This window comes from Onychomys torridus, chromosome 15 (assembly GCF_903995425.1).
Source record: "Onychomys torridus chromosome 15, mOncTor1.1, whole genome shotgun sequence".
NCBI classification, from domain to species: Eukaryota; Metazoa; Chordata; class Mammalia; order Rodentia; family Cricetidae; genus Onychomys; species Onychomys torridus.
In genome coordinates, this window is record NC_050457.1 from 24,020,989 (window position 1) to 24,133,035 (window position 112,047).

General features: G+C 41.7%; 2 protein-coding genes across 7 annotated transcripts; both read right to left on the reverse strand.

The window, feature by feature from the left end:
• Window positions 1-2,103: 2,103 nt before the first annotated feature.
• On the reverse strand, window positions 2,104-60,926 carry LOC118596302 (baculoviral IAP repeat-containing protein 1a-like). Its single transcript, XM_036207113.1, is given in 15 exon segments — window positions 2,104-2,565; window positions 7,946-8,110; window positions 11,007-11,093; window positions 11,409-11,561; window positions 14,188-14,355; window positions 18,216-20,327; window positions 20,797-20,863; window positions 22,547-22,628; window positions 25,139-25,238; window positions 36,587-36,706; window positions 40,489-40,540; window positions 41,395-41,476; window positions 53,106-53,205; window positions 53,676-54,241; window positions 60,858-60,926. Coding segments are annotated over 14 exon segments (4,215 nt in total). The 5' UTR covers window positions 54,238-54,241; window positions 60,858-60,926; the 3' UTR covers window positions 2,104-2,200.
• LOC118596301 (general transcription factor IIH subunit 2) lies at window positions 54,194-108,211 on the reverse strand. 6 transcript variants are annotated; one of them, XM_036207110.1, is made up of 17 exons: window positions 108,101-108,208; window positions 103,824-103,910; window positions 103,224-103,301; window positions 102,911-102,947; window positions 102,671-102,757; window positions 101,530-101,580; window positions 101,123-101,177; window positions 97,840-97,945; window positions 96,603-96,693; window positions 96,385-96,472; window positions 95,637-95,744; window positions 92,926-92,989; window positions 91,083-91,186; window positions 90,376-90,478; window positions 87,063-87,102; window positions 82,987-83,098; window positions 54,194-54,241 (listed from the first exon to the last, which is right to left on the reverse strand). In XM_036207110.1, the coding sequence occupies exons 2-17, from the start codon at window positions 103,877-103,879 to the stop codon at window positions 54,237-54,239; spliced, it is 1,185 nt and encodes a 394-aa protein (XP_036063003.1). In that variant the 5' UTR covers window positions 103,880-103,910; window positions 108,101-108,208; the 3' UTR covers window positions 54,194-54,236. The 6 variants fall into 6 exon arrangements, with proteins under 6 accessions (XP_036063003.1, XP_036063001.1, XP_036063000.1 ...); XM_036207108.1 differs by lacking the exon at window positions 54,194-54,241 and adding an exon at window positions 81,294-81,706 and having other exon boundaries at window positions 108,183-108,211; XM_036207107.1 differs by lacking the exon at window positions 54,194-54,241 and adding an exon at window positions 81,294-81,706.
• Window positions 108,212-112,047: the final 3,836 nt, after the last annotated feature.

The window sequence follows — 112,047 nt, forward strand, 5'->3', positions numbered from 1 at the left end:
AAACCCAGAGGGAGGCCCTAAGGTCAGATGGAGCAGGCGTTTCCTAGAGACCAGTGATGAGCGCATTGGAGTTACCAGTAATGAAGTAGGGTCACATAGAGAAGACCAGTCATTAATTACTGATTTATTGATTTCTTTGGTGTGAGCACTGCTTATACAGATTATTGTCAAGCGTAACTTCAATTGTTACCTGGCACAGAATGACCTGCCATTTCTGTTTTCTCACTGGACTCTGATATAACATCTAAACATTTCTGACTACAAATGTATTAACTGTCAAATCAGATCATAAACAAGATAGTCTATCTGTTCCTATAGAGACAGGCTGTCTGGGAGCTGGGAACCAAACACAGGTCCTGTGTGAAAGCAACAAGTATTCTTAACTACCAAGCCATCTCTCAAGTCTTGAATTTATATCTTAAGCATGAAAATAACAGAGAATTGTAAAATTAAAAACAGCACAGAAAGGGGTAGAATAAAAAGTAAGAATGCTTCCCAACTCACTTCCCAGATATAACCAAAGCTTTTAAAAAAATGTTTAGGTGTTTAGAAATCTTTTTCCTCCAGATTTATTGAGGTATAATTGACAAACTAAAAGCATACCGTATTTAAGTTGAAACAACACAGGTATAAAAATAAGAATTTTATGTAAACATATGGAATGAAAAATGCTGTCATAGTCAAGTCAACACGTCCACCAATCCTTCATGTATCTATAGACAATGTTTTAAAATTACCAACCCTCAGGAGGCAGAGGCATGCAGATCTCTGTAAGTTCCAGGTAGGCCTGGTCTACACATTCAGTTCCAGGTCATTAAAAGCTACATAGTGAAACCCTGTCTCAAAACAACAGAAAGGAACAAGAAAGAAAGACTTAAGGCCATTATAGTACACGCAAAGCTCTCAAAAGCCCCTGGAACAAAAGCAGCTTTCTCTAAGCCCACTTTCTTCCTCCCATCGGCAATGGATGGGAGATGGTGTGAGCAAGCATGGCCACACCAAGGCTGGAGACTATACAAAAGCCCTGCAAAGACTAAAGAGCATCTCTGCAAAGAGTCATCTGCATCCTGTGCTAAAGTCGACTCGTGCTTCCTCATGGATGGGACGGACTCATCCTTAAACTGGCCATTCCTTACCTCCATCAAATGCTCCTACCTTGTGGTTTTTACAAAGATCAATGCTCCCTTCCCCACCCCTTCCTGTTGCCCTTGGCAATGGAGGGTTCTTGGTATGAACTTGAATAAGGCTCTAGTCTTTAGACAAGAGGACCATACCAGGACTGCTCATAATAGCTCTAAGTTCAGTGATGGGCCTGCAGGCTTTAATAAATCATCAGCCTACACAGTTAATGAATATCCTTTAATATGATGGTTAGTTATGCCTTTGGTTTTGAGACCGGATCTTCTTACGTAACCGAGGCTGGCCTGAACCTCTTGATTCTCCCACCTCAGTCTCCTATATGATGAAAATAAAGGTGTGCACCACCATATTCAGCAAGAGCAAAATGTATTAGAAAATTAGGTGTTGTAGATTATTTTAAGATGTGTTAATTTTTTTTACATTGCATTTGTCTAACTCTGTGAAGCTGTGTTACTTCCCTGTCTAAAACACCTGATGCACTAATAATGAGCTGAACGGCCAATAGAGAGGCAGGAGAAAGGCCAGGTGGAGCTAGGAGCCAGAGAGAATAAATAGAAGGAGAAATCTATGAGGAAGGAAAAAAAAGCAAGAGACATCAAGGAGAGGAAGGCACTAGGGGCCAGCCACCCCACCACACAGCCGCCACTGAGTAAGACTGAAAGTAAGATTGCAGAAGTGAGAAGAAAGGTAAAAGTCCAGAGGCAAAAGGGAATACATTACAGCTAAGAAAAGCTGGCAGAGACTTTGTTGACAGTCCATGAGAGGCTTTACCCTCTCTGAGAAGTGGATGGGAGGAGGGGTGGGGTGAGGTAGGAGGGAGCTTGGGGAGGAGAGAGAGTGGGAACTGTGGTTGGTAAGAAAAATGAAAAAACCTTTTTAAAAAAAGTAAAAGAAAATCTGGCAGGAAACAAGCCAAGCTAAGGCTGGGTATTTATAATTAAGAATAAACCTCTGCGTGTGACTTATTTGGGAGCTGGATGGTGCCCCCCCCCCCCAAGAAGCAAAAACAACTAAGTACAGTTAGGTATTTAGAACTGCCAGTAGCCTGTAGCTGCATCCTTCACTTCTGAATGACAGGAGAGAAGGGCACTATCCATTTCCAGAAGACAGTCAAGCGTTTGGACTGAGGGTGTCTCTCCTTCACAGCATTAATCACTTTCATGTCCTCTTCATCCAGGAGCCAACTGAGCATCTGAAGAATGGTGAGGCTGGGCAGTCGGGACATACACTGACTCAGAGCCTTCACAGTGGTGGCTTGAAGCTGGATGGAATCTGGGAGATGCCTGGAAATGTTGAGCACTCGCAAGTTTGGCAGGTTGTCCAGGGCTTGAAAGAAATGTCTGTACCCTTCCTCTGTAATCTTGTGATTCATTGAAAGATCTAAGTTCTCAAGTTTCTGGAAACCTCCACTGGTTGCTCCCTTGGCTGGAAAACAAAAAAATTATGAAAAGAATATCCTGAGGGCTTCAGTAATGGCGACAAGTTATTGGTACCACTCCCACACCCACCAGGATGAAAGTGGGAAATGCTCATCATGATGTTTTAGAGACCATTCTTTGAAAGCACTAAGCTGCTGCTTGGTCGATAGGGAACCACCTGGCCAAACTGCAAGCAGTTTGGAGGATGCAGAGGTCAGGGAGCTGCGTTCACACAGCTTTGATGGTCACGGCAATGTGCACTTCTCCTCTGGTCTCACAGAAGAACACATGTGAAGGAAAGATACAGTAGAAGGAACTGAGAAACTGTGGCAACTGCGTCTCCATTTCTGCAGAGTCCAGAAGGCGACAGTCCTAACAGCTTGTCCTCTCACTGTGACTGCAGTGTCTTCCCCTATAGCCTAGAGGGACTCCCTGGTTACTGAGAGCAGGGGCTCTGAAGGAAATGGAGCCAATGTGTTGTTGTTTTCATTAAAATCAATAGCTGCCCCTTAAGCAACTGCTGTCCTGACTGACAATTGCAACTCCACAGCTACCAGTAGCCATATGAGAGCACTGGCCACAGCTAGACAGGAATTCTGTCCCCTCAGGCACTAGCTCTATCACTGCTGCTGAAGGGAACTTTATCTAGGTATCTATCCCTCTATAGAACTCAAAGGACTGGAAGGTCGAGGTGAAATTCTGCTCACTCAGAGAGGCTGAAGAGCAAGTAGTTAATCTTCTCTCCTAGATTGCAGCTCCTCAAAAGACAGCATATCATGTCCTTCAGCTCAACCCCAACTTAAGAACCCTAGCTACACATGGTTCTGCCCTATCACTCCCCATCAGTTAGCCTCCTGATCCCAGGTTAATTTTATTTCATAAACAAATGTAACATGTCTTTGTATCTTAAATATTCTACAGCATAGATGAATACATCTTGAATTATTATTCCATAACATTTTCCCTTTTTTGTCTAAACATAAAATAAAAGGTTTTAACTTAAATAGAGTCTTACTATATACAATACAAACAATTATCAAGGACTATATTCACAATGTCCAATACATTTGTGTCTGGCAAATTTAAAGAAAATACTCCATTATCTATTCTATCTTAGTGAATCCAAAGTTTTATACCCAATTTATTTTCTATCATAACTAAGGAAACTATACCTCTAATTATTTAGTCTTTAACTCCATCCAAGACTGCAGAAGGAATTAATATTACCTAATAACAGAGACATTTGGTGGCCTGGAGAGTCACCTAAAATTCATCTGCAACACTGTGGCATCTCTCTTCTAATGACAGGCCTAGAATATCTGGCAGACTTCTATGAAGCAAGAATTTTGAAGGACTATCCTGTCTTATTTTATCAAAGGTCAGTAGTCACTTTCTTGTAGGCCCTGCATGTCCAGTTTATACAGCATACTGTAGGTAGCCAAGGCAAAGGAGTTTCTTGCCCAAATGGCGAGCCTTGCCACACTGAAAGCAAACTCCATATGGAGGTTCTTTGATGCCCAACGTCCTTTTATGAAGTAAATTGGTGCTGCCAGAGCAGATATGTCTCATTGTCATGAAAAACTTATGATACCAAAATATTTTGGGGTGGTTTTCAAGATAGGATTTCTCTGTGTAACAGCCCCTCGCTGTCCTAGAACTCACTCTGTAGACCACACTGGCCTTGAACTCACAGAGATCCACTTGCCTCTACCTCCCAAGTGCTGGGGTTAAAGGCAGACACCACCACTGCCTGACTAACAACATACTTTAAATGCCATATTCTATGGGTTTTTGAAGTGTTTGAAACCATTTATCTATCTAAATATATTTACTTAACCTTGAAAACAAACCTAATGTGGCTACAAGTCTGATTATTTTGGAATAATTACTAATCTCATTTCTTAATTATCCATTGCATTTTTAAATGAACAGAGTAAGTACAAACCCCAAAGAAGAGTAGAAACACACATTCAGTATAACAAGTTAACTTTAAATTTGTATCAATATTCCAATATATCACTGTCAAGTTTCAGAAAGTCTCCCTTGATTGAGCCTGATCCATATTAACTTGGAACAAGCCCACAGCCTCTTGTTTTCTATGGAAATTAAAGCAAACCCCCTTCTCCAAAGCATTTTGACTTCCATTTAACACATATATTGTAAAGTTAAGGCATTCTTAACACATCTAGGCTGGTTTATTCCAGCAGCCCTTTCAATCCCTTGACTCTTCGCAGCTGTCCTTTGCTTATCAACAATAAAAAATTCAAGATCTACACAGTACTATATAGTTTCCAGACTCCCTGTGGATTTCCAATGTTAGGTGGCTTTTTTTCTATTACTCTCTCTTTAAAGACATTATTATTTTTTAAACTATTCGCTTTTTCTGACTTTACCCTTTTTCTTTTTCTTAAGCCTATGCACATGGTAAAACACACTGGAACCTGTTCAGAGGTTTTTTTTCCCTGTGGACCACTTTTACTGCACATCTTTTAGCCTTTTTTGACCATATGAGAAGCTTCAAGCTGCTAAGCTACAGCTGGGTCCTCTGTGAGGCTCTATTGGCTGGTTCTGCCAGCTTCTAGGTTTGTGGGAGCCAAGCCTAAAGCTCACAGCCCAGTTGGAGGTTCATATGACCAGGAACTGCATTCAACCCCCCAACTCTGGAATGGCAGTGCCCTGTACTGTGGCAGGTGATTTGTGTACTTTTTATTTTCTATTTAGCACGAAAAAAACTGTTCAAATCTCTGCTGTACAGCACAACTTCTTAAAGGAGACATTTCTTTCTTTTCTCTCTCTCTCTCTCTCTCTCTCTCCCTCCCTCCCTCCCTCCCTCCCTCTCTCTTTTGTCCTTTTCTTTTCAAGCTTTCTCAGTCCTTATGGAAATTCAAGCCCCACTTTGGGCACCAAAATGTTGATTGTGTTTTACTCTTTACTCTTTGCTCTCTGGAAGTCCACCACCCAGCTTCCAAATAAGTCACACAGATGCTTATTCTTATTTATGAATGCATGGCCTTAGCTTTACTCATTTCTAGACAGCTGGCCTGTTGCTCCTTCAGTCACTGGCTGGCATCTGTCAGACTCTGCCCTTCTTTTCCTGTCTCTCCCTTGGATTTCCCACCTGGCTCTGTCCTGCCTTGCCATAGGCCAAAGCAGCTTTATTTATCAACCAATGAGAGCAACACATATTCACAGCCTACAGAAAATATCCCACAGCATTTCCCCTTTTCTGTCTAATCAAAAAGCAAGGTTTTAACTTTAACATAGTAAAATTATACATAACAAAAGAGTTATCATGCAAGAATTACTTACAATATCCAGTCTATTTGTACTTGGCAAAATTAAAGAAAATACTCTATTATCTATCCTATTTTTGTAAGTCTAAAGTTTCATATATAATTTATCTTTTATCATAACTAAGGAAAACTATAACTATCTAGTCTTCAACTCCATCAAAGACTCAAGAAGGATATAATATTACCTGAGAAAACAGGAAGTACACTGTAAGCAACTTCCAAAACTCTAGAAATGACAGAGACATATGGCTGCCTGGACAGTCACCCAGTGTTACTCTGCAACACTGGGGCATCCATCTTCAACCTACAGGTCTAGAATCTCTGGCAGACATTTTAGTGAAGCAGGAAATTTGAAGAACTCCTGTCAAGATTCAGAACATGTCAAATAGGCAGTGATGGTGCACAGCTTTAATCCCAGCACTGGGGAGGCAGAGACAGGTGGATCTCTGTGAGTTCAAGGCCAGCCTGGGCTACAGAGTGAGATCCAGGAAAGGCACAAAGCTACACAGAGAAACCCTGTCACAAAAATTAAAAAACAAAACAAAACAAAAACGATTCAGGAAGTCTCCCTTGATCACATGTGATCAATATCATTCCTGAAGAAATCCATAGCTTCTCAACTACTGTGGGAACAAAACCTGAAAGCATTTTTGTATTTTGGGGTTTTTTTTTTTTTTTTGTTTTTGGTTTTTGTTGTTGTTGTTGCGCTGAGGACCGAACCCAGGGCCTTGTGCTTGCCAGGCAAGCACTCTACCACTGAGCTAAATCCCCAACCTGAAAGCATTTTTAATTTCTTTTTTAAAAATATTTTTTTTTTTACTTCTCTTTTAAAGTTAAGGCATTCTTAAAATATCAAGGATAGACTATTTCAGAAGTCCTTTCAATTCCATGTCTTTTAGCAGCTATTGTGCCTTTTTCTTTCAGGTGATGGTCAATCTGAAAGCTATTCCTCAACTAAAGCTTTGGGTTTTTTACCCACAGGAATCATCTGAGTGCTTAACTATAAGGGATTGACTAAACCTACCAGAGCCAGAAAATGAAGCAGACTCTGGTGACGGTGAAAACAACACTGTGGAGAGGTTGACTCCTTTGCTTATTTGTTTGTGCTCAAAGTGTCACATTACCCAGCCTAGCCTTGAACTAGGAAATGCTGGAACTCTTGAATCTCCCAAGTGTGGAAATACAGGCATATGACACATGTAACCCAAAACACACTTTTAATCAAGCTATGTGAGGTAACTCAGAAATTTCACTCTAGAAATTACTAGACATGGACACTGTATGAGAAAGAAGCACTTCACAGTAACCAGCTGCTAGAAACAACCCAAGTGCCCACTGAATGGACACACAGAGTGCAGATACGGTCAAATAATGGAATGACACACATCAGTGAACTCAATCACTCTGGTCACATGTGTTACTAGAAACGTGAAGCGCACATACATTTTCAGACAAAACAGTGTCTATGCACAGGACCCCCTTCCATGAGGAGTCTGTGGCAAACGACTCTATGGTAAAGAAAGCAGTGCAGTGGTCATCTGTGGAGGAGCAGGAGGAGGGCACAGTTGCAGAATGCACATGGGTCTGCGTACTCATCTGGTTGACTCTACACTTACTTGGATAACAAAATTTTCAGCAATGTGAACGGGAACATTGATCCACTTCTACGTTTCAGCTTTTGCACATTTGTTTACATATTGTCAACATTCAGTTGACTAACAGAGGATCTGCCAGGTGCATGGAACACCAGGTGTCAGAACACAGATTTAGTGGTCCATGGAGCAGGGATAGAACACTGGTCTCGTGTGTGTCGGGAGCACTGAGTTCAATTTCCAGTACTGGGGAAACAAACCACAGGTGGATGGCTTCTATAACCCCGCTACAAAAAAAAAAAAAAAAAAAAAAAGGAGGCTGCTGACCTTCCCAGTCAGACCGGGATGAACCTGTCTGCAGAAGAAAATGAGATGAAACAGTGTGGTGGTGGATGTGAGGAACAGTTTGGAAAACTTTCCCATTCTAGACATTTGCAGTAGACAGCTCCAATGAGGCCACTGTTTACACACAGGGGGAAACCCTTTCCTGAGGGAAACTCACCGATTTCCATCACACTGTCATCATCCAAGGTGTGATGAAAGGCAAGAACTCGGAGACACCGAAGCTGCAGACACTGCCGGACAATCAGTTTGGCCACTTGGTGAATCCCGTCCCCAGTGGGAAGGAACAGTTCCTCCAGGTTCCTGAGAGAACCCAGAGCCTGTGCTGTGGGAGACACCACAAAGCCATCCTCAGTAGTAGTCCCAGCAGGAGCGAGCAGCTGATGACCTGGACCTTCTGCAGTCTGGGAGACCCCACCTAGCCGAGACCCTCCTCCTCACTGTCCTCTCCAAGGAAAAGAGAAGGGGTCAGCACACAGCTGCTCCCTGCTGCTCTCTGCAGCTGGTTCCTCCATCCTCTCCCCGCCTGACTCTTCACACAGGTCCAGGATGTCTTTCCATTTCTGCACTCTCTTCTAAACCAGGGCCTCCACTGCAGGTCACTGCCCTAACTGCACAGAGACTTTGGCCCCCTGCCTTGCCATCCTACCTCCTGCCATCACTCTGTGGGCATCCACAGGCCTCATTAAAGCCCTGTCCACTGCTCTGACAGCCTTCCACCCCTCATCCAATCTTTCATAGCATGATCCTCTGTAGATCACAGGATGACTAAGTCTCTACTTCTGTGGCCTCACAGAAGCCAATTAGGAAGACATTTGGGAATGAGGCAATATTCCAGATTTATCTTTGACTTTCCCCTTCTCAGTCTGGAATAAAATATGTCTTGTGACAATGAGATCATGATGGGGAAATGTATAGAGATGGCCAGCCAAACTAGTGGAAACCCATGAACTGTGGACCAATAGCTGAGGAGCCCCCATGGGACTGGACTAGCCCTCTGGATAGGTGAGACACTTGTTTAGCTTGAACTGTTTGGAGGGCCCCCCAGGCAGGGGAATTGGGATCTGTCCCTGGTGCATGAGTGAGCTTTTTGGAGCCTAGTGCCTAAGGTGTGACACCTTGCACAGCCTTGGTGCAGGAGGTAGGGGCTTGGACCTGCCTCTACTGAATGTACCAGGCTCTGCTGACTCCCCATGGGAGACCTTGACTTGGAGGAGGTGGAAATGGGGGCAGGGTTGGGAGGTGGGAACAGGGAGGCAGGATCTGTGGTTGGAAGGTAACATGAATAGAAAATTTCTAAATTAAAAAAAGGAAAAAAAATATTTCTTCACAGTCCTTGGTTTCTTTAGGAAAGATGATATTTAGAAATCAAGTTCAGGGATTTGGGCAGTTGACTCAGTGATAAAGGGCTTCCCTCACATGCTGGACACCAAGACACAACACACACACACACACACACACACACACACACACACACACACACACAGCCTTGTTTGTGCCTCCTTGTTCATCTGAAAGCAAAGCAAGGTGCATTTCCAGCAGCTCCACATGGCCAGCATGAAAACGCAGCTGTGGATCTTCTTGCCACAGCTGTTCAAACAGCAAATCAGATCTGAAATTCCAATCTCATATATACCACCTGCCAGTGGTGATATCAGTATGCACAGGAAACAAGACTGTTAAACTGGGCCAACTGGTTGATGTGTTTGTCTTGGCAGTCTTGAGACAGAGTCTCAGACTATAGTCCAGAATGGCTAGAACTCATAATTCTGCCTCATCATCTCAGTGCTGGGATCCCAGGCACTTGTTACCACTCAGCTTCTAGGTGATCATTCTTGAATGGGTTACGTAGACATCTACCCACTGAAAGAAATCACACTAGATCTGTGTACAGAAAAATGTCCCAAAGCTCTAAATAGAATGAAACTCTGAGGACTTGTGTGTGCATTACTACAACCACGGTTTCCAGTCTCTCAGGTGACTGCACTGAGGAATGTGTGTCTCTAAGACTGCAGACAGAGATGACTGGAAATGTATTTAAAACCCTCTATGTTTATGGGTCAGAGCAACATTCATGCACATAAGACAAGAATAAATATTTTAAAGTTTAATTAACTTTAAAAGGAAGACACTCTCAGACTGGGCACAGGACACTTGCCTTCTGATTGGGTCTGCTACAGGCTGTGGTGTGGCCTTTCCCTAGAGTTATAATGTTTCCTTAATGTTTTTTTGTTTTTGTTTTTGTTTGTTTGTTTGTTTGTTTGTTTGTTTGTTTTTGCCAGAGCGGAGGACTGAACCCAGGGCCTTGTGTTTGCTAGGCAAGAGCTCTACCACTGAGCTAATCCCCGATCTGTCACCCCATTGATCATCAGGGTTGATTTGTCTGATCTGGTGGGCTAGGCAGGTGTCCCCTTCCTCCCTCACCGCTCCATGTGTTCCCCTCCCAAAGCTGCGGTCGAAGAGGACGACCTTCCCCCAATAGAAGAGGACTGGTCTTTGGTCAAGGGTATAGGAGTAGCTGCGTGCCCCTGCTAGAACCTCCAAACAAGCTCTCAAGGTCCTTAATTTTAAATAGAAGTTTTAATATGAATTCTGAAACCTTTGAAACAAAAAGGGCATAGCATGTTTGGAGTGGGTGCCAGACTATGAAGTTACACAGTGCTATCATGACCAAATTCTCTCCTAAGAAGTCAGTGAGTCTGAGGACGTTGCATTTAATGAGATCAAGTGTGAGGATGTGTGGGACCAACAGTGATGGCATCTGGGGGTGATATTGAGCATCAATCACTATGGTGTCCTCCTAAGGACCAGCACAGCTGGTTCAGCTGCCCCTCTATATCAGAACATTCCACCAACTACAAGTTCAATCTTTAAAATCATGTCTGTGCCAAATGTGTACAGACATTTCCCCCTCGCCATTATTCCCAGAAGAACACAGTGTAACACTTGTTTACATAGCATTTACATTGCATGAGGCATTGTAAGCAATTGAGAGGTGGTTTATAGTATAAGGAGGATATGTAGGGTCATGAGCAAACACTGCACCGTTTTATCATGGAGTGGAGGATCTTGTAGTGTTTGCATGAGCAGAGGTCCTGGACCCAGCTGCCATGATGTCAAGGACAACTGTGCACAGCTTGCTTCGTTGTAGTTTCACTGAAGAGGAGGAGGAGGAGGAGGGGGATAAAGAATACGTTAAGGAACAATGTTTATAAACTCACCAAACTTTTCTGATGTTTCCTTATCTGGAAACTGTTGGCGTTCAAGTTTCAATATCTTCAGAGACACAAAATTTGGCAAAATGGTGACTAGAAAGGGAAAATGACATATAGTTAGTTCAGATACATTTCCTGTGGCACAGAGGAATACCATTGAAGTGAGAGTATACCAAAAGTGATGAAAGGTGATATAATATTCAGAATGAATTACTATGACTAAGCAGAGGAAACAATTCTGAAAAGGAAATGATTATGTGGTAGACACAGATGCACTTCATTGTTGAGAAAGACTCACTGAAGTCAGATGCTGTCACAGTTTCTGTGACACCAGCAGACTTTTAATTCTAGAGTATTTAATGACTTTGTGCACAGGAACATCTAAAATCAATGTTGTATAGTTCTTACCAAATGACATGGCTTCAAAGCATCGTCCAGAAAACTCAATCTCTCTGAGTTTCTTGCAGGAAGCAAGCACCGTCATGAGAGACTCACAATTCGAAAAGAAATCACATTTCAGGTAGAAAACTTGGAGATTTGGAGAGCTCTGAATCAATTTAACTGGAAAAGATGAAGGATAGTCAGGAAGTAAAGAAGGTTACAAATGCCTATCCAGACTGGCCTCTCAGTCCATAATCTCCAGCCACACCATTAAACAGGCAGTGACACAGTGATCCAGTGCTCAGGCCACATTGGGCGTGTGCTCAGCTTCTGCCACTGACTAGTGAGCAGAAGACCTGGGGCAGGTTCCTGACCCTCCCTGGGTCAGTTTTCTTCTCTTCATATTTCACTTTCAGCATCAGCAACCTGCTATCTCTGTGTTTGCACATTGCCCTGATGCAACAGGAATTATGTACAGAGTCATATAAAAGAGTATGGAGGACTATGGGGGTCCAGCCTCTCTATAGTCCCCTCCCGGGGTAGGGGAAGAATCTACAACCAGCTGATAATTAATCTTTGATGAAAAGAATCCATGTATGAAACTCCTTACTCCATACACTTTATTCTTCTGTGTCAGTTCTCTCTCTACAAGCTTCCATTCTTTTTATCTCCTTCCTGCCTGATTTCTCTCTATATTCATCTACTGCTCCCTCTAAGTTCTATCTTAATTCTCTCATCTTAATCCTGCCTCATCTAGGTCCTTTCCATCTCGTTCTTGCCCAGCTAGGACTTCCCCATCTGACTCTTCCTCCTCTTCCATCTCCTCCACACGTTCTCTCTGGTCACAATCCTCCTTCTCCCTCTCTGTTCTCGGTCTCTAAGTTCTCTCTGTTGTCTACATACCTCCTAAGTCTCCCAGGAATCCAGTTATAAACCCAAGCAAGAGCAATCTCCTCTCCAGCAAGGTCACCAGGTTGAATTCTACGGGGTCATAAAGGCAGGTAAAATTTTTTCTCAGGAAATGACCACCAGGCTTTCTTTTACAATCCAAAATGGGAGAGGTAAAAGAGGAGGTCAACTGAGTGCCAATGACTGTTAGTATATCAAAAAGGGGGTCTATGTGCTCAGTCTACATTCTGAGACGTGGTTAGGTAAGAAGTTAGGGGTCTATAAAGTTAGTAAGGCTGTAAGAAGGAAGGGTCAGAGCTAAATTGTGTAAAGCTATTACTCAACATCCACCTGACCTAGGTGGTGTCTCCTTGTGGAATTTACCTTACATCAGGAGACTAGCATGTAGACTATTATTACTGTTAATCCTTGAAAGTGGCTAAGGGAGCTCTCTGATTCCAGTACTGAAAGGGGAGAACCAGTTAGGCTGGGGGCAAGGAAGTCTTTTCCGAGGCTATTCTCCAAATACCTTAAATGTATATGTCCAAAGAGTGATCAGTCCACACTGTTAGCACTTCTGGTGGAAAATCATTTGGGAAAACTAGAAAGGCACACATGATTTTCATAACAGAAGACAGCTGATATAACAAGCCAAAAATAACACCAAAAGCTCCTTGGAATTTGGCTTCCTCTGAAGGAATTCCTTAATCCCTTCAGGTAGTGACTTTGCCATAACCAGCTGATTTCTTATGATATATTCCTGCGGCCCACAGCACAAGAGGGGACAACTCTGAAGCACAACTTGAAGAATACATGACCTTATTTATTTTGTCTATGTGTATATGGTATGTGGAGGGTCATCCTTGGCCATAGGACACATGCAAAGGTCAGGGTGAAACTGGGAGAATTGTTTCCTTCCCCCATATGGATCTGTGGGTCAGAGGACATCAGGCTTCGCAGGAAATACCTTTACCTACTAATGGATCTCACCAACCTGAAAATTATGTTTATTTGTTTCTTTTGTTTCTCTTCAGACAGGGTCTCATATGGTATCTCAGGCTAGCCTGAAAATAACTAAATTTAAAGAGCCAAGCTGGCTTGATGTTGTGACAGTCCTCCTGCCTCAGCCTCCCAAATTCTGGGATTGCAGGCATGAACCACCATGCCCCACTCCAGTCCCCTTTTTAAATTTCTTTAGTCCTTAGTGTTCAGGGTTTTCCAAGTTAAGGATCTGATGGTGCCTGAGTTATTTTGCTAAATGACATGTTCTAGAAAGATGTCTGCATAGCTGTCCATCAACAGGAGGCTGGGATGGAGAGAAATGGAGGAAAGGTCCAGGTTGCCCCCAGTCAGATTTCCTCCCTCAGCAGGCAGATCTGCAAGTGCCACTAAAACAAAACAAAACAAAACAAAAAACAGCAAAAGAAAAGAACTCCACAAACTGCCTTGGAGAGGAAGTGTGTTAGGAGTTTAAACCTCAGGCCCTGGAGTCAAACCTTCTCTTTTGAAGATACATTTTCTTAGCTGGATAAACCTGAGCAATCATTGACCTCAGTTTCTCCAGTTGAAAATCATCAATAATCATTGTATCTTCTCTCACACAGTGGTATGAAGAGTGAGTTAGTATTTGTGCAGATCTCAGAATAGTTCCTGTCATGTTAGAAACTTGGGGTTATAATTAAATGTCTGCCCTCTTAATGAGGAAGAACGCTGGTCCAATACCTTCTCATGAACACAGTTCATATTGTCAGGTCTTTAATGAGGAAGAGCACTGTTCCCACACCTTCCCATGGACACAGTTCACTCTCTCAGGCCCACAGAAATTTTAACTAATGATGACTTCATGATTCTAACAATTATTAGCCAAGTAGCTTTTCCAGCTGAAATATGACCTGGGAGATCCCAGTGCCATTCTTACCCAGTTTGGAGAGGTCAGACTCTGTGGAAGTTTGGAATGATAACTTCTCCATGTTCTGGAGTTTGGGGAAATCTCCTGGGATGATGGAAAGCACATCTGGAATGCCATCTAGTCTCACAGACAGTTCTTTCAGGCTTGGGAATTTGTCCAAGTTAGCAAAGAGTAGATCTGGAAAACAGCACATAGTTTCCATCACTCAAGAGTCCCAGGCGGAAGTTCTCAAGTGTGCTTTGATTTTTAGATATTTTCATAACAAAACATCTCAGAGATCCTAACATCTGCTTAGGAAGCACATCCATGAAGATCCTGATATCTGAAGTATCTGCTGGTCTTAGAGCATAGGGGAAGAAGCCCCATGGTGCTCTCCAGACTCACAAAATAAATAAGGTAGCTCCCCAACCAGCAACAGCATGGGAACAACTGGTATTGTACATGCAAAAGGATACCGTTGAATTCCTGCCTCCAACTTATATAAACATATAACTGAGAACCTCTCTACCAAACCAGATCCTGTATATCCTTTTCCAAGGTCTAGTATCCTCCCATCCATTCACCAATCCTCAACCCACTAGTTCTAGCCTCGATTCCATATCCAATTCATGGGCCCAGTCTAGACACCCCTGTCTGTGTCACTACCAAGGTCTAGGATTTTGCCATGACCCACTCTACCTCCCTCCCTGCTCCTAACCTTTAGGCCACTCACACACTACATCTAACCTCTCCACCCAGCCAGGTCCTACACATCCTTCTCCAGCGTCTAGTTGGGTGAGTTTGCCTGATGTTACCCTCCTCATACCCACACCAACCCTCACATATACCCCCAACCCCAATATTGAACCAGAAGGAACAACTTTCACCAGCCCAACCTCGGGCTCAATCCAACCCACACATCCTCTGTTTTGCCCTACATACTCTATTTATATCAGACACAGAACTATCAAAAGAAGTCTCATTACAAAAATAGGAACACTGTGAAAGATCAAGGCAGTAATCCCCTACACACACACACACACACACACACACACACACACACACACACACACACAAACATAATAAGGCTAACTGACATGATAAGGACAATTGAAGACTTTGAGAAGGGAATTCAATCAGAAGACAGAAACACTGAGGAAGACTCAATGAAATGAAGATGGAGTTGAAAACCAAAACCTCAGCTAGAACTCTCAAAGGAAAGTCTGAGAAGTCGAGTGAAAGAGCAGAAGATAGAACAGCAAGACTCAAAGACAATGGAAAGCTATAGAGCAAATACACAAGGACGATACAAATCATCCCCACACACACACACACACACAGAAAGGAACACACAGGAAATGTGGCACACCAAGAAAAGACCCAACTTTTGACTTTTATGAATAAATGAGGGAGAAGAATTCCAGTCACTGGCATAGACCAGCTCTCCAACAAGATCATAGAAGAAAAGTTACCCAAACTAAGGAAAGATACACGAATACAAAGGATACAAGAAGCACAGAGAACACCAAATAGTTAGAAACAGAAAAGAAACTCTTCATTGCATATTATAAATAAAACATTAAGTATACATAGCCAGTCGTTGGTGGTGCACGCCTTTAATCCCAGCATTCAGGAGGCTGAGACAAGCTGATCTCTGTGAGTTTGAAGCCAGCCCGGTCTCCAAAGTGAGTTGCAGGACTTCCAGAGCTGTTACATAGAGAAACCCTGTCTCAAAAAAACAAGCAAACAAACAAGCAGAAAAATGTTCAATGGAAACTCTGAATGCCAGAGAGCCTGGAGCAATGCATCCCAAGTCCTAAAGAACCACAACATCCAACCTAGACTAATATACTGAGCAAAACTATCTGCCATAGTTGGTAGGAAAATATTTTCCATGATATAAACAGCCTAAAAAATTATATCCAACAAACAAAAAAGGAGGCAATATTTCAGGCTGAAGAGGGGGATGAACACAGCTAAGAGAATGCAGAAACTTGAAGGTATAATTACCAAAATACAAAGTACTAGTGAAAACACCAACATCAGAAATCAACAAAATGACTGCTGTCAACACTTCAATAATAACTTCAGATATTAATGCCCCAGTTCTCCAATCAAATGATGTAGGCTGGCAGAATGGATCAAGAAATAAAATCCTGCAGGGCAGTGGTGGAGCATGCCTTTAATTCCAGCACTCAGGAGTCAGAGGCAGGCACAGCTTTGTTAGTTCAAGGCCAGCCTGGTCTACAGAGCTAGTTCCAGGACAACCAGGACTGGTACACAGAGAAACCCAAAGTAATAATAATAGTAATAATAATAATAATAATTCATCTACCAATTGTCTATCAGTAACACATCTGAGCTTTAAAGATAGGCACCTATATTGAGTAAAAGGATGGATAATAGCACCCCAGTTAAATGAAAGCTCATGAGGCCTCAACCCTACACAATCCCTATAGGAAACTAAGGGATGCTGATAATGGGAGAAATAGTCTTCCCCAGGGAAGAACACACCAATTGGTTATCTAATAGCAATTAAGTCTGAGTCAACGTCTGTGGCTCAAGGGCCATGCAGATTCCCAGGGTCTGGGCTGCTACCTGGGGCCATGTTGGTGTCTGAGGACTGAGCTCTCACCAGGAACATGCAGTCTGGGTGGCCTGTGCTAACACCTATGGCCATGGTGACATCCAGACCTGGGATGCTGCTGAGGACCATGTCTGGGTCCATGGTCCTACTGCAGGCAGAATCTGTGTTGAAGTCTGTGGCCCATATTGTTACTGAGGGCCATGTGGAGGCCTAAAGTCAGGTCAGCCACCTGAGTCCATGTCAGTGGCCAAGGGACATGCTGCAGCTGGGGCAAGGCAGAATAGAATGGCCTGCACTGCTATCTGATACCATGGGGGTATCTGGGCCAGGACTGCAGCAGCTGGGAGCCATGTCTGGGTCCTTGGGCCCACTGCAGCCAAGGTCAGTGTTGATGTAGGAGGTTCCTGTTACCATCAGAGGCCACGTGGATGCCCAAGACCTGGGGACAAATGAGTGTCCAAGGCCCACACTGTCCCTGGGGCCATGCTGATCTGAGTGGCCTGCACTGCCACCTGAGGCAATGGTGACATCCAGATCAGGTTGCTGCCATGGATCATGTCTGGGTGCATGGTTCCACCACAGTCGGGATCTGTGCTACTATCAAGGTTACACAGAAACCTGGGATCCCTGCCACAACCTGTGGCCTGGAACCAAAGATCCAAAGGATCTGACATTCTCTTCTCGCCTCTAAGGGTACCCACACATACATGCTCATGAGAAAACACACACACACACACACACACACACACACACACACACACACACACACTGAAATAAACATCTTTTAAAAAGGAAATCATTAAAAAGATAATGTCTATATAAAAACAAACATTGCTTAAAGCAGTGGTTCTCAACCTTCCTAATGCTGTATCCCGGTAATACAGTTCCTCATGTTGTGGTGACCCCCGAAACATAAAATTATTTTTGTTGCTACTTCATAACTGTAATTTTGCTACTGTTCTAAACAGTATGTAAATATCTGACATTTCTGATGGTCTTATGTGACCCCTGTGAAAGTGACATTCAACACCCTCAGGGGTCGTGACCCACAGGGGGAGAACTGTTGGCTTAGGAGAAGACATAAGCAATATTTACCTCATATTAAAAAGTCTTCTTTGGAGAAGCTCACCTCCCTCCTCTTTCAGGCAGTGAGGGTGCAGATGATTCTCCATCATTGACTTACACACAGGCCATTATTTGTCAATAACAAGCAATTCAAACTCCCTTATTAATGACCTTGAGGCGTGAATACTGATGGTAACGTTTTCCTAGTTTTGTATGAGTTACTTCAAACACGTTCTATGATTCAGGGCCTGTCGCTGAATTACACACTGCTCCAAACAGTGAAAGTACTTAGACTCTTCTGTCAAGGCACATTTATGACCTTGTGCCTGAGAAGTTTCATTCATCTAAAACTAAGAATGAGAAAACACGGTGTAAATCAGAACAGTGATGTGACACTCAGGGGTACCTGGTAACTGGCTTGTCCCTGAGACCTCAAGAGACTGCAGGGCAGGCAGGCCGAGAAGCAGCTCCTGTTCAGCTGAGCTGAGCTCCAGTCTGCTCATGGAGCACTTGGTGACAGAGGTCTTGTTCAGCTCCAGAGCTGGGCGGATGCTTTCAAGAAAGCCGCTGCTGTGGCTCAAATGGAGCTCGATATTCTGTGATGCCGAGAAGACTTCCATCAGGACCCGGAGCAGTGCTTGGTCCGCTGGACCCATGTTGGCCACTGCGACATCCAGCCTCGGGATCTTGTACGGTTTGGGGGACAGTTTCCAATAGCCTGCACTGATGTTGGGTGGATACTGGGGTTGGTCATTCATAAAATTTCTCATTTTATCATCATTTTCAGCCACATTTTTCTCCCATTCCTTCATATGTTCAAAGGCAGATGCATAATCCTCGTCTATGGTTGGTGGCTGTAATGTTTCAAAACATTTTTCCATGACTGAGTAAGCTACTCTGGGTGGTACTTTATTTCCATTTATGGCGACTTTTATACTCCTCAATAATAGCAGACTTTCTGGGTGGTCCCCAAAGTACTGTAAATTCAGTACTTTCAAAGCCAGTGTTCTCCCTTGAAGGAATTGCAAAATAAATGGAGAACAGGCAGCCACCGTGTTGCTTTCATAAGCAAAGTTTAGAGCAATGCTCAATAGATGTTCTGAAATGAATAAAGAGAAAGCTTCAGGAGATACCTGCCACAATCCCTTAATTACCTGCACCATCCAGGAAGTTTCTGGATGGAGCTTCACATAATCCTCATTTTCAGACATGTTCTCCAGTGACTCTTTATCATCCACCAACTGAAGCAAATGAGATACAATTTTTGGCCCTGCCTTTGATGAAGGGTGGCTACAGACATACTTCAAAATATTGTTGTAGGCAATCATAGCCTTCAAGGGTGAGTTAATTTGTCTCAAATAACCAAGTCCCAAATCTTGGTCTTCCTGCCTTTCTGAACCCAGGAGCTCAGTCAGCCTCATGGCAGCATGAAATTCTTGGAACAAAGGACTTAAGAACCGATAGACAGGTCTCAGTCTCTGGGCAGAGAATTTGCTCATCAAGCAGGTGGTCAGATCTTCATCTTCATCAACACCTGCTTCTGTGAGGTCATCACTACTGAACTCAAAGCAAGAGGAAAAAAGGCCTCTCAGGGCCAGCTGGCCACATGAGGACACAATGGCCTTGAGAGGCTCAGGTGTAGCCTTGTGTTTTAAGGAAAGATATTTCATATAGGACTTGAAAGCTGCCACATCATGAAAGGACTGGTTGGAAGGATTTTGAAACCAGTCAGTACAGACTGATGCCATAAAGAGAGGAGTTTTGTGAATTCCCTGTAAACCAACATTCATTCCAAAGTAAACCATAAACTCTAGCAGACGTGAAATATTATGGAAGAATAATTTCCGTAATACAGAGATTGTGTTATAGAAGGGAAACTCTTTGATCTCTAGAATTGTATCTAGGTATGGGCGGATGTCCCTGGCCCTGTTTGTATGGACAGTGATCAATAAGCAGGTCCGGGTCAAGTAGTTCCTGGTAATCAGGGTTTTGATGGCTTGGGGCAGTGAGTCCATCCCATGGTAGTCATCCAACAGGAACAGCACCTGGTGCTTTAACTGCTGGATGATGCTGCTCAGGCCCACTTCACTAATGCATCCTCCTGCCTCTAGGTGTTGGCCAGAGATGATGTCGGCCAGCCCCTGGTCTGCTCTGGTGGAACCCAGGGAGATGTAGAAGACCAGCTGGAACCTGTTCAGCAGGGGACAGCATCCTGATGCCCAGAGAAAAGCTGTTTTCTTCAGGAAGGTTGTCTTCCCACTGCCAGTTTCCCCCTCCACACACAGGACGGAGTTGAGATTGCTGAGGACCTCAGGAAGAATCACAGGCTCTTGCACTGGCCTGCTGATGTGCTTTGAAACCATGGACAGGTCACAACCAAGCAAGTGGTCAGTGCCGAGGCTGGAACACACCTCTGGCAGATTCATGTGGCGGAAAGTGGCCTTGGTGTAGGCTCCTCTCAGCTGCTCACTCAGACTCTTTGCCTCTTGAAGCCACTGGGCTGCACTCTGAGCCAGGTCTGTGGAGAGGAGAGGGGAGAGGTAGGTGCACCTTCACATTTCTCAATCCTAATGTGATGACTTAGCTTGTCTGCTGAGGGTGGATCAGGACTTTCCACTTCCAAGACACCCCTCCCCCTCCCCAAATCCTTTCAGATCCATCCACAGCATCAGAATGTGTGGGGGAAAGTCTAAGGTTCCTCATTAGACGGGAACTTAGACATCCTGGCATCCTAATTTCCCATTTAAGATCCCAGGAGACGGGCTTGCTGCAGGAAGCCTTTAAGACTGGCTGGTTTGGATCTCACACAAGGACTGCTGTCACTAGTCCTGCATTCACTCTCAAGATGTCACGGGAACGCTGACACTCGCACCCACAGTTCCCGCCATGTCAGTGCTCTCCTCCCTAGGAGCTCCTTGGACGATTCTAAATACACTTTCCTTTCAAATCCCTGCGTACAAATACACACAATCCCATGTTGCTTTCACATTCTTACCAGGCCACCATAGAGGGAACGGCCACTGGATCCTCATGATTGCTTTCACCTGTGGTGTCCTTTGAAAGAGAAATCTTTATTAAATCATACTGTGTTTAAATCAAGATTGGGTACGATATTATCATTGACAATATAATCAATATTATCAATCAAATTAATAGTACAATCATTCAAAGCCCAACATCCCATAAACACAGCCTACACTCAGGGCTGATTGAAGGATGGAGTGCTCTAGATAGGAAAGAATAAATCTCACACATCTGCAAGAGTGTGTTCCTTGGTAGTGCATGCATGGGATATACATCCTCTCTGTGGGTGAGTGCTGTGTGGGTGATCTAAATTGTAGTGTCTACAACAAGAATGGTCCTGCAAAAAGCATTAAGTATTGTCTCCATCCTTGGTTCTTATTAACTACGTGTGTAATACCAGATACTGGGAGGGAGAAAGGTTATTATGCACGCATTCACACACAGTTTGATCAGTGCTGAGGAGACACAGGACTTCATGTGCCCTGGGCAAACACTTTTTCTGTTCAGCTACCTCCCCAGGGACTACAATGTCATTTAAAAATGACAAATACAAGAGATTAATCAGGTGAATTGAGTTGTTTTTCCTTTTCCTTTTCTTCCCTTCCCCTGTTTGTGTTTTGTTGTTTTTGTTTTTTTGATAAGGAGGCTCATACATAAGGGTCGCCTTAAACTTATTGCCAGCTTTGAACTCATGGCAACTTCTGCCTCAGTCCCCATTGTTGGGACTGGAGGCATGCAGCATCATGCCAAGCTTTGTTTCTTTTGGGGGATGACAAACAGTATACTACCATACTACCTCCAAGTGAGGAAGTGTGTGTGTGACTTTTCAATTGATAGTTTGTATTCCTGAGAGATGTAGGGTTCAGACTATTATCTGCTAGGCATCATTTTTGGTTTTGGGGAGGTTTTTTTGTTTTGGTTTTCGTTTTGGTTTTGGTTTGGTTTTGGTTTTGGTTTTTCGAGACAAGGTTTCTCTGTGTAGCTTTGGAGCCTGTCCTGGAACTCACTCTGTAGCCCAGGCTGGCCTTGAACTCACAGAGATCCGCCTGCCTCTGCCTCCCGAGTGCTGGGATTAAAGGCATGCGCCCCCACCGCCCAGCGGCATCATTTTTGTTAGGAAACACATCTACCGGCCACTGATGTAGGTCAGCTACAGAGCCCTTGCCTGCATTTTATCTCCAGCACTACCAGAAATGAAGCAAAACAATAATAAAAACTCAGCTGTGTATGTTGACACACAGACTTACAATCCTAACACTTGGAAAGGTAACACAGAAGGATCACAAATTCTAGGCCAGTCTGGGGTACGAAGTAAGTTCAAGGTCAACCTACACCTCATACTGAGAAGCTGTCTCAAGCAAAAAACTAAACAAACAAAAGGAAATATACCTCAAAGATCTCTCAATACCAAGTAGGAAGTCAAGCCTACTGTCTAAAGATCACAGATGGGATCCATTAAGCTCAGATGTCAGTCAGGTCTAAACTTAAAAGAGTCTGAAGAATCCTGGTAGGAGATGGGATCGCACATTCGGAGAGCTAGGTATTGCCTTCTGTTCACTGTGAAGCCCTGTCTATAGCCATCAGATGCTAGTTGTTAGTAAATAATTGTGTAATTCTTTTAATTCTGTATTGACAATGGGCAGTTGCTGTTCAAAACAGTGTTCCGCCACAGGACCATGCACTGAAAGTCAGAGAGGGGGCGGTGTCCATTACCGTGGCCTCTGGAGGTATGCAGTGGCTCTGAAGGTCAGGAATCACTTCTGCAGAGGACTTCAGGTTTTGGAGAAAGAGACAGCTAAACAGAGAAGATCAAAGTCATAAAATAGTTCCATGCAAATAAGCATTTGTATTAGGTTTTAACACACACAGAAACAATAATGAAGTAGAAAGCTAATGTGGCTCACAATTTTAATTTCAGCACTTGGGAGGCAGAGGCAGGCAGATCTCTGTGCGTTCGAGGCCAGCATGGTCTACAGAGTGAGTTCCAGGACAGATAGGATGACACAGAGAAACCCTGTCTTGAGAAAAAAAAAGAGATTCACACGTTGACTGTCAACACTCAGTGCATGTGGTTTGTAAAGTGATGGTGAGATTATGCAGAGAGCATGGTGTGTTGAATACATGTAGTTAGTGCCTGTCTGTGCAAACAGATAGAATGAACTCAGAGACTCATAAACAGGAGCCTGCACTGCCAGATGGCTTGGTCCTGGAAACCTACCTGCAGTGACCTAGGAGTAAAGAAATTAAGGACACTGGAGAAATGACGCAGAAACAGAAAAGCTGGGGTCTGGTGGGTGTGCTCACTCTGGAGGGCATCTACTCAACTCAGAAACTCAGCCCCTTTCTAATGGACAACATGGGGAAGAGGAGGAGTGGTTAGCTAGTCTCTGTGGGATGTCTCTGAAGAGAAGCAGCCTCGGGCTGTAAACATCAGGTAGGAGGAAGCATGGAGGATGCATTCTGCACACACTGCACACTGTCAACATCCACACACCAGGGGAAGGCTTTGGCACTCTCATGGACCTGAGGCAATGAGGTGCTTGATATGGCCATGTGGATGTCAATATCATCCTTTCACTCAAGGCTTCCTCCACTCCCCACACAGCACTGATGCACACTAGCCTAGCTCCAGGGCAGTGTAGACTCAAGAGATAAGGTGCAGAGTGATGGAGGGCATTCCATCTTCCTCTGACCCTCCCTCTCCTTCCTCTCCCTCCCTCTCCCTCTGTAGTCATCTTCTGCTTCATGCTTGTGCACTTACCTAACTCTAGATCCCAAGCGAGAAAAAGCATGCACTATCTGTCCAGTGTACTTGGCTTAACATGATGAATACCAACTCCATTTTCCTGTAAGTAATAAAATTCCATTCTTCCTCAGTGTGCTTCCTTGCACAGGAAGTCCAGAAGTCAGACAGGCTCGTCACACTGCTGACTCTTTCCTCTGTAAAGTCTCCCCAGTGGAACTCACTTTTCACTAACAATATTGCTATATCTGCATCCAATGTCACTTTTATTTTAACACCTTATAGACTTTTGTGGCCCTTTCAAGTGAACTTTAAAAAAATACTCTGTGTTTTAAATGTTCACTGACAATGTACAAGAATCTTTGTGGTCTGTTTAATTGTAATCTCTTCACACTTCTAGATACATATTTAAATACCGAGTTCTGTCTTCTACATTATTCCATTTTCTTGCCTGATTGCATATATTGCTGACCACAATGCTGATTAATATTAATGGATACTCTGTATTATTCTTGATTTTTGTTTTAATTCTTCTACAATTTGACCATTAGTGATAACTCTATAATTTCGGCAAATATATCAATGACATAAACTGTCCTTTGGTTGAGGTTGTAGCTCAGTTGGTGAAGTTCTTGCCTGGCATGCTTTAAGCTGAGAGTCCAGTGGAGAATGGTAAGGCAGAGGGAGAACAGGATCTGACTTCCAGGGGAGCTTCTGATAGCATGGTAAAAATACGCCACTGGTTACAAAAAGGAAGGGGGCTAACCAGGTAGAAACTTCTGGGTGTTGTTTGCTTGCTTGTTTGTTTTTGAGACAGGGTCTCACTATGTAACCTCTCCATGTAGCCCAGGCTGGCCTCTAACTCACAAAGAGACACCTGCCTCTGCCTCCCAAGAGCTGGAATTAAAGGTGTGGCACACCACTGCCCGGCTAGATCAGATGTATTTTCAAGTGGAATCACCAGGATTAGCTTAGATATGGACTATGAAAGAGAAAAGCTAAGGATAATTCCAAAGGTTTCCCTAAGCAACTGGAGGAGTCCAGAGGCAGTCAAGAGATTAAAGTGTACCATCAGAGTACTCACTGGTTTCATCCCCAGCACTGGGAAAAGAAAACCACAGAAAAGAATCTTGGATATTGGAAATAGGAAATTCTAAAAGCTTCTAGAAGAAGCAGGAGGGGAAAGAAGTTTCTAATCAAAGGAATCAGTATGGTACTGCCAGGCACACCTTGGACGTGAATCACTTTGGAAGCTGATGAAGGAATTCATGAGTTCAAATCCAATCTGGGCTACCTAGAAAGTTTGGCATGGTATGTGCTATGTAGCAAGATGCTGTCTTTAAAATTATATCTGTTGACCCAGTCAAAACCAAGTCTAACTGTGAGAGGAAAGCTAGACAGGGCGGATGTCATGGAGGAAAGAGATGAGGATAAAAGTTTGTGTCCTTCACAGTGGGAACCAGAGGAGAGGGCAGAGACTCTCCACAGAGAAAGCAGGTTGGGGAGCAGTGAGGACTAACTGCTGAAGTACATTCAGGGGTAAGGGAGTTCACCGTGCTCACTTGGGATAAAACCTGGTGTGCTCCTCTAATGGCTCGTCCCCTTCCTCCCACTTTTCCATACTTCCTCCACAGGAAAAACACCGGACAGAGTCCTTTATGCCTAGAAGGAAGGAAATGTGGTCAGTGTACTCTGACATACACCTGTCAACTCACAAGCAGATAATAACAATAATAAAACCCTATTTGCATCCCCAGTTAGATTGTGTGGCAGAGTCGTGCACAGGTCATCAGGGGCAACAGCCCACAGGGGACTCTTGGTCCTTCAGTGGGGCGGTCAGCAATAGTCACTGAATGTTCCTGTGCACTATGTATTCTGACCATCTCAGACCTGCCATTCTGAGAGATTTCAAAGAATAGGAACTCTGTGGGAGCAGAGATTGCTGTCTGATTGGACAATAACGACACAGCAGACTCTCACAGACGTAGGCCATCAATAGGCATCTGCTTAAGGAATAAACGAGAAAGAATATGTGTGAAGATTGGAGGTGGAGAAACACAAGAGCAAATTTAGGGGTCACTGTAAGTGAGATCATGAAGAATGACTCGTCTCTTCCCACATTATTGCAGTAGGAGAACATGGCCCATGAGACCTAGGGAAGGCAGCAAGAGGAGACACAATAAAGAAGAGACAGAGGGTTAAGACTGAGGTAAAAAGGCCACTCATGCTAGTGGACTACATCTGTTAGATAAGGTGTCTGCACAATCCACATTCTGACCTGCCCTAACAAACTTGCAGCATTATGTAACCACAGTGACAGATCTACAGAAAACTCCATCCCAACTCTGCATTTGGTCAGAGGAACACTAGCTAGATGGCTAGGGAGCGCACGATATATTTCCTGATTCTCTCCTTGTATTTTAGGCAGTGACCCAGCTGAGGGGAACCAGCTTTGTGGATTACTGAGTGGAGCTTCTGCTGGGCAGCAACTCAAGAAATGAGGAACTTGTGAAAGATTCCTCGTGGTTTGAAACTAAGGAAATAAGTTTGCACATATTTCTCCTGAGAGCACTGTATGGTAAAAACAGTTATCTATATCCTACTTTCTCCCATTTTCCTTAGCAATAGGAACTCCAAACTGTGTGTGTGCATGTGCATGCTAGTGTGTGTGTGTGTGTGTGTGTGTGTCTGTGTGTGTGTTTGTGTGTGTTCATATGTACATGTACTGCACACTGCACATGCATACAGCTATATAGTGATATTTTATTTGTATTGAAATGTGATTTTATTTGTATGTTAATAAAGTTGCCCTGGGGTCAAAGCAAGCCTGAGCAGAAGCTGAGCAGTAGTGGGGCACGCCTTTAATCCCAGCACTTGGGAGGCAGAGCTAGGTAGATCTCTGTGTGTTCAAGGACACAGCCAGCATGGCAGACACACGCCTTTAATCTTAATACCAACCATAGAAGACCTGGAGGTCTGTACAGACAGGCAGTGACGAGGAGGTCATGTGGCTGGGTTTACAACCAATGAGAAAGCAGAACAGAAAGTCTATAAAAAAGACAGGACACACAGAAGTAGGTCTTTTGCGGAGAGGAAAGACAGCAGAAGCAGTGAAGGGTAAGGCTCTCAGCTCTTGCTCTGACCTTGTGACTTTTAACTCTGCAATTGTTCTGTGTTTCTTATTTAACAAGATGGTTACATCTACATTTGGCGCCTAACGTGGCAAGAATTCATTAAAAAACTGCTTGGCTTGGCAGTGGGTCCGGCTTCCTGCCTGGGAGGCCCCGGCTCCCTAGCTCGGGCCAAGGTCAGGCCTAAATTGGGCCTAGCTCAGCTTAGGACTCAGGCCCAACCTATCTTAGCTACAAGCAATTACCGCCGCAGCTGGAGTTACTTGCTTAAAAAGCCGGTGCTACGGAACAACTCAGGCCTGCGGGAGCTACCGCTAATTGCAGTAGCGACACACAACTGCAGATAGGCTGCTTTTGGCTCAAATGCCAGCGCACTTGGTCAGTCGGAGCTTAAGGAAGCCAGAGCCCAGGCTCAGCTCTGCTCAAGCGGGAACATTGAAGCTGTTGGATTCAAGTTTTTAGCCAGAACATGGCTATGCTTTCTTACTTTCTTGTTCTCTCTCTCTCTCTCTGGATTCCAACATTGGAAGCTAGGTAGCTGTGTTGAAATTCCCTCGGATTTCTACTGTTCTACACAGAATTGGTAAGTCAATTATATCAGATATTTTAAAGGAAACTATTTAAAAGAGATTTTTTTCCACATTTTAAAAAATCCACAATGATACATCCTCTGTAGACTGCTGGCAATGGTCGAGAGAAAGCCTGATCTGACCTAGTCTGGTGATCAGATGACTAAACACCCTAACAGTCATCTTGGAACTCTCATCCAATAACTGATGGAAGTGGATGCAGAGATCCTCAGCCAGGCCCCAGGTGGAGCCCCAGTTGTCCAACTATTGAGAAAGAGGAGGGACTGTAAGAGTGTGAATTGTTGAATCCAAGATTGCAAAAAGCACAGGGACAAATAGCCATTCGAATGGAAGCACATGAATTATGAACCAACGGCTGTGGAGCCCCCAGTTAGATCAGGCCCTCTGGATAAGTGAGACAATTGAATAGCTTGAACTGTTTGGGAGGCACTCGGGCTGTGGGACCAGGACCTGTCCTTAGTGCATGAGCTGGCTGTTTGGAACCTTGGGCTTACGCAGGGACACTTTGCTCAGCCTGGAAGGAGGGGACAGTTCCTGCCTGTACTGAATCTACCAGGTTTAAATGAATCCCCAGGGGTGTCTTGGTCCTGGAGGACATGGGAATGGAGGGGAGGGGCTGGGGGGAAGGTGGGGAACCCATGGCTGATGTATAAAATTAAAACACATCATCATCATCATCGTCATCATAATAATAGGAAAATGGGTTTTATGTGTACATTGGAAGAAAATTGGGCTTTGTTTGAAATTTTAGGCAGTCTGACAATGGAACAACTATATGAGAAGATTAATGTTGATCGATTATGTACATTATTATTCTTCTTATCCTTATTTTACTATTTAAAAAGATAGTCAATTTAAGTGCCAGGATAAAAATTTTAGAAAAACTTGTTAAACCTGTTAAAATGAATTATAGAAAAATTCAGATTCAGACAGAAGAAATTAACAGTGAAGTTGTTTCAGGATTGGATTATAAGGTTACAGAAAGAAAGCTTGTTTATCCGGTAACCATACAACAGCAACCTGGTTAAGTGAATACACAAAATATTTGGACTCCAGTTGAAATGTTAGACTTACGAAGGTTTAAGGAAGCAATAGTACCTTATGGCATGCATTCCCCATATGTAAAGCAAATGTTAAACAACTGGTCAAGTTATAATAGGATAATACCACAGGACTGGTGGGAGCTGGCACAGGTTGTTCTGGAACCCGGACAACAGCTCCAGTGGCAAATGTGGTTCAAAGAGGAAGCTAAAAACATAGCAAAACAATGTAGGGATAAAGGTATACAAGTCTTCCAGGATCAGCTTGTTGGGGAAGGCCAATATGCTGCAGTACAAACACAATTTTTATATGATATCCAAAATCTAATTCTATGTCGAATGGCAGCCTTGAATGCATGGGACAGAGTTGAGGAACCAGGAAAGAAAACTGAGTCATTTACAACGGTTGTAGAGGGCCCAAAAGAATCTTTCACAGATTTCTTACAAAGAATGACTTCAGCAGTAAAGAGAATGGTCCCAAATTCAGAAACTAGCCAGATAATAATTGAATCTTTGGCTTTTGAGAACGCAAATGCAGCATGCAAGAGAATAATCAGGCTGTTAAAGGCAAGATCTGCACCCTTGGAAGATTGGATTAGAGACACAGTTAATGTTGAGGCTCATGATCATAATATGTGGGTAGGAGAAGCAATTTCAAGAGGTTTGAGGAACGTCAGATGTTTTGGATGTGGAAAACAAGGACATTTGAAAAGGAACTGTACACAGGGCACTTCTAGAAACAATGTTTCTTCAAGGAACAATGGCAACAGAATGCCCCTTCCTTCTGAAGTATGTAGAAGGTGTGGTAAGGGAAGACACTGGACCAATGAATGTAGACCAACAAGGGACAGACAAGGTAATACTTTGACTCAGCCTTCGGGAAACTCCCAGAGGAGCCTCAGGCAGGCCCCTACAGTGAATCCAGTTCAGACCTTTCCTGCAATTGTAGAGGAGACCCCTACTCAGAGCAGTTAAATAACCAAATGCCTATTGGAATAAACCAGGCTACTCAGAGTAATGGAACAACTGAGATAGAGAGAACAGAAAATTCAGGAGAAACCATAAAGAAAATTTTTTGGCAAACTTCTATAAATGAACAAAGACCAAAATTAACAATAAAAATAAATGGTGTTTTGTTGTCTGGTCTGGTAGACACAGGTGCTGATGTGACCATAATTGCACCAGAATTTTGGCATCCATCTTGGCCCCTTCAGGAGGTAAATGTTCAACTGTTAGGAATTGGAACATTATCTCAAGTGAAACAGAGTGCAAGATGGCTCGAATGTATAGGCCCAGAAAGACAGAGAGGCAGATTAAAACCATATTTGGCTTACATAGCTATGAACCTGTGGGGTCAAGACCTGTTACAACAATGGAATACTCAGATTAACATCCCTCCAACCTCAGAAATAAATCATAAACTAGCACATGTTTCTGAGAGAACTATTAGAAGGTATTATTCTAATGAGTGGTCACCAGCCATCCATATTATACAAGAACAGGGCACAAAAACTGATGATCTTCCAAAGACACCAACAGCTCTACCTTTAAAATGGTTAACAGACAAGCCTGTATGGGTTCAGCAATGGCCTTTAACAACAGAGAAACTCCAGGCTTTAGAAGAGCTGGTAGAAGAACAGATAAATGCTCAACATATTGAAGAATCTACCAGCCCTTGGAATTCTCCTGTATTTGTTATTAAAAAGAATCTGGTAAATGGAGAATGGTAACAGACCGTAGAGCAATTAACAAAGTAATTCAGCCAATGGGCTCTCTACAATCTGGAATTCCTTTGCCTACTCTGTGACCTAAAGGATGGCCTCTCATAGTTATCGATTTAAAAGACAGAGAAAGATTTGCTTTCACGGTGCCTACTTACAATAATTCTCAACCGGTTAGAAGATTTCAATGGAGAGTCCTCCCACAGGGAATGTTGAATAGTCCAACCCTGTGCCAATATTTTGTGCAACAGCCCTTGGAAGTGATACGTAAAAAATTTCCTAAATCTATAATTTATCATTATATGGATGATATTTTACTAGCTGACTCAAATGCAGATACTTTAGAAAAAATGTTTGAAGAAGTAAAGATAATATGGCCTTGCTGAGGATTACAAATTGCTCCTGAAAAGATACAAAGAGGAGATTCTATTAATTATTTAGGATATAAAATAGAGCTACAAAAAATTAGACCTCAAAAGGTGCAAATTAGGAGAGATCGACTACAGACTCTTAATGACTTTCAAAGATTATTTGGGGACATTTCTCATCTACGAACTATTGTTGGGGTAAAAAATGATGAACTGAATAATTTGTTCAAAGCCTTAGAAGGTGACAAGGACTTAAATAGTCCAAGAGAATTATCACCTGAGGCTGAGAAAGAGTTGGCCTTGGTAGAAAAGAAAGTACATGAAGGACATGTGGATCGTATTGATCCAAAGCTGGATTGCATTTTGGTTATTTTGCCTTCTAGGCATTCTCCTATAGGAATATTAATGCAGAGAGAAGATATTATATTGGAATGGATATTTTTACCAAATAAAAAATTAAAAACTTATGTGGAAAAATCTCTGACTTAATTTTGAAAGGAAAATTGAGACTTGGTCAATTAGCAGGGATAGACCCAGCAGAAATTGTTGTACCTTTAACTAAAGAGGACATTGAAAAATTATGGACAGAAAGTGAACCTTGGCAAAGAGCTTGCAGTAATTTTTTGGGAGAAATTAACAGCAAATATCCCAAAAGAAATAGAATTGATCTTATAAAGATAGCTGATTGGATCTTACCTCGAATTGTACGTGAAAAACCCATATCTGGAGTTTGGACATTTTATACAGATGCCAAGAAACAAGGAAAGGCAGGTTACAAATCAGAAAATTTAAGTAAAGTGTTTCAAAGTCCTTATAATTCAGTTCAAAAATTGGAATTGTATGTTATTCTGTTGGTATTAATGGATTTTTCAGAACCTCTCAACAAAGTTACTGACTCTCAGTATGCTGAAAGAGTGGTATTACATATTGAGACTGCAGAATTTATCCCTGATGCTTCAGAATTAACTTCACTATTCAATTACAAGATACAATCAGGGAAAGGAGTCATCCTTTATATATAACTCACATCCTATCCCATACTGGTCTGCCAGGCCCTCTAGCTCAAGGTAATGATGAGATTGATAAATTATTGATAGGAAATGTGCTGGAGGCCTCAGAATTTCATTAAAAAAATACCATGTCAATAATAAAGGTTTAAAAAGGGATTTTTCCATAACCTGGCAACAAGCCAAGGAAATTATAAAGAAATGCCCTACTTGTTCCTTTTACAATCAAATGCCATTACCAGCAGGATGTAACCCAAAGGGTACTCAGAGGAATGAAATCTGGCAGATGGATGTGTTTCACTTTGCGGAATTTGGAAAATTGAAATATGTACACCATACTATTGATACTTATTCAGGATTTCAATGGGTGACTGCTTTGAGTTCTGAAAAAGCTGATTCTGTAATCACTCATTTGCTAGAAGTTATGGCCATCATGGGTATACCTGCACAAATTAAAACTGACAATGCTCCAGCATATGTCTCTATTAAAATAAAACAGTTTTTTGCTTATTATAATATAAAGCATATTACAGATATACCACATAATCCTACCGGCCAAGCAGTTATAGAAAGATCCAACAGAACTCTAAAGGTCATGATAAATAAACAGAAAGGGGTAACAAAAACCCCCAGAAATAGACTGTACAATACTCTATTAACTTTGAATTTTCTCAGTGCTAATGAGAAAGGAACAACAGCTGCAGAGAGACATTGGATAATAGAAAAAAACTACAGAATTAAATCAGCTTATATACTTCAAGGATGTGCTGACCTCAGAATGGAAACCAGGGTATGTGTTACATTGGGGATGAGGTTTTGCTTTTGTTTCTGCAGGAAACATCAAAATTGATAAAGGTACGATTTGAACAAGAGAGACCTCTTAATTAGAGGAGGTGATAGTTCATCAACCAACATGACCATCCAGTTTAAACTCACTGATACCATTAATACATGCCTTTTCATTTAATCAGATGTAACTTGCCAAAAGGGAACCTCCCCAAAATTAGTCTTGGGGAAGGGTTTTTGTTTTTGTCTTTTAGGAGAATGAAGGCTAAGGAATCTGAAGAACACTGGACAAATGAGACAACTGAAGAAAAAGGACAAATCATCTGTCCCAGGAAAAAGAGTAAAATGGCCTATTGGTATATCATCTACAAAATTTCATAAATCTTCCTAAATGTTTGTTTCTGCTGTTCTCTAAAAAAAAAAAAAATTAATTAATACTATTGGTCTTCTTGTAGTCCCAGTTCAATTAAAGTTTAAAGCTGATTTTGGAGTTGGAGAATGGCTCTCTCCTCCTTTAAACTCAAGCATGTTGTTAAAAGGAAAATGCAAACTCCCTGTATCATACCAGAAGAAAGAGCCATCTTCTGACATGGGACAGGAGAAAACCAAATTAATTAAGGGACTATTCTATTACTAATCTCAATTCTTTGATTCTATTCTGATTCTTTAAACTTTTCTTAAAGTATGAATTTTATATCAAAATTTACAAGATATATATATATGTATATATATATATATATTAAACTTTGTTAAGATAATAATGGTCATATAGAGTACTAATTAATTCTAGAGAAAAGGCTTTGATTAGCTGCCTATACATGTCTTTGTGGTCGAGTCTCTTTTCAGTTTTCTGCAGGAAATCACGGCCAGGCCTAACATCAACTGAAATCTCCAGGAAGAAGATGGGGCCCCACAATGACAATTCCACGTGGAAAATAATATCACTAAGCTGACAAACATCATCTACAGATCAGCTTTGGACTACAAAGTGCTTAGAGCAATTCTGAGATTGCTAGCTGAGATGATCCAGTTTCAAAGACTACTTGAATAAGGACTTGAGATAAGCCCTAAACTTTGGCATTATGGATAACAAAGAATATAGTTACCTTTCCTAGAATTTCACAATTAACCCAAAATTTTTCTTTTCAGAAAAAAGATAAATTCGCCCATACCCAGCAGGAAGCAATTTTAAGAATACAACGCCCACATTTCCAAAGGGGTGGTGTAGGGTGGGTGGTTTTTTTATCTTTTTATGGGTTTTGGGTCTGGGATAGTTTTCATTGTTTAGGAGGGTTGGTTACAAGCTGTTAAGGGTTACGAAAAGGACTAGGCAAAGGAGATTAGATTTAAGGTGCTTGTTAAAAAAAAAAAGACAATTACTAGTTTTAAATACTTTACATTGGAATGGATTGTTTTATATTGTATACAAATTATATATATATATATATATATATATATATATATATATAGAGAGAGAGAGAGAGAGAGAGAGAGAGAGAGAGAGAGATTGTTAGAATATGCCATACACATATTTCTAATCTTGCTTGAGATATTGTACTTATACCATTCATTTAACAATGTAATGCAATTTGCTAATCCTTGAATGATATTATTACCATTAGGATATATAGAAATGAAAGTTAGTGGTTAGACATTACAATTGAACTTGTAGTCATACTAGGTGTGTTTTCAAGATCTAACAGAGATATTTTAGATAGACATGTCATCTTCGAACCCTTCAGGGATCTACAGAATATGGCATTTAAAATGTTTTAATAACTTAGGAATTTTTCTTTTTTGCTATGACTATGAGACATGTCAGCTCCTGGCAGTACCAATCTACTTCAGAGAAAATATGGGCATTGAAGAAACTGCATATGGAGTTAACTTTCATTATGGCAAAAGTTAGCCACTGGACAACAAGTATCCTCAAATCAACTGCTGACAAACAGGACAGACAGGACATGAAACAAAGGACTACCGATTCTTGCCAAAACAAGTGTGTTTGTGGCTTTAACAAAAGACATCTTCTGAAGCCAGGACAATATGGCACCATCCCTGAAGTGAGTGGCCTTTGCAATATGGAAAAGGTACCGTGCCCTTTTCTTTGAAGGCAGCTGAACAGGGAGTGGGCCAATGGCTTCTGATGTGCAATGGAACAGCAGATGAAACAGTTATTCTTGAAGAATAACTAAGCTCACCCCTCTCAATAGTAGACTGGCATTTAATAGAGGGACGTGGAGAAGACCAGGATAACGAGATGAAGCCACATATACACAGCCAAGAAAAAATGGACAGCTGAATTGAAAAAACATCAATAATTTCCAGAATTTAAAATCATGAATCGTGACATGACACTAATGGAATTCAGGTGTTTCTGGTACATGGACTGCTCTCACCAAATGTGAGGTCAAACTGTTGACCTTGTATACATCCTAGTTCACAAATGAGTCTGTCAGATATGCTAAGCCTATAAGCTGAAGATGATGCCCCAACCCTGCGGAAAAACCTCAGGTGACTGTCCAGGCAGGTGGCTGTTTCTGTCAACTCACATTTTTTTGGAAGCTGCTTGCATGCACTTCCTGTTTTTATTTTTTATTAAGTAGTATTATTTCCTTCTTGGGTCTCTGAGGGAGTTGAAGATCAGTTAGTTATAGTTATAATTATCTTTGTTAAGGATTTCAGAAAAACTCACTAAGAGCTGTAAGTGTATAAATTTGAAAGACATAAGACAGTTCCATTAGTAATATAAGTTAGGATAGAAAGTGAATCAGGTACATTTTGGACTTACCAAAATAGGATAGATAATGGAATTATTTTCTCTGAATTTCTCAAATGCAAATGGACTAGACATTGTTTAGGTATTTATTGTTTGTATATATGGTATATATAGTTATTGTATATTAGTTTTAACTTTTTTCTTTTTATTAAAATAGAAAAGGGGAAATATAGTGATATTTTATTTGTATTGAAATGTGATTTTATTTATATGTTAATAAAGTTGCCTTGGGGTCAGAGCAAGCCAGAGCAGAAGCTGGGTGGTGGTGGTGCACGCCTTTAATCCCAGCACTTGGGAGGCAGAGCTGGGTAGATCTCTGTGTGTTCAAGGACACAGCCAGCATGGCAGACACACGCCTTTAATCTCAATACCAACCATAGAAGACCTGGAGGTCTGTACAGACAGGCAGTGACGAGGAGGTCATGTGGCTGGGTTTACAACCAATGAGAAAGCAGAACAGAAAGTCTATAAAAAAGACAGGACACACAGAAGTAGGTCTCTTGCAGAGAGGAAAGACAGCAGAAGCAGTGAAGGGTAAGGCTCTCAGCTATTGCTCTGACCTCTTGGTTTTTAACTCTGCAACTGGCTCTGTGTTTCTTATTTAACAAGACGGTTACATCTACACAGCTACCTTCCTCTATTGCTCTCCACCTGTTTTTTGAGGTAAGGTCTCTCACTGAACATGGAGTTCACTGATTCAGCAAGATAAGTATGCCAGTGAGCTCTGCAGATCCAACTGTCTTTGCAACCCAGAGCTGGGATCACAGGCATGTCCCCTCACACTTGGCTTTTCACATAGGTGCTGGGAATATGAATTCAGGTCTTTATTCTCACACAGCAAGCACCTGGATGACTAGCCAGACCCTAGAAACTTCTTAACTGGGCATATTGTCACGCAGGGAAAACATTGGATTTCTCAGCAACTCTCAAAAGTAGGTAGGGCCATCTAAGTTCTGGTGAAAGAAATATAAGGGGGCTGGAGAGATGGCTCACTGGGTAAGAGGGCTTGCTGTGTCAACACGAGGACCTGAGTTCAAATCTTGGCATGTACATGAAAAGCTAGATGAGGCCAACCACACACCCATTACCCCAGTGAAGAAACAGCAAGAGCATGGGTCTGGCTGGCTACCACCTGACTCTTCATTCAGTGAGACACCCTGTCTCAAGAGAATAAGACAGAAGGGAATAGAGCAGGCTAGTCAATTCCTTCTGCTGTCCTCTAACCTCCTGCACACACATGAACACACACCACACTCACAAACACACATAAGAGAAAGAAATATGAGCACAATCGTCTTGGGCCAGTTTCTGGAAACTCCTGGGATGTTGTTAGGGGTAAGATACAAGGGAAAGAAAGGTGTAGACAAAAAGACATGATAATTATTCCAAATGGACTACTGCGCTCACCATCAGCCCAGACCTTGGGTTTCAAGTTTGGAGGCTGAGCACCAAGGGAATTGTGGGAAACTGAAGGTCTTATGAGCCAGCAAAGGGATCTATGGGGAATGATGGAGAATGGAGATTGCTGAGTGGAGACAAATGCAAGACATGGACAAACACATCTGGTGGACACAAACTACTGACTCACCTGTGTAGAAAAGGCCTGCTCTGACCAGAGCTTCAACAGCCCCAGGGGATTCATGGGGCCAGTCCTTAAAGGTGTCCAGCCTTAGTTCTTCATTAGCAAAGACGCTGTCATTGCAGTAAGCTTGGGGGTTGGGGAGAGAAAGAAAAATAAAAATAGATGTAGGTGAGAGCAGCAGGCTTTGATTGCAAAGTTCAAGTTAGCTGTGTATGCAGGTGGAATGATCTGGTATACTTTGCTCACATCAAAATAATTGAGGGTGATTAGAAAAGCATGAAGGAATAAAAGAAGCAATCAATTCAATTTAACGAAGAAAAATATTTTTACAGTCTAGAGGCCTATATTTTGTTTAACTTTTATTAAACCATGGAGTGATAGGGACCAGCTCCCTAGTGCCACAATGAGTGGACACTGGGAGGAGCAGGCTGGTCCTTGAGCTTCTCTTTGGCTTCCTTCCTCTGATCATTCTCCATCATTCATTTCAAGAAGCATGTTCAGGCCTTAAGTTTCTCTCTCTTCCTCCTCCTCCCCCGTGTGTGTGTGTGTGTGTGTGTGTGTGTGTGTATACATCTTGATTGCATCTCAATCTTATGGGCACATATATTTGTGGATGGTCAGGAAGATGACTTCTCATTAAGCTGTATAATTTTTTTTTTTGGTATGTGGAGCTGAGGATTGAACCCAGGGCCTTGAGCTTGCTAGGCAAGCGCTCTACCACTGAGCTAAATCCCCAACCCAAGCTGTATAATTTTTATGTGTAGAAATATACTATAATGTGTTTCATAACTAGATATTGTTCCATGTGGACTGAAGCCTGTTCTCTATAATTAACCAACCTGGCAGGGCATATTGGCCAGATGCAGTGTCTCTGTGGATAGATCCCTAGTTGGACTTTCACAGATTATACTCAAGGATAAAATTACAAAATGTCTAGATTGTTTAATCAAAGTCCTTCAGAGACAAAAATGACTTGAATTGCTTGCTAGCTTCCCCTGCCAGGTCCAGCTGATAATGGGATGGGCAATATTCCCTACTAAACTTTTAGCAATTAACACTCTATGTAACTTCTAACCTCAGTTTTATTATATAAAATTCAAACTTCAACTAACTAAAATGTTTAATATTTAGGTCCCAAATAACACCTAATCAATTAATCAAGTCTGGAGAGAAATAGTTTTATGTCCAGCTAACTGCGAAAGCCACTGTCTGGGGAAGTGCCAAGCACCATGTCCCCACCTATGTGCCGCCATGCTAAACGACTTTGTTTCTTATCTCGCAAGGAATGTGCTATAACCTTGAAAGGTAGCCTTGTAATTTTTCTTATTATTTCAAAGAGTCTCCTGTTAGAAATTTGTATATAGAGATGTAAAGAGAAAAGCTAGGATTATTACAGCTGAGAAGATTTAGAACTATGGTAGAAGAAATTAGAATGACTAGGAGTTAGAATTTAGAAAAAAAATCAGAGCTGTGAAAAAGAATTAGAGCTGAAGAAAAATAAAAGAAAATGACTCTCAGAACATCTATGAGTCTTTTCCCTCAGATAGATAGAAACTTATGTGTTCAAAGAGACAGCTCTGCTTTCTAAAGGCCTAGATAACAAACATTGGCTACCTCTTCTATTCCCTTTGTGTGTGTCATTATAGCAAGTTACTGGAAAATGATGAATCTTGCCAAAAGGATGTTTTTGTCTGATTCAGCTTACACTTTTTGAGACAGCATTTTGCTATGTAGTAGCCTAGGCTGCCCTTAAATTTGTGGTCTTTCTGTCTTGGCTGTCTGGATTTGGGGGTTTAGGTATGGTTCACCATATATAGCACTAAACTTAGAATTTCTTTTTTTTCTATTTGTTTTGTTCTTGATAGAGAATATCATGTAGTCCATGCTGGCCTCTAACTTCATACCAGAGTCTGGGCTATCCTTGAGCTCCTGTGGCCACCTCCCAAGTACTGGGATTGTCAGTGTGCAGCACCATAGTCAGTGGACCATGGAAATTTCGCTGTACCATCGTGGCTGTCATTGTCTTGCCCAGTGTCCTTTCCCATATGCACCCCACCCTTGCCTCTAGGGACTGAACTCAGAGGCCAGCACCTTGCTATAAATAGTGCTCTGTCACTGAGATAACTCTCCAACCTCCCCTCTGTTCTCTGGAGGTGGTGGGGATGGAACCCAAGGATAAGCCAGGTATGGTGGAGCATGTCTGAAACCTTACCCCTCAGGAGGTGGAAGCAAAAGATCAGAAGTTCTGAGTCTTTCTTGAGTTTGAGCCAGCCTGGGATACGAGAGACCCTGAACTACCTTTAGTTGTTTTAAAGGCAGTGTCAGTTAAATAAATGACTCTACCACATTCACCCATGCTTATCTATAAAAAAATTTATGACACTCCAGGCCAGTGAGGTGGCTTAATGGGCTGAGGTACTTGCCATAAATCTGATGTCCTGAGTTCAATGCTTAATGGTGGATATGTGAACAAGAATTCCTGGAAAGGAGCTGTGTCTGTCAAGTTTGGTTGATTACAACTTGCATGATGTGGACATGTTGGAACGTTGCAGGTCCAGAGCCTAATTACAACTTGTCTTGAGCTATCATTAATTCCCTAAATAGCCATTTCTTGCCTTCCTCTGTGTCAGACCTAACATCCTGTGTCTAACAGATAAAACCTCTTAAAATGTATGTTTACAAAACCCAGTTTCTCACAACCAAATGGCTGAGCCATTAGACAGCCCTGAGACCTATGGCTAGGCTCTCCCGCTTTGCTATAACTGCCTTTTTAATATTTCTATCCATATGTTTGAATAGTGCCTTGATTTACGACTTTCTTTGTTCTGAAACTATAAAAACTGTTGTGAAACTTCTTCCACTTTGGACCATGGAATTTGGGGTAACAAATCTGTTTTCCTCAGCTACAGTCACTCATATTTGCTATGTAATTTTTAAAAAAGATTAATTTATTTATTTGTATACAGCCTGTATGACTGCAGGCCAGAGGAGGGCATAAGATCTTATTACAGATGGTTTCGAGCCACCATGTGGTTGCTGGGAATTGAACTCAGGACCTCTGGAAGAGCAGCCAGTGCTCTTAACCTCTGAGCCATCTCTCCAGGCCCAGTCACTCATATTTGGCTCCAGAGTAAACTATCTCATATCCCATTTGAGGTGATGCAGAGGGCATGAGCTCACAGACAAGCACTAGAGAAACCAGAACTGTCACACACAGGCTTTCTTCTTCAGTGGAGGAGACTGGCACCTGCTTCCATCCAGAAGGCTGGAATGGATGTGTTAATACCTGGCCATTTTTGCTGTTCTGTAAAGCTAGCCCTTACTGAATCTCCCAGAATCCTGAGCATCGTCTCAGTCAACACAACCCATCCTCATGAAAGAGGTCCCATGTACTTTACAAAAGAATTTGCTGTTATGCTGATTAAAAGCCCTTCTCCCATAGGCCCTTAACCTGAGCACTATTCTCAGCAATAGAACACATTCTTGTGGGAAAATGTACAAAGAAATGTACTTTGCAGTGAGTTCCAGGAAAGGTGCAAAGCTACACAGAGAAACCCTGTCTCGAAAAACAAAAAACAAACAAACAACAAAAATATACTTTGCAAAGGAGTAGCCATGCCTAAAGCTTTGTTGTGATACTTGTCATGAGGGAACTTTTTTCTTAAGTTTTACAGTGTTTAAATGTGTAAAGAATAAATTGCTTGGCATCAGATTCCAGAAGTTTTGACCCAGCACCATAAAGTTATGCTGACCTGAATTTCATTCCATAAAAGCATAAATCACATTTTAAAATATTTAAAAGGAGAAAAATGAGAAGGCTAAAAAAATGAGAATGCACAAGAAAAAAGAAGAAGAAAGAAAGAAAAAGAAAAAGAACCAAAGCATTTAGAATGTGCCCGAGGTTTTACCTGACACCATAGGTAATTCTCTTCTGACCCAGGAATTCACAAAATGTTCTCCCTGAGGGAAAGAAATGCAGGTTACTGACTGATTTATAAAATATACATCTATCTGTGAGCTGCAAGTGAAGGCCTTCCCCCCACTAAAGTCAAGTATTTTTAGAGCAGCAGAATTGTTCACAAAGCAGTCCTTTAGTTTTGGATTGATTCCTATTGATGTTAGGAATTTTTATGCAGTATAAAACATCAGTGAGCACCTGTGCCAAATGGGAACTTTCTCCAGGTCACTCTTAGGGGACACGCAGCTCAGCAACAGAACTGCAGTCACACACAGATGCATTTTGACTCATGAGGAACTGAGCCATGGGAAGGCAGCTCGCCCCAGAAGGACCTTTCCAATTGAGCAACTCTCCCTCTGAGAAAACTGCACCCAGACTTCCAGTCTGTGCTCTCTGCAGATGCTGATTCTGAGTCAGTCAACCATGACATCCTCCCTTGGCTTCTGTTTGGGCTAAGTTTCCCACCACTAGTCACTAGGAAGTCCTTACTTACTTTAGAGCCTACACAGCCAGGGGCAGGAGCCAGCTCTGAGGGCCCTGCTGTCACCAGGAGCTAGGACAGAAGAGAGTCAGGCATCCAGAGGGAGGCAGCAGGCAGCCAGGGCAGTGGCCTCAGTCAGAGGGAAGATGAGGAGGCAGGGGAAACCACCCAAAGCCAGCCTGAAAACCACCTCACATGGGTCCAGCTTATCAAGTAGTTCTAGCTGAGCAAGACCACAAGATTGTTGTGTCTCCACTCTGCAGAGGAGAGGTGGGAGAATGGATCCATGGAAAATAAAAATCCTCACCCTGAGAATTCAGATATTACCAGGTGATGAACACACACTATTGTCAAGAGTTTATTGTTGTGAATTACCGTTACATGGACAAATCCCTCGTAGCTTTTAATATACTGGGCAATTTCCTCTGAGGATTTCTTACTTTGAAGGAATTCACACCTATAATTAAAATATATCCCAATAAATAGAGATGTTCTAAATCACAATGAGCATTTGATAAAACCTATCAAACTACTGGACTTTATACATCAGTAAAACTGTCAAAAACAAAAAACAACTTGCCCCAATAGCAGGTGCAAGTCCTGCCCAGGTCCAAACCAGATGGGGACCCAGGACTGAGAGGGGAAGTAGACACAGGGTCCCATCCTGAACCAAGGAGCTATCTGCAATCAATACCTGCTGATAACCGGGAAAATCAGTCTTCTCCACTGGAGTGTCACTGGTATAACAACCACACTCCAGGACAGGCCCCCGGCTCAGGAACAGTTGGCCAACACTAAAGGAACTCCATATTATTTCTGTGGGCATTTGTTTCATTTTGGGTTTTCGTTTGTTTTGGTTTGGTTTGGTTTTTTCTTGTAAGTTTTTTTAACTGTTTTGGTTTTCGTGTGTGTGTGTTGAAACAGAGAGAAAATATAAAGTTGGCTGAGCAGCAAAGTCGGGGAGATCTGGGAGGAACTAGAGGAGGGGGAAAGACAACCAAAACATACTGTGGTAAAAAAATTCACTCCAAACCTTACTCATGAGAATTACCATTGTTTGTCTATATTAGTGACAACACCTTGGCTATTTAAAACTGAATCTTCAGATTGCTTTTATTTTTGTTTTATAATGAGATGCCCCTGTGTTGCCCAGGCGAATGATAAACTCCTGGCCTAGAGCAATCTTCTGCCTCAGCCTCGGGAGCAGCTTCAGCTGTACGCACACACCACAGCGCTCTGCTGTCATCTCATTGAACCAAATGTGCAAGACAAGCAATAAAGAGACTGCCATGCAGTAAACAGAGTGGGGACTCCGGGGCCTTTCGGAGGGGATAAGCCTAGTTCCCGTGGTCAGATCAGCTAGCGACAGTAAAGAGAAATGGGAAAGTCAGCTTACCATATTCCACCTGCTAAACAAAAAGATCATCATAAGCTTTAAAGTAATAGATACTAATCTATTAATTTTGATTTTTAATAAAGTATTGAACATCTTCCTGAAGGACATTCCTTTCCCATAAAAATGAAGCTACTTTTAAGATTAAACAAAATTCCTCTAACTGACACTGATGTTTCTTTCTCATGGTGTGGTGAGGAGTGGACTGAGAGGTCTTTGGTCAATGGGGATGATGAAATGCCCTGTTCCCTTCTAATGACATGAGAAGATGAACTCCATCACACGACTCAACAAGGTCTCAAGGGTTTCCATTAAACGTTTCTGGCAGCCAGGGATCCTGGCCCCATTTTCCACATTTTTTCCATACATTGCTCTATATCTGAATATAATCCACCTAGCACACAGCACCTGGGGTGGACTACAGAGAACTGAGGTTATTGATCCTTTAAATAATATTGTAATAAGTCAACTTGCTTTTTAAATGTTTCAGTACTTTTTTTTTTCTTTTGAGATAGGATCTCAACATAGGCTTGCTTTAGGTTCTCTGGATAGCAAATATAAAAAGCTTGAGTTCCTGATCCTCTTGCCTCCCTCTACCTCACAAGGTCCAGAATTACAGGCATGTTCCATCATTCCCACCTCGATACTACTTTCTCAAATGGTTTTCTAGAAACTATTGCAGTTGCTGGACATAATGATACAAACTGCAATCCCAGAACTTGGGAGTCAGAGAAAGGCAGATTGTGAGTTAGATGCCAGTCTAGGAATCATAGCAAGTCCATGTTTCAAAACTTAAAATTACACTTAAATCAGCTTACGTTTATTATTCAGTTTTTTTAAAAGGATAAGAAAATACTCAGATATTTTGCTAATATTTCATAAAAGCAGTGACCAAGCCAGGGTCTAAAACTGAAGTCTGAGAAACTAAGGATAAAAAAAACAAGAAATTTGGAGCCTGGGTTCTGAAGCCGGCCCTGTACTCATGCTGATACACAGATGGAAGTGCATCAATCAGTGCATGTAATGCACGACAGTTTTTGCAAGACCTACAAGCTATACATTACTGTCTGCATTTTGCATCCAAGATTCTAAGAGAGTCAATGCTTCATTTCAGTGCTGGAAATCAGGCGGCCTACATGTGCGAGCACACCTTAGTCCACCTCAATCTGGAGCTTCTTGTGTGAGCAGACCTCACTCCTTCAGTCTGTGGTGCCAGTCCCTGAACTGGCTCCTCTTCTTGTGTGGGTCTGTTCCCTCTGCTCTGTGTCAGAGAAGGGACAAAGGGCCACTGGAGGCCGATGTGCAGCTCCAGTTAGGGCTGATCACATGATTACCTGTGAACTAAATAGCCAGCCACACTAAACAGAGGGCTCTGGGGACAAGCAGACACAGTAGAGATGGTTTAGGAGCCCAGGAGCAGCAGCAGGTTCTGTCTGAGGCTGGAGTGAGGCAGGTCCATCTGCAGGGCACACTGCCAACTCCCAAGGAGCCATAGTGCCATTCTATGATCTGCTCATTATGGCCCCATCATCCCTGTAACCACAGCGTTGGTTTTCAGGAGACTGTTCTCTCTCTGTCCACTCTGTCTTTACCTCTTTTTTGTTTCTTCATTCCTTCTTCCTCCTTACCTCCTCTTCTCTTACTTTCTTTTAGACTTCTTTTCCAAATAATTTAAAAGTAAAGAAAGTAAAATGTGAAATTTTCTTACCACGTCACTGCTCAGCAAACCCAGGCCCAATATACAATGAAACAACATACATCAAACTTGATTTATATTGTTTGATAACTTTTTCTGTACATTTTCTAGCAGGTAGCTAAATAGTTTAAGCAACTTTGAAAGGCTGCTCACCCTACATGAACTGTGCATATTTATGTTTCCATTTAAACATTATCCTAGACAGCTTTTAATTCCTGTGAGCATGGCTGCCTATGTGCAAGGTTCCTTGTACATTTTTACCTATTTGTGTAGTGATGTTTTGTTTGTGTTCTAACAAATAAAGCTTGCCTGAAGATCAGAGTTAGCACTAGTTAGCCAGAGGTCAGGCAGTGGTGGCACACACCTTTAATTCCAGCACTCGGGAGGCAGAGGCAGAGGGATCTCTGTGAATTCAAGACCACCTGGACTACACAAGATAGATCCAGTCTAAAAGAGCTAGGCAGTAGTGGCACATACCTTTGATCCCAGCACTTAGGATCTAATGCCTTTAATCCCAGCACTAGGGAGGTAGAGGCTGGAAATGATGTGGCAAGCTTGCTCCCTTCTGGCTGAGGATTTTGTAAAGGTAAGAACTAGTAGCTTGGCCAGGCAGTGGTGGCATACGCCTGTAATCCCAGCACTAGGGAGGCAGAGGCAGGTGGATCTCTGAGTTTGAAGCCAGCCTGGTCTACAGAGCTAGTCCAGGACATGCTCCAAAGCTATAGAGAGACCTTGTCTTGAAAAAAAAAAGAAAAAAAACTAGTAGCTGGCTGCTTTGCTTCTCTGACCATTCAGCATTTACCCTGATATCTGACTCTGGGTTTTTATTATTAAGACAAATTAGGATTTGTGCTACATCCTTGGTTGTGGTGACCTAGCATCAACCCAGGAACCTTTCTGTGCACAGTAGTAGATTACAAATGTTTGGAAAGAAAATAAAAATTTTCCAGGCACAGTGGTGCACACCCACAATCCTAGCACATCAGAGGTTGATGCCAGAAGATGGTCAAGTTGAGGCAAGCCTGGGATATATAAGGGGACCATGTCTATATAATAAAACAAAAGCCCTTTCAACCCAAGCACCAATTTGCCAAAATTACAAAATAATGCTGCCAAAAATAAATAAATAAGGCAGCAGAGGCAGGCTGAGTGGTGGCAGAGACACGGTCGTAATAAAGACCAGAAACTGAGCTATTACATGCTGAGGAGTTAGTGAAAACAAGGAGATTAAGAACCTGGAACAGGGACGCCTTTAACCCCAATACCCAGAAACTCTCTTGACACTGAAGACACAATAGAGAAAATAGATTGTCAGTCAAAGAAAACACTAAAGACAAAAAAGTCATAACACAAAATGTCCAAGAAATTTGGGACACCATGAAAAGACCAAATGTAAAAATAATAGGGATAGAAGAAGGAGAAGAATACTAACTCAAAGGCACAGAAAATATATTCAATAAAATCATAGAAGAAAACTTTCCTAACCTAAAGAAAGAAATACCTATGAAGATACAAGAAGCTTACAGAACACCAAATAGGCTGGATCAAAAAAAAAAAAAAAGTCCCCTTGCCACATAATAATCAAAACACTAAACATACAGAACAAAGAAAAAATATTAAGAGCCGCAAAAGAAAAAGACCAAATAACATATAAAGGCAAACCCATCAGAATAATACCAGACTTCTCAATTGGGACTATGAAAGCTAGAAGGTCCTGGGCAAATGTTATGCAGACACTAAGAGACCATGGATGCCAACCCACACTATTATACCCAGCAAAATTCTCAATCATCATAGACAGAGTAAACAAAATATTCCATGATAAAACCAGATTTAAACAATACCTATCAACAAATCCATCCCTACAGAAAGCACTAGAAGGAAAAATCCAACCTAAAGAAGCTAAACACACCCATGAAAACTCAGGCAATAGATAATCCCACACCAACAAACACCAAAGAAGGAAAACACAACACGACCACAAAAAATAACAGGAACTAACAATCACTAGTCATTAATATCCATCAATATCAATGGTCTCAACTCACCTATAAAAAGACACAGACTAACAGAATGGATAAGAAAACAGGATCCATCCTTCTTCTGCATACAAGAAACACACCTTAACTTCGAAAGACAGACACTACCTCAGAGTAAAGGGCTGGAAAAAAGCTTTCCAAGCAAATGGACCTAAGAAGCAAGCTGGTATAGCTATCTTAATATCTAATAAAACAGACTTCAAACTAAAATCAATCGAAAGAGACTGGGATGGACATTACATATTTATCACAGGAAAAATCCACCAAGATGAAGTCTCGATTCTGAACATTTATGCCCCAAATACAAAGGCACCCACATTCATAAAAGAAACATTATTAAAGCTTAAATCGCACATCAAACCCCACACATTAGTAGTGGGAGATTTCAACACACCACTCTCACCAAAAGACAGATATACCAGACTGAAACTTAACAAAGAAATAAAGGACCTAACAGATGTTATGATTCAAATGGACTTAATAGATACCTACAGAATAATCCATCCTAACAAAAAAGAATATACCTTCTTCTCAGCACCCCACGGAACCTTCTCAAAAATTGACCACATGCTTGGTCACAAAACAAATCTCAACAAGATACAAAAACATTGTAATAACCTCCTGTATCTTATCAGACCACCATGGCTTAAAGTTAGACTTCAACAACAACAAAAATTATAGAAAGCCTACAATCTCATGGAAACTGAATAAAGCCCACCTGAAACATCAATGGGCTAAGGAAGAAAGAAAGAAATTAAAGATTTCCTAGAATTCAATGAAAATGAAAGTACAACATACCCAAACTTATGGTACACTATGAAAGCAGTGCTAAGAGGAAAATTCATGGCCCTCAATGCACACATAAAGAAGATAGAGAAATCTCATACCAATGAATTAACAGCACAACCGAAAGCTCTAGAACAAAAAGAAACAAACTCACCCAGGAGAAATAGACACCAGGAAATAATCAAATTGAGGGCTGAAATTAACGAAATAGAAACCAAGAGAACAATACAAAAAAAAAAAAAAATCAATGAAACAAAGAGTTGGTTCTTGAAAAAAATCAACAAGATAGACAAACCCCTAGCCAAATTAACCAAAAGCCAAAGAGAGAGCACCCAAATTAACAAAATCAGAAATGAAAAGGGAAACATAACAAAAGACAATGAGGAAATCCAGAGAATCATCAGGTCATACTTCAAAAACCTGTACTCCACAAAATTGGAAAATCTGGAAGAAATGGACAATTTTCTGAGTAGATACCACATACCAAAGTTAAACCAAGATCAGATAAATCATTTAAATAGACCAATAACCCCTAAAGAAATAGTAACAGTCATCAAAAGTCTCCCAAGCCCAGGACAAGATAGTTTCAGTGCAGAATTCTACCAGACTTTCAATGAAGAACTAATTCCAAGACTATTCAAATTGTTCCACACAATAGAAACAGAAAGAACATTACCAAACTCTTTTTATGAGGCTACAATTACCCTGATACCCAAACCACACAAAGATGCAACAAAGAAAGAGAATTACAGACCAATCTTCCTCATGAACATTAATACAGAAATACTCAACAAAATATTGGCAAACTGAATTCAAGAATACATTAAAAAAAAAAAAAATTATCCACCATGACCAAGTAGGTTTCATCCCAGGGATGCAAGAATGGTTCAACATACGAAAATCTGTCAATGGAATACACCATATAAACAAACTGAAAGAAAAAGAACACATGATCATCTCATTAAATGCTGAAAAAGCCTTTGACAAAATCCAACACCCCTTCATGATAAAGGTCTTAGAGAGATCAGGAACACAAGGAACATTCCTAAACATAATAAAGCCAACAGCCAACATCAAATTAAATGGAGAGAAACTCAAAGCAATACCAATAAAATCAGGAACAAGACAAGGCTGTCCACTCTCCCTATATTTATTCAATATAGTACTTGAAGTTCTAGCTAGAGCAATAAGACAACAAAAGGAGATCAAAGGGATACAAATTGGAAAAGAAGAAGTCAAACTTGCACTATTTGCAGATGACATGATAGTATAAATAAGTGACCCCAAAAATTCTACTAGGGAATGCTTACAGCTGATAAACTCCTTCAGCAAAGTGACAGGATACAAGATCAACTCAAAAAAAAATCAGTAGCCCTCCTATACACAAATGATAAAAGGGCTGAGAAAGAAACATCACGCTTTACAATAGCCACAAATAATATAAAATACCTTGGGATAACACTAACTAAACAAGTGAAGGACCTTTTTGATAAGAACTTTAAATCTCTAAAGAAAGAAATTGAAGAAGATATCAGAAAATGGAAGGATCTCCCATGTTCATGGATAGGTAGAATTAACATAGAAAAATGGCAATCTTACCAAAAGCAATCTACAGATTCAATGCAATCCCCATCAAAATCCCAACACAATTCTTTGCAGACTTGGAAAGAAAAATACTCAACTTCATATGGAAAAACAAAAGACCCAGGATAGCTAAAAGAATCCTGTGCTGGGCAGTGGTGGCACACGCCTTTAATCCCAGCACTCTGGGAGGCAGAGCCAAGCGGATCTCTGTGAGTTCAAGGCCAGCCTGGTCTCCAAAATGAGTTTCAGGAAAGGTGCAAAGCTACACAGAGAAACCCTGTCTCAAAAAACAAAAAACAAAAGAATCCTGTATAATAAAGCAACCTCTGGAGGCATCACCATCCCTGACCTCAAGCTCTACTATAAAGCTATAGTAATAAAAACAGGGGTTGGGGATTTAGCTCAGTGGTAGAGCACTTGCCTAGCAAGCACAAGGCCCTGGGTTCAGTCCTCAGCTCTGGCAATTAATTAATTAATTAATTAATTAATTAAACAGCTTGGTACTGGTATAAAAACCAACATACAGACCAATGGAATCGAACTGAAGACCCTGACATTAATCCACGCACATATGAACACCTGATTTTTGACAAAGAAGCCAAAACTACAATGGAGAAAAGAAAGTATCTTCAACAAATGGTGCTGGCATAACTGGATGTCAATATGTAAAAGATTACAAATAGATCCATATCTGTCACCATGCACAAAACTCAAGTCCAAGTGGATCAAAGACCTCAACATAAATCCAGTTACACTAAACAAAAGAAGAGAAAGTAGGAAGTACTCTTGAACACATTGACACAGGAGATCACTTCCTAATATAATACCAGCAGCACAGACACTGAGCACAACAATTAATAAATGGGACCTCTTGAAACTGGGAAGCTTTTGTAGAGCAAATGACATGGTCAACAAGACAAAAAGTCAGCCTACAGAATGGGAAAAGACCTTTACCAACCCCACATCTGACAGTGGACTAATCTCCAAAGTATATAAAGAACTCAAGAAACTAAACATCAAAATACTGAACAATCCAATTAAAAAACGGGCTAAAGAGCTAAACAGAGAATTCTCAAAAGAAGAATCACAAATGGCCAAAAGACATTTAAAGAAATGCTCAACATCCTTAATCATCAGAGAAATACAACTCAAGACGACTCTGAGATACCACCTTACACCTGTCAGAATGGCTAAGATCAAAAACACTGAAGACAGTCAATGTTGGAGAGGATGTGGAGTAAAGGGAACACTCCTCCACTGTTGGTGATAATGCAAACTTGTACAACCACTGTGGAAATCAGTATGGCGGTTTCTCAGAAAATTGGGAATCGATCTACCTCAAGACCCAGCCATACCACTCTTGGGCATATACCCAAGGAATGCTCAATCACACCACAAAGATACATGCTCAACTATGTTCATAGCAGCACTATTTGTAATAGCCAGAACGTGGAAACAACCTAGATGCCCATCAACTGAAGAATGGATTAAGAAAATGTGGTACATGTGCACAATGGAGAAAAACAATGACAGCATGAAATTTGCAGGCAAATGGATGGAACTAGAAAATATCATCCTGAGTGAGGTAACCCAAACCCAGAAGGACAAACATGGTATGTACTCACTCATAAGTGGAATCTAGATATAAAGCAAAGAACAATCAGACTGCAACCCACAGAACCAGGGAGGCTATATAGCAGGGGGGACCCTAGGATGACTGTGGCTTATAATAAGTTTTGGTTTTACTCAGTTACTGGGCAAGCCTCAATCAAACATTTCACTATTAGGATAAGAATTTATACTGTATCAAGCTGATAATAGAAAAATTAATTAATTTTTAAGAAGGACAAATACTATAGAATTATATTACATGAAATACATAAAATATATAAATTCATAGAGACAGAAAGATTAGACGTTATCTCAAGATGGAAAAGAAAAGAATATACAGCAATGATTTTGTAAGTACAGAGTTTCTGTTTTGCGTGATGGAAAAGCCCCACAAATGGACAGTAGTATGAGGACATAATATCATGAATGTAATTAACCAATACAATTAATGTAATTAATGAATATCATAAATATAGTTATTGAATGAATACTGCAAATGTAATCAATGAATACCACAAATGTAATTAATATCATGAGTGTAATAAATGAATATCATGAGTGTAATTAATATCTTGAATGTAATTCATGCCAGTGAATTGTGAACTTAAAAATAGTTACAATTGCAAATATTATATTCATTTAAAAAACTAAGGTGGAATGTAATCACCATACATTACATGTGTGAATGAAATTAAAGGCAGCAATGTTGTAAAACAGAAAGTGGTGAGGGTGTCACGGACCTATGGGGATGCTGGACTAAAGTCTATCAAATTGTGCAAACAGGAAAATTGTATACTATGTGAATTATCTGTCAATAAAGATTCTATAAAACTTAGATAGATAGATAGATAGATAGATAGATAGATAGATAGATAGATAGATAGATAGATAGAGAAAAAACCCATTCAGCCAAGTATAAAGTATAGGAAATGATACAGGGCAGACTAAGTAACTTCTTTTAAAAAAAACTGAAAGGGAAAAGGTGAGGGGAAAAATCAAATCTCTAAGTGGGCTGGCAAGACAGCTAAGAGGGCAGATGTGCTTCTACGAGGACAGACAAGCTGAGTTGTGCCCACAACTGCAGGTCATCCTCCGACCTGCACACCCATCACGGCACATGAACAGCACCACCAACCCCCACACTAAAATGGGTAAGAGAAATGGAGGGGATTTGACCTGAGGCAGTGATACTGTCTTTCTCTAGGAGACATAACGATGCTGTGGTCCAGCTTGTTTGGAAAGTCCTGTTGCTGTAATAGCTCGGCATCGTGAGGTCCCTGGAATTCACGTTGAACTAACCTGGTTATTGTTATTCCATGGAAGACAGTGGCAGGAGACAGATGAAATATGTACTGACCAGGTGCTGACAAGTGTTTATTACACTGTTCCTTTTATTTTTATGAGCTATTCCATAATGAAAGTTTGAAAAACAGTGAAAGGAATAAATCTTTATTTTGCAGAATTACAAAACCAGTACTAACCAGATCACTAAAAATAATTGTCATATACTTTTGCTAAGCAGGGATCTAAAGACCACACCCACTGCAATAACAAAATCTTGAATCTTGAAAACATTTGTGTGTGTGTGTGTTATGGCACTGGGATGTGGACAAACTATGTATCTGGTCCTCTCATCTTTTAGCAGAGGGTGGCTTTGAACTACCGATTCTCCTGTCTCCACCTTCCTAGTGCAGGGATTGCAGGTGTGTGACCCTGCATCCAGCAAGCATTTTCTTTTTTGGTTTTTCGAGACAGGGTTTCTCTGTGTAGCTTTGAGCCTTTCCTGGAGCTCACTTGGTAGCCCAGGCTGGCCTCAAATTCACAGAGATCCGCCTGGCTCTGCCTCCCAAGTACTGGGATTAAAGGCGTGCGCCACCAACGCCCGGCATTGTTTTCTTTCTTTCTTTCTTTCTTTTTTTTTTTTTTTTTAGCTGAGGATGGAACCCAGGGCCTTGTGCTTGCTAGGCAAGCGCTCTACCACTGAGCTAAATTCCCAGCCCTAGCAACCATTTTCATTTGGTTCGTATTCCTCAGTATGTGAAACTGCTTCTAATGCTTTAAACATTCTTATTTTCTTTCATTTATACAGCATTTCCACCCCTGTGTAGATTAACACATTAAGTAGTTAAGGTAAATCCACGAAGTGTTGTTGACAAGACATTATCTTAGTATTTGGGATAATAGGAAGATGGGTTAGTAGGCAAAACACCTCAGCACAAGCATGGGGATCTAGAGTTTAAATCCCTGGTATGTGCACATCAAGGTGGAGTATGATCACACATGTCTTTAACCCTACCCTGGGATAGCAGAGACAGGCAGGTCCTAGGGGCTCACTAGCTAGCTAGTCTAGTCAATCTATGAGTTCTGGTTCAGTTATCCAGCCTCAAGATAGGTAGAAAGTAATAGGGAAGACAAGCTAGGTCAACCTGTAGTCCATATGTGCACATTCACTTACACTACACTACACACACACACATACACACCAAACCAAACCAAACCAAAACCGTGTCTTGAACTGAAAGCAAAATAACTTTTTTGGTTTTATTGAGATAGGGTTTCTCTATGTAACAGCCCTGCCTCCTCCTCTTCCTTCTCCTTCTTCTTCTCCTTCTCCTTCTTCTTCCTTTTTATGGTTTTTCAAGACAGGGTTTCTCTGTTTAGTCCTTGCTGTCCTGGAACTCACTTTTAGATCAGGCTGGCCTTGAACTCAGAAATCTGCCTGCCTCTGCCTCCCAGCTTTGGCTCTTCTAAAACTCACTCTGTAGACCAGGCTGGCCTCAAACCCACTGAGATCTGCCTGTAAGTTTGTGTGTGACTAGCTCTTCCTTGCTTGCAAAATTTCTGGATGATCCTATACTGAATAAGAGAAAGATCAAAACTAAAGGGAATACTCCAACAATGTGTCTCTTTTGTCTCTAGTTTTATTTTGCCTTTTTTAAAATTGCAATTTTTAATCATAAAACATTTATTCACTTACTTGGGGAACCACTTGGCATGCTCCTTCCAAGGATCATCTCCTTCTTCCCAGTTTCCCAAGCATCCACCACAGGAGAAACACTGCACGGTGTCCCTTTTACCTACAGACGCAGAAAAACATTTTGACTGGCCAGCAATGGCACCAGCTGTGTCTTGGAGGTGACCATATTGTACCAAAACAAGATGGACTCCTTCTGACCTCTCTGGCTGAATCTACATCCAGAGTTCCACTACAGTAAATGACCCCCTTCTGAGTATTGGACCTCCACCCTCTAGCCATGGTCTTCTTCATAGGCATTTTTCCCAGAGCCCTGCACATCCTAAGCTAAGCCGTCTAGCACCAAGCTATACCCTCAGGCCACAGCAATGTTTTCTAATGTCCACATTTAAAGAAAAGTAACCTTTTATATATATATATATATATATATATATATATATATATATATATATATATATACACAAAGGGCAAGCTAATAAGGCAACAGTCAACAATTTACAAATATCACAAATAAAAACATGACATTGAACTTTATATTTTACAGAAACACCTCACAAAATGGAATCCAGTTACCTGTGAAGACAAAGCCAGCTGCTGAGAGCACACGGGGCGATGTCCCATGGGCATAAAAAGGCCAGTTCTCAAAGGACTCCAGCCTGGTCTCCTCTTCTTGGTACCTTGCTTTGCCACCTCTCAGCTTCCCGGGACTCTTCACCCTTATGTCATACTTGCCGATGTTACCGACGTCTTTGCCCAAAAGGAACTCGCATCCTGGACGGAATTTCTTGTGGCTTTCTAAGGGAACTTCCCTGAGGTTGGTGCCAAAGAGGATTAAGCTACAGCAGAAGCACTGGACCCCAAGATTCACCCCGGTAAAGTAAAACCCAGCGGCTGCCATGTCCTGTGATGTCCACGATCTGAACGTGTCATAGGTCTCGAAGGTCTTTAATCGCTTGGCCTCACTGCGCATGTGCGAGTTAAAACCTTTCTTCATTTTCATTCGTTCCTTATGATCTTCTTCTTGTTGTCTCCTTGTAAGCTGAAACGCATCCACACCGAGAAGAGCAGAGAGCTCGGGGAGCAAATCATCATCAAACTCGGGAACTTGCTCCGAGACCTCCCCGTGGGTGGCCATTATTCTGAAAGGAAAAGGAAAGCGGAGGGTAGAGACAGTGGTGGTTTTCATTATAAAAAGCATGAATTCAGGGCCCATGAGGTAGCTCTGTGGGTAAAGGCACTTGAAGTCAATCCCTGGATCGTATGGTAGGAAAAGAACTGACTCCCACAAGTTGTCCTCCGACCTCCAGCCACATGGACACAGTGATACATATACTCATGCTCCCTGCCCCACACAACCAAATAAAGGTATAAAAAAGGCAGAAGACATTGAAGAAATACCTAGATAGTCAAGACAAAAAGGATGTTGTTTCAGAAATCATAAAACATTAATATTCATGGCTGGAGAGATGGCTCAGAGGTTAAGAGCACTGACTACTTTTCCAGAGGTCCTGAGTTCAATTCCCAGCAACCACATGGTGGCTCACAACCATCTGTACCCTCTTCTGGCCTGCAGGCATACATGCCATATACATAATAGATAGATAGATAGATAGATAGATAGATAGATAGATAGATCTTTGAAAAAATCAGTATTCATCTGCTTACTCAAGAAATAATCGCTATGTCTGCTTGTATGTCAAGCAAGCGGGCTAGACCATGAGGACCAACATGAACAAGACAAACAGACCTGGTTCCATTTATAAAGGCTTCCATTATTTTTTGCTTGTTATTCTGAGATAGAATTCTGCTATGTATCCCATGCTAGCCTAGAGCTTGTGGTCGAGGCAGGCAGCATAGGAGACTGTTTAGCCTGGGACCGCCAACTCTAAACTCTGGTTTAGGTTACACACATCTTCCTCTTGAATGACCTCTATAGACTCCACACAGACACACCCTCCTCCAGACGCCAGCCTGCACTGGGCTACTCTCATCTCTGAACCACTCTTGGCAACAAGCAAGTTTAGAACATCTCTAGTCAAGTGTATCACCAAAGTATTAGAAAGGAAGAATGAACAGGTTGATCTCACATCAACCCATGGAGCCCATGCGCAGGAAAGTAAAACTGTATTCTCAAGCAAACGTGTATAGAAATTATGCATAATCAGTATGCATAAGAATTTCAGAAGCATTATGGGAAAGGACATGCTCAGGGACTAAAGGCTTGGTTAGTTTAAGCCTGTCCACCAAAATAGAGAACCACTGTTACTACCAGTAACCAAACCCTCCTCTTCCTCAACCCTAGGAATGAAAGCCTCCAAACAATAATCAGGGCCCTTCAGGTACTCTCATTCACATGGACATTTGTGCTGTGGATATCACTCTGTATAAATAAAATGCTGATTGGCCAGTAGCCAGGCAGGAAGTATAGGTGGGACAAGCAGAGAAGAGAATTCTAGGAACAGGAAGGCTGAGTCATGAGACACTGCCAGCCACCGCCATGAGTACCAACACGTAAGATACCGGTAAGCCACAAACCATGTGGCAAGGTATAGATGTATAGAAATGGGTTAATTTAAGATAGAAGAACTAGGGCTGGAGAGATGGCTCAGAGGTTAAGAGCACTGACTGCTCTTTCATAGGTCCTGAGTTCAATTCCCAGTACCCATGTGGTGGCTCACAACCATCTGTACTGAGATCTGACACCCCCTTCTATATACATAATAAATAAATAAATCTGAAAAAAAAGAAGAACTAGATAACAAGAAGCCTGCCACAGCCATACAGTTTTGAAAGCAATATAAATTTCTGTGTGTTTATTCGGTTGGGTCTGAGCGGCTGCGGGACTGGTGGGTGAAAGAGATTTGTCCTGACCATGGGCCAGGAAGGACTGGAAAAAACTCCAGTTACACATTTGTCCACCTGACAATGTATCCTTCTCTAAATCTGTAACATCACTTTGCTCTGGATAGTTATTTTGCTTCTTTTAAAAATCTGTGAGACGGGCAGTGGTGGTGCACGCCTTTAATCCCAGCACTCGGGAGGCAGAGAGAGCCAGATCTCTGTGAGTTCAAGGACAGCCTGGGCTACAGAGTGAGTTCCAGGAAAGGCACAAAGCTACACAGAGAAACCCTGTCTCAAAAAAGGGTTGGGGATTTAGTTCAGTGGTAGAGCGCTTGCCTAGCAAAGCACAAGGCTCTGGGTTCGGTCCTCAACTCTGGCAAAAAAAAAAAAAAAAAAATTCTGCAAGCCCTTATTTTCAGTTGTTTGAATAAGAGGCCAAGAGCCTCTTTTTTTTTTTTTTAAAGATTTATTTATTTATTATGTATATAGTATTCTGCCTGCATGTGTCCCTGCAGACCAGAAGAGGGCACCAGATCTCATGATAGATGGTTGTGCGCCAACCATGTGGTTGCTGGGAATTGAACTCAGGACCTCTGGAAGAGCAGTCAGTGTTCTTAACCACTGAGCCATCTCTCCAGCCCCACAAGAGCTTCTTAGAACACCCAACCCAGACACCATCTCAACCTACAAAATGCTATACAGGTTTGCATCACCAAGACCAGTTCCAAATGTTGTTTTTTTGTTTTTGTTTTTGTTTTGTTTTGTTTTGAGACAGGGTTTCTCTGTTTAGCTTTGTGCCTTTCCTGAAACTCACTTGGTAGCCCAGGCTGGCCTCAAACTGTCAGAGATTCTCCTGACTCTGCCTCCCAAGAGCTGGGATTAAAGGTGTGCACCACCACCACCCGGCTCCAAATGTTAACTATGAAATCATTGTTGTGACCTGGGCATATATTTACCATGCATGTTAGAATAAAATATATACAAAGTTCTATAACCTGGTAAAGACAATTGGATAAAATTACTCAGTTCTCTAAAACTGTTGTATGCTGTGAACATACTTTTCAGGTTTAGCGTTCTGCATGTAAACTCTGTAAGGTCTAAAGTGGACTGCAAAATGGTAGTGTAGCTAGACTTTTCCTGTCTGGCCCACAGTCAGGACAAATCTCTCTCACCCGCCAGTCCCACAGCTGCTCAGACCCAATCATGTAAGCACACAGAGGCTTTTATTACTTATAAACTGTATGGTCGTGGCAAGCTTCTTGCTAACTGTTTTTATATCTTAAATTTCTATTAATCTATAAGTTGCCACGTGGCTCATGGCTTACCGGTATCTTAACATGTTTTTTATCACAGTGGCTGACAACATCTCTCTGCCTCATCCTTCCACTTCCCACAATTCTCTTCTCTCCTTGTCCTGCCTATACTTCCTGCCTGGCTACTGGCCAATCAGTGTTTTATTTATTAACCAATCAGAGCAGCACATTTGACATACAGAACATCCCACAGCAGGGTAGTACCAGTAACAGTGTCCTAACTCAGACAGGACTCTGGCCAAGGAAACAGAAGGTTGCTGAGTAAACAGAAGCCTAAATTCAGCATTCCTCAGGAATCTCAAAAGCAGGTTTCTGTTTACCAGGAAAATCACTACCTCCCTTATCTACCTGCCTGAAACAGTCAACTACCAGAGGCAACGGCATCTAGTTCCTGGTAACCCAAACAGCCTGAACTAACTCCTAGGTTGATCTGGACCACGCCTCTCATTACAAACTGTCTCCCTAAAATTGACAAGGCTACTCTCTGTCCTCCAAGAGAACACCTGGCAGTTTGATTTCCCAAATAAACTTTTCTTTCTACTCATGGAGTGGTCCAGGCCGTGGTTTCACTGTGCCCTTGCTTACAAACTCCAGGTGCCCCACTGTTGCAGGCAAGGGTCTGAGTCTGGCAGGCAGCCATCGGGGTTCCCAGGTCCTTACACCTCTTTACCATGGGCTGTATGGAGCACATGGATAGTTACATGCAAGGAGATAGTTTATTAAAGGAGAGATTCTGATCAGCTAAGAATGATGGGGGGGTGGCAAGGGGGGTGGCTGGAGAGATGGCTCAATAGTTAAGAGCATCGGCTGCTCTTCCAGAGGTCCTGAGTTCAATTCCCAGCAACCACACGGTGGCTTACAACCATTTGTAATGAGATCTGGTGCCCTCTTCCGGCCTGCAGGCGTACATGCAGGCAGAACACTGTATACATCATAAATAAAAACCTTTTAAAAAAAAATGATGCTAGGCCTGGATCATGACCCCAACCCAAGAGAGGAAGGGCACAGCTCTGCATGACATTTCACACAATATCTGCCGTTCCCAGTGTTTTTACGAAGCTAGCTCTTCTTGAGCATGCTCACCAGCCTGCAACGGCGGCCCAGCCTAAAAAGCAGACGGGCCCTCTGTGCCTTCCTTTTTCCCTTTCCCTCACTCTCCCCCTCCGCAGGTCCTTCCCTCTCTCCCCTCTTTTCTCTCCCCCTTTCTCTCCCAGTAAGCTCTAAAAGGTAACAATGGTGCACTGACTCTTCTGTCCAGCGCTCTCCTCCATTGCTCAGCCAGCCACGCTGCCTTAACCAACAATGCTCCCTTGGTTGAGTGAAGCCCAGGAGGGGAAGGGCTTCCAGTCTTGCACTGTTGCTACTTTTCTTGTTAATCTCTGAAACCTCCCCACCACCCTAGTCCCTATTCTTCAGGAACATAATTATTGTTTTAGGTGGCTACAGAATCTATTTTCTCTTTGTTAAAAGTTACATTGCCCCATTAGCAAATGTATATCTGCAATGTACTGGGGTGGGTTTTAGGGACTGAGCCCAGGTTCTCTATTTTGGCTGACAGGCTTGGGTTAACCAAGCCCTTAGCTCTTTCAGTGGTCTAGGGTGGGTGTAAAGAGATTGAGCCCAGGGCCTTTTGCGTACTAGGAAAGTACCCACCTCTCTCCATGAGCTGCCTCAGCCAGCACAGCCATGGGTATCACAGGGACCAAGAAAAATGAGCAATGGTAGACAGAGACACAAGACTCTGGGTTCCCTTTTTATTTTCCCACTACTACTTATACATTGTTTAGCTACTAGAGATAGCCCAGCAACCAGGGCTTGAGCAAACGGTATTTTTTTTTTCTCCCTTATCTGAGTTCTTCCTTTTGCACTTCCCTGCCCTTAGGGACATTCTGATCTGCTCCAAAGATTAGAACATTTGATATTATTGTCTCCTCCTTTAAGAGCTAATCCAACAGGCTTGTCAATCACCCAACCAAGAGACTTCCACAGGAAATCTGATTCACCTGAAGATATGCTAAGACAATGGAGGAATAATTATGTCTGTTTAGGTGGAAGCCCTGCCGCCAGCACCATATACCCAAGGAGTCTGGGGTGGTTAGGTGGAAGCCCCACCTCTCTCTCCCCCCCCAAGACCTCACTCCTAAGAAAGCCCATCAAGAGTCAGCCTCTCCCCAGGGTTGACTCTCAAGACCACACCTACAGGCTACTTTTAAGACCTGGTCACCATACCTGCTGTGTGCTCTCTCATACTTTCTCCCATCTTCCCAAGAGTCACCTAGGAGTTGCTTTGCTCTGCTCATTAAACCTGGACTTAATAATTCGGCCTGATCTGATTTATTATATTGGCAGCGTTACTTAGTACGGGGGAGGCAGGGAATTAAAACTTTTCAATGTTGTTATTTACAGAGCTTCCACCATACCTTACTGCTAAGCCTGCTCAAAAGAGAAAAAAATTTTTTTTCTCAATTCTAACTCAAAAGCTGTATCTTTGGAGAATCGATGGTTACAAGCACTGGATGTTCTTCCAGAGGACCTGGGTTCCCAGAATCCATGTAGCGGCTCACATGGTCTGTAACTCCAGTTCAGGGCATCTATCGCCCTCTTCCGGCCTCTATGGGCACCCGGCATACACCTGGTCGCACAGACATACATGCACCCACATACATAAAGATAAATAATAAATAAATAAAATTATTTTTAAACCTGTAACTTCCTTTTTCTTTCTATTTCATTCTTTGGATATTGACCAAAAGCCTCAGCATGGGCTCCTGAGACTTTAGACTTTGCATTTGTGGAGGTCTCTGGAGCTCTCCACTCCCAACCAGGCGGCTGCTTGTTGAACTCCATGGCTGAATCTGCCTGAGTTCTTGGGTCCTAGCTGAAGAGCCTAACTTTCTCTCCTCCTCTCCATTTCCCTCCTTCTGACAGCTGCCATGATTTATAGCTTGCCTGGCCCACTGTTTTCCTCTGAAACTCTAAAATGAAATGATCCCTGAGCTTCCTTCGGATTCTCTAACTTTTAATTAACAAGACTAAGAGCCCAAAAAGGGAACCTCAATTTCCCCTTGACACTTGGTGTGTGTACATCTGTGATTTGAGGCACACCCATGCCACAGTGTTCCTGTGGAGGTCAAAGAACAACTTTTGGAAACTGGTTTTTTTCTCCAACCTCCTCCATGGTGGGACCCAGGGATCGAACTCAGGTTTGCGGTAAGCTCTTTATGTGCAGTGCTTTTGTTTTTGTTGTTGTTTAATTCAGTAACAACTCTTTTTTTTTTTTTTTTTAGCTGAGGACCGAACCCAGGGCCTTGCACTTGCTAGGCAAGCGCTCTACCACTGAGCTAAATCCCCAACCCCCAGTAACATTTCTTAATGGCTGATTCCTCCCCTACAACAGAGCATTTTGCTCATGGCCATTTTTCTCTTCATAAAAACACATTTCAATGTGCAAAAACAAAACCTTGTCCCCAAGCTTTAACATTTCCTCAGAATCAATTCCGGAAATAAGAATTGCTGAGTCAACCGCATGCATATTTTTAAGGATTCTGATGTGTGTCATGCACTAGCTCTGGCTAATGGTCATCTGAGTGAGGTCCTTTACCTTCAGTATGGTCAGGGTCCTGCTCCTTCCTCAGGTGGCTTCCTGCAATGGGACTTCACATAGCAGAATTTTGTGTCTCTCTGTAACAGGAACCAAAGCCTGCTTACAAACTGAGAACTGATTTCCCAAGGGAAAAAATCTTGATGACTTCCTAGTCCAACACCCCAGTGGCCATCTGGGGTGGTGGTCGTGGTCTTTGACAAGAGGCTCCAGTATACTGACAAGTATGTGGCTGATACTTCCTTGGAAGTGAGGTTGTGTGGATCCATCAGAACCCACAAGATTCCATGAAGTTTCCAAAGAGGCTGCTCTCATTCAAACCACACATAAATTAACTCCTTCTCTACAAACACCTGCCATCCAACCCAGTAACTGAAAGCAGAGGTTTGCCAAAAATTTCAAACATGATATGTGATTTCTCCAGGAATCAAGAAACCTAACCAATTTTTGTTCAACTTGTCTCAATCTGGTATCTAGTACATTAATTTTATAAGTTAGGGTTATTAAGAGTAATCCAGTAAATCCTAAGGACTTTATCATTTTTAGGTTTTGTTTTTCTCAGCTAACCAGCCCCTCCAGGCGGTTATCTGGTTAACAGGAACTTTCAGTTCAATCTCAGATAATTCAGATTCATGCATACAATGAAGCAGTGGTTCCCAGATGAATCAAATTGAAACTTTTCGTCACTAGTTTGTAACAGTAAGCAAGAGGATTGAAATATCCTCTGTGATAGCAGCCAGTTGTGATGGCGCACGCCTTTAGTCCCAGCACGCCTTTAGTTCCAGAGGCAGACAGATCTCTGAGTTCAAGACCAGCCTGGTCTACAGAATGAGTTCCAGGGCAGTCAGGGCTACACGGAGAAAACCTGTCTCAAGCCTCCCCCTGCAACATCATCATCATCATCATCATCATCATCATCATCATCATAATAATAAATAATCAAATATCCTCTGGGAGCATCTTAAATGTACATTGGTGCCCTTCCCCCTTTCATAGCCTAATTTTTAATTTCTTCTAAAATAGGAATAGAAAAGAAAGCATGTACCAGCTCCTTAACTGAGCACCAGTGTCCTTGACCATATTGTGCTCTTGCTATATAGTGTTAGTTAGCCTTGAACTTGTGGTAATCCTCCTGCCTCAGTCTCCCAAATGCTAGATAACTTAATGCATTCTTTTTTATTACATTTTGAAATTGTGTGTGTGTGCACGCGCACAAACCCGTGCATGGCAACTGCGTGGAGGTCAGAGGATTTGTACAAGTCAGGTCTCTCTTTCTACCAAGTGTATCCCAGGGATCACACTCAGGTTGGCAGGCTTACAGACAGGTACCTTTACTTGCTAAGCCATGCCTCCTGAGTGCTGGGATTGAAGGTGTGCCCCACCACTGCCAGACAGGATACCCTAGGGGGAAATTGCTCTAATTATTTTTCTTTCATGATGTTGTGATGAATACTATGACCAAAGCCAAGAGCAACTTAGAGAAGGAAAGGTTTCTTTTAGCATACAAGTCCAGGTCACAGTGAGGGAAGTCAAGGCAGGAACCTGAAGGCAGGTCTGCCCACTATTCCACACAGCATTACCTCCAGCTAAGGGACTCACTTCACAGGCAATAAGTGTAGCATAGACTGGGTAGAATGCTGCTTGCTAGCTGGCCCACAGACCAGCTCATAATCAGCTAGCCTTCTCATATAATTCATGACCACCTACTTAGGGATGGAACTGCCCGCAGTGGACTGGGCCTCCCGACATTAATTAACAATCAAGACAATATCCCACAGACATCTCTACACGTCAATCTGATCCTTGAATTTCCTCAATTGAGATCTTCTCTCAGGTAATTCTAGGCTGTGTCAAGCTGACCTCCAGAGCCAACCAGGAGAGCAACCTATTACTGATGTTTTGCTCTATGGTTATATTGTCAAGCTGCTGTCTGAATATTAATGATTATCTCCATAGGTTAGTGCTGCTCTCAATCTTGGCCAAAGAAGTTCCTTCTGCAGTGGGCAGAAGTCATGTATAGACTCCTATCTGGTCAAAGTTCTCAGAATAAGTAGCTGTGAATGATCAATCCTCAATGAGACATCTATATCAACCTCACCTTAGGTTGAGAGGACAGAAGGAAAGTAAGAGCTGAAGAATGAGGAAGAAGCTGTGAGATGTTGTTTTCTGAATATGACGTGGACATTGAACTCATAACTTACAGCAACTGTGGTTAACTGCACATGGCCTCATAAGATTAAGCCAGTCACCATTCTAGCACAGACAGGGGTGTGGCTCATAAGGTCCCAGGCCAGCTGAATAGCCTGAATAGCCATTGGCAGTTTATGGCTGCTATGGGACAGTCTTTTTTCCAGAGGTGTGGCCAGTTGTAGGTTCCCATAATGCAGAGGGTACCTCCCCACACCTATACAGACAGCACTAGTTAAACTCAGTTGATTATGAGGAAAAAAGGGGGTGGACGTGAAGATGGGAAAGGGACCTATATGGGGTGTGTGAGGGGACCTAAGGGGGTGTATGACTATATACATTATATGTGTGTATGAAATCTCAAAGAATAAGTTAATAATTTTTTTTTGGAGTTGAGGATCGAACCCAGAGCCTTGCGCTTGCTAGGCAAGCGCTCTACCACTGAGCTAAATCCCCAACCCCAAATTAATAAATTTTAAAAAGCTTTAAAGAAAATAGCTAAAGGATTTTAACACACAAACTCACAGAATATATTCAGCCAATAAATTTTTGGAAAGATTAAAGAAGATATTATATATATAAAATAATAAGTTAAAAAATATTTTTTTTTTGTTTGTTTTTTTGAGACAGACTGTACCTTTGCGCCTTTCCTGGAACTGCTTTGTAGCCCAGGCTGGCCTTGAACTCACAGAGATCCACCTGCCTCTGCCTCCCGAGTACTGGGATTAAAGGCGTGTGCCACCACCACCTGGCAAAAAATACTTTTAAATAATTTCTTCCAGGTTATACCTCAGAGAAGCCTGAACTGGCCTGACTGGCCTAACTTTTAAACTCTTCCATGTACGTGTTTCCATGTAAGGATTGTGGGATGGAGGGATGCAAGGTCCCCAGTGGGCATCATGGTGAAACTCAGGGAAGAAGAGGGGTGACTGAGAGTCACTCCCAGAGAAGCCCCCTGATCCTTCCCTGGAGACTGGCTTTTGAAGGGAGGGCACATACTAAAATCTCTACACTACAGTTCCAGGGCACCGTCGTCGTTGTCATGGCATGAAATCTTGTGCCAGAAGCTGGTCAAATTGTGCCTTCAGTCAGGAAGCAGAGAGTGATGAGTCCCTAATTTACTCTGTCTCGTTAAATTGATATACTCTGGAGATTTCACAAGACTAAATTATAATATGTAGTCCTTCTGTTTGGTTACATTCACTTAACATAATGTTTTCAAAGTTCATCCTCACTATATAGCATGCATCAGTACTTTACACTCCCTTGATAAATACTATATTTCTGTATATGTATGTCATATCTTATTTATTCAATCATATTTATCCAGGCATTTGATTTGATTTGATGAATAATACTAGCGTGCACATTAATGCTCAAGTGTGGGCATTTTTCATTCTGAAGTCTGTAAGTGCATTTTCATATATACAAATTAATTGTCTTTTGCTTCTAAATAGCAGGGTTAGATATGGCAATACATTATGTACCATGGTCTAGTCACACCATTAAAGTTTCCTCACTACCTTTAGACTATTTTATCCAGATCGCTACAAATGCCCTTAGTTCCTCATTTCAGGCCCTTTATCACATCACATTCTTTGTTGTTTTATTTCATTTGGAAAGAAGTTTCTTAGTACACTGCACAGACAGCAGCATGCATGGCACTAACAGAAAAACTGCCTACTTGGATTTTGTATTGTTTCATTGATATGTCCATGTAGTGAGTCCACAATCATCCCCCTGCCTCCACTTCTTGAATGCTGGGATAATGGGTGTTTTCCACCATGCCCAATCATCATAATTGCTTTAAAGACACTGTGGATTCTGCTCCTGTATCATCAAAAGGTTTCTTTTAATTCAACAAGGGCCAGGCGGTGGTGGTGCTCACCTTTAATCCCAGCACTCGGGAGGCAGAGGCAGGCAGATCTCTGTGAGTTCAAGGCCAGCCTGGGCTACAGAGTGAGTTCCAGGAAAGGCGCAAAACTACACAGAGAAACCCTGTCTTGGGGGGAAAAAAATCAACAAGGCTATAATAAATGAGAAACTTACTATGGTGCTCCGACAACCTGAGGAGTTGGTGGAACAGACTATATAACCATTGGCATAAATGACCATGTTTTGAAACTTCAGAGGTAACTCCATTTATGATGTCCCTTTTGGATATCATTTCTAAAGATTCGCCTGAACATTACCATCTGGTTTACTAGACTTGAACTCTTCCCATTCTCACTGTTTCCTTCTTTATGGATGACACTGATCTTCAGGTCATCATCCAACACAATTTGGAGCAAATGACCAAGTAAGTCTACAACATCCTCTCTCATCTACTCCCTGACATCTGGGTCACACGTAAAGTTCTCCATTTAGAGAACTTCTGAAAAATGAATCATTACTTAAACCAATGGCATAAACTTAGAACACCTTACTAACCACATACGACCAAACCACAGATCCTTGTCTGCGTTCTCAGCATTTCAATTGTCCCACAGGAGTATTCAATTCAATACCTTTGGGTAGAGTTGAGCAGACCCTCTTCATTACATGTTTTACATACTCTACCTCGATCTGTCTCATCTAGTTTGGAATTTTTCTACTATCCATATTTCTGCAAAAACCTACAGCAAACTGAAGGTTTTAATTTGTTCCATGTGTTTTTATTTTGGTTTGGGGACAGAGTTCTGTTACAAACCCAAGTTGGCCTCCAAGTTGACATCCTCCTGTCTCAGTCTCCTGAATGTTGGGATTATGTACATGTGCCACAATACCTAGCCAAACTGCAGACTGTTAAGGTAAAGTACACCTTTTCATTGAAAGGCACATCAGGCAATCATGCAGAAATGATCACATTTAACAATACCTAATAAGATTAAAAAGAAACAAACAGAAACCTCCTTATCACTAATATACATCCCCCAAGAATCACCCCTCTGAAGCGGGGCCGGGGCTAGCTTCCTGCTCTTCCCCTTTGCACAAGGAACTGGCCAGGACTTGGCAGCTCTGCTTAGTTACTCCATGTTTGCCAACACAAGCTGCATTAGTCCTTTTGCTGAGAAAAGACACCCTGACAAAAACAGCTGAGAGAGGAAAGGTCACTCTGGCTTACAGTTTGAAGGCGTAAATTCCAACGAGGCCAGGAAGATGTGGTAGAGGAGCAGAGGCTCCTGGTCCTATAGTATCCTCAGTAAAGAAGCAGAGAAAGTAAGTAAGACGTTGGGCCAGGCTATAAACCTGGAAGGACTCACTTCCTCCAGCGAGGCTCCGCCTCTTAAAGGTTCCACAAACTGCTCCAACAACTCTGGGAGCTGGACAACAGAACTTCAAATACATGAGCTGCCTATAAGGGCGATTTTATAATCATATAACAATAGTCAAGAACCAGTAGTCTCCACTAACTTTCTATATATCTGGACACCTTCCTTTCCCACCTCATCCTTATGCTCCTCTTTCTTTTATCAAAAAGATGTTTTATTATATTTTCTTTCTTTTGTGTGTGCTTGTGGTGAGGTGCACACATGCCATATAGTTGAAGCATGTGGTGGAGGTGAGATCTCTCCTTCAGCTAGGTAGATCCTAGGGTTGACTGTCTCCCCATCTGATTCTTTTGTTTGGGCATAGAATCCCACACAAGCCCTTTAATGAGAAACCAAGAAAGTATTAGAGGAACTAAAACTCAAATTGCACAGTCAGAGAAGCTACCAGCTAAGGCTCTGTATTGCACTAACATGGTTAGTCAGGACCCCATAAGTGGTATTTCATTTTGAACAATTTAAGATTGTCCTAGCTTTTTGTGACACTATTCTTGGGGAGACATGAACAAATATCTACTCACCCCCAAATAAGAAAACAACCACAGACCAAAGTAAGAGTACCACCAAAGTCCAACTTGAGGCCAGAAGTGGTGGTATACTTGGGAGGCAGGACTTGGGAGGTAGGGGCAGGCAGATCTCTGTGAGGTCAAGGGCAGCCTAGTCTACAGAGCATGTTCCAGGCAAGCCAGAGCTATAGGGAAATTCTGTCTCAAAGAAAGAAGAAAAAAGTTCAACTTGGTGAAGCAGTGAGTTTTATTGGGGTTCCTTACAGGAAGATGGGTGAGCAGCTACTTACAGGAGCAGACATGTCTCAGAGCAACAAAAGCCCATCCCAGTACGTAAACAGCACCACCTTCCAAAACCAAACAAAGGTGTAATCCATCAAGTCCACAGTTAGTTCTGGGAAAGTCTCAAATGGCCCAACCTTGTTTTTAGCTTCGGTAGTTCCGCTTCTGGTTAACTGTTCTTGTTACCTGAAGTGTGTCACCCCAGAACATGGATTTTGTACTTCAAGGTCACCCTAAAAAAGGCTCACTGCTCCACTGGGATGCCGAACACTCCGTGTAGCTGCCGTCCAGCTAATGAAGTCTTTACACTGGCTTCAACCCATGCTCCAGGAGTCTTCTCTGGTGGAAACCCCACAACAGTTCTGGAGGTTCCACCAAGGTCCCAGAGACCAGACCTGAAGACACCGGGTCTCGACCCCTTGGAGCAAAGAAAAGTGGTGGTCAGGAGACTCTTGGGGGTGCACAACCTGAGGTGTTCCAGGTCCCCAGGGTTCCCTTTGATCAACTGCTGCCTAACTCCTCAGAGGGGTCTGACACCTCCATCCCAAAAGGAAACAAATTTGAAAGTCGCCTGGTCTTGTAGTTGGAATCTTAACAGGTCTCGCCAGTTCCTCAGCTGGTCTTGTTTCCGCAGACTGCAAGCTTCTGTGTCCTCATGCCAATGGCTCTCAGCTGAACTGTGCTGCTCCAAAGCCTAAAAGCTTAACCAGCCAAATGCTTAACTAGCTAAATGCTGCTAGTTTCTGGTCTTCACACTTTATATATCTTTCTACTTTCTGCTGTCACTCCCTGGAATTAAAGGCTGGATTTCTGGGATTAAAGGCGTGTGTCACCATGCCTGGCTGTTTCTAATGTGGCCTTGAACTCAGAGGTCCACTTGGCTCTGCCTCCCAAGTGCTGGGATTAAAGGCATGTACCACCACCGCCTAGCTTCTGCTATAGCTTGCTCTGACCCATTTTCTAGCCACCATTTTTGGTTCTGTATCTAGTGGCTGACTATTCTCTGACCCCAGATAAATTTATTAGGGTGCACAATATTTTGGGAAACACAATACCACCACATGGTTTGTCACCTCCTAGGGGTTAGTCTGGCTAAGGACACAACTGCTGATCCAGTGTCCAGGCTCTGTGTGAGAAATTGTTCCCCCAGATGAGCATCCCCTCTGCTGTGCTCTGTGCCCACTCTAAGCAGCCCCTGGGAAGGGGGAAAGTTGCTCCAGGCTGAGCCTGAAGGAAGAGAGAAGTTCTACCCCTTCCTCTTTCATGATTTACATCTCCTTCTAAACCAATAATCCATAAAACCCACCATTCGCTTTAAAAAAAAAATGACCCTGGCAAGGGGATTGGTGCCAGGCAACATGGCCTGGACAAAACAGATTTTTCCCTTCTGTCCAACACTGACCAAGGAGACTTTGAACAACATTTGCTAGGTCCTTTAAAAAGGACCAAAGATGGCTACTAAAAACATGTCCTTTGTCACCCAGTTGGCCCCAGATTTTGGGAAAAAATTGTAAAAGTTTAAAAAAATATTTAAAGGTATAAATAGGTCCCAGTTGGTAGCTTAAAGGGTGTTTAGCAATAGAGAACTGATTGGGGGAAGACCTTTTACATAAACTGAAAGCCATCATCACCTCCTCTGATGACTTATGGATGCCCAGCCAAGTTTTGATGTCCCACCCTCTGTCAGAAGAAACCAACCTCCCAGGACTGCCCATTACGAAGATCCTATGATTGTTCAGCTTCCTGCATCCAGATTAAACAAGACCCAACGACCCTAGACACGACCCTAGACAAAAGGGGAAATTGCAGTCCATATTGCCTGGCTTGAAGAGTCACCCTGGAATACTCCTCTCCTGCTTGGGATGCAACCTGGGACCTCTGATCCTCATGAATCTGATTCTTCTGGAGAAACAGGTGTACATTGTCTTGGACCTGAAAGATGCATTCTTTAGCCTCCTATTGTCAGAGGTGAGTCGACCCATCTTTTCTTTTAAATGGACTGACCCAGTGGGGGGTCACAGTGGACGACATACCTGGACATTGTATTGTGATGGGGAGTTGTGCCATTTTGTATTCTTCTTTTTGTGTTTTGCATGTGTTGATTGGATTTTTCTTAGACTTTCATGTCTTCTTTCGGGTTGTCTTGTTTTCTGTGAGTCTTCATGAATCTCAGCTATGGAGACTGGTGAAGCCTAAAAATGGTTCCAATTTTTAATGTGGGTTACTGAGTGGGTGACCTAGACCTGGCGGGGTGACAACAGACCCACCACACACTGAGGACCAGAATGACCAGATGGAGTAAAAAACCCAGCGGTATACTAAATTCTGCATGTCTGCTAGGGCCTGGAGTCAAAATGCCAGTTTCACACTGAACTCTGAACTGGTTGGTAAGAGGGTCAAAACCTCAGTCCTGTAGTGACCTCTGAGAAGCTCTGGGGCAAAGCCTTCGTATAATAAATAGCCCATGCTAGGACCTAGAGCCAAAAGCCCTATCCTATGTGAACTCTAGAGCTGCTACAGCCAAATTTCCGGCCAGAAGATGAACTTGATTGTGACTGTGGAAAACAGCACAACCACCAATACTGCTACTCAAGAAAATTCAGTTTGTAATTCCATTCTAAGCTGTAAACTCTAATCTTACATTCTCTAGTTAAAAGATAATCAACCTAATAAAATCAGCTAACGTTTATCCATCACCATTTTCTGCATATCATCCTGAGGTAACCAACTTTAAATGTGTCTGTTTTTAGTAAGCCAGCTCTGACAGTTTATACGAACAAACTGAACTGGAATCCATCTAGACAGGCTTTGCATTTGTTTTTCTACCTTAATACAAATGTTATTTGTATTTTCCACTGAAGTACTTAGTAACTAAGCTACACGCACAAAAATTGGTCAGTCTAATTAATGTATTGATCTCTTTTTGGTGTAAAAGTGTGTCATAAGTGCACATGTACATGGGATACTCATAATTTTATAAGTACGGAAGCTACAGGAAGATGGTGAGCATCCTGCTCTCTCTCTCTCTCTCTCTCTCTCTCTCTCTCTCAGCCTTATTTTCTCAGTGCAGGTTATCTCATTGAACATAAAGCTGAGAGAGCAGCCAGCAAACCCCAGAGATCCTCTGTCTCCATTCTCCACAGTGCTGGGGTAACATCTGGATTAATGTGGGTACTGGGGATCTGAACTCAGTCCTCTTGCTTACATAGTAAGTGCTCTTAAACCATGTGCCATTTGCAGCCCCAAAATAGAACTTTATAAAGAGTCCATCCACTAAGAGTTTCCTCGTCACCCAGCTATTCCAAATATTTATATTGTAAAACTTACATGTAGCTTTGGGAGTAGGGACTACTCACCATTACACAGAGTTTGTAAATGCAGACAGACCTTTGATATTCAATGCTGCTAATATAGGAACAAAATGAATAAATGAACTTTTTATTTTTTTTTAACTTTAAGTAAAAGATTCAATTCAATTCTTCTGTGCACGGATGTACTTTTAAGTAGGTCTCCATTTTCCTGTCATCATCTGTGAGTTCCTCACAGTTGACTCGTCCATCCTCATCATCTGCTCCTCCAATCATTCCAACTTCATCTGCTAGTTCTCCCCCTAAGATTGTCCTGACCTGACTCAGTTTTGCTGCACTGATGTGCTGACTCCCACCCTTGGCTAAGGCTTGGAATACTTTGTAGATGTCTTCTTTGTGAGCTACAGCTTTTATTTATTTATTTATTTATTTATTTATTTTTAGCCATCACAGTACAAATTCTGGGATGTCAATGGTGCCATTAATATCAGTACCTAGCTCATTGGTAATAACCTGAAATTTGGCGTCTGTTGGTTTTTGTCAGTGACCACAAGGCAGTACCAAGTTCCTTTACTGTCCTGTTCCTATAGCCATCTGCATCTTCATCCAATAGGGAGAAAACCCTGGGATTCAGCCATCTCAGCCACCTGATCAATCACGGTGCGTTGAAGGGAAACAGAGAAGGGGTAAGGCTCTGTACCCGAGAAGGGGGCCTCCATTGCTGCTACTGCAAACACACCTGCACCGCCACCCCATTACCCCAGTGATGTGCCACATCCTCAAGACTCCCGGCCCTTCTTTCTGACTCATCTCAAATTAGTTTACCTTTTTATTATTGAATTACAGTATTTTTTCTATATTTTAGAGCAGTCCTTTGTCAGGTATTTACAATGCAGTTATATTCTTAGTCTGTGTCTTCATTTTAACTTTTTTTTTTTTTTTTAATTTTTCAAGACAGGGTTTCCTCTGTGTAGCCTTGGCTGACCTGGAACTCGCTTTGTAGCCCAGGCTGGCCTCAAACTTTAACACTGTTTTTAATACGTGTGTGTGTGTGTGTGTGTGTGTGTGTGTGTACACGCACATAAAGGACCTGTGTTCCAAGTCCAAGAACCCACATAAAAATGCTGGGTGTGATGCATACACCCGTCACTCTGGTTTGGGGAAGGCAGAAGCAGGATCCCTGGGATAGCTGTTTTGTCATTCTAACCTCATTAATGATTTCCGAGCCAATAAAAGACCTTTTTATCAAAGAAGGTGTACTAATTCAAAGGAATTATTGGGGGATGACACCCAAGGTTATCCTTTGGCGCGCGCACACACACACACACACACACACACACACACACACACACACACGTACACAAAGGAAGAAAAACTACCAGGCTTTGAAGTCAGGCTTAGTGGTAGATGTCTATAATCCCAGCTACTCAGGAGACCACCACATGGGGATAACTTGCATCCAGGAGTTTGAGATCAATCTGGGCACTACATGGAGACCCTGACTCATAATAAATAAATGGGAGGGAAGTCAATTTTTAAAATATATAGCAAGAGGAACTACATCCCCAGAATGGGTAGGGGTTTGCAGAAAGGAACAGTCTAGAGCTGAACCATAGTTTTCTTCATTTTAATAACTTTGTTCTAATTGTTGAGCGAATGCCAATGTATAAAATTCAAAAAAGCACAAACAAGTGTGAAGCAAAAGAGATACCTACCTTCTTTCACCTTGCTCAGTTTCTCAGAGGCAGCCTCCTTTAGATGCGACAAATGTCTTCAAGAATCTACACTGCCTCAGCCTCGCTCAACCCAGTGCAGCTCCTCCCTCCCACTCCCGCAGCACTGACTCCTCCCTCCCTCCCACTGCCGCAGCACTGACTCCTCCCTCCCTCCCACTGCCGCAGCACTGACTCCTCCCTCCCACTCCCGCAGCACTGACTCCTCCCTCCCACTCCTGCAGCACTGACTCCTCCCTCCCTCCCACTGCCGCAGCACTGACTCCTCCCTCCCACTGCCGCAGCACTGACTCCTCCCTCCCACTCCCGCAGCACTGACTCCTCCCTCCCACTCCCGCAGCACTGACTCCTCCCTCCCACTCCCGCAGCACTGACTCCTCCCTCCCACTCCTGCAGCACTGACTCCTCCCTCCCACTCCCGCAGCACTGACTCCCCCCACTCCGCAGCACTGACTCCTCCCTCCCACTCCTGCAGCACTGACTCCTCCCTCCCACTCCTGCAGCACTGACTCCTCCCTCCCACTCTCCCAGCACTGACATCCAGTTAGCACTTTCAGATTTCTGGGGCTGGAACCTGCATCATGCTCTGGTCATTATACAGGTCCCTAATCCTTCAACTCTTGATGTATAAGGATTGTTAAGTAAACTAATAAATGACAAGTGAAGTAGTGTATTGAGTCCAGGGTCCTGCTGGGAGGTGTGACTCAAACAGCAAGTCTCGAAGGGGAAGCGTCCACAGTCCATCTTGTACTACCTATCCCCTAAGGATAGTTAGACAGATAACGTGTCCGCTGTCCCTGCAGAACCGGACTCCACAGGGCTATTAATAGTACTCTCCAGAATCATGCCCTTTCTTTCTTCATATAGACTCCTGTCTTTTCCCGACACTCCCTAAAGTCCCCGAGACTCCAATAACATATTCATCTCCGTACAGGGCTGGATGGGCCTCTTCTTTCTCCACATTCAGAAAACTACCTCCTGGTATGAAGTTTCTAACCACGAGAGAAATGGACCTGAATATGGGCATACAATCATGAGGAAGTTGTAAATGTTATACAATCTTACAGAATGCTTACTGTTCTTCCCTGTGAATAGTTGAAGCCCTGCTGATCTTTGTTTCAAAAGATGTTTTGTTTACTGACAGATATTTTTATTAATTCTTTGAAATTTTCACAAAATGCAATTTGGTCATATTCACTACCCACTCCTCTCAGATCTATCCTCTCCTCCTTAACCCTCAACTTCATGTCTTTTTTTTTTTTCAATAATTCATCAAGTCTAGTTTGTACTGCCCATATACTGTTGATGACATCCAATGGAGTGTGGTCAGCCTACCCAGGGCCACACCCTTGGAGAAAACGGACTTTCATTAACTATAATTTTTCCTTTCTTGAAACAGGATCTCATATGTAGCTCTAGCTGCCCTGGGACTTCCTAGACAGACCAGCCTGGCCTTAAACTCAGAGGGATCCACCTGTCTGTGCCTCCCGAGTGTTGGGAAGCCTCCCCAGTGTTAGGATTAAAGGAGTGTGCCATCACATCCAGCCCCTACTGAGTCTCTTCAAAATAAAGAGAAGGGGATGCTAAGGATGTAGGTCAATGGTAGAGTTCTTGTCTAGCATGTATGAGGCCCAGGTACTGTTTAAATGGGGGAAAAATATAAAAATACCGCCCCAAAAAAACCTACCTTTGTTGAGACAGTAATTCAAACAACTTAATCATTTAAAAAGCATTGTAACAGAGCCTAAGAGAGAACTAGTAGAAAAAGCAGATGAGGGGGCTGGAGAGATGGCTCAGAGGTTAAGAGCACTGGATGCTCTTCCAGAGGTCCTGAGTTCAAATCCCAGCAACCACACGGTGGTTCACAACCATCTATAATGAGATGCAGTGCCCTTTTTTACTGTGCAGGCAGAAAACTATATACATAATAAATAAATAAAATACTTTAAATTAAAAAGAAAAAGAAAAAGGAGATGAGTCTTTTGTTTTGAGATGGAGTCTCTTTACGTAGCCCTGGCTGTCCTCTGTAGACCAGGCTGGCCTCTAACTCACAGAGATCTGCCTGGCTCTGCCTCCCAAGTGCAGGAATCAAAGGCATGCACCACTGCACTGTTTTAGGGAATAAGTATTTCTTTTCGGGGTGAATATGTGAATTCTAAATCTTTAGAATATCTCTCATTTCCTATTTTTTTTTTGTTTGTTTTGTTTTGTAGACAATGTTTGGCCTTGTTGCCCAAGCTGGCCTTGAACTTGAGGCAACCCTCTTATCTCAGCTTCCCCAGTGCTGGAATTACAGTAGTATGGTGCACATCTCACCTGGATCATCTTTTATTTCTGTTCTCTTTTCCCTACATTCTTTGTGTGTGCACGTGTATGAACATGCCACAGCACATGTGTGGAGGCCAGAGGACACCTTGTAGCAATCACTTCCCTCCTTCCTCCGTGTGGGCCCCAGAGACTACACTGAGGTCACTTGCCTTAAGCCTCTGACCTGTTTCACTGGCCTCCGTCTTATTTTGGTGTTAGTTATTTGGTTTTCTTTTTTTATTGATCAATCTACTTAGAGATTTACAAACTTTATTGATCTTATATTTGTACTTAATGATTTCTACTAGCTCCCAGTATTTCCTTTTGCTTATGTTATTTTTACTCACTCTCAATCAAAAAAATCTATACCAGATACTATACTGAATGTTACTATATTCTAAAAAATACAATTTAAGTAAAAAAAAAAAAAAAAGTGATCCTAAATGGACCTCAAATGAAAGAAGAAATGGAGAGCCAAGAAAGTGGAAAAATTTTGTTAAATCATAATAAATGATAACTGATTAAAACAAATATTAATATTTGTGAAACAGAACAAAAGGAAATATATAACCATTATATTTGAGGAAGGGGTTAGATGAGTTAAGGTTATTTTGGTCCTTTTACTGTCTACAGGGAAAATAATGAACATCACTAACTTTAGATTTCTGAACTTTACGACGATCAAACACACACTCCGGACGCCATCTCAGGGTCCCTTGAATCCCTTCTTTTCAGAGTCATCTGTCTTCTACTGCAGCACTGCTGCCCTTGTCCAGCCCCCTGGGCTGGCTGGAGTCCAAACAGAAGTCACCAAGCCTCCCTGTCCCCAGCTGTTACTGCTCCTTTCGGAGTTGTGTGCAATACCACACTATTAAATGAGAACTGGGCATGGGATTCGGTAGGTAGAGTCTGCCTCACAAGTATACACCCTTGGGTTCCATCCCCAGCACCACAAAAACTAGGTATGGCGGCACACACCTCTAATCCCAGCTCCTGGGAGGTGAAAGAAAGAAGATCAGTTCAAGTCAGGCCAGCAAGATGACTCAGCAGATAAGGGTGCTGGCTGCTAAACCTTATAACCTGAGTTCATCCCTGGACAACAGTGGAGCTGAGAACAGATGACTCTAAATTGTCTTCTGACCTCCAACATGCAAGAGAAAGCAAGCATGCACTCCCCCACCACACCCCAACCCCACAGTAAATAAATACATACATACATTGCATGTTTCCCTCTCCCTTCAATGGATTGCTCAGAGATGTTTCTTTGTGGCTCTCTTGATAACTACACATTCTCCATAGACACACTTGCTGGGAGACGCCTGCATCTCTGCACTGCTTGTGTGAACCCTGGCCATGGTGCTAACACTCTGCATCACACACTTCCTTCCCAGTACTTTCCCTTTCTTCCCCAGACTGGCTCCTCCCAAGTGAAGGAACAATACTTTCTTCTTTGCTTTTGTTTCCTAGGGAACTCAAGTTTAGAAACTTCACTAAAGAGTAAAAGCAGAGCACACAAGTTTCTAACTGGCCAGGACAAATTTAGAAAACAATTTAAAAAAACAATTCAGAAGACGCAATGATTGAAACCAACTGCACTAAGTATATTTTGACCCCCAAATATACTAGTGGTTACACATACACTTAAATATAAGGATACTAAGTATATTTATTGTACTACATATTAATGTAATTTACATATTAAGTGTAAATGGATTAAGTGCTTTAATTAAAAGATCAAAACTGTCAGACTGGCAGGCAGTGGTGGCACAAGCCTTTAATCTTAGCACTCAGAAGGCAGAGGCAAGTGGATCTCTGAGTTCAAGGCCACCCTGGTCTACTGAGCAAGTTCCAGGACAGTCAAAGCTACAGAGAAACCCCCTCTTGAGAAACAGAACAAAGCAAAACTGTTGAACGGAATAACAAGAATATGGAAGGGTTAGGGTGAAATCAGGGAGAATACTACTAGTTTGCGGGAGGCCCTGTGTTTAAACCGAAGCACTAGTGAAAAGTGAAGTGAAAAATACATGCATTTAACATGAAGAAGGCTCTGTGTGGAAATATATGGTGTTCTCCAATATAGTGTGCACCCTAATAAACTTATTTGGGGTCAGAGAACAGAACAGCCACTAGATAGACACAGAGGCCAGAATATGGTGGCACTCAACGCCTTGAATCCTAGCATTCCAGAAGCAGAGATCTGTCTGGATCTCTGTGAGTTCAAAGCCACACTGGAAACATGATGACACATGCCTTTAATCCCAGGAAGTGATGGCAGGAAGCAGAAAGGTATATAAGGCCTGAAGACCAGGAACTAAACTGGTTAAGCTTTCAGGCTTTTGAGCAGCAGTTCAGCTGAGATCCATTTGGATGAGGACTCAGAGGCTTCCAGTTTGAGGAAACGAGATCAGCTGAGGAATTGGCGAGGTGAGGTTAGTTGTGGCTTGTTGTTTCCCTGATCTTTCAGCATTCACTCCAATACCTGGTTCCAGGTTTGTTTTTATTAAGAAGATCCTTTAAGATTCATGTTACAGCTCTGGTCCCTAGTACTTGCTCCTCCCCACAAAAAAGTACACATTTAGTGAAACTATATAAAATGAATGTATTGTGAAGTTACAAGAGGAAAGTAGATACCTGAGTTGTAATCACCATTGAATATCTATCTCTCTCTCTCTCTCTCTCTCTCTCTCTCTCTCTCTCTCTCTCTCTGCAGTGCTAGGCCCTTACGCACACTATACGTGTTCTTACGCTGAGAAACACATCCAACCCCCATTTCTGTAATCTTCAAATAGGATTAATCTTTTTCTCAATTATTGTGAAAAAGCAAATTTATTTTAAAATATAACTACAATATTCATCTTAACCTTATCAAGCATGGAAATGAAATCCAAAACTGGGGATATCCCTTCTATCAGATAATGAGTTTAAATCTTTAGCAAGGAACTCACAGGTGGGGTGGGGGTATGAAACAGCTGGTCACACCACACCCATGGAGAGCAGAGAGCAACAAAATGCCCATGACACCGCTTGCTTGCTGCTGATGCTCGCCTAGCTTTCTAACTCAGAACTCCTAGCCCAGGGAATGGTCCCACCCACAGTGGGTCGGGTTGTCCTACACCAATTAACAATAAGTCGACTCCACATACACACATGTCTACAGGGCAACCTGATCCAGATAATTCCTCAACTGACGCTCTCTCTTGAGGGGATTCTAGGTTTCAGAAAGCTGACAAAACCTAGAAGTTCATTTCATGAGAGGGAACCGAGGCCTGACACTGGCTGAATAGCTAGGATCCAGAAGCTGGACACCCCAGACCTAGGATAGAACCAAACACAACTGGCAAAAACAAAAACAAGAACAAACAAGCAAGCAAACAACCCCCCCAAAAAATTCAATGAAATGATTCCTAATGATATTCTGCTATACTCATATATGGGTGCCCAGCCCAATGTCATCAGAGGCTTCATACAGCAACTCATGGGAGATGCAGAGGCCCACAGCCAAACAGGCAGAGCTCAGGGAACCCCATGGAAGAGGACAAGGAAGGATTGTAGGAGGCAGTAGGATCTAGGACATACAAGAACATGGCCCACAAAATCATCTAAGCCCATAGGGGCTCAAAGAGACTGTATCAGCAATCATGGAGCCTGCATGGGTCTGTACCAGGTCCTGTGCATGTATGTTAGGGTTGTGTAGCCCAGTGCTCTTGTGGTACTCCTAATGTTGGAGGTGGGTGTGTCTCTGACTCTTTGGCCAGCTCTTGGGACATTTTTCCTTCGAATGGGTTGCCTCATGCAGCCTTGATATGAGGGTTTGTGCCTAGAGTTATTGTAACTTGTTATGCTGTGTTCAGTTGATGTCCCTGGGAGTCTTGCTCTTTTCTGAAGGGGACCAGGGAGGAGTGGATCTGGGGGAGAGGAGGAGAACTGGGAAGAGTAGAGAGAAGTGAAACTGCTGTCAGGATATAATGTATGAGAATAAAAGAAAAAAGAAAAAAAAAAAGGACCTAAACAAAACAAAAACTAGCTGTCACAGTCTCAAACATTCTGTGATTTTTCTTTCTTCCCTTTCATGCTTTTGTTGTTGTTTTTGTTTTTTAAGACAGGATTTCTCTGTGTAGGGTGGGGATTTAGCTTAGTGGTAAAGCGTTTGCCTAGTACTGATATTACCACACCCAGCTCTGGTGACCTTTCTTTCTTTCTTTTTTTTACTTTCAGGTGATTTCATTTATTCTTTGAGAATTTTGTGTATACATACAACGCATTTTCATCAAGTCCACAAATCTAACTCCCCCAGGAAGCCTCTCAACACATCCCCTGCCCAACTTCATGTCCTTTTTTTTTTTTTTTTTTTTGAATGCCGAATATCATTTATTGAAGGAGGGAGGAGGTCTTAAATACAGGCTTACAGTGCAATGGGAGAACCCCAGAGGGCAGAGGTTCGCTACCAATGTTTTACAATCTTGCATCTAAGCTGTTAATGCCCAATATGCTGGATACAGAGACAAGGAGCTTCCCTTAAGCATTCAGGAAGGGTAGAAACCGGCAGGGAATTAGCATAGGGAGGATATCAAGGTCAAGGTCAGCAAGCCAGGCAACAGCTACCCAAAACAGGGACCAGGGCCCTACAGGTCCCCTCTTTTTACTAAAAAATGAGACTTAGGTTGTGTGGGACATCAGCAGGTCACCTTACTTGTCATGGAGACACCTGTCCAGGCCACACAGGTGTTCTGTCTTAGGTTGGTGAGCGCACCCCCAGGTATTACCCGTCTCTGAATACTCATTATCATACGCCGCTCAACTGTGTGTGAGCTGCAGAAATAACTGCTGCCAAAGATCTCAAAGTGGCACAGAAAAGACAAACCCACCCATAGCCAGTAGGCTAGAGGCAACTGAGCCATTTCCTTCCTTAACGAGCCTTACTGCAAATTGGGAGTCCTTGTAAGATGGTATCCCGAGAGCAAATGGAACTTGAGTTTATAAATTTATAACTTTCAAAGCCAATCAAAATGTATATAAATATTGAATTAAATTTACTATGCCCAATAGAATGAAACATTAACTAAGCGTGGTAGCTACTTTTGCTGCCAGGGTCTCCACTGTGCTAGCTGTAGTAACCAGTTATGAAATGGCAATCCCAGAAACAGTAGCAGCAGTGGCTGCCACTGCTATAACAGCAACAACAGCAGCAGCGATGTCAAATTCTCTTCTGGAGCGTCTGAGCATCATCTGTGTCTTACTGCCACAGTCTACTGGCATGGACACAACTCCAGGAACACGAACCACCAAGGCCCATTTTTCTTGATCCCAGAACGACTTAAGCTGGGAGCTCTGCAAAAGAACAACTAAGAACCATAAAGAAAAAAACACCACACAAGGAGCAGAACCAATGGTCTCATAATGGCTACATTCAGGCTCACAAATTTTAAGGTATCTTCAAAGGGGGCTAAATGAATTTCAGGAGGCCAATAAATGTTGCACAGAGCCACTCCTGAAAAGTAGGTATTACACCAGCTTGAAGAGGGTTGTGAAAATGAAAGGCTTAGCTGGCATGCTACTGTGAACAAGTGGAGGTCAGTGACCTTCAGGGTTACCCTTAATCTCCAAGGAGTCTGGGTGACACATTCTCAAACGTACTTGAAAAAGCAGTTTCTGGTGACTTTTCAAGAGAAGCCATTCAAGGCCTTTCTTCTGAGCATGGCAGAAGTAGGGATAAAGAATACTCTGACAGTGCTAGAGGCATGTCTTACAAGTCAATAACAGCTCCGTTGACAAGGAAAGAAGATAGTTACCAGTAACAGCAATTGGTTCCATACAAAATAATCAGTAGAGCAAACTGACAGCCCACAGAATGGGAGAAAACTACCAGCTACATTTCATACAAAGGGCAAATGTCCAGAATTCACAAAGAATTGCAGAAAACACCAGAAATAAAACTGCCAGTCAACAAACAGGCAAATGAACTGAAACAACAGTTTAAAAAAACAAACAAACGAAAGTGGCCATAACTAATTTTATTAAAAAGTGTTCAGGTGATGACTGTGTACTCCTTTAATCCCAGCACTCAGGAGGCAGAGCCAGACGGATCTCTCTGAGTTTGAGGCCAGCCTGGTCTACAGAGCAAGATCTGGAACAGGCACTAAAGCTACACAGAGAAACCCTATCTCGAAAACAAACAAACAAAAAGTGTTCAATATTCCTAACCATGAGGCAAATGCAAATTAAAACTAATTTGAGATACCACCTAATCCCAATCAGAATGGCTATCATCAATAAATATGACAACAAATGCAGGAAAAGATGTGTAGAGAAAGGAAGCTTTATTCACTATTGAGAAGGATGAAAATTAATACAGCCACTGTGGAAATGAGTTTGGATAGTCCTCAAAAAATTAAAACTAACTGGGCAGTGCTGGTGTACACCTTTAATCTCAGCACTTAAGAGGCAGAGGCAGGCAGATCTCTGTGAGTTCGAGGTCAGCCTGGTTTACAGAGCGAGTTCCAGGACAGCAGGACTATTATATAGAGAAACTTTGTCTCAGAAAACCAAAAATAAATATAAATAATAAATAAAACTAAAACTACCATATCATTACATTATTTCACTCCTCACATATACCCAGAGAACTTCATAGAGATATTTACACCCCCATGTTTATTGCTGCTTTATTCACTATAGCAAAGAATTATAATCAACCTCATTGCCCATCAACATATGAATGAATAATAAAAAATTTGATATACATATAATGGACTACAATTTAGCTCTAAAGAAAAATGTGATTACATTTGCAGAAAAATGGATGAACTTCGAATGTATAATATTAAGTGAGGTCACACAATCTCAGGAAGAAAAACAATGCATGTTCTTCATATGCAGAATCTAACCAATAATAAATATATACTTATAAATAAATGTATATGTGGGGACAGTGTTAACAAGCAGAAAAGAAAGCAAGGAAGGCTAAATATTAGAGGATGAGGAAGGATAGGTGTGAAAGGATATAAAACTAGTTAATTGTCTTTCTAGTTCCAACTCAGTTTGGGTGGTGGATAAGTGCTTTACAATATTTGCAATAGTTAAGAATAACATCCACTGTGAGGCTTCACAGCTTCTGTTCCAACCAGCTACTCAAATTGTAAACAAGTTCACTGAGTTATATATATAGTCTTTGGGTCTGGTTAATTTGGGTAGGTGATTCTTCTCTTTTATTTGCAGTGCCTTTTTAAAAAAAAAAAAAAAAAAAAAAAAAAAGATTTATTTATTTATTATGTGTACAGTGTTCTGCCTGCAGACCAGAAGAGGGCACCAGATCTTATTACAGATGGTTGTGAGCCACCATGTGGTTGCTGGGAATTGAACTCAGGACCTCTGGAAGAGCAGTCAGTGCTCTTAACCTCTGAGCCATCTCTCCAGGCCTGCAGTAAATTTTTATAAAAAAAAAATTTTTAATTAAAAAGGGAGGAGGGGCTGGAGAGGGAGTGGCTCAGTGGTTAAGAGTACTGGTTTCTCTTCCAGAGGACCCGGGTTCAAATCTGTGTTAGTTACAGTGTCTATTGCTGTGAAGAGACACCACAACCATGGCAACTCTTACAAAGGAAAACATTCAATTGGGGTGGCTTGCTTACAGTTCAAAGATTTAGTCCACTATCATCATGGCTGGAAGCAAGGCGGCATGCAGGCAGACATTGTGCTGAAGCGGAGAGTCCTTACATCTTGATCCAAAGGCAACAAGGAAGTGAACTGTCTCACTGGGCATAGCTTGAATATAGGAGACCTCAAAGCCCAACCCCACAGTGACACACTTCCTCCAACAAGGCCACACCTCCAAACAGTGCCACTCCCTTTGGGGGCCATTTTCTTTCAAACCACCATAAATTCCCAGCACCCACACGGCAGCTCACACTTGTCTGTAACTCCAGTTCCAGGGTTTCTGACATCCTCACACAGACACACATGTAGACAAAACACCAATGAACATAAAATAAATTTTGGAGCTAGAGAGATGGCTTGGTGATTAAGAGCACTCGCTGCTCTTGCACAGGACCTAGGTTCAATTCCCAGCACCCAGATTGGGCAGTTTATAACTGCCTTTTAACTCCAGTTCCAGGAAATCTGATGTCCTCTTCTGACCCCTGTGGGTACCTATACACTTATGGTGAACATAAATTCATGCAGACACTCACACAAGCATGTAAATAAAAATCTAAAAACAAAAAAATTGAGACTATGACATCAATTTAATATTATAAGTAAGATATATGTAATAATGAGTTAGACTGAAAATATGACTCAAAATAATAGAAAACAAATTAATTGAATTTATATTTCTGATAGAATATAAAAATATATTTTATAGCAAAAAGTTTAAGTCAGATTCTTCTTTCAAAGTGCTTTCATGTTTTAATTAGAGAATTGGTTTATTCAAAAAATCATTTTATTTACAGTTACAAAACTTCTTAACACACTGGGTGTGTGTCCTATATACTGCAATCAGATACCTGTAGGAGTTGGGATCTTGTGAATACAGCCAGGACAACAGTGGAGAGAGTCATGAACAAAAACATCACAGTCCACACAGAAAACATTTTGGCACACTGTGCAAACATAGACCTGCAAGGAAAAGGAGAAAAGTGGAATCAACCAAACTAGTTTCCAAAAGGTAAGTACAGTGTAGCCAGAAGATATCTAAAGCCTTGCTCTCTAGTCATCAACTTCCCACCCACCTACATACTTTATTACTTCCAGTATATTAAAGCTAACACAGTTTTCTCAAGCCTAACACATATTTCCCTCTTACACTGGACCTTAGGAGTAAAGAGTGACTGTTTTGAGTCCTTAAAGTCTATTCTATTATAGGACATTCATAATTTCTTGCTTTTAAATAACTACTTGGGGAAGACACATGAATTTAAAACCAGTACTAGATTTGAAGGCATTTGACAATTCAAATAAACAGAGAGCACAAAAACTCACTACAGTTTTAGCTATTCTTAGAGAATGACCTTTCCATTCAAGAGCTATATTCCCCTACTAAACCAGTAAGGAATATGACAAACAGCTGGAAGGAAGGGTAGGTACATACCTATAATTCCAGCACTTAGGAAACAGAGGCAGGAGGATCCCAACTCAAAGGTCATGTATCAAGGTCCAGGCCAGCCTGGGCTACAAGATGCTATCTCAGAAAAACAAAGCAAAAAACAAAACAAAAAAAAAACAAAACAAAATCACAAGAGTATGTCAAATGACACACATAAGCCTTATAAAATGAAAAAAAAAAAAAAACATTATTTTATCAGCACTACATACGTGGATCCTTGCACCTTGGTCTAAGATTTCTATGGCACCGGGCAGTGATGGCACACGCCTGTAATCCCAGCACTCAGGAGGCAGAGGCAGGTGGATCTCTGTGAGTTTGAGGCCAGCCTGGTCTACAGAGCTAGTCCAGGACAGGCTCCAAAGCTACAGAGAAACCCTGTCTCAAAAAAACAAAAAACAAACAAAGATTTCTAGGGCAACAACATGCAGATTCAAAAATCACTACACTGCAAACATGTAAAGATGGTTCTTTAAAACTGACAAATGGAGCACCTTCTGTAACATGAAAACTGACCTGAGGACCAGCTTTCATGATATCATTAGGGTCCACACTTGCTTTCAAGGGAGGAAAGCAAGCAACAGTCCTGTCCAGCCCTACTGCAGCAACAACAGTCAGCGTGGCACAGTCACCCTGAGGGGGTAACAGTGGTAATCCACAGCTCTCTAATTGGACTTCAGGTCGACTCAACAAGACAGAAATTATGCCTGGTACTGGAAACCCAGCCAACTAGCCAGGGTTAGTTAAGTCATGGATCTTAGAGGAGAACCTACAACCACCAGTTTACTAAACCAGCAAAAATACTAACTACATTCTAAATATTTGTCCTTATACCCACAGATAAGTGTAATCCTCACCAAGGAAACTTCTCTTTGCAACAGATAGAGACCATTACAGAAAACCACAACCAGTCAAAATGCAGTTGTGGAGTCCAGTCCTAACTGATACAATACAACTCTTGCATCTCAGGTTTGAGGATCACGGCAAAAGATGGGGCAGAGAGATTCTAAGAGCCAGAGAAACAGGGACTATACTATGAAACTGTGTCTCCTAAGAATGTAAGAGAAGCTATACCCATGAAGTCTCACTAATGTGACAGCCTAAACATTAGCTGACCAAGGACACCAGCAGACATGCTAACACGGATGTAGGAAAACCCATGGGACATCAACCAAACACCCAAGAACTATAGCAACCATGGAACACTGAGAGTGGGAGAAATAATCCTCCCAATGGGTTATCCAGTACTAATGGTCAGCCCTGAAAACATACATACCTAGCATTATACAGACAGAGAAAGTTGTACTTAGTTATTTAGGCATGGCTGGATGGATGAATGGAGCTCAAAGCATAAAGCACTTTACCATGCAAATCTCTTGTGGGCCACAAGAATATATTATACAGATTCAGCTGGATATTAAAGCTATACCTAGAAATTTCAAGGTGTTTTTCTAGAGGAAGCCATTTATTATGGAATATTTGGTGTTGTTCAGTTTTTAATATTTCAACTGTCTTCTGCTATGAAATTCTTGTGGGCCCATATACTACTAGACCATACTGGAAAACAGTGTAAGCTTCTCAGATGCTGATCCTCTCTCTAAGAAACTAACTTCCCCACAGAGCCTAGGAGACAAGCAGGATGTAGATGCATGGCTTTGCTTCCTGTGCAAATGAAGCTCAGGTCATCCCTGCCTTCAGGCCTAGTGGCATTTCAGAGCAACTGACTCAGAACAAAGGAGGTTTCGGCATATCCAGGTAGAGTAAAGAGTGAGGCAGAATTCCTGGGGCGAGAGTTGTGGTGAGGAGGAAAAACAAGGCAGGTTTTCTGCAGAGGGTAGACAGAGCTGCATGGCCAGAAGGAAAAGAGAAAGGCAGATCTCTTGTAGAGTTTACCAGGGCAGGAGTAAGGAGCTAGGAAGGATAGATGGAGGACAAAGGAACAGAGGATGAAGAGGAGGTCAAAAGCACAGGAGCTTACAGAAACTGTGAGGACAGGAAACATAGGCACAGAGAGAGCTGAATGTGAGGATGGAGCTGAAGCTGTATAGATAGAATTGTGCCATAGAGGAATAAAGTAAACAGACAATGAGCTTGGTGTACTTATATTCTTTTCCCAAAAATAATTCTCGCTGTTTGTAGTTTCTCTTCTGGGCCCCTGGGAAGAATATTATTAAGGCTGGTCCATTAATAATATTCAAGACAAACCTGAATTTCATCTCCAGAACCCATATAAAAATTGAAAGAGCCGGGCAGTGTTGGCACACGCCTTTAATCCCAGCACTCGGGAGGCAGAACCAGGCGGATCTCTGTGAGTTCAAGGCCAGCCTGTGCTACCAAGTGAATTCTAGGAAAGGCGCAAAGCTACACAGGGAAACCCTGCCTCAAAAAAAAACACAAAAAACAAAAAACAAAAGAGCAACAACAAAGAAAACTGAAGAAGAAAAATGGCTTCCAAAAGCTGTCCTTTGACCTCCACACACGCACTGTGGCATTCATATGCTCACACTCTTACATCTACGTTATTCTCTCATACACACTAATAATAATACATTTTAATACTGCCAAATGGTTTTTTAAAGTGGCTATGGTAAGGATGAAGCGACTAACAGAGAAAAATGCAAAACCTTTTTGTTTGGTGCAGGGATTCAAACCCAGGGCTTCATGTATGCTACGTACGTGCTCTACCACTGACCTACTCCACTGGTACCAAGGAATAAAACATTTAATGAAAAGAAGAAAACATTTCTCTTTCTATTTATTTTATTATTATTTATTTATTTTTGAGAAATGGGACTATGCTGTCCAGACTGGTCCTAAACTTAAAATCCTCCTGCCTCAGCCTCCTAAACAGCTGGGACATCATGCACCTGCTATTGTAGCTACGTTAATAAAACTTCGTATTTGTGAGAGCAAGCAGGGCATGGAAGCTCAAGCTTATGATCTCAGCACTCAGGGTGCTACCATGGCCAGCTCTAAACTCTGCTATGTCGTAAGATGAGAGCTCACTTCGCTGCCCAGGCCGACCTCGAATTCCTAGGTCAAATGTTTTCTTTCCCTTACCAACCCAATAGCTGAGATTATAGGTCCATACCACTGCACCTGGTTCTGTCTTCAAAAAAAAAAAAGTTTAGAGTATTTTCTTATTAGCACAATGTTTTGTTTATGAAACCATAGTGCTAATTTCAAAATAAATTACAAGATTCTAAAGTATAATACTATAATATTTTTAATATTTCTAAACTAACGCAGCTTACCTTGAGAAACTGAAGCAACAGTATTAAAATCTCTGTGTAGTAAATTAGAATGAGAAGGACAAAACTATTTAAATTACTTTGATCCCATTTTAACTCTACTTATTGTCTTTATAGGGAACAACCTGGATAAGCCTGGCCTTCAATAATCTACTTACAACTTATTACACTGTCATTGTCTCAATATTTCTTACGTATTACTTAATGTCCATAAAGCCAATAAACTTACATGTTGGTCTTTCAATTCCCCCTGACATCCATAACAGAATCTGAAAAAAAAAAAAAAAGTTTGACAATCATTTGTTTTCACTCATTAAAATAAGTTAGCAAAATCATAGTACCTAGAATCCTTTAATAAGTAATTGTATTTCTACACAACGACCCTTAGAGAGCATTTTAAGAAGTCAATAGTTCTTTACTCTTACAGTATGGGCTACTGCACACTTGTTATAGTCCGGCCTGTTGCCCTCACAATATACCCAATAAACCCCGTTTATAATTCCTTAGAACAAGAAAAATTACATAATATGTCCCAGGTTATCACATAACCCAAAACTTAGTTCTCATTTCCATTTAGATTAAATAAACACACGCTTTCTGAACTAAAATTCTATGAGAATTTGATCCCTACAAAAAAAAATATTTGAATTACTATTTTTCAGTTCTCCAAAATATGGTGGATAGCAGTGAACCCTAGAAGGGCACCAAGGAATGTTATATATAACGGATGCCTGTGGCTTTGTTTTCTAGGACTGATTTTAAGAGTTAAGAGTTCTTGGAAATGGGGCTGGTTTATGCCTCAGTGGTAGAATACAACCTCAGCATATACAAGGCCCTAAAATCAATGCATAGCATCATCCCTTACCATAGGTTCTCAGAATTTTTTACAAAACTGCAATCTTAGCTGGGTGGTGGTGCTCACACCTTTAATCCCAGCACTTGGGAAACAAAGGCAGGTGGATCTCTCTCTGTGAGTTCAAGGCCAGCCTGGTCTACACAGTGAGTTCTAGGACAGCCAGGGCTACACAGAGAAACCCTGTCTTGAAAAAACAAAAATCAAACAAACAAAAACATAGCAATCTTTATTCTCCTTACTTCACTTCTACCACCTCAGAAGCCTTCAAAGTCTCTTCACAGGGGCAAAAACGATGGCCCAGCTATTAAAAGCACTTGCTGCTATTCTCAAAACCAACATCAGACAGCTCACAACCTGCTGTAACTCCAACTCCAGGGGGTTCCAACACCTCTAGCCTCCACCAGCACCTGCACTCACATGTATATGTCCACACACATACACATAGGTGAAGATAACAAAATCTTCTTTAAAAATTTAACTGGCACACTTATAAAGTGTTCAGTTTTACCTCTTTTACAAGTCCTTATAAGTACTAGCTATGAACCTCCATGGAAGAATTTAATCCTCTTTTAACCCTCTTTACCTAATAATGTGTATACATATATAACTAGTATTACTGTTGCTATTTCTATATAATTAAATCATCCACTTATAGGAAACAACATTCACTATTTACTTCATTATGCACTATAAATATTTCAGCTATGACAAGTAATACAGTATAGCTTTTCCTCTTTTTTTAAAATTTATTTATTTTCATTTCATGTGCATTGGTGTTTTGCTTGTGTGTCTGTGTGAGGGTGTCAGCTACCCTAGAACTGAAGTTACAGACTTGTGCACTGCCATGTGGTTGCTGGGAACTGAACTTGGGTCCTCTGGAAGAAAAGCCAGAAAAGCTCTTAACTGCTGAGCTATCTCTCCAGGCCCCTTTTCCTCTTTCTTCATGTGCGTGTGAGGTACGGGTAAGTGATGGTGCACATGCCAGTACATGTGGAGGCCACAGGTCATTTCCTTGTTGTCTTTTGCTATTCGTCTCCATCTTATATTTGTTTGTTTTACCCAACTCAAACTTATTTTTAAGATAATGTCTCTTAAGGAACCTAGAGCTCATTGGCTAGATCAGTTGACCAACAAGCCCAGGAATCCTCCACACCCCCAGTGCTAAGGCCTGGCTTTCTCTTGCGTGCTGGGGATCTGAACTCCAGACCTCAGGTTTGCATAGCAATAGTAAACACCTGACCAACTGGGCCATCTCTGCAGCCCCAAATTTTCCTCTTTTAAAAAGACTTTTTTGGTGTTAGGTAGTGGTGGCCCACGCCTGTAATCCCAGCACTCAGGAGGCAGAGCCAAGTGGATCTCTATGAGTTTGAGGCCAACCTGGTCTGCAGAGTGAGATCTAGGACAGCCAGGGCTACACAAAGAAACCCTGTTTCGGGGGCGTGGGTAGACAACAATTTTACAACATTGTCAAAATCATATAACTTTGACTCAGCAATTCTACCTGAGAATTTGTTATGTACATTTCTGTACAAATATTCAGAGATATAGACATGAACATTACTTGTTAACAACAAAGAAATCATAAATGTTCAATAGGAGGCAATTGGCTATATATGTATTATAAACAAAACATCCATGAAATATGAAGCACTTTTAAAAACAAAAGTGATTGAGACATGCCCGTTTGAAATCACTTCTTTTCCCTATGTGGTATGTGTGCGCACACAGAGGCAGAGGTTGATATGGGTTGTCCTCCTCAATCATTCTCTACCTTGTTTTAAGAAACAGCGTCTCTCATGAACCTGGAGCTCATTGAATGGCTAGGCTAGCTGGCCAGCGAACCCCTAGGGTCCTCCTGCTGCTGCCTTCCAATGGTGATATAACAATGTGAGGCCACATCTAGCATTCTTTATGTGGGTGCTGGGTATCCAAACTCAAGTCTTATACTGACATGGTAAGTACCCTTACCCAGTGAGCCATCTCTCCATCAACATATGAAATTTCTTCTCTACGGTTTTAAGAGTGAAAAAGAGATGAACGGATGCATAATTATTTGGTCATCAAATGTTCCCAAGTGCTGATGCTCTTGAAAATAGTAGACATTCATCTCCTATAATCAAGCCGGGTGGTGGCACACCTTTAATCCCAGCACTCAGGAGGCAGGCAGACGGATCAGAGTTCAAGGCCAGGCTGGTCTACAGAGTGAGTTCCAGGAAAGCCATAGCTACACAGAGAAACCCTGTCTTGAAAAACCAAAAAAAAAAAAAAAAAAAACAGGATTTCTTTTCATTTTAATTGTGTATATGCATGTGTGTCTATGTATGGGTCTGTGCAGATGAGTGCAGATGCCCACGTAGGAGAGAAGGCACAGAAATCTCCTAGAGCAGGAAGTACAAGCAGTTGTGAGGTGCTGGGAACCCAATCTGGGTCATCTCCAAAGGCAGGACACACTCCTAACCACTGAGCCATCGGTCTAGCCCCCAGCCCCAGCCCCCACTCCCCAACATCACACTTAACTACAAATATGTGAGTTTAGGGAAATAAACAGACTTCTAGAAATAGAGTATTCTCCATTTCATTTTCTATATTAGAAGTACTTATACACAAGTTAATATGACCTTAGGTGATAATTGTTTCAAACATTACTTTACCACTGTAACATACAAGTTAATCAAAACTATTATACCTTTCTCCTTTATATTCTTCTAGGGAAATTTCTTGAAAAGCATCCAAAGGAAATAAATGATGGTAAGATCGTGCCAGATGAGGTGCAGACACCAAAGTAAGACCTAATGCAGAGACAGCAATATTAATAAGCACAACCTCATAAGACAATAGCTGAAAAGTCAAATGATACATCTAGAAAAAATACTTTCAAGTGTTTTATATCTATTTTTCTAGTGGTGAGGATCAAATCTAGGGCCTCACACACACTAAAAAATTGCCATTATGCTACATATCCAGCACATAAGTATTTTTAGGATCTTGAGTGCTTTTTACCTGTAGCCATAATAAAAAGGTTCCAGGATAGAATTCATACTGTCACTAAATGCATGACCTCTCTTGGAAAACTACTGACTTACTCAAAAATGAAAGAAGATCTTAGAATTATATTAATTCCTCATTCTACTTATATATGATGATTCTATTAAAATCCCAAGTATGTCTACTATTATTAAATCTATTATAGTGTTTTTAAAGAATACATTTATCAGAAAGAGAATCATGAAACTTCTATATGCTACGTTTATTCTTAGAAGTGGGTTACTTCTATTTCCTTTGTACAAATTAAATACATAATAAGCAGGACTTGATAATTACGTTTATTTCAGCAGCTATACAGAGAGGAAGTTACTTAACACCAATTCCCTAAGTAAAGAATAGGGTTCTTACCACATATTTTACACTCCACAGGAAGCTCACAGTACTTTGCTCGACACTGTGGGCAGAAATAGCCTCCCAGAGTAAGTCCTGGCTCAGTGCTATTATCCAAATGCCTGTGGGAAAAACAGTTATTTATAAAAGGTGAAAAAGCTAAAGAAAATATGTAACTCGATCCCAGCACTCAGAAGACCGAGGCAGGCAGATCTCTGTGAGTTCAAGGCCAGTCTGGTCTAATGAGTTCCAGGCCAGTGAGGGCTACAAAGTGAGACACTGCCTAAAAAAAAGATACTAAATAGATGAATGAGTAAAATTTTATCTGAAAACATGTATGTCCCGTCACTCACTAATGGGGTCCTTTCTGTCTGTCTTTTATTCTGAAGTTTCTCTCGCTGCCTCTGAATTCATTACTTTCTCTTGCAGTGACTAATCTGTTAATCCCATCCAGTGTGTTTTTTCTTTTTAAGCTTTATTTTAATTTCATGTGCGTGCATGCGCGCAAGCACGTGCGTGCGCGCGTGTGTGTGTGTGTGTGTGTGTGTGTGTGTGTGTGTGTGTCTGTGTGTGTGTGTGTGTGTCTGTGTGTGTCTGTGAGTGGGTATGTGCACATGAGTTCAGGTGCCCAGAGGTGTTATAGAGTCCCTGGACCTGGAGATGCCCAGTGTAGGCACTAGGAAGCACTGAGCCACCTCTCCAGCCCTGCAGTGCACTTTCATCACAGGTATTCTACCCTTCATTTCTAGGAGTCTTCTTATTTTCAAGCTCCCCTTCACCTAGAGACTTATAAAGCATATTTACATTGCCTATTTTAATCGTCATCTCCTAATTCTAGTGTTTTCTGGCTGCTTCCATTCTGTAGTTTCTCTGTTAGTCTCATTCTCTCCTAGTCTCTCTAGGGAAATTCCCACACACACCCATTTCTTCCCTCCTTCCCACCCCCTCTTTTACCCCTCCCCTGGCCCCTGCTCTGCCTCCATCTCTCCTCAGTGTCTCCACATAACCCAAGCCAGCCTCATATTTGCCATGACCCTCCCATCCCATCCCAAGTGCCGGCCTAGTCATTTCCGCATGCTGTCCGATGTTGTAAGTTGTGTTGTTCTGGGTACTAACTTTTTTCTCCATAAATATTCAGAGCTTTGTTTTAGAATAAAGTAACTCAGATATTTACTGTTCTATTCAAAAGATAAGTATCACTAGTCCGGTCTAGATCAGCCACTAACCTAACCTGGCCCCATTACTCTGGGCTCTACCAAATGTCTTGTGTGCAGCCTTTTCCACGAGGCTCTGCCCCAGCTCTCCTTCCCTTTTTATTCTGAGAAAAGCCTCCTCAAGTTACCCAAGCACCCACCAAGGTTAACTTTTTTCTTTACTTTCTATTCCCACTATTATTTTTAGCATTAGAATAAACAAGTAAATACATCTACTCACATCTGCATTTTTATTTTATTTTTTTAATGCCTTTTTGAAATAGGAGCTCATTCTATAGCCCAGAGTGACCCAAAATCAAAATCAGTCTCCTGAGTCCTGGAATTACAGGTGTGAGCCAGCACACCTCCCCCACCTTTAATTTAGATGACTGGAAATATATTATACATTCTACCTTGCCATTTTACTTAGTAATATATCCTGACTATCACAGCATAGACATATACAAAGAGGGTCATTTCTTTTTATGAAATTTTTATGAAAACCATTATATATATATATATTTATATTTTATAAACCGAAGCTGAGGACCGAACCCAGGGCTAAATCTACCAACCCAAAAATCATTATATTTTAAGACCTATTTAAGTTAACACTTAGAGGAATGAATTTAAGGTTAAAGTGTCACTGACAATTGTCCTTTACTTACGCCATGCTGAAGGATGGCTTTGCGTCCTGATCAGACAAAGAAGCAATGGTGTGCTGAGGGAACCCTTTATAAATTAAAAAGAAAAATTAAAGCATTAGTTGTTTTTATAGGCAAAGAACAGAATTTTAGGACTATGAATCTAAAAACAGTCCTATCAGAAAGTCAACAAAGTTGTACAAAAGCTCTTTTCTACCCCGTAAGTCTATATATGCCTATTATAATACGATGAAATTCCAATTCCAAGATACAAGGAAAAGGAGGAATGATCTAGCTACACATATGACCTTACATTCCAAAATTTACAACTATATTTTAATTTAGTAATATGACATCTAAAAAGAAAGGTTCATACATTTTATACAGCCTCTAATACAACTAAATATATATTACATGATATAGTTTCTCTTTAAGCACAAATTTCTGTTTAAATTTTTTTAATTTGCGGGAATAGATATAGAAGGAATTAGAGGAAGAAACAGGACATAAATATGATCAAAATATATTGTATTTTGTATGCATGTATGAAATTCTCAAAAAAAATTATTAATTTTTTGAAATGCACAAACTTTTCATTTATTTCCCATATATGATTTAAAAATATGAATACATATTCAGGAAAAGCAGAAACCAGAAGAATGAGAGCAAAACAGAGATCATTACATAAAACTGAAAAATGAATCTATAAATAAAAACAGACAGATTAAGGGAAATTCAGTATACGGCATGTGTTTATCAAGTACAAGGCCTGGGGTTTGATCTCCAGTATCACAAAATAATTAAATATATGAACAAATAAAAGCAAAGGTGCCGGGCAGTGAGGGCACACACCTTTGATCCCAGCTGGGAGGCAGAGGCAGGTGATCTCTGTGAGTTCCAGGATAGAGCTACACAGAGAAACCCTGTCTCAGAGAAAGAAGAAAAAGCAAAGGCAGTGCAGTATGACATGCAAGTAGTCCCAGCTGCTTAGGGGCTAAGGCGGGAAGACTACATGAAGCCTGGAATTTGAGGCCAGTATGTGCATCAGATGCATGAAGAGAAGTATTCCAAATAAATTCTAAGTTTAAATAACAACTTTCAAATGGAGTTAAAAATATATCACTAAATGTAAAAGACTGGCCAACACGTCACTGAAAAATATACTAAATATTTACATCAAGGATTATTCTAGGAGCTGGAGAGATGGCTCAGCAGTTAAGAGCACTGGCTGCTCTTCCAGAGGAACCGGGTTCAATTCCCAGCATCCACATGGCAGCTCACAAACGGTCTGTGACTCCAGTTCTAGGGAATCTAGCACCCTCATACTAACACACATGAAGGCAAAACACCAATGCACATAAAAATAACAAAAATTTTTAAAGATTATTCTAGGATGAGTCAGTAGTTAAGAGCACTCACTGCTCTTCCAAAAGTTCTGAGTTCAATTCCCAGCACCCACATGGCAGCTCACAACTGTCTGATGCCATCTTCTGGTGTCCAGATGTACATGCAGATAAAGTATCCATATACATAAATTAGTAAATCTACAATAAAATAAAACACACTTTATAAGAAAAAAAAAAGAATTATTCTAACTGTGTCATCTACATTAACTCAATCTTCCAGCACACAGTTAAGTTACACTAACACAGTTCACAAAAACAACAACAACAAAACACAGGAAAAAGAGTTACCAGGATCACAAACAGTCAAAACAAAAGCAGAAAAGCAAGACACTCTTTTAAATGCCAAGCATAGTGATGCACATCTTCAAACCCAGCACTTGAGAGGAAGAGGCAGATAATCTCAGGGAGCTCCTGGCCAGCCTGGTCTACATAGTGAGTTCCAGGACAGCCAGAGCAACATAGAGAAACTCTGCCTTGGGGGAAAAAAATAAATGATCATTTTTATGACCAATCGTTTCCTACTCGTTGGGGGAGGGGAATTAAATGATCATTTTTATAACTAATCATTTCCTATTCCTTGTGGGGGTAAAAAATGAGTAATTTGGTGTACTCGCTGCAACTTTCTGTTTTTGTAGTTTATATGACATACTTTGATTACATAATAAAGATTTTGAGCTTATTTAAGAAATTTCTTACCACAAGTATTTTTCATTAAATAAAATACCTTTGGTACTAGACTAGGCCCTCTGGATAAGTGAGACAGTTGTTTAGCTTGAACTGTTTAGGGGGCCCCCAGGCAGTGACACCAGGACCTGTCCTTAGTGCATGAGCTGGCTTTTTGGAACCTAGAGCCTATGCTGAGACACTTTGCTCAGCCTTGGTGCAGTGAGGAGGGGCTTGGACCTGCCTCAACTGAATGTACCAGGCTCTGCTGACTCCCCAGGGGAGACACTGCCTTGGAGGAGGTGGGAATAAGGGGTGGTTTGGGGGGGAGGCTGGGGGTGGGAGAAGGGAGGACAGGGGAATCTGTGGTTGATATGTAAAATGAATAGAAAATCTCTTAAAAAAAAAAATATGTAGTACCAAAAAAATAAAAAGTAAAATACCTTTGTATCTCCCTAGCTTAACAAGAAGGCCAGAAGTGTCTGCATATGGCATGACTACAGGCAGCTTTAAATTTCATTGTATAAACATGCTTCAACACACACTTTTATTATAAAGGACTTAAGTAAGAAAAAACTCTTAAATGCTAAAATGATAACTTGCACAAATGAAAACTGAAAGCCTAGTTTGAACAAAAGCACACATGCAAACCAAAGAAACACATACCCATACGAATGAGTGAGCACTCGGAGCTTGAGCTGGCAGGGGGAGGGCTAACATGGAGGGTCAGCAGCTCTTTGTAATGGACTTCATCTAAAATGACATGGTATGTGCCTAACAAGCAAAAGCAAAACACAGCAGTCAAAACACAAGAGCGTCTGTGTAAGTCTATGGACGTTTCATCCCATGAAACTATACAATTCATAACCACTGTAAGTAAATTATCATTGAAAAAATAATTTAAATAAGATCTCAATCAAATTCTCTAGGCATAATAGTAACTAAAATTAAAGCCAAGCTACACAGTCTTTACAAAGTATTATATATAGTGACGTTACTAACTTTTTGAAAGTTATAACTCCAAACATTGATCTACTGAAAATTCCTTGCATTTGAAGTGGTTGCTTAGAAAGATCAATGGTCTGTATTTTGGACCACAGACATAAAATGGTTTAAGTTTATGGTGTAAGTAGGATGGTGTAAAACATCCTACTTAATTAATAAATTATTCTTTTTCTTTAAGATGTATTTATTTATTATAGATACAGTATTCTGTCTGCATGTGCCTACATGCCAGAAGAGGGCACCAGATCTCATTAAGTGGTTGTGAACCACCATGTGGTTGCTGGGAATTGAACTCAGGACCTCTGGAAGAGCAGTCAGTGCTCTTAACCTCTGAGCCATCTAAATTATTATAGCCCAATAAATTATTCTTACACAGTAATTATAACTATTGAAGAGAGTGGATACACACCTCCAGTTTCACGAGCAAGTACAGTGCAAACTCGAACCTCTGCAGACAACCCAATAACAGATACTCTAATCTTAGCTGCCTTCAGGGTCTTCATGAGATCCAAAAAGATGAAAGATTTCAGGAAAAAAAGAAAAATATTTATCAATGATAACTCTGAAATCTAGTGATAAATTCACTACAGCATTCTCTTAAGAGTCTAGTTTCAGTTTTGGTCCTACCTTGATGAGATCATAAATATTAGACGGGTCACAGGTTGTAAGGCTACTAAAGATGATTAGTACTTCTCTACTTGTGTGTCCAGGCATGTGTCTATAAAGAGAGGTGAAGATACATTCCAACAGATCAAACAAATTATACTAGCTAAAAATTTATCCAAAAGGGAGAGTACACATGCTTTACACATTTAAGCTACAAAGTGCGTTAATGAATGTTAATAAAGTTACAGCCAATTCACAATTATTATTTGGTATTAAATTCTAAATTTCAACAGGCAGTGGTGGCCCACGCCTTTAATCCCAGCACTCGGGAGGCAGAGGCAGGTGGATCTCTGTGAGTCCGAGACCAGCCTGGTCTACAGAGCGAGTTCTAAGACATTCAGGGCTACACAAAGAAACCCTGTCTCAAAAGAAAAAAAAAGAAAAAAGAAAAAAGAAAAAAATTCTAAATTTAAATCTTTCTCTCAGCAGGGTCTTACTATATAGCTCAAACTCATAAGCCTCCTGCCTTAGCTTCTGGAATACTGGGATTACTAGCAAACAATGCCATGCCTAGCTATTCAATTCATTCTCAAATTTTTTTCATAATTCTTGTTCCCTGCTGTGAATTTTGTTGTATTTTTCTAAATCCATTACAGATACACTTTAACTGATAAAATATAAATTAAAAATAACCAACATCAAAATAAAAACCATGCATGACATTTTAGATTTTTCCTACTTAACTTCTGTTAAAACAGGCTTCATGAAGACCCAATACAACTCACAGAAAAAAATTCTGAAACAATTATAAATAATAATATAAACTGGTTATACTCTCAGCACTGGGGAGGTGGAGACAGAAAGTCAGGAGTTTAGGTCATCCTCAGCTACACGGCAAGCTGGAGGGCAGCCTGGGCAACATGGGGATGCTGTCTTGAGAAAGAAGAAAAAAGGGGTAAGAAGAGAGAAAGGAGAAGGGAAAGAGGAAGGGGAGGAGGAAGAAAGGAAGGAAAGAAGGAAAGAAACAAAGAAAGAAACGGGCCTGGAGAGATGGCTCAGTAGCTACAAGCACAGATGTCCTGCAAAGGCCCAGAGTTCAAGTCTCTACACCCACATGGCAGCTCACAAAGGTCTATAACTCCAGTTCCAGGGACCTAACACTCTCTTCTGGCCTGCTCTGCTCATGTACACATACACACATATACACCCACACAGACACATGATGAAAAATAAAATATATACACTTTCAAACACTAACTTCAGGGTTTGCATAGCCATGCTTAAGGAATTATAGAGAGATGGTTCTCCATGGCAGGTCATATCTACAGCTTTCTTCAAAGATGTTATGTGTTTCCTGGGGTTTCCTAAAGAAAAATGAAATAACTTTTAATAAAACACTCTATATAAATATAGAAAAGCATGTTGTTTACAACTGTACAAATTTATGATTTTATTTCTTTTTTTGTTTGTTTGAGCTGAGGATCGAACCCGGGCCTTGCACTTGTTAGGCAAGTGCTCTACCACTGAGCTAAATCCCCAACTCCCAAATTTATGATTTTAAAGGACAGAATGCCTTCAATTTCTATTTTTATCAATTTGAATTTATCAGAAATGTTTGTAGACAGTCTCATTTTATACTGAAATAATGTGTGTGTGTGTATATATATATATATATATATATATATATACATATATTATTACATATTTTGCTATATGTAGGTATATCTGTATCCATTAATATACCTTTAAAATTAATATTAACCTAGAGTGAATAATTTTTACTTTTTCTTTTTTTTTTTTTTGTTTTTTTGTTTTTTTCAAGACAGGGTTTCTCTGTGTAGCTTTGCGCCTTTCCTGGAACTCACTCAGTAGCTAGCCTCGAACTCACAGAGATCCACCTGACGCTGCATCCTGAGTGCTGGGATTAAAGGCATGTGCCACCACCGTCCGGCAATTTTTACTCTTAATATCTCTACATTTTATCATTTGTAAGATCAGTATTTTTACATTTTAGCATCTCTGAAGCTACAAAGTGTCAAAAAACAAAACAGTAAAAATTTTCTAGAAAGATTATTGACATGAAAGATTAATTTTTATGTAGATGAGCAAAGAAAAAAGCAATGGATATAAATTTGTATTAGTGAGGTAAATATTCATGAAAATGTCATAATTCCATATTTTTCTTGGGGGAAGAAAACAAGTATTCACAAAGATCTAAAAAAGGAAGACTCAACAAATAAGCAACTGTATGATGTTCTGTAACATCTGAGAGGACTGAACGACTATCTGAAGAGACTGTCTAGGCCCTGCCAATGCTTCTACAACAGTTGACAGATTATCACCAAGACACTGTCATAACCAACTCCCAGGTAACTGCTAGGCTTTTCCACCCTTTCCTGTTTTGTTTTGCTGGGTTTTGAGGACCTGAAACTGGATCTTACTACACAGCTCAGAACAACCTCAAACTCATTAGCACAGGGTGGCCTGAACTTGTAATTCTCCTGTTTCCGTCTCCTGAGTATTGGGAATACAGGTTTGCATAACATCTGGTTTATTTTTTATTAAATGGTTTTGGTCTTTTCTAGTACAAACTATCTACTTTCATTTTCTAACAATCCAATAAGTGAAATGATGTGTTGAAAGACACAGACCTACCTAAGGGTAGGAGCACCAACATCCAAACCTAGATCTGCTGGTTCTCTATTCACTTTCCCCACTATCATCCATACAAATATTTAGAAATCCACTATGATGTGGGCACAGGGGAATGCAGATTACCTCAGTCTTAGTGTGGCTTCCAGAACTGGTCTGACTCTAAGGAGAGAAGCTGTCCAAGAGGCTTATGAGACTCTCTAAAGGATATTTCAATTTTTCAACATATGAATTCACTGGCATCTATAGAAAACTGCTTTGAATTTGAGGACAGAAGAGAAAGAAAAGAGAGTTGACTTATCTTCTTCCTTTCTCAATCACAAGATAATCCTATTTAGACTGTGGTACTGACCTTCCATTCTGCTATGGGCACAGCATATAATCTAAGCCAAACCAAAAACACATTTCATCTCCCTGGCTGCTCCAACAGCCGCTGGATACACAAACGTTGAGAAAGGCCAATAGGAATCCTACTGAAGTTATGCTAAAGCTATGGACTACACTGGCCATACAAACTGGGGGCTATTAAAAGACATCATTTTTCTTAAGAGAATGAAGTCAGACAAAGCCAGGATCCCTAGAAACAGCTACATGAGAAATCAGCCCTCCTTTGAACATATGCTAGTTTCCTTTTTGCAGTGAAATTACTTTGAGTTGATTTGTGGGTTGTTTTGTTGTTGTTGTTTATGTGTATGGCTGTTCTGGCTGCACCATGTGTGTGCCTGGTGTCCCTACAGACCAGAAGATGACATCACATAGAACTGGAGTTACAGATGATTATGGGCCGATGTGGGTGCTAGCAATTGAACTTGGATCCTCTGGAAGAGCAGCCAGTGTTCTTAACTACTAAGCCATCTCTCTTGCCCCTGGTTTTGTTTCTTATGGTACTGGTGATTAAACCAGGGCCTTATTTATTAAGGCTCATCCCTAACATTCCCTAAGACTATTTAGTGGGGATTATTGTCAAATGATTTCCTGACACACTTTTGGCAACTGTATATTTGATTCTTTATGGCTAGAGTAAGAACTATTAGTGAACCAAGTATGTCATCTCCCTTATGTGTACTAATAGAAAAGACTGAGAACCTAATTTAAGGGGCAGTATATTTTACAAAATATAGTGATATAAATTTGTAACCACATATATAATAAAGGCAAAAGAAACTGCCATTAATTATTTTTAATGTTTTTTATTTATTTACTTGTGTGTATGACGGTTTTGCCTACATGTATGTGGTCAGAAAAGGGTGTTGGGTCCCCTGGAGTAACAGACAGTTCTGAGTGCCCATGTGAGTGCTGAGAACTAACTCAGGTCCTCTGCAAGAATAAGTGCTCTGAACCATTTCTATACCTATTCATAAATAGCCCAATTCAATTTTTATGCTTTTTAAATCAGACATTTTCAGTTTGAAGATTATGTAAATTTTATTAATAGTTAACAATGAGGCTATCTTATTATTTTCAGGATAAGAATGTATATTTAAATAAGTATGTTTACTTCCAATGTAATACATCCAACACTTCAGAACTCAATTTGAAACAATAGTAGGTCCCAAGAATTCAGTAGAGAGACAGGAAGTTGTTCACATACAGTGAATAGAAGAAAGTTTCACTTTACTTATCAGGGAGCCACACGGGCAAGATTACAGAGTTAAGTAAGCAAAGAGCCTTATAAAGATACTTTCGGGCTGGAGAGATGGCTCAGAGGTTAAGAGCACTGACTGCTCTTCCAGAGGTCCCGAGTTCAATTCCCAGCAACCACATGGTGGCTCACAGCCATCTGTAATGAGATCTGGTGCCCTTTTCTGGCCTGCAGGCAAAACATGCTATATACATAATAAATAAATAAACCTTTAAAAAATAAATAAATAAAGATACTTTCATCATACCTGAGAGTTCAGTCAGTTTTTCAGCTCTTTTACTCTTAGTTACAATTATTCCAATCTCAAAGTGAAAACAAAACATAATTATTTTAATATAATGAAGTATTTCCTCTTCATAAAAAAATACATGGACTATCAATTAGTAACTGTAAAAGAAATAAGGAACATACATGAAATGCTTTCTAACGCTGTTTTGACAAATCGAGCTATGGACTGACTATGTATTATTAAAACACACACACTGCATGTTTAACTTTTAGTTATTTTGCTCCTCACCATTAAGTAAACCAAAAATAGGTATATAATCTGGTTTCCTTAATACTTCACAGAATATATACTTCATTTTTAAAAATAAATTATATTTGGCAGCAAAATGGGAATCTAGTTCTGAATTCTACTATTTATCTACATACCTGACTGATAGGATTTTGATCAAAATATTCTTCTACAAAGTATTCCAACAACTGTTGAAAGAAAATTAAAAGGAAAAATTATATAAAGGCAAAGCAGCGACCAAAAAAACATGTCAATATTCTACAGAATCTATTTATTAAGCAGCACTTCTCACAACTTTGAGAGAGATAAGGATATCAGTGAGACAGCATCTCGCTCTGCACCTGTCTGCACTCACTCACTCCCACTGTGCACACCTGTCTGCACTCACTCACTCTCACTGTGCACAGCTATCTACCCTCACTCACTCTCACTGTGCACACCTGTCTGCACTCACTCTCTCACTGTGCACAGCTATCTACCCTCACTCACTCTCACTGTGCACACCTGTCTGCCCTCACTCACTTACTCTCATTGTGCACACCTGTCTGCCCTCACTCACTCTCACTGTGCACACCTGTCTGCCTTCACTCACTCCCTCACTGTGCACACCTATCTGCCCTCACTCACTCCCACTGTGCACACCTGTCTGCGCTCACTCACTCACTCCCACTGTGCACACCTGTCTGCCCTCACTCATTCACTCTCACTGTGCACACCTGTCAACCCTCACTCACTCACTCCCACTGTGCACACCTGTCTGCCCTCACTCACTCACTCTCACTGTGCACACCTGTCAACCCACACTCACTCACTCCCACTGTGCACACCTGTCTGTCCTCACTCACTCACTCCCACCGTGCACACCTATCTACCCTCACTCACTCTCTCACTGTGCACACCTGTCTGCCCTCACTCACTCCCACTGTGCACACCTGTCTGCACTCACTCACTCTCACTGTGCACACCTATCTGCCCTCACTCACTCCCACTGTGCACACCTGTCTGCCCTCACTCACTCATTCTGGGCTGGAGAGATGGCTCAGTGGTCAAGAACACTAGCGCTGCTCTTCCAAAGACCTGGGTACAATTCCCAGCACCTACATGGCAGCTCACAACTGTCTGTAACTCCAGTTCCAGGGGATCCAACATACTCACACAGACATACATGCAGGCAAAACACCAATGCACATAAAGTGAAAATAAACTTTAAAAAAAACATATATATGTATATATAAAATCTTTCCCTACATTTAGCAGATTTAAATGATTTTACTATACCTTTAAAGTACAAGTCAACCTATTGGGCTTTAGATCTTGATCCTCCATTGTTCTCGAACCATCTACTACCACATACAGGTGGCGCATCTATCAAAAACAAGTGAGGGAGAAAATCTCTTTTGAGAAGAAGCAAAGATATCATTTTATATTCTTTTAAAAAGTAGTTGTTTTACCATCTATTCTGTCAAGTCAGAATATTTCTCTGATCCCTGCACAAATCAAAGAAAAAAATCAACATACCATTCCAAGTCGAACTTGTCCATGGTGCTCAAATACTCTGTTAAAATTGTAAAAAAATACTTTATTTGAACACCATATGCCTCCAAATACTCAATGAGACAACTAATCTGTACTTTTTAGAGAACTATTAATTTCTGGAATACACATGGACAGTCTCTGAACACCACTTTCCAGGGGGCAGGGCTAGATGTCAGACAATTACGGATGAGCTTCCCTAACTCAAGTTAAAGAAGTGCCAGGGATGGCTAGGGCAGCCGAAAGGCCTCAGGAACACAGTTTCCTCTTCTAGCTCTTTAAAAGAAGCAATTTGTACCTTTTTCTCTTTGCTTTGAAGAGAATATCTTCTATCGTAGCTTTAAGTGATCCAGTTTCATCTTCTTTAAGAATTTCCCTGTAAGCATTATTTATTTGTTTGAAAAGATAAGCTAAATATACTAACCCAATAAAAATTTAAATGTACAAAGATCTGTATATGTATGTTTGCATCAGCACAATCCACAATAGCCAAAAACTGGAACTGATCTGCATGTCCATCAAATGCTGAACAAATAAACAAAAACGTGGTATAACAGTGTATGGGATGCTATATACTATACCAGCAATTACAAAAATAAAAATTACACGAATGAAATTTACATAAAATGTACAAGAAAGGTGAATCTACAAATCACAGATTCATAGCTGTCCACAGGTGGTGGAAATGGAATGTGTATGAAGGAACTGATTGCTATGACTAAAATGTTCTAAAAGTAATTTATGGCAAAGCTATACATAAGAGTAAATTGTCTTCAAAATGCATTCAATTATACATTGAGGTGCATGAATTTTAACATATATAAAACACACTTTAATAAAACTGCAGTTAAGAAAAAGAGACAATGTCTACAACATGGGACAATGATTCTCTACTTACCATGTTCTCTCGTAGCCTCCTTCCCACCGCTTAGTTCTTTCAGGCTCTTCATCCATGTTTTTTATAATGATATATATTTATCCAACACTATAAAAAAACATTGGATCACAAGTTTTCTAAAGATAGTTATTACAAAATGAATCTAATTACTTGATAGTTAAGGACAAAGTTTAAAATATCAGAATAAAGAATACATTTTATTCTTGTAGTTTATTCATTAACTCTTCTGTGAAAATACAAAATTTTCATGAAACTTCTTCCTATTTCCAATAAAAGATATGAATATTTCAAACCTGGCAACAGTAAAAATAGCCAATTTTTAAAATTTGTTTATTTATTATGTATACAGAAGAGGGCATCAGATCTCATTACAGATGGTTGTGAGCCACCATGTGGGTGCTGGGATTTGAACTCAGGACCTCTGGAAGAGCAGTCAGTGCTCTTAACCTCTGAGCCATCTCTCCAGCCCAATAACCAATTTTTGAAGCTTGGAAAACAATAAAAATTGTTTCATGGATGTCACTGGACAAGAATTCTGATAAATAAGTATAAGATTAGTCACAACCAACAATTGTGACGGCCGGTTTCCCAAAACTCCGTCCGCCATCACAAGATGGCGCTGACTTCCTCCCAGGGCGGAGCCCTGGGTTGTTTACCACGTCGGCTCTCCCGTTCAACTCCGCCCAGTAACAGCAATGCACCAATCCCAATCCGCCTAGTGTATCAGGCCAGCAGAGCACGCCCACATCCTGCATAAAAGCCCTTCAACTGCCGTGGGGGGGGGGGGGCGGGCCCTCACCTCCAGCTCTCCCTCAACCAAGCAGCACTTCAATAAACCGTGATTGGAGAAGAATCCCTGTGTCATGGCTTTCTTCCCCGCTGGCCGGGGCTCGCCGCAAACAATTATTATAGCTGAGTGACCAATACAAAGCAATTCATTGTTCTTTCTCTCCTTTGTGTAAGTTTGAATGTTCTCATGATCACATTTTTTAAAAAGAAATTTATCAGGCAGCCAGGCGTGGTGCACACCTTTAATCCCAGCACACAGGAGGCAGAGGCAGGTGAATCTCTGTGAGTTCAAGGCCAGCCTGCCTGGTCTACAAAGCAAATTCCAGGACAGCCAGGACTGTCACACAGAGAAACCCTGTCTGGGGAGGGGGGACGGATTACATATGGAATATGACCTTAACTATTAAAGAAAAAAAATAAAAGGAAATTTTGATCATTCAATATTACAGTTGAGCGTAGTGGCAGAGGCACAGAGATCTCTGATTTTTGAGGTCAGCCTGGTCTACATAGTAAGTATTACAAATGATTTCATCTGCATGACAGAATTAAGATTAGATGGAATTTTCTGCCCTTTAATTATTATATAATCTACTTCTTTAATAACTAAAGACAAAATTGCTGAGGATGATAACTCACAACTACAATCTCGGCTGGAGGTTAGCAGCAAGTCTGAGACCAGTGCGGTCTACACAGTGAGCTCCAGGCCAGTCCAGCTACAAAATGAGACTATCTCAAAAAAAAAGGGAGGGTGAAAAATTGACATTAGGTTGGGGGAGGTCTTCTTCCCCACAGGCCCACCAGGACACTAAGGACAAAAGCATGTCCTCTAACACTGGCAGGGACAAAGGGAGTGAGGACCATAAGCAATACTTTACCCTCCCTTCATAATACTGTCTCTATGGAAAAAGGAGAGGAAAGTGGGCTAGGGATGCAGCTCAGTTGAGAGTATACAAAAACCCTCAGTTTGAGAAGGCCGGCACAGGCTTGGAACCCCAGCCCTCAGTGGAGACAGCAGGGTCAAAAGTTCAAGATTAGGATCAGGCAATAGTGAACTCTTTTTATTCCAGATCTTGGAAGACAGAAGCAGGTGGGTCTCTGTGAGTTCAAGGCCAGCCTGGGATGCCTCAAGGGGGAGGAGGTTCCTTCAGACACGAAGACCTGAGTTCTTATCCCCAGCACTAAAATACAGACACATCTGTAATCCCAACCCTAAAGGATAGAGGCAGGATTGAGAGGAGGCAGGAGAACTTGGTGGTCAGCCAGTCTCACCAATCAATATGCTCCAGGCTCAGGAAGAGACCCTATCTCAAAAAAGGTGGAAAATACAAAAGACACTAGGCATCAATTTCTAGGGTACGCATGGATAAACCACATACACACAACACATATTCACCAAAAACAGAAAATATATACATACATATGGGGAAGTGGGGGGTCATGGTAATGTGGTGAACGCTTAAGACAAGATCTCACTCACTATGTAGCCCTACTGGGCTGGAACTCTGTTTAGCCTCCCAAGTGCTGAGGTTACAGGTATGAGCACTTGGCTTGGAAACTGTTTTTTAAAATCTACAAAACTGAGCTGAGTGAGATAGCCCACATTCGGGTGGAAGAAGCAAGAGGGTCTCTATTTTGTTTTGTTGAAACAGGGTCTCTCTATGTAGCCCTGTTAGGCTGAAACTAAATATGTACACTGGGCTGTCCTCAAACTCAGAAATCTGCCTTCCTCTTGCCTCCCAGGTACTGGGATTAAAGGTGTGTGCCCGGCTTTATGTTGAAGACAAGATGTGACATATATAATTGACTGTCTCAGAAAACAAAACATATACACCAAAAAATTGCTCACTGAAGAACAGACCCATACATTGACTTCTAGAATTTAAAACTGATTGACAAGTCAGAGGGTTGGAGACTTCCAAGGGGCTTTTTTTATAAAACCTGCCACAATCAAATATTATTAGTTAAATTATTTATTTCCTAGTGAATTTAGAAGTTTATTATCTCTGTAAGAGATTCATTTGTCTCAGAAAACCTGAATCTGCCAGTAAAGGGTAGAAATATCTCAGTCTGGCAAATGCTTTCCCAGAAACCCCCATGCCCAAGAATAACCACCAGCTCAAACAGTTCTTATCTGAAACCGCAGGGGCAGATCTAAGGCCAGAAAATGATCGACTGTGCCTCTCACTCTCATATGCCTTTCACCTCTCAAGCCCAAACCCTCAAGGCCCAGCTGTCACAGCACAGTCTCCACTTCCACAGTGGCCCTTCTGTTGCTCTATTAAAGAGCAATCCCGCTTCTGGAGACGCCTGTCTATCTTTTCTTTCTACATCTCCTCCCTCGATCCCAGTTTAAAGCCTTGGTATCTTGAAAAACTAAAAGTGGCAGTACTTTACAGCGTAAATGTTGAAGTTTTTCAACACTGTAACTATCTTGGTGCCATCCATCCGAGGAATGCACTCTAATAGTAAATAAAATGACTAAACCGAACATTCCGATACCTTGTTTTCTGCACTTAATGTGAACACTAAAAATGAGAGCTCTGCTTGAAATGGGCACAGTGGAGTACACCGGTCATCCCAGGGCAAGTGGGATGTGCGAGTGCACACACATTTCGTATATTGCTTTTAAACGTTTAAAATATGGTCCCACCACATCAAAAATACTTTGTAGTTTTCTTTATTATTTGTATTATATTTTATATATATAATTTTACATATTTATATATTTTATAATATTATTTATTTCTTATAATTTATCTCTTTATTATTCTCTGAAGTACAGAAAAAATAAGAACCACTGAATAAAAATTGTACAAACTTTGACCCTTTTTTTTTTTTTCTTTTTTTGGTTTTTCGAGACAGGGTTTCCCTATAGCTTTGGAGTCTGTCCTGGACTAGCTCTGTAGCCCAGGCTGGCCTCGAACTCACAGAGATCCACCTGCCTCTGCCTCCCCGAGTGCTGGAATTACAGGCGTGCACCACCACCGCCCGGCTCAAACTTCGGCTCTTAAAAGGGCATCTTAATTAAAACGGGCAATCTGACAGGGAAGGAGTTAAAAACTCTCCAAACTGCACATACACTCATCCATTTTCTGGAATCTCAGCCATCACACCCATCCACTCCCACCTCCCACCCCCAGAAGCTGAAAGTCTATGTTGTGTTTGCTGTGTGAAGAGCTGGGACTGCCATCAGATAACACGCGAGCCGCAGCGCGCACGGCAACTGGCGAGGCTCTGCCTCACCTTACCCTGCCTGGCACGACGATGACAGACAAGGGTAATTACTGTCCGTGTCTTCCAGAAAAGGACAGCTCTGGTGCCGGACACAAGCTCCAGATCACACAGCCTGGGGTACGAGGCAAACTGAAGGCCGTGCAGCGAGGACGCTCCTCTGCCTGCACCCGACTCGGCAAGCGGAAGCTGCCCGTCGCCCTGCGCACGCTCCTCCCTCCGTCCCCCCCTCTCCCAGGCCAGCCCCGGCATTACACCTCGGTCCTCTCCTCCAGGTCCCTCCAGTCCGCCCCGCACTCCAGCCTCCAAAGCCTCGGTGCCGCTGGCGCAGGGCTCTACCTGGGTACTCACGGGCCTTGACGGACCGGAAGTGACGTCTGTCAGAGAACGCTGCCAAAAATCCTCCGCAGAGCGCTGGGACCGCACAAAAAAAGGTTCCGGCAGCTGCGGGCAGAGACTGCGGGAGAAGGGAGCTGGGCAAGCGCGGTGTCGGCGAGCTTACTGTGCCTTCAGGTGGCCGGCTCTGGGAGAACAAGGCTAGGGGAGTCTTCCAGAGAGAAGACAGCTGGGGAATCACCCAAAACAGGAACGTTAAACCATGCTAGCAGATGGGGGGAAAGCTCCACGGGAAAAGGAAACCGCGTGCAGAGTGAGCGTGGGGGCAGGTGAACTTGTGGATAAAAAACGAGTTAGTGGTGACTCCGAGATTTCTACCGTGGGCTACATTTCTGCAGGCCAAACAGCTAAAACTACAAGTTCCGGATATGTTATACATCGGTTTAGGGAGTCTGTTTTTAAATTTTATGTGTATAGGCGGTTTTGCCTGCATGCATGTCTGTGCACTCACTATGTGCGTGCCTGGTTGGGGCGGGGTACAGAATCTGGCATCAGATCCCATGGAACTGAAGTTACAGGTGCTTGTTATCTTCCTCATGGATGGCGGGAATCAAATCCGGAACCTTTGCAAGTGCTCGGCAACAGGTGCTTTTGACCACTGAGCCATCTCTCCAGCCCCATCCCTTCACACACACACACACACACACACACACACACACACACACACACACACACACCGCGCAAGCCCGCGCCTTAAAGTAAAAATAGAAGAGGATTTCCCCAATAAATTTCAAATACATTGAAAGCATATTGTGAAGAGAAGTAGGACACATTCAGACTTCCCAGTCATAACTTTAGCTGTTTAAATTAACTTTGGCTCTGTATTAATTTTAGAAAGGTGTTTTAAGACTAAACTAAGAAGATTAAGGGCATCTATCACTGACCATATGCCCTCTCTGGCTTCTTTCTCTCTCATTTTTTAACACTTTTCCCGCTAACTCACTCCCTTCTGCAGTTCTCTTGGATTCCAAGAATGATAAGACTGATCCGCAAACATCTTTACAAGGAACCAAAACTCCTTCCAAGCAAGAGCAAGCTAGTAGGATAGATCACTTCCCAGATGAGAGCATTTACCTATGATGTGAGGCTGCACACTGGCACTGGAGTAATCGCCTCATGGTAAACAGACTGCCCCCAGAGTGATGACATCAATAACAAGTTCTCCAGAAGCCTTTGCAGAACCACAACTGAACCGGCATAAGCAATCAGACCCTTGCTCTAACCCAGATCACGTGCTCTGTCACGTATGCAAACCACAAGCCTCTCTGGTTTCTCTTTTCCATAAAATCTCTAAGTTCCTCTCAGTCCCTTGAAGCCAGACTTGGTATCAGCAAACCCCTTTATCTGTTTTTCTCATCATGATCACCTTAATAAAAGTCTTCCTCTGCCGTTCATCATTGCTTGTCTCGTCAGCAAACTGAGACAGGTGGACAAACATAGTCTGCAGGAACTCCTGGAAGTGGGGTGGGGGAGGGGCTACTGCACTAAAACTACATTAACAAGGGTGCGAAAAGCAGCCATGTGTGGTGCCACATGCCTTTAATCCCTGCACTCAGGAAGCAGAGGCAGGTGGATCTCTGAGTTCAAGGCCAACCTGGTCTACAAGGTAAGTGCGGGAAAGCCAAGGCTATTATTACACAGAGAAACCACATCACAAAAAGACAAAAAACACAACAACAAAAAAGGTACTAAAGCAAAACAAAATTGTACAAATTCATGGTAATGTTAGTATAATTATGACTAATATGCCAATCACATACAAAATAACAATAAAATTTTCTTACCTAGTAAAATAAATGTGTTCAGTCTGTAAAACTAAGAACAGCTGTAAAGAATTGAACAAGAGCTGGATATTGTGAAACATACCTATTACGCCAGAATGAGGCAGGAGGATTACACAATTACACATTCAAGATTAGCCTGAGCTTCATTATGAATCCTTGTCTCAAAAAAATAAAATAAAATAAAATACATATAAAATCTGTTGTTTGCTCATGGGCAGACACAGTACAGTTAGAAAATTTGTGAACAGCCTGGCTAGTGGAATGTAACTGAATTTTAAAAATGTTTTAACTTGAAGGACTGTGAAACGTGAACCTTTCCAAAACTTTTTTTGGGGTGAGGATGGGTGTTGGGGAGTAGTTTGCAGACAGGGTTTCTCTGTATAGCCCTAGCTGTCCTGGAACTTGCTCTGTAGACCAAGCTGGCCTCAAACTCACAGAGATCAGCCAGCCTCTGCCTTCCTGGGTGCTGAGATTAAAAAGATTTATTTATTTATGTATATGAGGGTTCTATCTGCATGTAAACCTGTAGGCCAGAAGAGGGTATTAGATCCCATTCTAGATCATTGTGAGCCACCACGTGGACCTCTGGAAGAATGGACAGTGCTACTCTTGACCGCTGAGCCATCTCTCCAGCCCCCACCCCAACACCTTTAAGTAGAAATTAAATGATTGTAGCACACAAAAAAATTCACTTTAAACTTTTGTGGTGAGAGTATAGACATGTATGACCTGGGTTACATCCCCAGCACCACACACACAAGCACTGCAGTTTGCAAGGCACATAAAGGTTCTGCTATAATAATAATCCTGTCTTTATCTTCTGAAATATCTCATTGGCCCCTACACATATACAATTTTTAAAATTCACTTTTATGTGCATTGGTGTTTTGCCTGCATGTATGTCTGTGTGAGGGTAGTGGATCCCCTGGAACTGGAATTACAGACAGTTGTGAGCTGCCATGTGGGTGCTGGGAATTGAACCCAGGTCCTCTGGAAGAGCAGCCAATGCTCTTCACCACTGAGCCATCTCTCCAGCCCCAGTAATACAATTTCTTGTTTTAAAACTTTCTAACTTTGGAAGACAGGGTTACCTGGATATATTTATTATTTCACTTTTGACAAGGTCAGTTCTAAATCACACATTACTTCCATATGATTACAAGTATCTTTGCATTTCTGCAGACAGGACAGTGAACCGTGTATGTGCTAGGCAAGCATTCTAGCTCTGTGTGGTATCTCTAACCCATGAACGCCATCTAAAATTTTTTTTGTTAATTATGTGTATGTGTCTGTGTGTCGGTTTGTGCACACAGGGAAGGACGTGCCAGCAGAGAGAGGCCAGAAGAGTTAGCTACAGTTAGCTAACTCACCCTTTGTGAGTGCTGAGAGTAAAACTTGGGTCATCTGGAAGATGAGGAAGAGCTCATAACCGCTGAGCCATTGTTCCAGTAGCCCTCACCCCCGCCACCCCACCCCCTATTTTGAGAGTTTTATCATGTAATTCAGGCTGGCCTCAAACTCAGATTAATCCTCCTGCCTGAGCAAGTGACAGGATTATAGGAGTACCTAACCATACCTGGCTCTCAGGTATCTTTTAGAGATACCAAAAGCCTAAGGTATCAGAGAGTTAAGCAATTTGATGGACAGTGCACATCAAGAATGAGACAAGGGGGCTGGAGAGACGGCTCAGCAGTTAGAAGCACTGGCTGTTCTTCCAGAGGACCCGGGTTCAATTCCCACTGCCCACATGGCAGCTCACAATGGTCTGTAGCTCCAGTTCCATGGGATCTGACACTTTCTCACCAATGCACATAAATAAAGTTAAATAAAGTATTTTTAAAAAAAAAGAATGAAATAATATACACAGGTCTTGTGGCAACAGCTGGAACTAGGAGGGTACACCCTACCATGTCTTGTCACAGCACATAAAAACATCCAGGTTATATATTAATTACTTTCCTTCACTCCAAAGAATCATTATTACAATTCTCTAGCACAGTATTTTCAAAAAACTACCCCAGCGT

Coding starts and splice junctions, on each gene's coding strand:
- LOC118596301 (XM_036207108.1), bottom strand. CDS start 103,879: ATGGATGAAGAGCCTGAAAGAACTAAGCGGTGGGAAGGAGGCTACGAG. Junction 97,946..101,122: donor AAAACTGACTGAACTCTCAG/GTATGATGAAAG, acceptor ATTTTTCTTTAG/GAAACCCCAGGAAACACATA. Junction 91,187..92,925: donor AAGCCATCCTTCAGCATGGC/GTAAGTAAAGGA, acceptor TTTTTCCCACAG/GCATTTGGATAATAGCACTG.